Genomic DNA, 144,179 nt, shown 5'->3' on the forward strand with positions numbered 1-144,179 from the left:
TGCAGGGGCCAGTTCCACTCCCAGAGGCTGCCATCGACTGCCAGAATCCCAGAAGACTCCTGTGCTGCTGGAAACTTTCGCAAGCAGTCACACCGTATGTAACTGGTGCTCGCGCCACTGAGCGGGTTAGTGGGTAGCAGCATTCCTGCACACAGACATAACGGCCATCTTTGTTGCTGATGTCTGGCCACAGCAGTGCACTGAACACTAGAGCTACCAACAGTGAAAAACCTCTGTCAATTCCTGTACCATGCGAGCTGAGACACCTCTTTTTGAACAGTGCAAACGGCTTCATCTGACGTGTCAACGTCAAGTGAGGAGTAACTGGACAGACTACAGCACTGGAGTGAATGGGGGACACTTGCGATGTGCTGAACATTCCTTGGATCCCCTACATCTGATAACCCACATCGGTACCCATTCGAAACAGTCTCAAGCTGTGTGCCCAAGCCGGCACCACCTGCAGCGGAGAGTGAAGACACTCGGACTTAGCTTGCATCGAAGCATAAGCATTCTAAAGGCGGTGTAAATCCATACTGCACACACACAATGTATTAAAAAATAAACTTCGAAAGCACACAGAGCAAATAAGTGCCTTATTTCTACTTAGAAGGTCATTATATAACGAACGAACAATCTACATGGCTGGTGCTACTTGAAGGAGGTAGGGGCCTTACTCAAGTGAGTAACTGAAAAGAATCTTTTGATATTGTAGAAATTCTTATCATTTTAGCGACTCATAGACTTCACACTACTTCATTTTTTGAAAGTTAACTGAGATATTTTCAAACTGATACACGAGGGGCATTTGAAAAGTCCATTCAAAGTCCGACAGATGGTACCACCGGCGCGTATCGAGGTCATGTTTAGTTAGTAGCATCTTTGGAAAGAACGCACACCAAGGTTCAGCCTTATTGAAATTACAATTAAATCAATACTATGAAATGAATACCCTTAGTTGCATACAGGCGTTGATACACGTCAACGGGATAGTTGAAAATGTGTGCCCCAACCAGGACTCGAACCAGGAATCTCCTGCTTACATGGCAGACGCTCTATCCATCTGAGCCACCGAGGACACAGAGGATAGTGCGACTGCAGCGACTTATCTCTGGCACGCCCCTATTGAGCCCCACATCCCCAACTTATTGTCCCGCACTATATTCGTAGTGCCCCTGCCCATTACACTCATTACTCGCGGCTTTACCAATTCCTATATGAGTTCGAGCAATGTGTGTGCATCGGCACAGAAGACGGTCTAATGACCAGTGAGCCTTAAATATATATATATATAAAGAAAGTATATATATATATATATATATATATATATATATATATATGTGTGTGTGTGTGTGTGTGTGTGTGTGTGTGTGTGTGTGTGTGTGTGTGTGTGTGTGTGTGTGTGTGTGTGTGTGTGTGTGTGTATGTATATATATGTGTGTGTGTGTGTGTGTGTGTATGTATATATATGTGTGTGTGTGTGTGTGTGTGTGTGTGTGTGTGTGTGTGTGTATGTATATATATGTGTGTGTGTGTGTGTGTGTGTGTGTATATATATATATGTATATGTATATATATGTCCAAAAGAACAGATATCATCTTCATATAGCTATAGTTAAGGCTCACTGGCCATTTGACCATCTTCTGTGCGGATGCACACACATTGCCCAAACTCATACGGGAACCGGTAAAGCCGCGAGTAATGAGTGTAATGGGCAGGACACTACAAATATACTGTGGGACAATAAGTTGGGAATGGGGGCCTCAAAGGGGGCGTGCCAGAGATAAGTCCCCGCAGTCGCACTATCTTCTGTGTCCTCGGTGGCTCAGATGGAGAGAGCGTCTACCATGTAAGCAGGAGGTCACAGGTTCGAGGCCCAGTCAGGTCACATATTTTCAACTGTCCCCGTTGACGTATATCAATGCCTGTATGCAGCTAAGGGTATTCATTTCATAGTATTGATTTAGTTGTAATTTCATTCTAACAAGATGCACGGCCACCGATGGTATCTGTTCTTTTGGACATATCCGAAAGAACAGGTACTATCTTCATATGTCAGCCATATTGGTCTATTTCTGTGTGTTTGGTATTCGCGTGAATCAAGGAAGTCGAGTGATTGTCAAAAAATTAACGAAAAAGAATTTCGTGTGGTAATTAAATATTACTATATGAAAGAAAAACACCTCAGGAAACTAAAGAGAAGCTTGATAAACATTATGGTGACTCTGCATCTTCGATTAGAACACTTTATACGTAGTTTCAAATTTTCGGAGTGGCCATTTGGGCAAAAGTGATGCTGAGCGTTCTGGACGCCCTGTGGAGGTTACGACTCCAGAAATCATTGATAAAATCCGTGATATGGTGATGGATGACAGAAGAATTAACGTGTGTAAGATTGCTAGTGCTGTGGGCATCTCGAATGAACGGGTACATAATATTTTGCATAGACATTTGGACATGAGAAAGCTATCCGCAGTCTGCGTTCCGCGATTGCTCATGCTTTACCAAAAACGGAATCGTGCGAAGTGTTGCAAGGGTGGTTTTCAGTTGTTCAGAAAGAATCCGCAGGACTTTATGCGTCGTTTCGTCACTGTGCATGAAACATGGATACATTACTATTCTCCTGAGACCAAACAACAATCTAAACAATGGGTTACCACGGGAGAATCTGCACCAAAACCGGCGAAGACCATTCCTTCGGCCGGAGAGGTTATGGCGACTGTCTTTTAGGATTCGCAAGGGATAATCCTCATCCACTATCTGGAAGAGGGTAAAACTATTACAGGTGAATATTATTCGTCGTTCACTTGGATCGTTTGCAAACCGAGCTGCAAGAAAAACGCAAAGTAATCCTTTTCCATCACGATAATGTACCAGCACACACCACAGCAGTTCTGGTCGCAAAATTAATGGAAATAGGATTCTAACTCGTTTCACATCCCTCCTATTCTCCAAACTTGGCTCCCTCGGGCTGCTATTTGATTCCCAATTTGAAGAAATAGCTGGTGGGACAAAGATTTTGTTCAAACAAGGAGGTGGCTGCTGCAACTAATAGCTGTTTTGCAGACTTGGGCAATTCCTATTATTCGGACGGGGTCAACAAATTAGAACAGCGTTGGACGAAGTGTATATGCCTAAAAGGAGACTATGTCGAATAATAAAAAATGCTTGCTCCAAACACGCAAGTGTTTTTTATTTTTATTTTTGCACGGACTTTTCAAACGCTACACATATATACATTCGTTGGGTAAAAGGCGTCACAATCTCCCGTTTCCCTATTTGATCTGGCATTTGTGGGACCAAATGTACAGACAGCGAAGTTGTCCCAGTATTTAAGAAGTATGCCTAGTTGCATACGACCTTATTTGCTATGTATACTTATAACGAAGATATCTACTTGTCTGTGCATCCTACATACATGGAAGACAGCTAATATGATCTGCACTAACCATGTGCTGTGTGACATCTTTCTCTTTAAACAGAAAAAAATTCCCAAACCATCTTGTAGCTGCAGCGAGACATCCCAGACTCCCCAACACATCGTGCAGGTGTGTAATTTAACATCATATTCAGGCAATGCAAAGGACTTCCTGACAGTGACCTCTAATGTTGTTGACTCGATTGACGAACTGAATTTACTAATATTTCTCTATTAATATATTCTACCTTATGCACGAGACATTGCACTCACCTATTTTTTGATTTTTCATTAGTGCCATTGTTTCACATATGACCACAATAGCAAGTGTTCCACTATGTGCCAGATAAATAATATATGCGATTCTGTTCCCACAGTACAAATTCAGTTTAAGACAAATTGACAGCTAAATAGTCTGCCTCCAGCGATCTCTTTTATTACATTTTAATAAACCTGAAAAGTACCCTGTATATGGTTTGAATATCGTATGTATCTTATTTTATACGCCCCAAAGAAAGTACACATCACTAAGAGCTATCAGCAGCAATTAGAAACAATCTGTATTTGAGCAGCCTAGCGTGGTAAGTGTTAAAATTATTGATTTAAATGTATCTTCTAAAGCAGCGCAAAAATGTTGTTAACAATTTTTTGTTCACAGTTCTACCAAACAAATTGAAAGAAAAGTTAACACAAGTTCCTCAAAATAATGTTTTCTTTGATGTATTGCATTGGATACATTGGGTCCCTGTGACTGCATTTCATACATCTACAAGCGAGTGCTAACTGATAGCATTTCCGACATTCATTTGTAGTGACTACCAAGTGCTGTTTTGATCTGAAAGAGAAGAAATCATCACACAAAATCTAGAAACTGAGGAAGAGACAGGTGATGAATGAGAACAGAAGTGAGAAAGTAAGAGGATACTCATATCATTTCAACCTCAAATGCAACTTGTGAAATGAAATATATTCTTTTTGCCTATGACAGAAAATATTTACTGTAAAGAAAGTAGACCAGAGAGCAGAGGACTGGCTTATTCAAGACTGAGAACTGTGATGTTCTCTGAATGTAACAAGCTCTTTTAAGTTTAATAGAAATAAATTCTTTAAATAGTTTCTTCTCTCATGAAATTGTGATAATACACATAGAATGGAAGCTTTATTTTAAAGCTTACGTTTCTCCTATCTTTTTTATTCTTTCTTGGTGCCCATTCAGCCATTTTCTTGGCCTGTCTTAATTACAAAAACTGATACATTGGTTTTACTGTTATTATTATTATTATTATTATTATTATTAGTAGTAGTAGTAGTAGTAGTAGTAGTAGTAGTAGTAGTAGTAGTAGTAGTACTAGTAGTAGTAGTAGTACTAGTAGTAGTAGCAAATATAATGACAATCTCCTTGATCTGATAACAATAATAACAGCTCTACTGTAAATATAGCCTGTCTCAATGAGCAGGAAACATTAGATTCAATGACATATACATAATTTATCAGAAAAACTTTAATCATCTACACACATTCATCTATGATGATGCATTGAAAGATGCAATACACCTAAATCTGAATTACATACCAAAATAATGCCCATACAGTGCAGCAATTGGAATTTAATCTTTTTTATTTAAAAACAGATGTTTAAATTGTTACTTTAGGTTTGTTAAGCAAAGTCATGTGCGTTTTGAACTTTCATTCTTACAGTCACAAAACGAATGGTTATATTGCTGCATGAAGTTGTACATTACCAGTATGTTGTATGATAACTTGATATGAAAAAAAAGAACGTTCAAGATGATTGATAATGGTATGTCCTTATCTTGATTGTGAATTTCCACTATTTCTCTGAATTATTTCAGAGGAAGTGGTTCTGCCAACATCATTATCACATACTTTGTTCTCAGGACAATGATTCTGTCTATAAAGAGTAAGCCACTTATTATCTATGCTTCATGAATTGATACTTTTAAGTACATTGCAAAACCCTACTCACTATTTCTGTTTATTAGTATTTGTTTTGTTTTAAATTCTTTCTGAAGACAGAAAATACGCGTGTGAATTATTTCGAGCAACGTTAGTTCCCTTAATATGTGCATTAGTAATAAAAAGAGAATAGAAATTATTTCAATACTACCAGTAAGTTGGGTATAAATAAGTGGATTCAGTGGTGGATATTCTAAACAAAAAATTTAGGATAATGGACAAAAAGTGCTTTTATATGAATTATGACATATAGTTTCATGGAAAAAACACATTCATAATATTTCCATACATATGTAATAAAAGAAGTCTGAGCCAAAATTCTTTGTGAAGATATAAGAAATTATAAAAATTTGAGATGTTTCGCAAAAAGTTTCAAATATTAGTTGTACTGTGATGTTTATTAGGAAAATAAATTGTCCTTCAATAGAAATGGAATGAAAAATAATATATTAACAAATACAAAGATTAATAATTTTTGTTAAAAAGATGTTACCTATAATTATGGGGATATAAGATTACACATGCTTTGTTTCCAATTTTTAAAAGTGAAAATAGTAATAATACTATCTACACATAAATGTAAGACTAATTTACATTTCACAGAATACCAGAAATCCCCTGAACGTGATGGTAAATTGTTATAGCAATATATGTACTGATAACAAATTGAAAGACAAAGCTTTAAGAAATACAATGAAAATATATACTCATCACCATTAAAGATACTCTTAATAAAATATAAACAAATATTTAAAATATATAAGGGTATAACATTACATTTCTGTTTAACAATAAGGAAATAATTTTTACAGTGATTCAGCTGTCTGTCAATAAAACAGGAAGATTTTTATATTAGAATAACTGTATAAAACCGTGATTCTTTATGGAGAACAAGGTTAAGCTGGACAAAGACGAGAAAAAACCAGCAGTGACACTCAAAAGAAGTTTCTAGAATTTCACTTAAGCTGCTTAGAGACCTCTCAGAAAACTTAATTCTGTGTAGGGCGCTGAACCCTGTGCCTTTCGAATGTTAATCTAATGCCATAACCTCTGCATTATTTTATTTTATTACAACAAATGACATATTTGTAATTAATATGAGAAAGATATGATTTAAGTATGAAACTCACAGTTACCTTCTACTTGTGTCCCTGTCATTTAAAGAATCTGCTTTTCAAAGTTTCATATCTAATCAGAAGATATTTCAATTTAAAGTTTACTGACTTGATTGCTAATGCTCTAAAATATTGTAAAATTAAAGACTAAAACATAATCCCTTCACTGCTGACAAGCAAAGATTTGGTGTATTTCAGGTAGTAACAAAATCATGTTACAGGTAGTGGGGGGGATTACCAGTGGGAAACATCAAATCATAGAATGATGTACTGATTTTCATACATGAAACACCACCAAGAGATAAAGAGACATGATAATATCTATGTTATAACTTACATTAAGCATGTAGAGATTTGTTAGTCTGTTTTTGCTGGACATTCACAGAATATCAGAATACTGCTCTGGAATAAATGTAGGTGTTGTTAACTGATATATTCTCTCATACTAATTCTAGCACATTTCCCAGCAAGAGTATATAATAAGCCAAGAATATCAGCAAATATTTTATTACATACAGTAGATCCATGCTACATTTGTTAAATGAAACAAATATTGTGCATATTATTATCCATGAAGACTTGAGAAAGGAAAAATATGTTTCAAACAAAACCAAGATACCTAGACTGTATAACCAAATCTCATAATAAAGTGGTGGTCTTCCCCAGCCTTCAATTCGACGACAATTTGGTGATTTCTTATTTCTGTAATAAGAGCACTATCCATGAGGAATCTGATGGTCTCCTAATGTTCCATTTTATTATTAATATTATGGGCGCTCAGCAAGCAATCGAAAATATCTTTGACTCGCCCAATCTCGGGTGAAAAATGTGGAATTTCTTGTGGAACATCGTGGAACAATACCGCTTCAGCCTCTATATAACTTCATGAAGTTCTGATAGGTGGTAGCGCTATATGTAGCCTTCAAAATGGCGTCAGTATCGGAGGTCCATTCCAAGGCAGAAAGCTGTCGTTGTGTTTCTGTTGGCGGGAAACTAGAGCATCGCAGATATTCATAGGCGCCTGCAGAATGTCTATGGAGACCCAGCAGTGAACAAAAGCACCTGATTCGTTGAGCTAGGCGTCTGCGTCACCGCAACATGGTCACAAAAACATGTCCGATGTCACACGTGCTGGCCTACCATACACAGCTGTGGCTACTGCAATGTTGGAACGTGTGGACACTCTCATTCGAGGTGTTCGACAGATTACAATCGAAAATGCTGCTTAACTGGACGTCTCTTTTTGGTGGTGCTGACACACTCGCCTACCAGTTGGACTACTCAGTTACAGCGAGGACCCGCACCTTCCAAATTCCATCTATGTGGCCCAGCGGAGGATTCACTCCATGGTAGGCAGTACTTAGGCGATGGGGAGGTTGTTGATGCTGGCTCTGACGTCGTCCAGTTGAGTAGTACCATGTGGGCATGCAAGCCCTCCAAGTAGGGTCACGTAAAGTCGTCACATTGAACTGCGATTATATTGAAAAGTAAGTTTTGCAGCCAAAAGAGTGGGGAATAATATGGTGTATCTGAATCATGAACGAAACCAACCTGCTTTCAGAGAAAAAAGTTTAGCATTACTTACTGAACGCCCCTGGTAATGTTTACCTTTAATATCTCAGTGTATGTATTTGTATAAAGTGGGAATGCAACCGTTTTTAAATTGTAACTACAGGCAAGTTAATGGTATATTATTATGTCTTCTAAATGATTCAAGGTATGTTAATTAAACTGTGATGAGCAACGGGGCAATCTGTTCCACTGCAGGAACATTGAGTAGAGGAAGACTGCAACCGCTGGACAAGACTGGGCAGTCAAAGCTTCCGGGGCTGCAGTGGATGCGTTGTTGTCGGCGCGCGGCAGTGACAAGGAAAGCGTCACTGCCGGTGGCCTGGTGAGTGCAGTGGATTCATCTAGCGGAAGTAGACACGGCGCGTCAAGGTTGAGGTGAAGCAGGGCTGAAGCAGCCTGCCATGCAACAGATGCTCCCAGTCGGTGCGTAAGCGTACTTGCTGAGCCACGGTGCGGTTCACGTCTGTGAGCAACGACACCAGGTCTTTGCCTCTCCTATGGGCTACGAGTTCGTCGTGCAGAGTCTGCACAAACCGCGAGGCATTTTGTGTTTCACCGGCGGCTGTGACACCTGAAACATACGAGTAATTAAAAGAATCACAAAATTTCTGTGCTCTGATGCTACAATAAGACGTTGTAGGAACGCTGTAGGAACAGCCTGTCAATGGTCAACGCAACAGTACTGGTGCTTGTGGAAATAATTACTGTTAAATTTCCGTGAACGAAAGTCTTGAGCTGAGTCATAGTACCAGCTGGCCCAAGTGAATTTAGGTATGTATAAGACATTAAGATGGTGTAGACATAGAGGTCGGCATGGATAAGAGAAACGAGGTCCGATTCCTCAGGCCAGCATCCGTAAGACACTTTACCCACATCCACGTCTGGGGTAATCAGAAGTTTTCAGGCCACTTTAACCCATTCTGAAGTCTGCAACTCTGGCGCTATGACTGCCCTTCGCCTGAATTTTTTTCTCCTGGAGATGTAGTGCGCAGTTTGCATTTCGTAGACCAATCATGTAGTGACCGATCGTGATCACATTTCAACACAAAGTAGCGTATCATGTACTTGACACACTTCGCAAGTTACAAACTGTCGTCGTAATTACTGAAACTACTGAAATTTCCTACGAAAAATTTCCAAATCATTGGAGAATCAAAAGAAGTGGTGTTGCAAGTTTTGACACCTCGTATTCTACAGTGCTACTATAAATGACCCATTCGTTTTCAAAGCTCTTTTCCCGAAGTATTACGTGTACAAATATGACGGATGCATTCATGCAACCGCAAACTCGCCAAGTTTGCAGTTTTAAATCCATTAATATTCTATGAGTGGCCCTCTGTTCACACGAGACGTCATCCAAGCAATATCAAGTTCATTGCATACCTTGTGTAGGAACAGCCTGTCAATGGTCAACGCAACAGTACTGGTGCTTTCTCTGAGATGCTTCAGCGTTCTTGGCAGTGGGAATAAGTAAACACGGTCCTTAATGGAACCCCAAAATAAAATGTCACAAGGCATTAGGTCAGAAGACCAAGGGGGCCAAGGGAATGGAGACTCATCATCTTCACCATTACGCCCAATGCAGTCATGCGGAAGTTCGTTGTTTGTGTAGTGACGTACATGGGTACTCGAATGAGGTGACCCACCTTGTTTGAAGAAGAAATTCTCGGAATCAGCAGTTAGTTGTGGAAACAACAACAGTCGCATCATATCGAGGTAAGGGTGTGACGCTACAACGCAGTCCTTGCTATGAAGTTTTTCGTTTACTTAACACATGAAACTGTTTGTATACGATGTATTGTCTAGTGTAAATATGTATTGTAAATACTATGTTTAACTTATGTAATATTTAACAGTGGCAAGTCAGGGCATATTTAGTTAACGTTGAAGTCAGATTGTTTTGTCGCGCCGCTTGGCGCGGGAGCGCGCCAGCGGGCAGTAGTAGCAGTGACGCCGTGCTCGGAGTAAGACGTACAGTTGAGTGCTGCTAGTCCTAGCTGTGTTACATCTAACGGCTAGTGTGTCGATCTAAGTACGACGGGAAAGTAAAGGTCGGCATATCTGGAAGCATGGCCGGGCAAGTTATTATGGATTAACGGGCATAGTGCTGAAGAAACGAGGACTTAAATGTTAAGCGCACTGTGGGCCCAAGTCGTAACAGTACAAGCCCGATGCCGCATTGTGTCGCTGCCGTGGACTTCCGTCGATCCACCGACAACGAGGGAAGTAAGATCTACGTAATTTTCGTAGGATAAAATTGTAGAGGGCTTTCCAGTGACTGCTTTTCTCTGAAGTTGAACAATTAATAACAAGCACTTTATAATCGAAGTGTTGCAGTTACATTCCACCCGACTATAACACCAAGTAGGTTCCTTCCAATCCTTACCTTATTGAACCGAATGTGTCACGCCATTATCAAGAGAAAATATGTTAATTATCAAATTATTTGCATAGACGGTGAGGAGTAAATTTCAGAATGGTTATAGTAGTTAATTGTTGCACTTAATAAGCTTACGCCAACCGTAGTAACATAATAATAGACTGAAGTAATAAATTTGATTATTAAGATTTATTTCAATGCATATTCATCTGAAGTTACTTCAAGGATATTTCATAAAACTATAAAGCTTATTCCACATGACAATCCCCCAATTAATGAATTATTATCAGTCAAAACATAGTTAATCAATTATTGGCAATATATTTCATTATCAGTAGATTAAACTGAGCAAAGTACCTAATTTTAAAGACAGAATGACAGTCCATTATTCAAAATCTCGATGGATAATTATCTGTGTTGTCAGCATTGCACTTAGCTGACAAATTATGAACAAAATAAGTGTAGTTAGATTGTTATGACATTGTTTTATATGACTGCTGAGCCTGACACAGCACTTCCGTAAAAGTTCCCGTTCCACCTGCTGCGCTACAAACAGGTAAACTTTATTTTTGACACAATTATTAACGTACTTAACAATACTGTCGCTCATCAGTTGAGCTGGCGACCGATTTCTTAATTACTTTTACAACTTAATCACTTCTTTCGGCAAAATTTCCACTGGCAAAAACTTATTTCCAAATTATTTCCATTATTTCATTTACCGATCGTTGTTGTTGTTGTTGTTGTGGTATTCAGTCCAGAGACTGGTTTGATGCAGCTCTCCATGCTACTCTATCCTGTGCAAGGTTCTTCATCTCCCAGTACCTACTGCAACCTACATCCTTCTGAATCTGCTTAGTGTATTCATCTCTTGGCCTCCCTCTACGATTTTTACCCTCCACGCTGCCCTCCAATACTAAATTGGTGATCCCTTGATGCCTCAGAACATGTCCTACCAACCGATCCCTTCTTCTGGTCAAGTTGTGCCACAAACTTCTGTTCTACCCAATCCTATTTAATACTTCCTCATTAGTTATGTGATCTACCCATCTAATTTTCAGCATTCTTCTGTAGCACCACATTTCGAAAGCTTCTATTCTCTTCTTGTCCAAACTATTTATCGTCCATGTTTCACTTCCATACATGACTACACTCCATACAAATACTTTCAGAAAAGACTTCCTGACACTTAAATCTATACTCGATGTTAACAAATATCTCTTCTTCAGAAACGCTTTCCTTGCCATAGCCAGTCTACATTTTATATCCTCTCTACTTCGACCATCATCAGTTATTTTGCTCCCCAGATAGCAAAACTCCTTTACTACTTTAAGTGTCTCATTTCCTAATCTAATTCCCTCAGCATCACCCGACTTCATTCGACTACATTCCATTATCCTCGTTTTGCTTTTGTTGATGTTCATCTTATATACTCCTCTCAAGACACTGTCCATTCCATTCAACTGCACTTCCAAGTCCTTTGCTGTCTCTGACAGAATTACAATGTCATCGGCGAACCTCAAAGTTTTTATTTCTTCTCCAGGGATTTTAATACCTACTCCGAATTTTTCTTTTGTTTCCTTTACTGCTTGCTCAATATACAGATTGAATGACTTCGGGGAGAGGCTACAACCCTGTCTTACTCCCTTCCCAACCACTGCTTCCCTTTCATGCCCCTCGACTCTTATAACAGCCATCTGGTTTCTGTACAAATTGTAAATTGCCTTTCGCTCCCTGTATTTTACCCCTGCCACCTTTAGAATTTGAAAGAGAGTATTCCAGTCAACATTGTCAAAAGCTTTCTCTAAGTCTACAAATGCTAGAAACGTAGGTTTGCCTTTCCTTAATCTTTCTTCTAAGATAAGTCGTAAGATCAGTATTGCCTCACGTGTTCCAGTATTTCTACGAAATCCAAACTGATCTTCCCCGAGGTCGGCTTCTACTAGTTTTTCCATTCGTCTGTAAAGAATTCGTGTTAGTATTTTGCAGCTGTGGCTTATTAAACTGATAGTTCTGTAATTTTCACATCTGTCGACACCTGCTTTCTTTGGGATTGGAATTATTATATTCTTCTTGAAGTCTGAGGGTATTTCGCCTGTTTCATACATCTTGCTCACCAGATGGTAGAGTTTTGTCAGGGCTGCCTCTCCCAAGGCCGTCAGTAGTTCCAATGGAATGTTGTCTACTCCCAGGGCCTTGTTTCGACTCAGGTCTTTCAGTGCTCTGTCAAACTCTTCACGCAGTATCGTATCTCCCATTTCATCTTCATCTACATCCTCTTCCATTTCCATAATATTGTCCTCAAGTACATCGCCCTTGTACAGATCCTCTATATACTCCTTCCACCTTTCTGCTTTCCCTTCTTTGCTTAGAACTGGGTTTCCATCTGAGCTCTTGATGTTCATACAAGTGGTTCTCTTGTCTCCAAAGGTCTCTTTAATTTTCCTGTAGGCAGTATCTATCTGACCCCTAGTGAGATAAGCCTCTACATCCTTACATTTGTCCTCTATCCATCCCTGCTTAGCCATTTTGCACTTCCTGTCGATCTCATTTTTGAGACGTTTGTATTCCTTTTTGCCTTCTTCATTTATTGCATATTTATATTTTCTCCTTTCATCAATTATATTCAATATTTCTTCTGTTACCCAAGGATTTCTACTAGCCCTCATCTTTTTACCCACTTGATCCTCTGCCGCCCTCACTACTTCATCCCTCAAAGCTACTCATTCTTCTTCTACCGTATTTCTTTCCCCCATTCCTGTCAATTGTTCCCTTATGCTCTCCCTGAAACTCTGTACAACCTCTGGTTCTTTCAGTTTATCCAGGTCCCATCTCTTAAATTCCCACCTTTTTGCAGTTTCTTCAGTTTTAATCTACATTTAATAACCAATAGATTGTGGTCAGAGTCCACATCTGCCCCTGGAAATGTCTTACAATTTAAAACCTGGTTCCTAAATCTCTGTCTTACCACTATATAATCTATCTGATACCGATCGTTATTGAACGAAATTACTCATTCAATATCGATCAAGTTATAACGTCTCCTGTTTCCCCCGGAATAATCATTATTTACTTCGGATTCGGATGCCTTATCCCGACGCGGGTCAAAATTCATAATTCATGGTCATTGTCAACTTGTATTTTCGCAAATCGCGGGAAGCAGAGGGGTGTTATAAGGGATACCCATCACAGTCTTCTCACAGAAGAAAAATAGCCCACACAGGTTCGTCTGCGTCGTTTCACAGAAAACATTGATATTCGGCGAATCTCTCTCATGGGCCACAATGTCATGCTGATTTTCAGTGCCCCATATTCCCACATTGTGGCGATTAAACTTCCAGATAAATGGAAGGCTGCTTTGTCACTGAATGTCAGCTCGGAAGCAAAATGTTCATCCAAAACGGAGTCTTGCACAGTGCTGCAAAATTGAAGGCACCGGCAATTGTCGGCCCGTACGGTTTGAAATATAACCACTGTCTTAAACTCTTTCACACAGTGTGCTGTTGGATTCCAAGTTGGTGGCTTGCGCGGGACGTTGATTTTTTTTTGGACTGCGTACAAAACTTTCCCTCGCCTACTTCACAGTTCCATCTAGCACACTTGGTAGACCGCTACTTTTCTGTTTACAGGAAGAACCTGTGCCCCTAAATTGTCAATACCAAGACACAATTCTCTGTTTACATGGTGGTTCTTCCCCACAATTCCTCCTGAATGTACGATTCACTTTTGTAGCAGATAAACATCTCGCATATTCCAACAAACTACAGTTTTGGTTTTCCTTCGTAGCTATTTTGTCAAGACGCTAGAGTGGGCACCACAATACAAACCCAGTGAATTTAAGTTCTGTTCATGGATCAGTCATGCTGTACATATAATGCTTTGGAAAATATAGAAATCTGAAAACTAATGACTCTTTTATGGACCGCTCATGAGAATTAGGGTAACACGTGTATCAACGCCCGGGCTTATTGCATAGCTGAAAACCTTGGCTCTCAATGTATGCGACAACTTAAGTCATTCGCTATCTATCGGTAGTTTTATGCATTACAATATCAGGTGACTCCTCAGAAGAAAGTGAGTGACTGTGTCGCATTGTTCTGTAGTGCGATACACAGATAAGAGTTGTCATTTGCGGTCATTGTATTCAACCAAGCACATGCAAAGCAACATCTTAATGCAGTACAAGTTACAAGGGCAATTTATTTAATCCAAGAAAGAATAAGGCCTTTCCGTCGTGTTGCCGCACATGCCAATGTCTCGCAATCTGTTCTCCATAGGTTGTGGACACGCTACAGGTAGACAGGTCAGTAAACAAGGCTAGTTGGACAAGGTCGCCGATGCATTACTGTCCCACGTTAGGATCAACATTTGGCCATCTGTACGTTGCGGCGTTATACGGTAACCCCAAGAGCACTGCAGTACGATCTCAGGAGGGCCACTGGAGCCGCTGTGCCCGACACATTTATTTAATTATTCCATTCCATTTTTGCCTGTTACTTTAAAATGGCTAAGCAGGGATGACTAGAGGACAAATGAAAGGATGTAGAGGCTTATCTCACTAGGGGTAAGGAAAATTAAAAACACCTTTGGAGAAAAGAGAAGCACTTGTATGAACATCAAGAGCTCAGATGGAAACCCAGTTCTAAGCAAAGAAGGGAAAGCATAAAGGTGGAAGGAGTATATAGAGGGTCTATACAAGGGCGATGTACTTGAGGACAATATTATGGAAATGGAAGAGGATGTAGATGAAGATGAAATGGGAGATATGATACTGTGTGAAGAGTTTGACAGAGCACTGAAAGACCTGAGTTGAAACAAGGCCCTGGGAGTAGACAACATTCCCTTAGAACTACTGACGGCCTTGGGAGAGCCAGTCCTGACAAAACTCTACCATCTGGTGAACAAGATGTATGAAACAGGCGAAATACCCTCAGACTTCAAGAAGAATATAATAATTCCAATCCCAAAGAAAGCAGGTGCTGACAGATGTGAAAATTACCAAACTATCAGTTTAATAAGTCACAGCTGCAAAATACTGCGAATTCTTTACAGACGAATGGAAAAAACTGGTAGAAGCAGACCTCGGGGAAGACCAGCTTGGATTCAGTAGAAATACTGGAACACGTGAGGCAATACTGACCCTACGACTTACCTTAGAAGCTAGACTGAGGAAAGGCAAACCTACGTTTCTAGCATTTGTAGACTTATAGAAAGCTTTTGACAATGTTGACTGGAATACTCTCTTTCAAATTCTGAAGGTGGCATGGGTAAAATACAGGGAGCGAAAGGCTATTTACAATTTGTACAGAAACCAGATGACAGTTATAAGAGTCAAGGGACATGAAAGGGAAGCAGTGGTTGGGAAGGGAGTGAGACAAGGTTGTAGCCTATCCCCGATGTTATTCAATCTGTATATTGAGTAGGCAGTGAACGAAACAAAAGAAAAGTTCGGAGTAGGTATTAAAATCCATGGAGAAGAAATAAAAACTTTGAGGTTCGCCGATGACATTGTAATTCTGTCAGAGACAGCAAAGGACTTGGAAGAGCAGTTGAACGGAATGGACACTGCCTTGAAACGAGAATATAAGATGAACATCAACAAAAGCAAAACGAGGATAATGGAATGTAGTCGAATTAAGTCGGGTGATGCTGAGGGAATTAGATTAGGAAATCAGACATTTAGAGTAGTAAAGGAGTTTTGCTATTTGGGGAGCAAAATAACTGATGATGGTCGAAGTAGAGGGGATATAAAATGTAGACTGGCTATGGCAAGGAAATCGTTTCTGAAGAAGAGAAATTTGTTAACATCGAGTATAGATTGAAGTGTCAGGAAGTCGTTTCAGAAAGTATTTGTATGGAGTGTAGCCATGTATGGAAGTGAAACATGGACGATAAGTAGTTTGGACAAGAAGAGAATAGATGCTTTTAAAATGTGGTGCTACAGAAGAATGCTGAAGATTAGATGGGTAGATCATATAACTAATGAGAAGGTATTGAATAGGATTGGGGAGATGAGAAATTTGTGGCTCAACTTGACTAGAAGAAGGGATCGGTTGGTAGGACATGTTCTGAGGCATCAAGGGATCACCAATTTAGTACTGGAGGGCAGCGTGGAGGGTAAAAATCGTAGAGGGACACAAAGGGATGAATACACTAAACAGATTCAGAAGGACGTAGGCTGCAGTTAGTACTGGCAGATGAAGAAGCTTGCACAGGATAGACTAGCATGGAGAGCTGCATGAAACCAGTCTCTGGACTGAAGACAACAACAACCACCTTTAATTTAAACACAGGCTATATTGATTCTTACAGAAGTTATGCAGCGTACATTAATACTTACCCTGTATAATACTACCTCCCATCACCACAATTATTTCTGCTATGGAAATAATAATAAATTAATTTAACAAGACCTATTTTAACTATGAACTAAAACTATACGTACTACCAAATCTGTCTACTACTGTTACGTTAACTACGGTTTTTGTCTGACACATTCCACAAAGCATTCCATCGCTCCCCAGTCCGTAGGCATGCCCAACCGCTTCCTTGGTGCTTGGAGGGAGCTCCGGTCGTATCTGCCTCTGCGTCATTTCTTTACTCCCTGGTTGCAGAGAATGATTCCCCTGGTCCAAGAGGGCATCGCTATTTCGTTATTGCCGGTTACGAGCGCAGAAGCACACCGGCCAACGTCACCCCGGTTCTGGTTTCTTAGGTGACGAGATACGGCCCACGGATGTGTTTCTCTCTGGTGTTGTTACGATGGTGTCGCATACGACGTTGGCAGTCCTTCTGACGCAGCTGTTGACCCCAGATGCCTTCGCTGCGTTGCTTCTCGAACTTCAGTTGCAACCTCTAGTGGTGCACTAGACGGGGGCTGGTTGATGAGGTAACGCGCTATCCAAGCCTTTCTTGCAATAGCGTCAGGGATGTTGGCCAATATATACCATTCTGCTTCGCAACACAGTACCTCCTTGACATCGAGTCTTCTGTTCCGGTTTCTCCCGTTGGGATTGTTGCCGCCGATCAATATCAGCTACATCGGACATCCCCAGACAGTACAGTTCGGTGAATATTCTTCACCACAGGCACATTCCGATGTTTTTCTTGTACTAATTCGATGCCAGTATACAGCAAAGGGCCCATGAACAGTCTAAGTGCGTAAGGCCCCTTGAGAGATTCAGGTGCTTTACTCTCAGTAAGGGTGATGCTGAGGGAATTAGATTAGGAAATGAGACACTTAAAGTAGTAAAGGAGTTTTGTTATTTGGGGAGCAAAGTAACTGATGATGGTCGAAGTAGAGAGGATATAAAATGTAGACTGGCAATGGCAAGGAAAGCGTTTCTTAAGAAGAAAAATTTGTTAACATCGAGTACAGATTGAAGTGTCAGGAAGTCGTTTCTGAAAGTATTTGTATGGAGTGTAACCATGTATGGAAGTGAAACATGGACGATAAATAGTTTGGACAAGAAGAGAATAGAAGTTTTGGAAATGTGGTGCTACAGAAGAATGCTGAAGATCAGATGGGTAGATCACAATACTAATGAGGAGGTATTGAATAGAATTGGGGAGAAGAGGAGTTTGTGGCACAACTTGACAAGAAGAAGGGACCGGTTGGTAGTACATGTTCTGAGGCATCAAGGGATCACAAATTTAGCATTGGAGGGCAGCGTGGAGTGTAAAAATCGTAGAGGGAGACCAAGTGATGAATACACTAAGCAGATTCAGAAGGATGTAGGTTGCAGTAAGTACTGGGAGATGAAGAAGCTTGCACAGGATAGAGTAGCATGGAGAGCTGCATCAAAGCAGTCTCAGGACTGAAAACAACAACAACATACTCTCAGTCTCTGTTTTATAGTTGGTAAAAAACTATAGATGTTCCTCGCTCTTTGGGCATCATCCCATCGTTTCTGCCATAGGTGGAAGATCGGATTTTGAATTTTCTCCTAGCCTGTGGCCCGTATCTCTATTAAATTCAGCTCTTCGTGATATTCTTCTTTCTTCAATCAATAAATCGCGCTTTTTTTCGTGTCTGGAGATCGAGTGGACAGACTCTAAGTATTACTTGCAACGCCACAATTGACACAGTACCAAAAGCTGCTGTCAGCCGAAGAAATATTTTACATTGCACCCTGAAAACTGTCCGTGCTGGTGTTATGAGCACAAGTTCGTGGGCACAATCACCGGGCAGTATCCCACGATTTCATTTAAGACAGCTTATAATCGTAACTGGCACGCCTAATACTTTGATTTATCCTGTTCGTGCCATCGGCCTTGCCGCAGTGGTAACACCAGTTCCCCTCAGATCACCGAAGTTGAGGGCTCTCGGGCTTGGCTAGCACTTGGATGGGTGACCATACGGTTTGCCGAGCGCTGTTGGCAAGCGGGCTGCACTCAGCCCTTGTGAGGCAAACTGAGGAGCTACTTGACTGAGAAGTAGCGACTCCGGTCACGTAAACTGACATACGGCATGGAGAGCGGTGTGCTGACCACATGCCACTCCATAGCGGCCGCTAGGCGCCGTTGGGCCTTCCAAGGCCTGTTTGGATGGAGGTGGAGAGAGAGAGAGAGAGAGAGAGAGAGAGAGAGAGAGAGAGAGAGAGAGAGAGAGATCCTGTTCTTCGTGGTTCCATTGCTCATTTTTTATAATGTGTGGCATCACAATTTTGTCGTTCGTCTAAGAAGACGCCTTATTATCTGGTCACGGACTTTCTCTTTATAGACCTGTCGCTTCATTTCATGACCGGTTCTCTTTGAAGATTTCCTCCTAACAGCAGGTATTTGGTCTTTCCAGGCGCTACAGACAGTTTGGCTCCTTGGCACTGATGTTATTACTGAACAACTTTGTTACATTCAACTTCCAGGTTGCTTCCGTAGCTTCCCTTCATAGGGATCATCAGGTCGTCGGCGTATGCTGCTACTCCTACGACCTCTTCATTATCCTGTAGCTTTCCCAACACCAGGTCGACTGCTAAATCCCAGGAAACAGGACCGCTTGTGGATCCCTGTGGACAGCCTTTTGAAATTTCCTTTGTTAAAGTTTCTTCTGGGGACGACGGTGTTGGTTCTTGGTTTCCGCAGTAGTTCTTAAAGCAGATGTATAGCGATCGTTGGCAGTCCAAGATCCTCCAACGGTGAAAAAGTGATCGAACGCCCAGGAGATCTTCAGCGTTATGGCTACGACATTTTTATGTGGAGCGTTTCTTACAAGTCTTATCGCCTCATTTACAGCGTCTTCTGTTGACTTTCCGCTTCTGGAATGATATTGTTGCAGCATCATAAGAACTTTCCCTAAGCTATCGAGAAAGCAAATTGATCTGTAGACTTCGGAGATCCTTGACTCCACCCATTTTCGACGATATCACTTTTACTTTCTTCCATATATTTATATTCTTCCCCGCAGTAAACAATTGTTGTGTAGTGGGCATAAATATAAAGTAATTTTGCAAATGAAGGGCTAGTAGAACTTCAACAGGGATGTGGTCAGGGCCAGGTGATTTCTTTTCAGTTTCAATATTTCTTTTCTCACCTTCTCTTTCGAAAATGCTCAAACTCTCCAATCTCCACAGAATGTTTCCCTACTTCTGTTCCGCGGCGCACTGTGTACATCAGATTCGTTCTCTGCAGTATCGTCTGTAACTTTGTTCATCAGTAATTGTGCGGATTGCCGCCAGTTTTCCGTCATGCTAGTTTTAGAATTGATAACATTGCTGGAGATTTTATCTTTTGGCAGCAAATTTTATACAGATTACCCCATGGACCAAACCTAAGTTCTCTGCCATTAATCGGTTCCAGCTCACATTTCATGCAGTCTTTAAGTAGTTGCTTAAGGTCTCTGTATTTCCCCAGTCTCTGAGTTATTTCTTCCGCAGTGCGGCCCTTCTCCTAGAATCTTCTTGCCCTTCTGACTTCTAAATCTTTGGACACCCTCATTCCATGGTACTCGTGAACTCCAACCCGTTTGTTTATGGCAGTCTGTAACGAGCAGGTTACGAGACCCTACGACTCAGACGTCCTTTCGAGTACCCAGCTTGGCACGACACCATCTCACAGCACGGCTTCAGTCATGTCGTTCTCATGTCGACTGGCTGCTTTGTCACTGGTGAAACGTGTTGTTCACAGACGAGTCCAGATTTCCTCTGACGCAAGGTGGAGGCCGTTTTCGTGTGTGGAGACGCCACAGTGAGTGGTACCTGCCCAGTGCTGCCCAGGACATCGACAGATTCGATCAAGGCTCTGTAATCATATGATGAGACAACAGCGGAATGGATCTTGTCGTTGTCCATGATCGCCTTACCGGCAGGCAGTACATCGAAAAGAACCTTTTAGACCACTGGTGGCTGCTGCATACCGTAGTGCTCTTAAACTCTTTCTCGTGCATTATAATGCAAGCGTCCAGGTGGCGGTCGTCACCTGGGATTTCCTGCAGAGACTAGGCATTGAAGTCATGCCATGGCCTGCGGGGAGTCCCAACCTAAACTCCATTCAGCACGTGTGGGACATGCTTGACAGTCGTGATCGTACTGTTCCACCAGAGACTCTCCAAGAACTCTCAAAGGCTCTGATTGAAGAATGGGAACGTGTACTACAGAGCTACCTCCATAGCTTTATATGGGCATTTGGGGCATACAATGTAAGTTATAGTCGGTGATAAACCGCTCACGGAGGGCATACGAGTCATTAAAACTCCCACTGTCCAATGAAAAGGAGTTTTAGACATCTTTCAGACATTTCAGTTCTTATTATGTAAATGAGAGAGGATATAATGATGTTTTGCTGTGTATTTAATTTGCGAAGAATAAAGATATAACTTGGTAACATACCCAGTCCTCAATTACTGTTCACTACAGTGTGGCAGACACCCAAAGTCATGTTCCCCCAATTCTTTCGAGCAGTATAGTTGCCCTGTATTAAAAGCTACCTGTATACTTCATTTATGAAGTATTCGTAATTTCAACACAGTGTTAAATAATGTCGACGTGCTACATTTCTCAATGTGACGAGCACTGCACAAATACGTTTTATACATTTTAATGGAACGTTGACAGATTGGATGATTTATCACCAAAGATTATGTCATATGAGATACAGGAACAGTGATCATACCATGAAAAGCGATCATACCATGAAACAAAGATTCCAATGGATGTAAATTTGTGGAACAGCTTTCATGTTCTTTTGTGGCTCCTTTCGGTTGTTCCATGAGAATCATATGTTACTGCTAACGAAACAGGAATGTACCTGACATAATGCAGATATTGGCACGCAACGAGATTCACGTGTAAAAACGAGGGAGGAATGCATGTCGTCACCTTTAGCTCTTGTAAATGTCAACGACACATCTTACCTTTACAGGGCAATGTGAATCGAAACCAATTTAGTGGGAATCTGTCCCGAATGGGTAATAATAGTGACTTAAAACTATATTTTAAACTTACTGTCGATGAAAAGCAAAGGAAACAGACGAGAATCGTAATACCGACCCAGTTGCTTAACTGTCCGCCCCCGGTAGCTGAGTGGTCAGCGCGACATAATGTCAATCCTAAGGGTCCGTGTTCGATTCCCGGCTGGGTCGCAGATTTTCTCCACCCAGGGACTGGGTGTTGTGTTGTCCTGATCATCATCATTTCATCCCCAACGACGCGCGTTTCGCCGAAGTGGCGTCAAATCGAAAGACTTGCATCCGGCGAACGGTCTACCCGACGGGAGGCCCTAGTCACACGACATCTTATCTTAGTTGCTTAACTTTAACTAATTATTATTAGGCATATTCGTAAATATGCGTGCGTATCATCGTAAAGTAATTATTGCAAATACCCGCGAATATTCACAGGCCCAGTAGTACCCGTCTTGTTTGACCATAGCGGCCAGTGTTGCCTACTTCATAAAAGGAAGAACTTTCAAACCAAGTGAAAACTCTAAAAACACACCTGATCGATGTCAAGAGTGACAATGGCAGTATCAGTGGGCCAAAAAGGAGCATAATGAACAATCTGTGGGAAATCAATTCGTCATCCTGTGACATTTCAGGTGTACCGGGTAAGTCTTACCGGTAGCGAAGCATGTGTGAAATCAGTAGCTTTATATGCACTGATTTGATACTGGACCACTCGGTGTGACCAAGTACAGGTTTACCTAAACCTATATAAAGTTTACTAGCCGCACATATTTGTTCGCAGTGTTGATCAAAATCCAGAGCAGTAAAGCGAACGTCGACCATTCTGCATGGATGGTTAGATTCCATCAACTGCGGACTGGGATGGCTATAAGCGTTCTCGAAGCCAAAAATGTTTCTCACTGCAAATGGCATGTGAACACCACTGATGATGTTGCTTGGTTTTGTGGGGCGCTGAACTGCGCGGTTATCAGCGCCCATACAAATTCCCAACCTTTGCTCAGCTCAATCTCGCCACTTTCATGAATGATGATGAAATGATGAGGACAACACAAACACCCAGTCATCTCGAGGCAGGTGAAAATCCCTGACCCCGCTGGATATCAAACCCCGTGAACACCACTGTTGATATACTGAGTGGCAAGATACAGCGATAAGGCACGTTAGAACCTGTTTTACGGTGATAGCTGGCAGCTACCATGTTGACGGACTTTGGCCATATGCAGTGCTGAGGGGCGTATTAGACACCAGATGTGTGATTATTTGGAGAGTCACATAGCATACAAAATACACACATCAAAAAAAGTTTTGCATCACCCCGGTTGACTGTGGATATTTTACCACAGAAACAGTCCCTTTGACTGTTCAGAGATGTCACTAAGCCCACCCAAAGATGTAAACAACCATGCATGAGCAACACTTATTAGACGGAGGGGGTCCGACAGCCGATCAGTTCCAGTCATTCCACCAGGAAGGAGGTATAAGGCTCGTGTTGTCTGTAGTTCAACCATGCCTAGACGGTCAATAGCGCGGATCGATCGCGTCCACGTTGTTACTTGGTGCCATGAAGGGCTCTCAACAAGGGAAGTGTCCAGGCGTCTCGGAGTGAAACAAAGTGATGTTGTTCGGACATGGAGGAAATACAGAGAGACAGGAACAGTCGATGACATGCGTCGCTCAGGCCGCCCAAGGGCCACTACTGCAGTGGATGACCGCTGCCTACGGATTATGGCTCGAAGGAACCCTGACAGCAACGGCACCATGTTGAATAATGCTTTTCGTGCATCCTCTGTATGTCGCCTTACGACTCAAACTGTGCGCATTTGGCTGCATGATGCGCAACTTCACTCCTGACGTCCATGGCGAAGTCCATCTTTGCAACCACGACCCCATGCAGCACGGTAGGGATGGGCCCAAAAACATGCCGAATGGACCGCTCAGGATTGGCATCACGTTCGCTTCACCGATGAGTGCCGCTTATGCCGTCAACCAGACAATCGTTGGAAACGTGTCTGGAGGCAACCCGGTCAGGCTGAATGCGGTAGACGCACTGTCCAGCGAGTGCAGCGAGGTGGAGGTTCTCTGCTGTTTTGAGGTGCCATTATGTGAGGCTGACGTACGCCGCTGGTGGTCATGGAAGGCGCCGTAACGGCTGTACGATACGTGAATGCCATCCTCCGACCGTCAGTGCAAGCATATAGGCAGCATATTGACGAGACATTCGTCTTCACGGACGACGATTTGCGCCCCCATTGTGCACATCTTGTAAATGACTTCCTTCAGGATAACGACATCGCTCGACTAGAATGGCCAGCATGTTCTCCAGACATGAACCCTATCGAAAATGCCTGGGATAGATTGATGCCTGGGATTGATTGAAACGGGGCTTTTAATGGACGACGTGACCCACCAACCACTGAGGGATCTACGCCGAATCGCCGTTGACGAGTGGGACAATCTGAACCAACAGTGCCTTGATGAACTTTTGGATAGTATGCCACGACGAATACACGCACTCATCAATGCAAGAGAACGTGCTACTGGGTATTAGTGGTACTGGTGTGTACAGAAATCTGGACCACCACCTCTGAAGGTGTCGCTGTATGGTGGTACAGCATGCAGTGTGTGGTTTTGGTGAGCAATAAAAAGGGCGGAAATGATGTTTATATTGATCTCTATGCCAATTTTTTGCACAGGTTTCGAAACTCTTGGAGCTGAGGTGATGCAAAACTTTTTTTGATGTGTTTATGATGTTGACTCACACAGATTAACGGCAGTACAGACAGCAACCACTTTTATGAGGAGTTTCAGAGCCAGTGGTACTGAGCTTCCTATCTATTCCACTTGTTGTACTTTAGAACGGCAATACTCAGTCACATTTGGCAAGGAATATACAACATTCCTATGAAGAAAGATGGGTACCACTAGCTCCCTGAGCTTCATATTGGCTTATAATGGCAGTCAGAAAACAGGTTTGCGATATGATTGTTCTACAACTCGTTTGTCACGATATTTCAGCAATCACCATTTAAGTTTCATGGGCTCTAATAAAACCGCATGCCGGGAACAAATCCAGGGACAAATCCGTATCATCTTTAATTTAGTGTCACGACGTTCAGAGTCACCTGACGCCTTCACTCGATAGTGAATGCTCGTAGTCATATGTAGTGTGTACCATTGATTTCTTAAGAGCAATGCTGCTGAGCTAAACACAAAAACTACCACCAGGTAATATAGCAAAGCCTCCGCAACTCGTAATAACTGAACTATTAAATTTTAGGGATTGTTTTTGTTATACTCAGTTATTTAAAGCATAATGCACAATTCCGTAATTACCGTCACTTGAATATTGTCATGAATCTAATATGCGCTGTATAAAGGGTATTTCAGTGCATTTACCTTAGTTTTTGTAATGATTTCACAGATATTTTCCAATTAAAGTCACTTCCAAAGTATCAGAGAACATTACAATCGATGTGTGTGTGCCAGCCGGACTGGCCGTGCGGTTCTAGGCGCTACAGTCTGGAACCGAGCGACCGCTACAATCGCAGGTTCGAATCCTGCCTCGGGCATAGATGTGTGTGATGTCTAGGCGACTGATGACCTCAGAAGTTAAGTCGCATAGTGCTCAGAGCCATTTGAGCCAATTTGATCTGTGTGTGTTTCATTCCCAGTGAGGTACACAAATTTAATCTGTCATATGGCTAAGAATCAGTGTATGCTGTGTTAGTGAAGAACCGGTAAACTCCCAATTCTTTAAAAAATCGAACTCCAATGTATAAAATAGCTTCAAACGTCTGATTGCTTTACAAATCATTCAGCGTGTTAAATATTTGACTTCAATCATGTAAGCGAGAAAAATTTAGGAAAGGCTTGAAATTATGTGTGAAGTTTGTTGGAAGTCGATAGGTTATTTGTTCATGAGACCCAGAAAATATTAGATACAGGCTCCCAGGTAGACGCTATTTTTCTTGACTTCCGGAAGGCGTTCGATACAGTTCCGCACTGTCGCCTGTTAAACAAAATAAGAGCCTACGGGATATCAGACCAGCTGTGTGGCTGGATTGAAGAGTTTTTAGCAAACAGAACACAGCATGTTGTTATCAATGGAGAGACGTCTACAGACGTTAAAGTAACCTCTGGCGTGCCACAGGGGAGTGTTATGGGACCATTGCTTTTCACAATATATATAAATGACCTAGTAGATAGTGTCGGAAGTTCCATGCGGCTTTTCGCGGATGATGCTGTAGTATACAGAGAAGTTGCAGCATTAGAAAATTGTAGCGAAATGCAGGAAGATCTGCAGCGGATAGGCACTTGGTGCAGGGAGTGGCAACTGACCCTTAACATAGACAAATGTAATGTATTGCGAATACATAGAAAGAAGGATCCTTTATTGTATGATTATATGATAGCGGAACAAACACTGGTAGCAGTTACTTCTGTAAAATATCTGGGAGTATGCGTGCGGAACGATTTGAAGTGGAATGATCATATAAAATTAATTGTTGGTAAGGCGGGTACCAGGTTGAGATTCATTGGGAGAGTGCTTAGAAAATGTAGTCCATCAACAAAGGAGGTGGCTTACAAAACACTCATTCGACCTATACTTGAGTATTGCTCATCAGTGTGGGATCCGTACCAGATCGGTCTGACGGAGGAGATAAAGAAGATCCAAAGAAGAGCGGCGCGTTTCGTCACAGGGTTATTTGGTAACCGTGATAGCGTTACGGAGATGTTTAATAAACTCAAGTGGCAGACTCTGCAAGAGAGGCGCTCTGCATCGCGGTGTAGCTTGCTCGCCAGGTTTCGAGAGGGTGCGTTTCTGGATGAGGTATCGAATATATTGCTTCCCCCTACTTATACCTCCCGAGGAGATCACGAATGTAAAATTAGAGAGATTAGAGCGCGCACGGAGGCTTTCAGACAGTCGTTCTTCCCGCGAACCATACGCGACTGGAACAGGAAAGGGAGGTAATGACAGTGGCACGTAAAGTGCCCTCCGCCACACACCGTTGGGTGGCTTGCGGAGTATCAATGTAGATGTAGTTCTCTCATTATGAGACATTGGATGAATACAGTGTGGATAGTTTGCGCTCCTTTTTAAGCAAAACCTAGATTTTCGTCCGTTTCAATGTGGCGTAGAAAGGTATAATTTTGCAGGTACATTCAACTATATAAATATGGATATTGCCTGCAAAATATGTTGCGAATAGAATTAGTAGCAAAGAAGTAATAAATGAAAACGTTATGCCTGAGACTGAAATTTTACTGCGTGCCGTTTTATGGAAAAGTTAGTTTTTCAAGCATCTAAAAGTTTCTGACGTGGTATCTTCTGAACTAAGAGTCACAGAACAATATAATTTTGCAGGTACGCTGCAAACTGTGTTGCAGATACAGTGGGTGGTAAAGAATTAGCAATTTAAAATGTCATGGCTGATGCTCAAGTCTGACTGCACAAACAGCGAAAACATAGTAAGCGATAAACTTTTTCCCTTCCATCTTTTTGTGTGTGGGTGGGGGGGGAGGGCGAGAGGGGGGAGGGAATGTCAGAGGGAAAATGTTTCGTAAATGTTTGAAATTATGTGAAAATTTGTTGGAAGTCGCGATGAGCTCTCATTCTTAAATGGTTCAAATGGCTTTGAGCACTATGGGACTTAACTTCTGAGATCATCAGACCCATAGAGCTTAGAACTACTTAAACCTAACTAACCTAAGGACATCACACACATCCATGCCCGAGGCAGGTTCGAACCTGCGACCGTAGCGTCTCATTCTCAAATAACTCAAGATGTAATCGTGTTATTTGCGCAGCGGCAATTAGGCTCCCGCAAGACAAACACACGGTTTATAATCGTAATACTTGTCTTATTGTGTTAAATTTTTAACATACACTACTGGCCATTAAAATTGCTACACCACGAGAATGACGTGCTACAGACGCGAAATTTAACTGACAGGAAGAAGATGCTGTGATATGCAAATGATTAGCTTTTCAGAGCATTCACACAAGGTTGGCGCCGGCTGACATGAGGAAATTTTCAACACATTTCTCATACACAAACAGCACTTGACCGGCGTTATCTGGTGAAACTTTGTTGCAATGCCTCGTGTAAGGAGGAGAAATGCGTATTGTCATGTTTACGACGTTGATGGGGTGGGATTGTAGCCTATCGCGATTGTGGTTTATCGTATCGCGACATTGCCGCTCACGTCGGTCGACATCCAAGACTGTTAGCAGAATATGGAATCGGTGGGTTCAGGGGGGGGGAGGGGGGGGGGTGTAATACGGAACGCCGTGCTGGATCCGAACGACCTCGTATCACTAGCAGTCGAGATGACAGGCATCTTATCCGCATGGCTGTAACGGATTGTGCAGCCACATATCGATACCTGAGGACGTTTGCAAGACAACAACCATCTGCACGAACAGTTCGACGACGTTTGCAGCAACATCGACTATCAGCTCGGAGACCAAGGTTGCGGTTACCTTGACGCTGCATCACAGATAGGAGCGCCTGCGATGGTGTACTCAACGACGAACCTGGGTGCACGAATGACAAAACGTCATTTTTTCAGATGAAACCAGGTTCTGTTTCCTACATCATGATGGTCGCATCGGTGTTTGGCGACATCGCGGTGAACACGCATTGGAAGCGTGTATTCCTCATCGTCGTACTGGCGTATCACCCGGCGTGATGGTATGGGGTGCCATGGGTTACAAGTCTCGGTCACCTGTTGGTCGCATTAACGGCACTTCGAACAGTGGACGTTCCATTTCAGATATGTTACCACCCGTGGCTCTACCCTTCATTCGATCCCTGCGAAACCCCACACTTCAGCAGGATAATGCACGACCGCTTGTTCCGGGTACTGTACGGGCCTTTCTGGACACAGAAACTGTTAGACTGCTGCCCTGGTCAGCACATTCTCCAGATCTCATACCATTTGAAAATGTCTGGTCAATGGTGGCCGAGCAACTGGCTCGTCACAATACACCAGGCACTATTCTTGATGAACTGTGGTATCGTGTTGAAGCTGCATGGGCAGCTGTACCTGTACACGCCATCCAAGCTCTGCTTGACTCAACGCCTAGACGTATCAATGCCGTTATTACGGCCAGAGTTGGTTGTTCTGGGTACTGATCTCTCAGATTCTATGCACCCAAATTGCGTGAAAATGTAATCACATGTCAGTTCTAGTATAATATATTCGGCCAATGAATATCCGTTTATCATCTGCATATCTTCTTGGTGTAGCAATTTTAATGGCCAGTAGTGTAACATTATACCTTTTAGCGAATGGATTATGACAGCATTTTAAATTTTTAAATTCACGCAAAAATTGCTCGAAATATTAAAAATCTAAACTCTGTTGCTCCTGGGAACGACTGAATAGACAGCCTGCGCCTAGTATCGGGTTCCGAGACAGCGATTTATAAATGTAGATCTTCCATTGTTTCAAACGAAAATGGTCCAGTTCGTGACATACCTTCAAATGCAGAGTACGAGACTAGTACGTCGGCGTAAGAACCATGGCCCGCGTCCGGGGCGTCGGTAATGATGTTGCTTATGTTCACGCCGAGATCAAGGCCCCGTCCTCTACTTGCCTGCAACCAAAAACAGCTCAGCCAAAATTTATAGCGTAAGCAGGTGATCTGATGATTCTGCAGTATGTAACAGAGAGGATATTGACGCTCAGTCGTTTTTACAACATGTTATTCATTCTTTACATTGAACAAGCAATATAGCAAACCAGAGAGAAATTCGGGAAATGAATTAGAGTATAGAGAGAAGAAACAAAAAATTTAAGGTTGGCCGATGGTACTGCAGTTCTTTTAGAGATGGCAGAGGCGTAGCAAAATCATTTGAATGGAATGGATAGTATCTTGAAAAAGAAGTTATAAGATGAACATCAACAAAAGCAAATCGTAGTGTAACCTCCCCCTCACTTATCGGCCTTAATGACAGTAAAAATTAAACCCCGTGTACCTAATGGAAATTTGGGAAAAGCAATCGTCACCGAAGTTAACCTGTCGGTAAAGAGGGAGGAAAGGGTTACATCTAAATGAAAGGACAAATTCAAATGAAATTGGTGGAAATTAATTTTGAGAAGGGGTAAAGTTAATAAAGTAAGTAAATGTGCGGTCGTTACGTTAACGATTAACTGGCGTTAATTAGATATTTGACATTTGGGGAAAATTACGGTCGCCAGTCCTATGGACAACTACTATAATAACTGAAAATGAAAGATTAATGCACATATAATTAGCACTAAAAGCGTGGTAACTGAAGGTTGACACATGTTGTGTGAAAACTGAATGTTTGTCAGAAGTAATAAATTTCGCTACACTCTGACTTAATTTAGCAAAAGAACTAATAAAACCAGAAAATTAGAAGTTAATTTAGTGACTGAAATTAATAGTGAACTTTGTTTCTGAAGCACTACGAAATTCAGTAAAATATGGTTAGTCTTGCGCTACCTCAACAATCATTTCAAAAGCTACTTGAATCTACGTTATTTAGAAATAAGAGATTTAACTTTGAATTTGAATTAAATGATTCTGAACAATTAACAATAGTAAAATTTAGTACGTACCAAGCTGAGCTGCAGTCACAGGTAAGCTAAAATATGGTAACAAAACTCGCACTCTTAATTTCTACTTGTGTAATATAAATATTGTAGCCAGCTATGAATACTTTAACTGAACTTTGAAATTGTGCAACCGTTTGAAAAGCTGAGGTCTGCCATACAGTTCTAAAACTTGACGTGCTTTTAGTCTTGCTTGTTGGTTGATTGAAGGTTTGAAGTAGTCGATCGAGGAGGTGACGACAGTCACTCACTGTCGGCCGCCGCTGTTGCAGAAGCTGGATGTTGGCGCGCCTCCTTCTCGACACTGTCACCAGGCGAAACGGGCTCTTGATGTGCGCCAGCTAATGCTTCCCGTCCGCGACACCGTGTCAGAAACTATCATAGCAAGTCGAGCGCAATTACATGCTGTCAAACCCCGAGAGCGCGGCAAATCTACATCTACATCCATACTCCGCAAGCCACCTGACGGTGTGTGGCGGAGCGTCACACAATACACCTGCTCCACCGCCCTACTCCAGCCAGACTCTCTCTGCCCGCGCTCCATGTGGCAGAGTTAACACTACCAAAGATCCTAAACACTTTGGTTCTCCACATGACCTATCGATGTAATCGTTCGATAGCATAGTTTCCCCTAGGCCAGACCCAGCGTAAAAATAAATAATATTTACAAAACAAACCAATCATATATATAACAATTACAATACACAAAGACACAGAAATGTCATATCTTCAGGTAACAAAACAAGGAAAAAAATTTATAGTACAACAGATGGAAATAGGAGGATATGCATTTCCAGCGTTACAGTCGGTAATGGAATGTTGTTGAATTAAATGAGGTGATGATGAGAGAATTACATGCTGAAGGCTCTGTGTGTAGATCGAATAACTAATGAATTACATAGGGGAAAAATAGATGTATGACACAACTGGTCTAAAGCAAGGATTAATTCGACAGAACACTTTCTTTGTTATCAAGGAGTAGTTCATTTGGTAATGGAGGGAACTCTGTGGGGAAAAACTGTTACAGAGAAACCGTGGTTTGACTACAGGAAACACTTTGAAATGGATGTAGATTACAAAATGGTTCAAATAAATGGCTCTGACCACTATGGGACTTGACATCTGTGGTCACCAGTCCCCTAGATCTTAGAACTACTTAAACCTAACTAACCTAAGGACATCACACACATCCATGCCCAAGGCAGGATTCGAACCTGTGACCGCAGCGGTCACACGGTTCCAGACTGAAGCGCCTAGAACCGCACGGCCACACCGGCCGGCTGTAGATTGCAGTAACAGTACAGAGTTGAAGCGATTTTCTCAGGACGGACTAGCGTGACAGCTGCATCAAGATCACAACAACAACACCAATAACACAGAAAAATTAATTTTTTCCAACATCTCACTCCGAGAAATCTGTCGTTACAGATGAATGCGCCAATACCAAGTCGACCTTCATTTATTACTTCGTATGATCAAAGGCTAATAAGTTTTCTTGAATCTTTATTCTTGATCTAAATAAGGGCTAGTGCTGACATCCCCTATGTAAAGTTCTCTGCCTCGTGGTGACTGGGTGTTGTGTGATGTACTTAGGTTATTTAGGTTTAAGTAGTTCTAAGTTCTAGGGAACTGATGACCATAGATGTTAAGTCCCACAGCGCTCAGAGCCATTTGAACCATTTGCACCCTTTGTAAAGACAGAAGCCTAGGTGGATGGGCTGTCTGCCGTGAAGCGAGCCCCTAGCCCAGTGTTGCGCCTGGCCGTCCACCTGCCACTACTTTCTCCTGATGCTTACCATAACCAGGAGCATTTCAACATGCAGGCACAACAAAAAGTCCACTATGCCGAGTATAAATATTGGTCATTAGGCCAGGTTCGTCATCGGTCACTGCCGCCAGGGCGTCATCCTGACTTGACCACCTGCTAGGGGTGCAACCGCAGCCTGATGGAACAACCGGAATGAGGACCACCCAGCCACCAAACCAATGGGCGACTGCCAGCCACGGTCTGCCAGCTGCCGGTCTGGGGTTTGTTCTCTGGATGTCTGCACTCGTCAGTTGCCACGGCTGTGCGGGCGGCTGCATCAGCTCTGAAGTTGCTCACCCACAACTGGGACCACTGACTACACAAGGTCGTCTCAGAACTGAGCCTAACAGTAGATAGCATCATACGACAATGCTTCACGCTGCCGATCTTTAGGTAATGTCCACCTTCTAAGCACCGTCACGTGAGAGCTTGGGCTTGTAATACACTACTAGCCATTAAAATTGCTACACCACGAAGATGGCGTACTACAGACGCGAAATTTGACCGACAAGAAGAAAATGCTGGGATTTGTTTATGATTAGCTTTTCAGAGCATTCACACAAGGGTGGCGCCGGTGGCGACACATACAACGTGCTGACATGAGGAAAGTTTCCAACCGATTTCTCATACACAAACAGCACTTGACCGGCGTTGCCTGGTGAAACGTTGTTGTGATGCCTCGTAAGGAGGAGAAATGCACACCATCACGTTTCCGACTTTGATAAAGATCGGATTGTAGCCTATCGCGATTGCGGTTTATCGTATCGCGACATTGCTGCTCGCGTTGGTCGAGATCCAATGACTGTTAGCAGAATATGGAACCGGTGGGTTCATGGGGGTAATACGGAATGCCGTACTGGATCCCAACGGCCTCGTTTCGCTAGCAGTCGAGATGACAGGCATCTTATCCTCATTGCTGTAAGTGATCGTGCAGCCACGTCTCGACTCGATCCTTGAGTCAACACATGGGGACGTTTGCAAGACAACAACTATCTACACGAACAGTTCGACGACGTTTGCAGTAGCATGGACTATCACCCGGTGTGATGGTATGGGGTGCCATTGGTTACACGTCTCGGTCACCTCTTGTTCGCATTGACGGTACTTTGAACAGTGGACGTTAAATTTCCGATGTGTTACGACTCGTGTTTCTACCTTTCATTCGATCCCTGTGAAACTGTACATTTCAGCATGATAATGCACGCTCGCATGTTGCAGGTCCTGTACGGGCCTTTCTGGATACAGAAAATGTTCGACTGCTGTCCTGGCCAGCACATTCTCCAGATCTCACACCAATTGAAGATGTCTGGTCAGGGGTGGCCGAGCAACTGGCTCGTCACAATACGCCAGTCACTACTCTTGATGAACTGTGCTATCGTGTTGAAGCTGCATGGGCAGCTGTGCCTGTACACGCCATCCAAGCTCTGTTTGACTCAATGCCCAGGCGTATCAAGGCCGTTATTACGGCCAGAGGTGGTTGTTCTGGGTACTGATTTCTCAGGATCTATGCACCCAAACTGCGTGAAGATGTAATCACATGTCATTTCTAGTACAATATGTTTGTCCAATGAATACATATGTGCAGCTTCTCACTCATTCTGATCCGCCACTCTCCACCCTCAGTGATGTCAGAAATATTGATGGAGACGGAAATAGTGATTCGACATTTGCAGCATCGAGGAGCAACGATGGCAAGAGCAATGGAAGGTAACAAGTAAGTTACTAACTCTAGTTTTCTGTTTGTGCTTGCATGGTGGTTACCCTTCCCCTCCTTTGGGTATTGTTCATTTGTGCTTTTGGTAGTAACAGACAGTAATCAAAATGGCGCCAGAGTGAAAGGTTTCAACGATCAAGATCCGTACCCAAAGACTGGAAAGCTGCACAGGTCACACCAATATTCAAGGAAGGTAGTAGGAGTAATCCACTAAATTACAGGCCCGTATCGTTAACGTCGATATGCAGCAGGATTTTAGAACATATATTGTGTTCGAACATTATTAATTACCTCGAAGGAAACGGTCTATTGACACACAGTCAACATTGGTTTAGAAAACATCGTTCTTGTGAAACACAACTAGCTCTTTATTCTCATGAAGTGCTGAGTGCTATTGACAAGGGATTTCAGATCGATTCCGTATTCCTGGATTACGGGAAGGGTTTTGACACTGTACCACACAAGCGGATCGTAGTAAACGTGCTTATGGAATATCGTCTCAGTTATGTGACTGGATTTGCGATTTCCTGTCAGAGAGGTCACAGTTCGTAGTAATTGACGAAAAGTCATCGAGTAAAACAGAAGTGATTTCTGGCGTTCCCCAAGGTATCGTTGTAGGCCCTTTGCTGTTCCTTATCTATATAAACGATTTGGGAGACAATCTGAGTAGCCGTATCCGGTTGGTTACAGATGACGCTGTCGTTTATTGCCTAATACAGTCATCAGAAGATCAAAACAAACTGCAAAACGAGTTAGAAAAAATATCTGAATGGTGCGAAAAGTGGCAGTTGACCCTAAATAACGAAAACTATGAGGTCACCCACAGGAGTACTAAAAGGAACTCGTTAAACTTCGGTTACACGATAAATCAGTCTAATCTAAAAGCCTTAAATTCAACTAAATACCTAGATATTACAATTACGAACAACTTAAACTGGAAGGAACACATAGAAAATGTTGTGGGGAAGGCTAACCAAAGACTGCGCCGGCCCGGGTGGTCGAGCGGTTCTAGGCGCTACAATCTGGAACCGCGCGACTGCTACGGTCGCAGGTTCGAATCCTGCCTCGGGCATGGGTGTGTGTGATGTCATTAGGTTAGTTAGGTTTAAGTAGTTCTAAGTTCTAGGGGACTGACGACCTCAGAAGTTAAGTCCCATAGTGCTCAGAGCCATTTGAACCATTTAACCAAAGGCTGCGTTTTGTTGGCAGGACACTTAGAAAATGTAACAGACCTACTAAGGAGACTGCCTACACTACGCTTGTCCGTCCTCTTTTAGAATGCTGCTGCGCGGTGTGGGATCCTTACCAGGTAGGAGTGACGGAGTACATCGTAAAAGTTCAAAGAATGGCAGCACGTTTTGTATTATCACGAAATATGAGAGAGAGTGTCACAGAAAACGTGGTGTCACCGCCAGACACCACACTTGCTAGGTGGTAGCCTTTAAGTCGGCCGCGGTCCGTTGGTATACGTCGGACCCGCGAGTCGCCACTGTCAGTGACTGTAGACCGAGCGCCGCCACACGGCAGGTCTAGAGAGACTCACTAGCACTCGCCCCAGTTGTACAGCCGACTTTTCTACCGATGGTTCACCGTCTATATACTTTATCATTTGCAGAGACGACAGTTTAGCATAGCCTTCAGCTACGTCATTTGCTACGACCTAGCAAGGCGCCATATTCTTCAAGAATGTATTCTGAACAGATAATATTGTGAATCATGTACCGTCAAGAGCGACTCTCATCATTAATGGATTAAAGTTAAGTATGAAACTAATTACGTCCACTTTCTGAATTCTAATTCCTTGTCATGTTCCAGACCTCACGTCAGTATAGTCCTTCCCTCCTCACCCCAGCCTGCACGAGCTATAACACGTGCATTTCGGCCTCCACTAGTAACACGTACTGGCTCTTCTGCCAATACAACAGAAATGATACAGGGTTTGGGCTGGAAATCATTAAAAGATAGGCGTTTTTCGTTGCGACAAAACCTTCTCCCGAAATTCCAGTCACCAGATTTCTCCTCAGAATGCGAAAATATTTTGCTGACACCGACCTACATAGGGCGGATCGATCACCACGACAAAATAAGGAAATCAGAGCTCGTACGGAAAGATACAGGTGTTCTTTCTTTCCGCGCGCTATACGAGATTGGAATATAGAGAATTGTGAAGGTGGTTCGATGATGCCTCTGCCAGGCACTTAAATGTGATTTGCAGAGTATCCATGTAGATGTAGATATAGATCTGTATCAGGTTGCTCAAATGCAAGCTGATAATTAAGAGTTACATAAAGAACTTGGAAGTCTTGAGGAGAACAGAAGGGAACAGTCTGCATATGACATGCCCCCTCCCCCCCCCCCCCTCCCCCCCCCCCCCCCCCCCCCCCCCCTCCTGCGCTGTTCTGGAGACCAGTGCCGCTTATTAAGGAACGCCTTTTTCGCTTAGCTCAGAGGAAGATATTTTTACTTTCATAGACAACTTATCGACAGCTGAAGAATTGGTATAGGGGGCAGGTGGTTTGGAATGAAGAACAGCAGCTAAGTATGACTCGATTAAAGCTGTCAGGGGTTGCGAGGTCGCATGTAATGGACCGCTAAAAAGTTGCTATACAACTTCTAGGAGCAGTTGGTGGAACGGTGCAGAAGTTTTATAGCGAACTCTTTACTGGTACAGTGCAGAAAGACGGAGAGTCTGTAGACCTGTAGACTTTTCTTCGATGAAATCAGGAAACTGAAAGTCAACACGCAACATCACCAACAGGCTCATTCAAAAGGAAGCAGAACAGAGGAGGTTAGACAGTTTTTTGTGGAATTTTTAAGCCGAAATTTCACATAAGGCACGAGTGGAGCTCCTACAGATCTTGAATGAAGGAGTAACAACTGCAGAGTGTCAGCGGAGACTAATAAGTGACCAGGAAAATTAAAGGAACGTGGTCTTTATAGCGGAAAAGGTCTGCTTTCATTGTGGTGAAGTTGTTCACAGTTGGCGAAATCGCAGAAAACCTCAGTGCGGTAAATGTTAGAAAGCTGGTCAGTCAGCATGACCGAGAATGTTTGCTTAGGTTTCCACAAGCTCAAGGAAGATGGTCTCTGGACAGAGCCCATGTCCTCGCATTAAGCTGAAACGGGAACGGTGCGGCCACTGTGCAGTGTTCTCAGTAATTGGGAATACAGGGTATCTGAGTGCTGGATCAATGGCAGACTATTTCTTAATCAGGTTTGCAGGAACAAGGCCACGTAAATTTTTACTGGATACGGGATCAAATAGCAAGGCAAGGTGTACCTAATATGAGAAACGTGATCCGCCTCATTGGGGATTGAGTGGAAGAGGTACGGGTAGTATTCATTAGCTTACTTCGGCGCGGATGACTTCCGGGATTGAATGGAACTACTTCCTCGTATTGGCATACTTGGACTGGATTTCACAGGAAAGCATTAGGCCTAAGTCGTTTTGGAACAGCTTACATTATAGCTAGGTGGAACATCATTTCGTGTAGATTTTACTACCAGAAAAACGGTAATGACACCTGGTATGTCCCAAATGTTGGTAAAAGCCATGTTAACTAGACGCAAAGTCCCGTACACTCGACGCGAAGTATGTAACACCGAAAGGTACACGGAAGTTAGTGTGGGTGGATGTGGAGCGTATTTAACAGTAAATACGTTATGTGTAGACTTAGAGAAAGCTTTCGACAATGCTGACTGGAATACTCTCTTTCAAATTCTGAAGGTGGCAGGGGTAAAATACAGGGAGTGAAAGGCTACTTACAGTTTGTACAGAAACCAGATGGCAGTTATAAGAGTCGATGGGCAAGAAAGGGAAGCAGTGGTTGGGAAGGGAGTGAGACAGGGTTGTAGCCTGTCCCCGATGTTATTCAATATGTATATTGAGCAAGCAGTAAAGGAAACAAAAGAAAAATTCGGAGTAGGTATTAAAGTCCATGGGGAAGAAATAAAAACGTTGAGATACGCCGATGACATTGTAATTCTGTCAGAGACAGCAAAGGACTTGGAAGAGCGGTTGAACGGAATGGACAGTGTCTTGAAAGGAGGATACAAGATGAACATCAACAAAAGCAAAACGAGGATAATGGAATGTAGTCGAATTAAGTCGGGGGATGCTGAGGAATTAGATTACGAAATGAGACACTTAAAGTAGTAAAGGAGTTTTGCTATTTGGGGAGAAAAATAACTGATGATGGTCGAAGTAGAGAGGACATAAAAAGTAGACTGGCAATGGCAAGGAAAGCGTTTCTGTAGAAGAGAAATTTGTTAACATCGAGTATAGATTTAAGTGTCAGGAAGTCGTTTCTGAAATTATTTGTATGGAGTGTAGCCATGTATGGAAGTGAAACATGGACGATAAATAGTTTGGACAAGAACAGAATAGAAGCTTTCGAAATGTGGTGCTACAGAAGAATGTTGAAGATTAGATGGGTAGATCACATAACTAATGAGGAGGTATTGAATAGAATTGGGGAGAAGAGGAGTTTGTGGCACAACTTGACAAGAAGAAGGGACCGGTTGGTAGGACATGTTCTGAGGCATCAAGGGATCACAAATTTTGCATTGGAGGGCAGCGTGGAGGGTAAAAATCGTAGAGGGAGACCAAGAGATGAATACACAAGCAGATTCAGAAGGATGTAGGTTGCAGTAAGTACTCGGAGATGAAGAAGCTTGCACAGGATAGAGTAGCATGGAGAGCTGCATCAAACCAGTCTCAGGACTGAAGACAACAACAACAACAACGTTATGTGTAGTTGACGCTTTGTCAGAAAACGAAGAACTGGAAGAAGCACAGTGCTTTGTACGCTATAATTCGTTGTATGTACACGAGAGTGAGGGGACCTACCTAGCGCCAACATATTTTTGGCCTATGGAAGTACAGCCATACAAGATGAAATGATAGCCAGTCTCATGGTATTAAAGTAAGATGAATGAGACAGAAATTATAGTTTAAAGCGTTCTACGTAGGGTCAGGCTGCTAGTTAAAGCACAATGTTTGGGAAAGTATCATATTAGCAAGCAAAGGATGGGAAGGTAATTGAAGAACTATTGTTGGACTACGAAAAGTTATGCATCACTCATGGACCGTGTAAAAGACACAACATAGGATTTTGTAATTGAAAAAGTGTCATGATGATCTCTCCGTTGGCAAAAGATTTCAGACTAGTCCTTCAATCGGATCTCTGGGATGAGACTGCCAAAGGGGAGTTAATCATGAGAGTAAGATTTAATGAGCAACGAAAGGGTAACGTTCTACGAATTAATCAGAAATTTGAACGTGTTGTGGAAGTTAGATAATCTTAAAAGGGAAATGCTGAAGCTTAGTCTAGATAGGAAGGGATTCAGTCAAATGAAATAGAAAGAAGTCAAGGATCTCAAGTCAGACGAATGTATGAGAATTTCTACAGCAGCAGAAAATAGTATAACCGGAGTTGTATTTATTATGAATAGGAAGATAGGGCACAGAGTAAGTCACTGGGAACAGTTCAGTGACAGGGTTGTTCCCATGACAATCGACAGCAAACCAACATCGTCAACAATAGTTCAGGTGTATATACCGACGACGCGAGCTGAAGATGAAGAGACAAGAAGGTCTATGAGGATACTGAACGGTTAATTTATTACGTAATGGGAGATGAAAATCTAATAGTCATGAGGGACTCAAATGCGGTTGTATGTGAAGGAGGTGAAGAAACGGCTACGGGAGAGTATGGTCTTTGTACTAGGAGTGAATAAGGAGAAAGACTAACCGAGTTTTGCAATAAATTGCAGCTGGTAATAGCGAATACTCTGTTCAATAATGACAAGAAGAAGGCGTATACTTGGAAAAGGCCAGGAGGTACAGGAAGATACATCGTAGTCAGGCACAGATTCCGAAATCCGATATTGGATTGTAAGGGATACCGAGAAGCAGATACAGATTGAGATCACCATTTAGAAATGACGAAGAGTAGGCTGAAGTTTAATGGACTTGTCAGAAAGTATCAATGCACGAAAAGGTGGGATACGGAAGTACTAGTAATGAAGAGGTACGCTTGGCATTCTTTGAGGATTCTGATATTGTGATAATGATTAGCTCATCAAGTAGATGAGTTGAAGAGGAATGGAGATCTTTAAAAAGAGAAAACACAAAACTTGGAAATAAAAACGTATGTACAAAGAAATAAAATGAAAGAGTTAAGAGACTTTACCAGTCTCATACAAATATGATTTTATGTATATAGACTGAAGTGGCGAGTGAAAATTTGTACCTTGGCCGGAAATCGAACCTGGGTCTCCTGCTTGCTAGGCAGGTGCCTTGGACACTAAGTTAGCTTAGTGGCCAACGCACCTTCCTACTAAGCAGGAGACTTGGGTTCGATTCCCGACCTTGGTACAAATCTTCACTTGTCGCTTCAGTCTGTATACATAAAATCATATCTGTATGAGACTAGTGTAGTCTCTGAAATTGAGTAATTTCATTTGTTTACGTACGTGCACCTGGGTTTCAGGCTGGATCGCCCATTTGCCCTCGATGCTGCGGTGTTATTCCAGAACATGGAGAGTCTCGGCAATTATGTTCATGTCTAAGGGTGAATATAAAGTAAACTGGAGCAGCAGTGAAAATTTGGATGGAGGAGGGAGACTTGCCAGTGTAATCCATGAACTGCTGTGCCAAGGTGGCTTAGTGCCTAGCGCACCTGCCTAGTAAGCAGGACACTGGGTTCGATTCCCAAACTTGTACAACTTTTCACTCGCTGCTTCAGTCTATATTCATAAAACAGGTACAAGGAAGGTAACTGCGAAGAAACCATGGGTAACAGAAGAAAAAGTTCAGTTGATCGGCAAGAGAAGGAAGTAGAAAAATGTTCTGGGAAATTCAGGAATACAGAAATACAAGTCATCAAGAAACTGAAAAAGGAATCATAGTCGGAAGGACTGGCTCTCGATACAGAAAACTAAAAGTAACCTTTGGTGAAATTAAAAGCAGGGGCGGTGACATTAAGGGTGCAATGCAATTCCGCTGTTAAATGCGGAGGAGGCAGCGAATAGGTGGAAAGGTTACACTGAAGACCTCTACGAAGGGGAGTACCTGTCCTAGGACGTGGCGCAAGAAGATGGACGATCTAGTATTAGAATCACAATTTGAAAGAGCTTTGGATGACTTAAGATCAAATAAGGCGGAAGGGATAGCCAGCATTTCATCGGAAGTTCTAAAATCATTAGAGAAAGCGCCAACAAACCGACTATTTACGTTGGTGTGTAGAATACATGTGACTGGCAATATATCAACAGACTTCCACAAAAACATCATCAACATGATTCCCAAGATTCCAAGAGCAGACAACTTAAGAACTAATGCATCGAAGTTGCTGATAAGCATAATATACAGTAGAATGAAAAAAGCTGAGGATCTGTTAGATGACTATCAGTTTGGCTTTAGAAAAGGTAAAGGCACTAGAGAGGCAGTTCTTACTTTGTGGCTGACAATGCGAGCAAGACTGAAGGAAAAATCAAGACACGTTCATAGTATTTGTTGACCCACAAAAAAGTTTGACAATGTCAAAGATACAAGATGTTCGAACTTAATGAGAAAAATAGGGGTAACCTATAGGGTAAGACAGGTAAATACAATATGTACAAGAATCAAGAAGGTAGAATAAGACTAAAACTAAGAATGAAATGCTCAGCTTAAAAAGGAAATAAGGTAGGCATGTAGTCTTTTTCCCCCACTATTCAGCCTATACAACGAAGAAGCAACGACGGAAATAAAAGAAAGGCTCAAGAGTAGGATTAAAATTCAAGGTGAAAGAATTCCCTGATGACATTGCTGTCTTAAATGAAAGAGAAGGAGACTGATAAAAATCTGTCGAATGGAATGAACAGTCTAATGAGTAGAGAATATGGATAGAGAGTAAACCGAAGAAAGACGAAAGTAATGAGAAGTAGCAGAAACTTAATTTCAGGATTGGTGATTACGAAGTAGATGAAGTTAAGAAATTATGCTACATAGGCAGCAAAACAACGCATGATGAATGGAGCAAGGAGGACATAAGAATCAGTTTAACACAGACAAAAAAGGCATTGCTGGCCAAGAGAAGTCTATTAGTATCAAACATAGACCTTAATTTGAGGAAGAAATTTCTTAGAATGCATGTTTGAAGCACAGCATATGGGAAAACTGAAACAGAAGAGAATCGAAGCGTTTGAGATGTGGTGCTACAGGCGATTGTGGAAATCAGTTGGATTGATAAAGTACAGAATGAGGAGGTCCTCCACAGAGTCGGTGAGGGAAGGAATATATGAAAACATTGATAGGAAGAAGGGATAGAATGATAGGACATCTGTTAATAAGTTAGAAAATAACTTCCATGGTAAGAGATGTACTGCTACAATGTGAAGGTGCGCTATATGACAACCAGAGGAGTCCTGCTAGGAAGTGGCATCCCAGAGTATCACTCCTATTGTCGGGCCATGTGGCAGGTGACAGGTTGGTACCCCATCACTGTCTGGGGCGTCTATAAACACGTCTTTGCTGGCCATCAGGGCACAGTACAAAGCGGGAGTCGTCACAGAAGACAGTTCTACCCCAACTAATGAGATTCCAGCCAGAAGACGTGCCTGAAAACGCTCTGGACAGCAATGGGATGTCAACCTGGTTGTCACCTGCCAAACGGCCTGACAACCAGGGCCGGCCGGGTTGGCCCAGCGGTTCTAGGCGCTTCAGTCTGGAACCGCGCGACCGATACGGTCGCAGGTTCGAATCCTGCCTCGGGCATGGATGTGTGTGATGTCCTTGGGTTAGTTCGATTTAAGTAGTTCTAAGTTCTACGGGACTGATGACCTCAGATGTTAAGTCCCATAGTTCTCAGAGCCATTTGAACCATCTGACAACCAGGAGTGGGGTTTCATTTCTTTTCATACCAGGACCTCTTTGTTTGTCATCTGTAGTACCTTTAGCGCACAGCGGTACGTCGACGATATTCTGCACCCTGTTTTGTTGTTCTTCATGGCAAGCAATACTGCGCTCACATTTCAGCAACATAATGCTCGTCCACATGTGGCAAGAGTTTCTATTGCTTGCCTCCATGCTTGCCAAACATACCATGGCCACCAAGGTCGCCATATCTCTCCTCCACTGAGAACGTTTGGAACATTATGGGCAGGGCCATCTCGGTATTTTGCTGATCTAACGCGCCGACTGGACTGAATTTGGTACGATTGAGAAGGCTGTGTATGTAAGGCTAATTGATCATTTTATATCACAAATGCACAGTTCGGTTTTAGAAATCGTTTAACAACTGAAAATGCTATATTCTCTTTTGTCTGTGAGATACTGGATAGGTTAAACAAAAGGTTTCGGACGCTAGGCATATTTTTTGAGTTAACTAAAGCGTTTTATTCCCTTTATCACAAAATATTGCTCCAGAAGTTGGATCACTACAGAGAACAGGGAGTAGCTCACAATTGGTTCACCTCATGCTTTAAAAACAGACAACAAAAGGTCATTATTCACAGAGTTGAGAATGACTGTGATGTAGGGTCTGAGTGAGCTATGGTCAAATGTGGGGTGCCCCAGGGATCAGTGTTGGGGCCACTCCTGTTCCTTATTTATATAACTGCTATGCCCTCTAGTATTACAGGTAACTCTAAAATATTTCTGTTTGCTGATGACACTAGCTTGGCAGTTCAAATAGTGCAGGTCATGATACAAGTTCATAGACTGTAGAAAATAAAATAATGTCAAATCACAGTAAGACTCACTTTTTACAGTTTCTAACTCACAATTCAACAAAACCCGACGTTTTAATTTCACGGAATGGGCATATGAGTAGTGAAACTGAACAGTTCAAATTTATAGGTGTTCAGATAGATAGTAAACTATCGTGGAAAACCCACGTTCAGGATCTTGATCAACGGCTTAATGCTGCCATTTTTATTATCCGAACGGTATCTGAAGTAAGTGATCGTGCGACACGAAAATTAGTCTACTTTGCTTATTTACATTCGCTTATGTCGTACGGTATTATAGTTTGGGGTAACTCTTCCCATGTTAAAAGGATATTTTTGGCTCAGAAACGGGCGGTTCGGGCAGTAAGTGGTGTAAGTTCGCGAACCTCTTGTCGAGCCCTGTTCACTACTCTGAGTACAAGTATTTTGACTTTGACCTCTCAGTATATATATATTTTACTGTCGTTTTGCCGCGCAGAGTAGCCGAGCGGTTTAGGGAGCCTTGTCACGGTCCGCGCGGCTTACCCCGTCGTAGGTTCGAGTCCTCCCTCGGTCATGGGTGTGTGTGTGTGTTGCCCTTACCGTAAGTTAGTTTTAGTTAGATTAAGTAGTGTGTAAGCTTAGGGACCGATGACCTCAGCAGTCTGGTCCCACAAGATCTTACCACAAATTACTGTAGCTTCTTGTTAACATTATCAGCTTATTCCCAAGAATAAGCAGATTTCACTCAGTTAATACTCGGCAGAAATTCAGCCTGCATTTGGATCGGACTTTCTTAACTCTTGTGCAGAAAGGTGTGCAGTATACTGCTGCATCCATTTTCAGTAAGCTACCACAAGAATTCAAAGGCCCCTATCACACCGAGGTCTGCTGTATAGGTGAATGTAAACTGCGGCTTCAGTATTTTTTATCGTTTCATAGCTTCTGTTACTGTTAATAACTAGACACCAGTGCCTAAGAGCTTTAATTTGTACACTAAAGGTATGTTCTTACCAACAGTTTGTTTATACTCAGGTGTATTCGTGGTCTTTTCTCATTCACTGATCGTTATGTGAAATGCTTAACTTCCAGCACTGAAGATGATCATTATGTGATCGAAAATCGATTTTGCTGTTAATAATCCATCAAAATTACGACCAATGCTGACCTTCCTTCTAACTCTAATTTTATTCAAAAATCTTAGCTGTAATCCACGCGCTTTCAAATCTAAACTGAAGAGTTTCCTCATAGGTCACTCCTTCTATTCTGTTGAGGAGTTCCTAGAAGAATTAAGCTGATTCTTGTGTCATACAGTCGATTGCGTGTACTTAAACCTATGGCTTGACTTTTTTCGGGTTCATAAACTTTTTATTTTTACTTTTTATTACTTTTAAGTTGTAATTTCATATACTGGCACGTTCCATGACCTTGGAGATTTGCTCCTCAATTTGGTTCTACTGAACTTGACGTGTAAATAAATATATCTCTCTCATGACATCGAACTCTATCTGTCAATGCCAAGCCAAATAATCGCTTACGTGAGGGCCAGAGATGGGCCGACTCATTATTGACTAGTTCAATATGTGAAGCCCTTCTCTTAAATGATCCATTTCTTTTGAAATCGTAGTCATTTGTTTGTCTGTACATGTACATTGCATCTACCGATTTCCGTTCCATTTGGATAATTCCCTCGTGTTGTACTGTTTCTTTTTCTTTTTCTCTGTGCTTAGAGTGCACATATCTTTAAGATTTTTCGTATGAATCTCAATTTGGCATCCGCTACCCAACTATTTGTTTTTGTTTTTCTGTGATAGTTCCACTTAAGATCGCTGCAGACAGCTACTTCCAGGTATTTTACAGTATCTACCATTCCTAGATATTTGTCACTAATAGTGTAATTATACAGTAGTGGATTTCTTTTCCTAAGTATGCGTGATATGTTACATATATTTACATTCAGGGGCAACTGCCAGTTCTTTCACCATTCGTAAATACGCTGCAGGTCTTTGTGTAGTCTACTGCAGTCTTCCGGAGTTGCTTCCTTCTTAGAGACAACCACATCATCTGCTAATAGCCTCATGGAGCTTCCAAAGCTATGCACTAGATCATTTACAAATTTTGTAAACATTAATGGTCCTGTCATAATTTCTTGCGGTACTCCTGAAAGTACCTTTACATCTCCTGAAATAGTTGCATTAAGAGCGACTTACTGAGTCGTATCTGCAAGGATGTCTGCAGTCATGGATCTGGTTCGATACTTGGTACAGTGTGGCCGAGCGGTTCTAGGCGCTACAGTCTGGAACCGCGCGACCGCTACGGTCGCGGGTTCGAATCCCGCCTCGGGCATGGATGTGTGTGATGTCCTTAGGTTAGTTAGGTTTAAGTAGTTCTAAGTTCTAGGGGACTGATGACCTCAGAAGTTAAGTCCCATAGTGCTCAGAGCCATTTGAACCATTTTTGATACTTGGTAAGTCCGTATTTGTTTCACTAAATGACAGTGTGGGACTATACCAAATGCCTTCCAAAAGTCAAAGACCCGGCATTAACATGAGAGCCTATGTCTAAATTGCTATCATAATAATGACTGAGACGCTCTTGTAGTGTAGGTACTATAACTCGAAGGTGCACCAGAGTACTGGATAATCGCCGTATGATGTCATTTATGGTCAGAAGGTGCCCTCTCCTTTTGAATTATGTAAACCATCCCTTGCGGAAGATATATCAGCAGTGTGTAATTTTGTGTAGAGACTGAGGGACATATGGTTCCAGGTTAAAAGACCAAATACGAAAGCCATAGAGTGGTACGAAGGGGCGTTAAAAATGAAGGCTTAGCTGCCAAAGTACTCGATAGTCAAAATCCCATGCATTCCACAAGAAAAAAAAAAAGTTTGGGGATTACAACTTAGTATTCATCCCACTATGGTACATGGAGGACAGTTCCAACCGTTTAAGCCCACCCTAGGAAACATTTCCTCAGTTACTGGTGGCTTCCTTTACGGTGGGAGTGCAGTGAGGGTGAAGAAGAATAAGACCTGAAAAACAAGCGGCAGCCCCTACAATACTTCCAATTTATCCACACACAATAACATCATGCGGTAATGTTGCAAGATAACTGAATATTTCTTCTTCCTCTGAAGCACAATACATGTATGAATTTTGTCTGTGTTTTTTCTTATCAACTGTGGTTTATGTCTGTATGCATATATAAGTACTAATACTCAAATCATAGGAGGAGTCGCTTTTATTCATGTGACTTACGAATGAGTTTGTGGCGCAGCAAATGTTGGGGCTGGTAGGTGGTTGGGGGTTCTGGGGTTGTAAATATTTATAAACCTTATTGTAATTTATTAATGACAAAATAAATTATAGAAACCAGAATCAATAACACAGAAAATTACTTGCACTCCAGTTTTTCGTACACCACTTGACAAAATCATAAATAAAATATTACTCTACAAAAACAGACAGGGTATCTTACACAGAACACCCTCTTAGTTAGAATCTGATAAACACAACAGATGTTTCCTCACGATAAAACGAGCACACAGAATAAATTAACAAACGTATAACTAATTAAATGTAAACAACAATGATAAAGAAAAAGAGCTGTTATGGTAAAACTCAGGCGGCCGGCGTCTTCATTAATTAAAACTTCCGAGCTGAAATGCCGTGGTCCATATATAAAACTTCTTCTCCTTCCTGACGTTTCGTTGCCTACTGCAGGCAACATCTCCCGAGGTGAGTCGGCGACTGGCTGCTAGGCGCTGGTGGTCCCGCTTATACAGAGCGCTTAGATGGCGCCACCACTCGTCACGTGGTTTCGAGTGGTGGCGCCATCTAAGCACTCAATATAAGCGGGATCACCAGCGCCTAGCAGCCAGTCGCCGACTCACCTCAGAAGATGTTGCCCGCAGTAGGCAACGAAACGTCAGGAAGGAGAAGAAGTTTTATATATGGACCACGCCAATTCAGCCCGGAAGTTTTAATTAATGAATGTCAGGAATCTGTTTTCTAAAATAAACCAAGTACCCATACACAGAAGTCCCCCAAAATCTCAAATTAATTTGTTTGTCCAAATTTACCATTGCAACAGTAGTTTCATGTAATGCAGACAAGTCCCACACATTGCTAGGATATGGGGGCGACAAAAAGAGTTCACTAGGTGCAGAAATAGACATCCTAAACAGAAAACACCGAATTATACACTTGATCAGACAGCCACAGCCCAGATGCACAACGGATGTTCCCACTTTAAGACACCTGGATGTGTCTGATTCTCTCTCTCCCTCCCTCCCTAACCCCCCCCTCTCTCTCTCTTTGTCTCTCTCTGTCTCTCTCTGTCTCTCTCTGTCTCTCTCTGTCTCTCTCTGTCTCTCTCTGTCTCTCTCTGTCTCTCTCTGTCTCTCTCTGTCTCTCTCTGTCTCTCTCTGTCTCTCTCTGTCTCTCTCTGTCTCTCTCTGTCTCTCTCTGTCTCTCTCTGTCTCTCTCTGTCTCTCTCTGTCTCTCTCTGTCTCTCTCTGTCTCTCTCTGTCTCTCTCTGTCTCTCTCTGTCTCTCTCTGTCTCTCTCTGTCTCTCTCTGTCTCTCTCTGTCTCTCTCTGTCTCTCTCTGTCTCTCTCTGTCTCTCTCTGTCTCTCTCTGTCTCTCTCTGTCTCTCTCTGTCTCTCTCTGTCTCTCTCTGTCTCTCTCTGTCTCTCTCTGTCTCTCTCTCTCTCTCTCTGTCTCTCTCTCTCTCTCTCTCTCTCTCTCTCTGTCTCTCTCTCTCCTCTCTCTCTGTCTCTCTCTCTCTTCTCTCTCTGTCTCTCTCTCTCTTCTCTCTCTGTCTCTCTCTCTCTCTCCCTCTCTCTGTCCCTCCCAGTGTGTCAGTACAGGAACCCACGACATGCAGAGAATTCAATTGTATACAGCCAGTCCAGTCTCTCTGAGAACCAGAATGCCAGGAATTGTGCGTGCAGCACCAGCGGAGAGGCGCTGTCGAGAGACCGCCACACTTGACGAACTCCCTGCGTGACCAGGCGGCAAGCAAACGCTGGAGACGCACGTCCTAGTGGGCGGATGTTCAACCCGCCGAAATTCATGGCACAAGCATAGAGGAGACATTTTTCTGACATTAATGAGCCGTAGTTGTGTCCGGCTCTTCGAAAAGTGCACCAGGCGGAGTGCTTTTGCTTCGCGTCTAGTGTTTGCGGTGGCACTTTCGGTTTGGCGCGCTGTTTGGATCGCTACCGCCCTCTGGTGGCAGGTGGAGCAAGAAGTGTACGGTAGCGTGACGATCGAGGGGTACGTACTGGGCGGTGACCGAGAGAGGTGGTCGCGCGAGCGGTGCCCTGCTGTTGGGGGTCGTCAACTGCTCGCCACGTGCTTTGGCCGACCTCTTGGCTGTCAGGGGCTAAGTCCGATTTACCCGCGTGTACGTGGCTTACGAAGGTAAGAAGCCGTGGTGCAGGAGATCAGCGCGTGGGACCGTATGTCTTCTTATCGGCCGTTGAAACCACTGGCGGCGGTTGATTCTGACGAGCATTTGGAAGTGCGACGTGTTCTTCCCGGCACTGGGGTGGAGTGTGAGAAGTTGAGTACTGTTTATATATATATATATATATATATATATATATATATATATATATATATATATATATATATATATATATATAGTGTGTGTGTGTGTGTGTGTGTGTGTGTGTATGAGTTTCTTCACCAGTGGTTTGTTGGGGTCGTCCCACCAGTTTTCGTTTGCCTGTCCGCGGGAAGGTGGTAATTGCTTCTTGGTCGGGCCGTATTCATTCACACCTCGACTGGGTGATTTAGGGTCGGTGTCGAGAGTCTCTGTGGTTCGGAGTCTGTGCAGGCACCGCCCTTGCTACATCTTCTGGTTTTGAGTAACTCGGGGGAGGTGGCGGCTTGTAATGGAAGTTTTGGGGCTGATCTGCTAGGCCCCTGTAGACCACCAATATCTATTCCGTCTATTGTGATTTGGACCCCTTTACCACATGTCACCCCCTCACCGAGCTAAGGATTTTTTATTTTTTATTATTTTTTTGGGGGGGAACTGCCTTTAATGTGAAGGTTTGTGTGCTGGCTTATTCACATTTATCACAGGGAATTTTGTAGACGCCTGCTTTCTTCAGTTATAAATCGTCTTTAACGGATCCAACCAGGGTAGACGGAAGATAACCTTGATTTTATTTTTCTTCAGTAATCTGCCTATTTTCGACAACACATTCCCGGTGTATGGAAGGAACGCAGTTGTGGCTCTGTGAATGTGGCTCTGCATATATTGGCCAGACGACAATAACTGTCCATGAACGATGTACAGAACATGAAAGAGACACCCGTCTGCGGCAATCGTCAAAATCGGCAGTAGCAGAGCACTGTATTTCTTTGGGACATTCAGCGAAATACAATGGAACAAAACTTTTAGCCCCGGTTTCCAGATTATGGGATTCTGTAATCAAAGAATCAGTGGAAATACGTCTTGCCGATAATCCTATAAATCGTGACAACGGCTTTCAGCTGGATAAAAATTGGAATCCTGTTATTAAAATCATACAACCACAGCGGAATCGACGGCGTCATTCGACACTCACTGACTAAATGATATTTTACTTTCACCACCGAGGGCAGCACGTACAACTCGGCTATGCCGCGCGTGTCAACACCTGACGCATGCGCTTTAGGATGCCAGTACATTTCGCATGCGTGAGATTCGGCATAAATACCGCGACTGCATCTGGGCTCTTTAATAGTTGTGTACTCATCTGATGATGGCCGGACGTCTGTGGGTCGAAATATCGTGGCAGAATGTCGACGGGATCCAGCTGCATACCCGGAAATTATTAGAAAAAAATGTGTACTGTTGCTCGTTTTGTTACTTTCCCTATTCAATTGAGGAAAGGCTACTCTCTGCGACCCACCAATTTTGAAGAGCTTAGGCAAATTAGAACGATGTGCAGGTGAGAAACTGGATAGTGAAGCAGGGCACACCAGTAAGGGGCAGTGTACCATGCAGTCCACCAGCCAACAGCGTCATTCAGCAGTGTCCGACTGCAGCATGCCCTTTGGGGTGTGTGTATAATATTTATCATTCATTTTCACGTTAGTGTAGGCCATTGTGTATGAGTGACATAAAGTAAATGCCACATGTGTTATGTCAACAGACGACAGCAACCAAGTTTTTTTTATAGAGACTCGGAAGCACAAACAGTGGTCTGCTGTGTCGCTCACCAGGGTACCAAGAATCATATGCAGAAAGCATATTGCACACTTGCACACACACCTTCTTTTACACCACCATAGCTGCGGACCACTTAAAAGTAGCCGGGAAAGTGTTTGAGTTATCTTGCTACAGTTTAAAAAAATTATTTATACTCATCAGTCCCACACTATAAGACTTCATTAAATCAAAGAAATAATGATTTCAGTTGCCTGCAGATGTACTTGCAGAGGAACGACCCTCTGCTAACTGGGTGTATGACCAAGTGGTATAAGGCTTGCTTTCTCATCACAGTCTGCTTCTGTTTACATATCATGAGTTGTAGTTCTTACAAATGTCTCTACAAGTAGATCCATATCATTTTACATAACCATTTCTCAGCCCCAACATCATTCCATGGTATTATCATGTGGGTGGCACGTGACTAAAATAACCGCTAAGAGAAGAAATGATATGTATATTTCCATATGAAGACAAGGCTACTAGCTCTTTTGTATTTTTGATTTATCGAAATTCTATCGACCACGCATACATAATGAGTGGCTCTATAGAAGATACACAGAATATAATACGTAATACGTGTTATAGGCAATAATCTCTAGGAGTTAGTATTTGTGTTTAATTTTATGAATTTCTATTAGAGTGTTTACTACTTAGATGTATATGATTTTCAGACCATCGGAGAAGTTATGTTAAGACCTTCTGTTGATTTTATGTGATTTTATCACATTCTCAAATCAGTATAAATGAGGCTAATTGTGCTTTGTTAAATCAGTGACATATTTGGTTTTCAAAGGTGTGAAAGGTTCCGGTTCTTGTGCATTGTTTTGATGACTGCTTTCTTTTGTTTAGTTAATATGTGCGATACCTTTTTTATTTCTCCTATTGCTAATAAATAAACAAAATATAGTTAATATAAAAGTAAAAAGTATAAACAGTACAAAATCCGTTATGTTTGGTTTAAAAAGTAGCTTCATCTTTCGACGAGAATAGTCATAAAAGTTTCGACCAAATATTTTTTTAACAGGTCGAGTTGTTCCATTAGAATACCACTCAAATATTTTATGTGATTAAGAATTTATGGTTCACCAAGAGTGTTGAGATATTTGCATTTATCAGTTATGGATAGAATTTACATGCAATTTGCTATTTTTTCGTCATTTTACTCTCTTAAGTGTTTACTTTTTGTTTTTCATGTAGTCTCAGATTTTCGGTTTAAGATTTGACTCCTATTCGAGCCATGTCTTTACATTTCAATTTGTAAACTTCAGATCTTTGACAAAGGAAATGTATTACTAGTATTCTGAATCATGATTAGCTTGAATTACACTAAAATAAGAATGTGCTAGAAATCACACTTACACTACTGGCCATTAAAATTGCTGCACCAAGATGATGACGTGCTACATACGCGAAATTTAACCGACAGGAAGAAGATGCTGTGATATGCAAACGATTAGCTTTTCAGAGCATTCACACAAGGCTGGCGCCGGTGGCGACACCTACAACGTGCTGACATCAGGAAAGTTTCTAACCGATTTCTCATACACAAATAGCAGTTAACCAGCGTTGACTGGTGAAACGTTGTTGTGATGCCTCGTGTAAGGAGGAGAAATGCGTACCATCACGTTTCCGACTTCGATAAAGGTCGGATTGTAGCCTATCGCGATTGCGGTTTATCCTATCGCACCAGTGCTGCTCGCGTTGGTCGAGATCCAACGACTGTTAGCAGAATATGGAATCGGTGGGTTCAGAAGGGAAATACGGAACGCCGTGCTGGATCCCAAAGGCCTCGTATCACTAGCAGTCGAGATGACAGGCATCTTATCCGCATGGCTGTAACGGATCGCGCAGCCACGTCTCGATCCCTGAGTCAATAGATAGGGACGTTTGCAAGACAACAACCATTTGCACGAACAGTGCGACGACGTTTGCAGCAACATGGACTATCAGCTCGGAGACCATGGCTGCGGTTACCCTTGACGCTGCTACAGTCCGGAATCGCGCGACTGCTACGGTCGCAGGTTCGAATCCTGCCTCGGGCATGGATGTGTGTGATGTCCTTCGGTTGATTAGGTTTAAGTAGTTCTAAGTTCTAGGGGACTGATGACCTCAGAAGTTAAGTCCCATAGTGCTCAGAGCCATTTTGAACCCTTGACGCTGCATCACGGACAGGAGCGCGTGCGATGGTGTACTCAACGACGAACCTGGGTACACGAATGGCAAAACGTCATTTTTTCTGATGAATCCAGGTTCTCTTTACAGCATCATGATGGTCGCATCCGTGTTTGGCGACATCGCGGTGAACGCACATTGGAAGCGTGTATTCGTCATCGCCATATTGGCGTATCACCCGGCGTGATGGTATGTGGTGCCACTTGTTCGCATCGACGGCACTTTGAACAGTGGGCGTTAAATTTCAGATGTGTTACGACCCGTGGCTCTACCCTTCATTCGATCCCTGCGAAACCCTACATTTCAGTAGCATAATGTACGACCGCATGTTGCAGGTCCTGTACGGGCCTTTCTGGCTACAGAAAATGTTCGACTGCTGCCCTGACCACCACATTCTCCAGATCTCTCACCAACTGAAAACGTCTGTTCAATGGTGACCGAGCAACTGGCTCGTCACAACACGCCAGTCACTACTGTTGATGAAGTGTGGTATCGTGTTGAAGCTGCATGGTCAGCTGTACCTGTACACACCATTGACTCAATGCCCAGACGTATCAAGGCCGTTGTTACAGCCAGAGGTGGTTGTTCTGGATACTGATTTCTCAGGATCTACGAACCCAAATTGCGTGAAAATGTAATCACATGTCAGTTCTAGTATGATATATTTGTCTAGTGAATATCCGTTTATCATCTGCATTTCTTCTTGGTGTAGCAATTTTAATGGCCAGTGGTGTATTATAGGCTTAAAAATAAATTTCAAGTAAATGTTAACGAGTCTAAATCAAAATACACGAAATTATGAACACATACCAGCAATCATCAGCAACGGTGGCCACAGACTTCTGGTATGAGAAGTCACCCTCTTTCTTCCAACAGCCGTGTCACAGAGGGCGGAGGAGCGGATAGAGGTGCAGGCCTCTCTCTTTGCTTGGCGTGGGAATCTGCCTCTAAAAGGCGGAAGAATCAGCAACGATCAAGGGCATGAGGATGCATAAGGCGATGAAAACAGCTGCGTTAAAGACACATAACGTGTATCCACATGACATGTCGCCTGTAACTGAAAAAAAATGTGTCATGGTGTTCTCTCCATTGTGAAAAGATTCCGGATTAGTCCCACATTCGGATCCCTAGGAGGGGACTGCCAAGGGGGAGTTGACCATAAAAAAAAGACTGAATAACCAAGGAAAGGATAATGTTCCACTAGCCGGCGCGTGGAATGTCCGAAGTTTGAACGTGGTAGGGAAGCTAGAATATCTGAAAAGGGAAATGCTAACGCTCTTTTCAGTTCTAGTGGTAGTCAGTGAAGTGAAATGGAAAAAAGACAAGGATTTCTAGTCCGATGAGTATACAGCAATATCAATACTGTGTAACGGGGACAGGATTGTGTCATGAATAGGAAGGTAGGTTAGAGTGAGAGTTACTGTGCACAGTTCATGATAGAATTATTCTTATCCGAATCGACAGCAAACCATTACCGAAAACGATAGTCAGATATGCATGCCGACGTAGCAAACTGAAGATGAAGGAATGGAAAAAATCTTTGAGCGTACTGAACGGGTAATTCAGTACATAAAGGGAGATGAAACTCTAATAGTTATGGGTGACTGAAATGCGGTTGTAGGAGACGGAGCACCCGGGGAGAATACCGGTCTGGAAGTGTGAATGAGAAGCAGAAAGAAAAATTTATTTCTGCAATAAATTTTAGATTCTAATGGCGAATAATCTGTTCAAAAATCACAAGAGAAGGAGGTATACTTGGAAAAGACCGGGAGGTACAGGAAGAATTCAGTCAGAATACGTCATGGTCAGGCAGAGATTTCGAAATCAGATATTGGATTGTAAGGCTTACCCAGGAGCAGATACAGACTCAGATCACAAATTAGTTATGATGAAGAGTAGGATGAAATTTAATGGACTTGTCAGGAACAATCAGTGCGCAAAGAAGTGGGATATGTATGTATTATGGAATGAACCAATACGTTCTTTGAGGCTGTGGATACTGCGATTAGAAATTATTCAGTAGGCAGTTTAGTTGAAGAGGAATGGACATCTCTAGAAAGGGTAATCACAGAAGGTGGAGAGAAAAACTTAGGTAAGAGGAGGGTAATTATGAAGAAACAATGGGTAATAGAAGAAATACTTCAGTTGATCAACGAAAGAAGTAAGTACAAAATGTTCAGGGAAATTTAGGAACACAGAAATACAAGTAACTTAGCAATGAATTAAATAGGAAGTGCAGGGAAGCTAGGTCGAAATGGTTGCATGAAAAATGTGATAAATCGAAAAAGGAAATGATTGTTGGAAAGACTGATGCAGCATATAGAAAAGTCAAAACAACCTATGCTGAAACTAAAAGCAAGGATGGTAACATCAAGAGTGCAATGCAGAGCAGAGAGCGATTAGGTGAAAAGAGTACAGTGAGGGCCTGTAGGCGAGGGGTGACTTATCTGATGACGTCATACAAGATGAAACAGGAGTCGATAGAGAAGAGATAGGGGATCCAGTATTAGAATCAGAACTTAGATGAACATTGGAAGACTTTAAATAGAAAGGGAAAAGAGGTAGATAACATTCCATAGGAATTTTTAAAACATTGGGGAAGTGGCAACAAAGCAATTAATTCATCCTGATGTGCAGAATGTATGAGATGATATACCATCAGCCTTTCGGGAAAACATCGTCCACACAATTCCGAGATTGCAAGACCCAGGAATTATCGTACAATCAGCTTAACAGCACATGCATCCAAGGTGCTGACAAGAAAAATATACATGAGAACGGAAAATTGAGAATCTGATAGATTACGATCATTTTGGCTGTAGGAAAGATAAAGGCACCATGGAGGCAGTTCTGACGTTGCGGTTGATATGTAAACAAGACTGAAGAAAAATCAAGACGCATCATACGATTTGTTGACCTGGAGGAAAGCGCTCGAGAATGTAACACGGTGCAAGATGTTCGATATCCTGAAAAAAATAGGGGTAACCGATAGAGAAAGACACGTAATATACATTATGTACAAGAACCAAGAGAGAACAACAAGAGTGGATGACCAAAAACGAAGTGTTCAGATTAATTAGAGTGTGAAACAGGGATGCAGTCATTCGCCCCTAGTATTCAAGCTAGACATCGAAGATGCAATGACGGAAATAAACGAAAGGTTTGAAGGTGGGATTAAAATTCAATGTGGAAGTGAATAAATGTTAATATTTGCGGATGACACTGCTGCTCTCAGTGAAAGTGAAGGAGAATTACAGGACCTCTTGAATGGAATGAACAGTCTTACGAGAAGAGAATGTGGATTCAGAGTAAATCGAAGAAGGGCGAAAATGAGAAGCAGCAGAAATGAAAACAGCGAGAAACTTAACATCATATTGGTGATTACGAAGTAGATGAAGTTAAGAATTTCTGCTTCCTAGGCAACAAAATAACCCATGACGGATGGCAAAAAAGCAGACTGTAACTCGCAAAAAGGGCATTCCTGGCCGAGAGAAGTTCGCTAGTATCAAATATTGACCATATTTCGAGAAAGAAATTTCTGAATATGTAGTCTGAAGCACAGCATTGTATGGTAGTGAAAAACGAGAAAAGAAGAGAATCGAAGCATTTGGGTTTGGTGCTACCGAAGAATGTTGAAAATTAGGTTGATTAACAAGGTAAGGTATCAGTGCGTTCTCTAGAGCACCAGCGAGGAAAGGAATGTGTGTAAGACACTGACGAGAAGAAGGGATGGAATGATATGACATCCGTTAAGACGCGAGGGAGTGTCTTCCATGGTACTAGAGGGAGCTGTAGATGGTAAAAACTGTAGAGGAAGACAGAGATTGGGATATATCCAGTAAATAACTGAGGGCGTAGTTCGCAAGTGCTACTCCGAGACTAAGAGGTTTGCACAAAAGAGGAATTCGTGGCAGGGCCGCATCACGCATCAACGAATCAAAAGACTGGTGACTAAAAAAAAAAAAAAAAAAAAAAAAAAAAACACAATTTCCCATAGCGTATAACCTATAACCTGCGTTGTAAATTATACCTTCAATTATACCTTCACAGAATGTCTGACGACGATCATATGCTCCATACGGATCTGCTAAATTAAAAATACAAATACAAAGCAGCCTGTCTTCTTATAAAGATAAAAATTATTAAGTATATGAACGCTGAAAGACACTATGAAACGTCCCCTTAGAAAAATTGTACACGACTGTGCTTAAACTGGCACACAATATTTTTAGCGCAACGCAATCTGACTTTCAATAATCCCTACAAGAGAATGGCCCTAACTAACTATAACCTATACCTTTCATGAATCACTTACCTCACAAAAATCTTCGTTACTCGAACTACTGCAATACAGCACGCGCCAATACTGCTAGCTAAATAAAGGATTCTAACTACTGAAGGCACTAACTACTGATAGGCATACTTAGCAAATGAAAGATTTTGATAGAGAACAAACAACGTATTTACCTTAATACTGTTCAAAAGTCATAATATATATAGCAGTTAATGACATCCATTCTTACAAATGTACTGTTTCTGATGGACACACGTCCAGATCATCCGCTCTCAAAAATCCGCCATCTCAGTTCCCCACATGCACCACTGCTGGTGGCTCACCTCCAACTGCGCAACGCTACGCGCTGTTAACACCCAACTGCCCAACACTACAATAGCCAGCAACAATGCAAACCAGCCACAGACTGCACACAGCACAGCCAGTGATTTTCATACAGAGCGCTACGTGGCGTTACCAATATAAAAACCTAAACAGCCTACTTACAACACCTTCAAAACTATTTCCGAGATTACCACCCCCGCCGCCTCTGGTTTCGTTCATTTCGTGTCAAAATGATCTATGAGAAATTTGGGCATAATAGGACCCACTAATCTGTAAAATTAAATCCATCAACTTGGCAAAATATTACATCTACAAGTCAAATTCATTCAATTCCCAGTGTAGGTAGTTCGTTGACTCGAAGTTCCTAAATCAAATTCGTCTGATGTCACAGATCGTACTGTTTGAATAACGAGACAGCACAATAAGCCCAGGACACGTAGAGAGGGGCAGTGCGAGCCATGCCGCTCTCCCTACCGACCCACCTCGGTCCTCCACAGTGATTTTTGAAAGCGCTTGTGTTCCGTAACACAAACTAGAACAGAATGAGATTTGTGATGTTTAAAGGTTTGTGTTTCGTAAATAACTAGAACTAGCACCAACTAGTAGAAAATGGAACTTGTGAAATTTGGATTCTCCATGTTAGCGTATGTTGAAACGTATTTCTCTGTATGATGCACCACTAATGCGGCGTACGGTATATACACTCCTGGAAATTGAAATAAGAACACCGTGAATTCATTGTCCCAGGAAGGGGAAACTTTATTGGCACATTCCTGGGGTCAGATACATCACATGATCACACTGACAGAACCACAGGCACATAGACACAGGCAACAGAGCATGCACAATGTCGGCACTAGTACAGTGTATATCCACCTTTCGCAGCAATGCAGGCTGCTATTCTCCCATGGAGATGATCGTAGAGATGCTGGATGTAGTCCTGTGGAACGGCTTGCCATGCCATTTCCACCTGGCGCCTCAGTTGGACCAGCGTTCGTGCTGGACGTGCAGACCGCGTGAGACGACGCTTCATCCAGTCCCAAACATGCTCAATGGGGGACAGATCCGGAGATCTTGCTGGCCAGGGTAGTTGACTTACACCTTCTAGAGCACGTTGGGTGGCACGGGATACATGCGGACGTGCATTGTCCTGTTGGAACAGCAAGTTCCCTTGCCGGTCTAGGAATGGTAGAACGATGGGTTCGATGACGGTTTGGATGTACCGTGCACTATTCAGTGTCCCCTCGACGATCACCAGTGGTGTACGGCCAGTGTAGGAGATCGCTCCCCACACCATGATGCCGGGTGTTGGCCCTGTGTGCCTCGGTCGTATGCAGTCCTGATTGTGGCGCTCACCTGCACGGCGCCAAACACGCATACGACCATCATTGGCACCAAGGCAGAAGCGACTCTCATCGCTGAAGACGACACGTCTCCATTCGTCCCTCCATTCACGCCTGTCGCGACACCACTGGAGGCGGGCTGCACGATGTTGGGGCGTGAGCGGAAGACGGCCTAACGGTGTGCGGGACCGTAGCCCAGCTTCATGGAGACGGTTGCGAATGGTCCTCGCCGATACCCCAGGAGCAACAGTGTTCCTAATTTGCTGGAAAGTGGCGGTGCGGTCCCCTACGGCACTGCGTAGGATCCTACGGTCTTGGCGTGCATCCGTGCGTCGCTGCGGTCCGGTCCCAGGTCGACGGGCACGTGCACCTTCCGCCGACCACTGGCGACAACATCGATGTACTGTGGAGACCTCACGCCCCACGTGTTAGGCAATTCGGCGGTACGTCCACCCGGCCTCCCGCATGCCCACTATACGCCCTCGCTCAAAGTCCGTCAACTGCACATACTGTTCACGTCCACGCTGTCGCGGCATGCTACCAGTGTTAAAGACTGCGATGGAGCTCCGTATGCCACGGCAAACTGGCTGACACTGACGGCGGCGGTGCACAAATGCTGCGCAGCTAGCGCCATTCGACGGCCAACACCGCGGTTCCTGGTGTGTTCGCTGTGCCGTGCGTGTGATCATTGCTTGTACAGCCCTCTCGCAGTGTCCGGAGCAAGTATGGTGGGTCTGACACACCGGTGTCAATGTGTTCTTTTTTCCATTTCCAGGAGTGTAGTTTTCACGAATGGCACCAGTCTCCTGGAACTGTTGTCTTTACATTTGTCGATCCTAATTTTGTATCCTGATTAGAAAATAAAAATTGTCAATGAACTGAATCATGAGATGGAAACATCAGACGAAAATATTAAAAAGGTTCAAGTAGGAATCGACCAAATCCTAGAAATCATTAATTATGGACTTGAACATTATTTTTCTTATAAAACAAGATTAATCGTTACCAGATTCGTCTTGAGCGACGAGTTTCTTATGACAGGTCTTTCGCAGTGGCATGAAAATGAAGTTCCACCAATGCTCTACACATAATGAATAATAATGAAATCGTAAATGACTTGGCAGCCAGATGCGTAAAGCTCATTGAGGAGTATAAGAAATTATTTACCAAAACTGATAAACAAAAGCAGTAAGTGCTTCAAGTTGTATCCAAGCATCCCGTAAGTTCCCAGGGCATAGGGCATAACAAAGAGACTTCATTAAAGATTAAAGATATATAAAAGGAAACTCGAATCTTTTGTAAATACTCCGGACTTAGAGTATTATGTTTAACTGGGGACCTAGAAACGACGGAGAGGCTTCGTCCCGCCGTAGCCCTCAGTGGTACGTAACCCCACAACAGGCTACAGCAGTCCACTCACCCCACCGCCGCCCCACACCGAACACAGGGTTATTGTGCGGTTCGGCCCCCAGTGGACGCCTCCGGGAACCTCTCACACCAGACGAATGTAACACCAAATGTTTGCGTGGTAGAGTAATTATGGTGTACGCTTACGTGGAGACAGTGTTTGCGCAGGAATCGCCGACATAGTGTAACTGAGGCGGAATAAGGGGAACCAGCCCTCATTCGCCGAAGCAGATGGAAAACGACCTTAAAAACCATCCACAGACTGGCCGGTACACCGGACCTTGACACTAATCCGCTGGGCGGATTCGTGCCGGGGACCGGCAAGCCTTCCCGTCCAGAAAGCAGTGCGTTAGAGCGCACCGCTAAGCGGGCGGGCTAACTTAAGTATTGCTTTGGATGGAATTTGCTATGAAAACGAATGAAAAGTGGCCAGCCGAAATGGCTTGACGTTTTTCAAATTCACCGACAGGTAAAACAGCGGTATTGCGGAAGACATGTGGAATTCTGTTGCTCAGTCCTGACCCCACATCAGGACATTAGGTTATTTCTTCATTAAATCCTCTTCACCGATGAAACTACCTTTATAAATCATGGAAAGCTGAATGTAACAAATATGCACTATTGGTCTGCTAGACATACGCACTGGGTGAGGCAAGTTGAACATCAAAGGCACTGGAGTTTGGTGTGGAATTAATTAAGTCTACGTGATTGATCCTTACTTCATTGATGAGAGCACATTTCTAGATATTGTAATATCCTCGAAACTACTAATCGCATTTTGTAGAATGAAACGCTGGTGAATTCGTCACTTCTATAACTATGATAATATTAGCAGAAAATTTGAAAAAGCGAATTGATGGCGATAGCTCTGTAATTAATATAGCTATGGAAAGAGACTGTACGTCATTTACTCAGAACTTTTTTTTACATTTCTTAGGTGGAAGCAGCATTGTGATCTCTCAAACGGTCCAGGAAAACTCTTGAGATGAATACATCAGCTGAATCACTTTGGATACAAAAATGTGGTCACCGTTATACGTACCTACTTTGTGCGACTGTGTAGTAAATTAATTATTAACCTATTCAGGCGTGTGGTGCCCTTCATGCCAGTTTGACATTTGGTACATGCCGCCTTCATTGTTTTCCATTTTTAATGACCAACAGTGTACAACAAGAAAACCTACACCAGTAATATCCACGGATATCAGTCGGAATCTACATATACATTTATACTCCGCAAGCCACCCAACGGTGTGTGGCGGAGGGCACTTCACATGCCACTGTAATTACCTCCCTTTCCTGTTCCAGTCGCGTATGGTACGCGGGAACAACGACTGCCGGAAAGCCTCCGTGCGCGTTCGAATCTCTCTAATTTCATATTCGTGATCTCCTCGGGAGGTATAAGTAGGTGGAAGCAATATATTCGATACCTCATCCAGAAATGCACCCTCTCGAAACCTGGACAGCAAGCTACAAAGCGATGCAGAGCGCCTCTCTTGCAGAGTCTGCCACTTGAGTTTGTTAAACATCTCCGTAACGCTATCACGCTTACCAAACTACCCTGTGACGAAACACGTCGCTCTTCTTTGGATCTTCTCTATCTCCTCTGTCAACCCGACCTGGTACGGATCCCACACTGATGAGCAATACTCAAGTATAGGTCAAACGACTGTTTTGTAAGCCACCTCCTTTGTTGATGGACTACATTTTCTAAGGACTCTCCCAATGAATCTCAACCTAGCACCCGCCTTACCAACAATTAATTTGATATGATCATTCCGCTTCAAATCGTTCCATACGCATACTCCCAGATATTTTACAGAAGTAACTGCTACCAGTGTTTGTTCTGCTATCATATAATCATACAATAAAGGATCCTTCTTTCTATATATCCGCTGCAGATCTTTCTGCATTTCGCTGCAATTTTCTAATGCTGCAACTTCTCTGTATACTATAGCATCGTCCGCGAAAAGCCGCATGGAACTTTCGACACTATCTACTAGGTCATTTATATATATTGTGAAGAGGTGGCACGACAGAGGTTACTTTAACGTCTGTAGACGTCTCTCCATTGAGAACAGCATGCTGTGTTCTGTTTATCAGAAAACTCTTCAATCCCGGCACACAGCTGGTATGATATTCCGTAGGCTCTTACTTTACCAGGCGACAGTGCGGAACTGTATCGAACGCCTTCCGCAAGTCAAGAAAAATAGCATCTACCTGGGTGTCTGTATCTAATATTTTCTGGGTCTCATGAACAAATGAAGCGAGTTGGGTCTCACACGACCGCTGTTTCCGGAATCCATGCTGATTCCTACAGAGTAGATTCTGGGTTTCCAGAAATGACATGATACGCGAGCAAAAACATGTTGTAAAATTCTACAACAGATCGATGTCGGAGATATAGACCTATAGTTTTGCGCATCTGCTCGACGACCCTTGTTGAAAACTGGAACTACGTGCGCTCTTTTCCAATCATTTGGAACCTTCCGTTGCTCTAGAGACTTGCGGTACACGGCTGTTAGAAGGGGGGCAAGTTCTTTCGCGTACTCCCTCCTGCAGTGCTAACCAACCGTCCAGTGAGACACTAAACACAACACATCTTAAAGCGTGAAACAGGCTGTAATGGGGCTGAGTGATTTCAAAGTCCTAAAGCAAAAGGTCTCCCAGAACAGAAATAGACAGAATGCCCTAGACTTGTTCGGGCGACGTACCTGTATGAAGAAGAGCTTGGGTTTCCCGTCGAGGCTCGGGCAGCGCCTGGGAATGAACGGCTGCCACAGCTCGCTGACGTGGTACTCGCGGTCTCTGGCGCTCAGCTGCCCGTCCCTCCCGCAGTGGGAGAGAACCGCCACTGCAACGCAGTCGCGACTGTCGTGGTCCTGCTCCGCCACTGCAACCACAAAACATTTTCGCTTGGATTGCTCGCAACAACTCACTGTGCGTATATCTTTACTTGGTAATCTTTTTGGTTGGCTCAGAGATTTTGCAACACACAGAAATATTTTAGAAAAGGAACCATGTGACAAAAGTAAATTTAAATTTACTTCGCAAACGAAACAGAAGAATTTCTGAACATTTCGTACACAGGGTGGTCCATTGATAGTAACCGGGCCAAACATCTCACGAAATAAGCATCAAACGAAAAAACTACAAAGAAAGAAATTTGTCTACCTTGCAGGGGAAAAATGGTTGGCCCGCTAGATACGTCAAACGGATATCAACTGCGTTTTTTAAAAATAGGAACCCCCATTTTTATTACATATTCATGTAGTACGTTAAGAAATATGAATGTTTTACAGAATGAGAGCCGGCCGCGGTGGTCTAGCGGTTCTGGCGCTGCAGTCCGGAACCGCGGGACTGCTACGGTCGCAGGTTCGAATCCTGCCTCGGGCATGGGTGTGTGTGATGTCCTTAGGTTAGTTAGGTTTAAGTAGTTCTAAGTTCTAGGGGACTTATGACCTAAGATGTTGAGTCCCATAGTGCTCAGAGCCATTTGAACCATTTTTTTGAACAGAATGAGATTTTCACTCTGCAGCGGAGTGTGCGCTGATATGAAACCTCCTGCACACCAAAGAACTGTGTGCCCGACCGAGACTCGAACTAGGGACCTTTGCCTTTCGCGGGCAAGTGCTCTACCATCTGAGCTACCGAAGCACGACTCACGCCCGGTACTCACAGCTTTACTTCTGCCAGTATCTAGCCTCCTACCTTCCAAACTTTACAGAAGCTCTCCTGCGAACCTTGCAGAACTACTGGCAGAACTGAAGCTGTGAGGACGGGGCGTGAGTCGTGCTTCGGTAGCTCAGATGGTAGAGCACTTGCCCGCGAAAGGCAAAGGTCCCGAGTTCTAGTCTCGGTCGGGCACACAGTTTCGGTCTGCCAGGAGGTTTCATATCAGCGCACACTCCGCTGCAGAGTGAAAATCTCATTCTGGAAACATCCCCCAGGCTGTGGCTAAGCCATGTCTCCGCAATATCCTTTCTTTCAGGAGTACTAGTTCTGCAAGGTTCGCAGGAGAGCTTCTGTAAAGTTTGGAAAGTAGGAGACGAGGCACTGGCAGAAGTAAAGCTGTGAGTATCGGGCGTCAGTCGTGCTTCGAGAGCTCAGATGGTAGAGCTCTTGCCCGCGAAAGGCAAAGGTCCCGAGTTCGAGTCTCGGTCGGGCACACAGTTTTGGTGTGCCAGGAGGTTTTATGAATGTTTTAGTTGGACCACTTTTTTCGCTTTGTGATAGATGGCGCTGTAATAGTCACAAAGATATGGCTCACAATTTTAGACGAACAGTTGGTAACAGGTAGCTTTTTGAAATTAAAATACAGAACGTAGGTACTTTTGAACATTCTATTTCGGTTGTTCCAATGTGATACATGTACCTTTGTGAACTTATCATTTCTGAGAACGCACGCTGTTAGAGCGTAATTACCCGTAAATACCACATTAATGCAATTAATGCTCAAAATGATGTCCGTCAGCCTCAATGCATTTGGCAATATGTGTAACGACATTCCTCTCAACAGCGAGTAGTTCGCCTTCCGCAATGTTCGCACATGCATTGATAATGCGCTGACGCATGTTGTAAGGCGTTGTCGGTGGATCACAATAGCAAATATCCTTTCAACTTGAGACCTGAGTTTCTCCTGGCGTATACAACTTTCAAATAACTTCCGGGAATTCAGCCAGGTAACACTTTCAGCGACCGCCGATATTTCGGCGGGAGAACATCCCGCCATTTTCAAGGCAAACTGCAACGGACAGGCGGCGTACATGCAATCGGCGCTCCGACATATCGTGTATCCAAGCATCTTGCTTCTCTGTTGAGTCCACAAGTAGGACGGTGTGAACATCATATCAGGAACTCAGCTGATTTTTTACGTCGTTTGGAGGGACTGAGGCTGAATGACTCTGATATTTTAGTGAGTTTCGATGTGGTCTCTCTCTTCACTCGTGTTCCTCTGTCCGATTCGTTGCGGTTAATTGAAGCCAGGTTTGGTGCTGATTTAACTAATCTCTTTAGGCATGTGTTGACATCCACTTACTTTTTATTTAATGACCAGTATTACGAGCAGACAGATGGAGTTGCGATGGGTAGTCCGTTGTCTCCTGTGATCGCAAATTTGTTTATGGAAGACTTCGAGGAACGTGCATTGGAATCGGCGCCTTTAAAACCCGCCTGTCTTTTTAGATACGTTGACGATACCTTCGTTGTTTGGCCTCACGGTAGGGAGAATTTGAATGTCTTTCTAGAACATCTGAACTCGATCCACCCGAACATTCGTTTTACGATGGAGGTGGAAGAGGATGGTTGCCTTCCCTTTCTCGACGTGTTGGTTAGGAGGAAGGATGATGGATCATTGGGACATGCAGTCTACAGGAAACATACTCACACCGACTTGTACTTACAAGCTAACAGTTGTCACCATTCGGCTCAGCGTGAAGGGGTACTTCGTACCTTGGTACACAGGGCACATGTCGTTTCTGACGCTGAGACTTTGCCAGCTGAGCTGTCCCATCTTGAAGTTACATTTCGTCAAAAAGGTTGTAGTGATAGACAGATTGAACGTGCGTTGCGCTATCGACCAACTGTACATCGGGTGATTGATGATAATTCTGAGTCAACACCTAAGTCTACTGCCTTTTTGCCTTACGTAGGAAACACGTCCAATAAGATCGGTCGTATTTTACGGAAATACGATGTGAAATGTGTTTTCCGACCTCCATATAAAATTAGAGCACTTTTGAGTTCCGTTAAGGATGATCTTGGACTGCGTAAGGCGGGTGTATATCGTATTCCTTGTAGCTGCGGCATGGCATATATTGGTCAAACTATCAGGACCGTGGAGGACAGATGTACTAAGCATAAACGGCACACACGATTACAGCAGCCAAATAGATCTGCTATTGCCGAACATTGCTTGGATACTGGTCACCCCATGTTATATAATAACGCCGAGATATTGGCATGCACGTCCAGCTATTGGGACGGTGTCATTAGGGAGGCAGTTGAGATTAAATTAGCGAGCAACCTCGTTAGCAGGGATGGAGGTTTCTGTTTAAACTCTGTTTGGAATCCGGCTCTCTCCCTTGTCAAAAAACAAAGGAACAGAGTCAATGCTGCCTCACCTGCGAATTCATAGTCTCACTATCGATAGCTCTGACTTTGGTCATCTTTGGTGGCACTGGTGTTCAGTGTGTGTGTGTGTGTGTGTGTGTGTGTGTGTGTGTGTGTTATCTTTCCTGCTTCTGTCCGAGAACCGAGGTATTAAATTTGCATGTACGCCGCCTGTCCGTTGCAGTTTGCCTTTAAAATGGCGGGGTGTTCTCCAGCCCAAATATCAGCGGTCGCTGAAAGTCTTACCTGGCTGAATTCCCGGAAGTTATTTGAAAATCCTTTCAACTTTTCCCACAGAAATGAATCCGGGGACGTCAGATCCGGTGAGCATGCGGGCCATGGTATGGTGCTTCGATAAGTTCACAAAGGTACAAGTATCACATTGGAACAACCGAAATAAAATGTTCGAAAGTACCTACGTAAAAAACCTACCTGTTACCAACTGTTCGTCTAAAATTGTGAGCCATACCTTTGTGACTATTACAGCGCTATCTATCACAAAGCGAAAAAAGTGGTCCAACTAAAACATCCATATTTCTTTACGTACTACGCGAATATGTAATAAAAAATGGGGGTTCCTATTTTAAAAAACGCAATTGATATCCGTTTCACCTATGGCAGCGCCATCTAGCGGACCAACCATAGCGCCATCTGGTTTCCCCCTTCAAGCTAATCAAGTTTCGTTCTGTGTAGTTTTATCATTTGGCGCTTATTTCGTGAGATATTTGGCACGTTCACGATCAGTGGACCACCCTGCATATTGTGAAGAGTAACGGTCCTATAACTTTCCCTTTTGGTAAGCCCAAAGCTAATATTACGCCTAAGACATCTCTCTCTTAAGAACATCATATTGTGTTCTGTTTGATAGCTACTCTTCAGTCCATCAAAAACCGGGCCTGATATTCCACGCTCTCTTATTTTGTTCTTTTAAGCGACTGTGTGGATCTGTAACGCAGTCTTTTGTAAATAAAAATACACGGCATCAACCTGGACCAGTGCATCCGCTACTTTCTGGATCCCTGAACGAACAGTGCGAGTGGAATGACGTCTTCTCGGGTTATCAGCCGCGTCAAGGCGTCGTTCTGCGGCAACGTCTCAGGGAGTTTCCTACACGTCATCTTCGCCTTGGTCGTGGAAGATAGTGGAGTAGGCAGTCCATTGCTGGGAGACGTTGCAGTGAGGGCTTCATGTAGAGACACAGTACAGGAAAGTTGCTCATCTTAGTTCTGGACGGTAGACAGCTGCTTAGTTGAGACTCAAAAATTTTTCGATAGAGGTCACAGTGGGGCTTAGATGTTTTCATGTTGTGAACTCTATTGTTTTCGTCAGATATCGTAACAAAATGAGTAGTACGTGTGGGAAAAATCTTTACTCTTCATTTCGCGGAACTTAGAGAGGTATTGTGTCCATTGGCTACGAGCTTATGTTGCTCTCTCAACAGTGTCAGCTGCAAAAGTTCAGCTAGTTTAAACAGTCACATTGACTCCACCAAATGAAATTCATTTTATGCTCTAGTTATAAGGCACTAAAAAACAAACATTATGAAATTTAATTTTAAAAAAGGAAGTGTTTTGAATCGGTTTGAGATTGGCTCGTAAGTAGTTATTTCTGAGCCAAAGATTTGATTACAAAGCCACTAGTGAACTCAAGATCCGAAACCAGGGTGTCATGTCACGAATGAATTTGGTATATGTGGTGTCTGTTCTTTCGGACATTTCTGAAAGAAGAGACATATTTTGATCCCACAGCCATTATTAATCAAAACACAAAGGCATTAATGACATTAGGTGCTAGTGGGCATTGAATGAAATCAATAGGGAAAGTTGAAAATTTGTGTCAGAGTGAGATTCGAACCCAAGTCTCCCGCGTACAAGTCAGACGCGCTGACCACTGCGCCATCCAGAAACAGCAGTCAGCGCACCTGCTTGGAATACTCTAGTGCGCCCCCCGTCAGACCCAAATTCTCGACTTAACAACACATTTCTGATGTTGTTGGCCTTGCCTATTGTCATCATTATTTGCGGCATTTCGCCGATTCCTAGAAGAGTTCGAGTGTGGTGTACATCCACAATGAAGCGATTGAATGGTCATCCTCACATGAATTACATGTATGTGGTGTCTGTTCTTTCAAACATGTGCCGGCCGCTGTGGCCGAGCAGTTCTCGGTGCTACCGCTGCTACGGTCGCAGGCTCGATCCTCCCTCGGGCATGGATGTGTGTGATGTCCTTAGGTTAGTTACGTTTACGTAGTTCTAAGTCTAGGGGACTGATGACCTCAGAAGTTAAGTCCCATAGTGCTCAGAGCCATTTGAAGCATTTCTTTCAAACATGTAGTTGACAAGGATGTGAGATAGGGTTGTAACCTATACCCACTGTCATAGAATCTGTACATCAAGCAAGCTGCAAAGGAAATCAAAGAAAAATTTGGAGTAGGAATTAAAGTTTAGGAATAAGAAATAAAAACTTTGAGGTTTGCCGATGACGTTATAATTCAACACAGACAGCAACAGGCTTGGAAGAGCAGCTGAACGGCATGCACAGCGTCTTGAAAGGAGTCTATTAGATGAACATCGACAAAAGGGAAACTTGGTAATGGAATATAGTAAAATTAAATCAGGTGATGACGACGGAATTAGAATGTGTAATGAGACATTTAAAGTAGTAGCTGACTTGTTTTTACTTGGGCTGCAAAATAATTAATGATGACAGAAGTAGAAAGGATATAAAACGTAGACATGTAATAGCAAGGAAAGCGTTGCTGAAGAAGGAAAATTTGTGAACATCGAGTATTGATTTAAGTGTCAGGAAGTCGTTTCTGAAAGCATTTGTATGGAGTGCAGCCATGTACGGAAGTGAAACGTGGACGATAAATGGTTTAGACAAGAAGAGAATAGAAGCCTTCGAAATGTGGTGCTACAGAAGAATGCTGAAGATTAGATGGGAAGATCGCATAACTAATGAGGAGTTACTGAATAGACCTGGGGAGACAAGAATTTTATGGTGCAACTTGACTAAAATATGGACTCAGTTTCGTGTTGGAAGGAAGAGTGTGTGTGTGTGGGGGGGGGGGGGGGGGGGCGAGGAGGGCAAAAGTCGGAGACAAGAAATGAATACAGCAAAAAGATTCAGAAGGATATAGGTTGCAGTAGTTATTTACAGATGAAGAGGCTTGCATAGCATAGAGTAACAAGGAGAGCTGCATCAAATCGGTCTTCGGACTAACGATCACAGCAACAACTTCATGACATCTTTCGCTTGTATTAGCAGCTATTCTCGCCATTAAGACCCCACTCCTAATATCCCACCTCTCCAGCGATATGGAGACAATTGCAGAGAGTGGCATGGTATTATTTGTTCGGCAACAGCGACGTCCGGGGTCGTAATAAACACGTCACATGTGGATGGCCAGTAGCCTGGCAAAATATTTTTTCTTTCTTTTTTTTTGGACATCCGTCTTCTGAGTGGTTTGATGCGGCCCGCCATGAATTCCTCTCATGTGCCAGCCTCTTCATCTCAGAGTAGCACTTGCAACCTACGTCCTCAATTATTTGTTGGATTCGTTCCAATGTCCGTCTTCCTCTACAGTTTTTACCCTCTAAAACTCCATTTGAAACCATGGAAGTTATTCCGTGTTATCTTAACACATGTCTGACCATCCTATACCTTCTACTTTCAACTGTTCACCACTTGTTCATTTCTTCGCCGATTATGCAGAGAACCACTTCATTCCTTATTTTATCTTTATCTTCCATAGCGCTACAACTCAAACGCTTCGATTCTCATTCCTATCTGGATGTTCCACAGTCAATAATTCACTACCAAACAAAACTGTGCTCCAAACGAAAATTCTCAGAAATTTCTTCCTCAGATTAAGGACTTTGCTTTATACCATCATACTTCCCTTGAACTGTGATGTGTTAATTTGCTTCGAAGGTAACACCATTCCTTCACTTCACCTATCTCGTGGATCTCACTTTTGGTGTTACGTTTATTAATAAGATCATTTCTGTTACACCTCATTACTTTTGTCTTTCTTTCACTTACTGTCAGCCCATATTGTGTATTCATTAGACTCTTCTTACCACTCAACACATTCTGTAATTCTGCTTCAGTTTCACACAGGCCAGCAATGTCGTCATCGAATTTTATCACTGACATCCTTTCACCTTGAATTTAAATCCGACTCTTGAAGCTTTTTTTTTTTACTTCCGTCATTGCTTCTTCTATGTGCAGATTGAATAGCAGGGGCGAAAGAGGTTATTTCTGACTCACGCCCATTTTAATCCGAAAGTTTCTTTCTTGGTCCTCTATTCTTACTGTTCCGTCTTCGTTCTTGTACAAACAGTACCTTACCTCTATAGCTTACTCCTATTTTTCTCATAATTTTCAACATCTTGAACCATTTTAGGAACACTTTTTCTAGGTGGACAAATCCTATGAACGTGTCTTGATTTTTCCTCTGTCTTTCTTCCATTATCAGGTGCAAGTCATAACTGCCACTCTGATACCTTTACCTTTCCTAAGGCCAAACTGATCGGCGTTTCACAAATCTTCAGCGTTCTTTCCCAGTCTTTTGTATATTACTGTTGTCAGCCGCTTAGATGCATGAGGCGTTAAGGCGATTGTGCGATAATTCTCGCATTTGACGGCCCTTGCTGTTTTCGGAATTGTGTGGATGATGTTTCTTCTGAAAGCATCAGGCTCATAGGTCCTGCGCACTAACTTGAACAGTCGCTTGCTTACCAATCCCCCGCACCCAATGGCTATGGAAATCCCGAAGAATTGTTATCCATCCCACCTGCCTTACTTAATCATATACAGGGTGATTCAAAAAGAATACCACAACTTTAGGAATTTAAAACTCTGCAACGACAAAAGGCAGAGCTAAGCACTATCTGTCGGCGAATTAAGGGAGCTATAAAGTTTCATTTAGTTGTACATTTGTTTGCTTGAGGCGCTGTTGACTAGGCGTCAGCGTCAGTTGATGCTAAGATGGCGACCGCTCAACAGAAAGCTTTTTGTGTTATTGAGTACGGCAGAAGTGAATCGACGACAGTTGTTCATCGTGCATTTCGAACGAAGTATGGTGTTAAACCTCCTGATAGGTGGTGTATTAAACGTTGGTATAAACAGTTTACAGAGAATGGGTGTTTGTGCAAAGGGAAAAGTTCTGGGCGGCCGAGAACGAGTGATGAAAATGTAGCACGCATCCAGCAAGCATTTGTTCGCAGCCCAGGAAAATCGACTTGCAGAGCTAGCAGAGAGCTGCAAATTCCACAATCAACTGTATGGAGCGTCCTACGAAAAAGGTTAGTTATGAAACCTTATCGTCTGAAATTGGTTCAAGCACTGTCTGCAGCCGATAGGATTAAAAGAATCGATTTCTGTGATTTTATCCTTGCTCAAATGGAAACAGATGAATCTTTCGTTTCAAAGGTTGTGTTTAGTGATGAAGCAACTTTCCACACTAACGGGAAAGTCAACTGTCACAATGTCTGTATATGGGGCACTGAGAATCCGCGGGAAACAACTCGGTATGAACATGACTCGCCTAAGGTGAACGTTTTCTGTGCCAGTTCAGCCAATAAAGTTTTTGGTCCCTTTTTCTTCGAAGGTGCTACTGTAACTGGACTACAGTATCTGGAGATGTTAGAGAATTGGTTGTTCCCTCAGCTCGAACAAGAAGCATAACAATTCATATTTCAGCAGGATGGAGCGCCACCACATTGGCACTTATCTGTCCGTAACTACCTGACCGTCAACTACCCGAGGCGATGGATCGGCCGCCAGGCAGCCCGTGACAGAGCACTTCATCACTGGCCTCCAAGAAGTCCTGATCTTACCCCCTGCGATTTTTTCTTATGGGGGTATGTTAAGGATATGGTGTTTTGGCCACCTCTCCCAGCCACCATTGATGACTTGAAACGAGAAATAACAGCAGCTATCCAAACTGTTACGCCTGATATGCTACAGAGAGTGTGGAACGAGTTGGGGTATCGGGTTGATATTGCTCGAGTGTCTGGAGGGGGCCATATTGAACATCTCTGAACTTTTTTTTGAGTGAAAAAAAACCTTTTTAAATAATCTTTGTAATGATGTATAACAGAAGGTTGTATTATGTTTCTTTCATTAAATACACATTTTTAAAGTTGTGGTATTCTTTTTGAATCACCCTGTATATTCCAAAGCTATATTACATTCAGATTCTAATACCGGATCTCCTATGTCTTCGATACCGGCTCCTGTTCCTTCCTCAATCACGTCATCAAAAAGTCTTTCCCCTCGCAGAGGCCTGCAGTGTACTCTTTCCGCCCATCCTCTCTCCTCCGGCTGCACTCTTCATGTTACCATTCTTGTTTTTAATTTCACTGAGGACTGTTTTGACTTTTCTGTACGCTGAATCAGTCCTTTCGACGAATATTTCTTTTCGATCTCTTCACATTTTTCCTTAGATTCCATGCACTTCCTAAATAATTCATACCTAAGTGACATATTTCTTTATACCTGCATTTCCCTGAACACAACTGTACTCCCCTCTTCGTCGATTAACTGAAATACTACTTCTGTTACCTAAGGATTCTTCGGAGTTACCTTCCTTGTACCTGTGTTTTCCTTTCTTCTGTGATAGCCTTTTCCCTTCTGAGGTGTTCAATATTCCAGTATTCCAGTATTCTTCAGACGACTTCAAGCACATCCCATTATTCCTTAGCACTTCTGTATCCCACTTCTTTCCACAGCGATTCCTCCTGATTTTTTTGAACTTCAGCCTACTCTTCATCAATACTGAATTGTAATCCGAATGGATTTCTGCTTCTGGGTCCGCCTTACAGTCAAATATCTGATGTCGGAATCTGTCTGACCATGATGTAATCCAACTAGAAATTTCCCGAATTTCCAGGCCTTTTCCAAATAAATCTTCTCCTCTTCTGGTTTTTGAACTTTTTATTTACTGTTTATAACTGAGATTTACTGCAGAAAAAAATGGTCAAATGGCTCTAAGCACTATGGGACTTAATATCTGAGATCATCAGTCCCCTAGACTAAGAACTACTTAAACCCAACTAACCTAAGGACATCACACACATCCCTGCCCGAGGCAGGATTCGAACCTGCGACCGTAGCAGCAGCGCGGTTCCGGACTGAAGCGCCTAGAACCACTCGGCCACAGCGGCCGGCTTTACTGCAGAACTCAGTCTTTGCCCTGCATCATTTCTACTAGCAAACCCACATTCTCCCGTAATTCAATCTGCTGTTCCTTCCACTACTACCGCGTTACAATCCCCATAATTATTAGCTTATTACCGCCCTTTACACACTAAGTTAGCCGGCCGGAGTGGCCATGCGGTTGTAGGCGCTACAGTCTGGAACCGAGCGACCGCTAAAGTCGCAGGTCCGAATCCTGCCTCGGGCATGGTTGTGTGTGATGTCCTTAGGTTAGTTAGGTTTAATTAGTTCTAAGTTCTAGGCGACTGATGAGCTCAGAAGTTAAGTCCCATAGCGCTCAGAGCCATTTGAACCACACACTAAGTTACCCATTCCGTATCGTCATATAGTTTTACTAACATTTCGTCTTCTGCTTGTGAAGTCGGGGTATACACCTGAACCACTGGCGTTGGTTTGCTATCGATTTTGATGAGAACAACCATATCTCTAAACTGTTAGCAATGATTCACCCACCGCCCATCTCTCCTATTCATAACGAACTCTACTCCAACCACCGTTATATCTTTCCTGCTGATGGTTGATATTACATTGTATTCGTCTGGCCAGAAATTCTTATCTCCTTTCCATGTCACTCCACTGACCCTCACTATATGACTGAGCATTTGGATTTCCGTTTTCAGGTTTTCTAGCTTCCCTGCGAAGTTCAAACTTCTGACATTCCACACTCCGACTCGTAGAATATTATCCTTTTGTTGTTTTTCATACCTTTTCCTGCCCCTTGGCAGTCCACTCCTAGGGATCCATAAGTGGGACTGATCCGGAATCATTCACCGATGGTGAGATCATCATGACACATGTTCAATTACAGGACACATGTCCTGTGGATACACTACGTGTATACTTAATGCGGTGGTTTCCAGTGCCTTCTGGATCCCCATGTCGTTGATCACTGCTGATTGTTTCGCCTTTAGGGTAGTTTCTCACCATATATTCTATATCAAGTAATCACCGAGCCTGTCCGGCGGATTGGCTGTTCGCATCACGTTGTTGATGCCTACTTTACGCTGATTCTCGAATACAGTTACTGTTACCTCGCCTTTCTAGACCAGTGTATTAATTTGGAACTTTGTTGTTATTGGAGACTGTTCTGACCACGTCCATCACTACTGGTATAATCTCGCTTCACTTTCAGTTGCAACGTCACTCCCTACTCCGTTTTCGGCCATCGACTTAGGGTTAATATTGGTTTCCATGCACTGGTTCGCAGCAGTGACTTGCTTAGGTTTGAGTCAGGCTACGACTCGAAACTACTAGCCCTATATTGAGAAATTACGATGCGTTATTCTCCTCTGAGACAGTGTAAGGGACAAAAGTTTTGCACATGGTTTGTGTTTACCTCTAGTGAGAGAACGGATTTTCCAAGACAAATCAATAGACATATTACTTCCGCCCAAACGCATCTTACACAATGACAATCACGGAAAAATTACATTTCTTTCTTCTTTTATGGGGGCATATCAACAGTTGTTCCTCTTGCACGCCATCCAAAAATGAAATAGAAACGAAGAAAAACTGAAAAGAAAAAATGATCCTGTTTCACTATATACACCACGTGATGGCTTGCCGAGCGCAGCTACAAATGTACAGGGTGGTGCATACGTGTAGAATAACTCTTCTAAGAAATAGAAAAAAATAGAAACAGATTGATAAATAGAAATTAAAGTTACTTTGTATGAGATAGTGAGAGGAGGAAATCTAGTGAGGGTACTTTACCAACACCATTTGGCGACCACTTTTGAAACCGCCATCTTCGATTCAACCCATAACATTCAATATATTTTCGGCACAGAATGCTGCAAAACCTTAATGTATTTGAAGCACGCAATCACAAAACCACCAAACACTGGTGTAAAGTGCATTAAGGTTGCCTGATAAAAACACTGATGCACTCAGTAGACATCGACATATGTCAGTCTAACACGCACACACAATCGACGGGTATGCACACACATCAAAGAAATTTTTCATAACCCCGGTTCCCAGAACTCCTGAGGATAGACGCTGACAACGGATATTGTGTCACAGACACAGTCCCTTTGACTGTTCAGATATGTCACTAAACCCGCCCAAAGATGTAAATAACCATGCATGAGCAGCGCCTATTAGACGGAAGGGGTCCGACAGCCGATCAGTTCCAGTCATTCCACCAGGAAGGAGGTACACGGCTCGTGTTGTCTGTAGGTCAACCATGCCTAGGCAGTCAATAAGCGGTTCGGTCACGTCCGCTTTCTTACAACAAGGGAAGCGTCCAGGCGCCTCGGTGCGAACCAAAGCGATGTTGGTCAGACATGGAGGAGATACAGGGAAACAGGAACTGTCGATGACATGCCCAAGGGCTACTACTGCAACGGATGACCGTGATTATGAATAAGAGGAACCCAGACAGCAACGCCACAGCGTTGAATAATGCTTTTCGTGCAGCCACAGGACGTCGTGTTACGACTCAAACTGTGCGCAATAGGCTGCATGATACGCAACTTCACTCCCGACGTCCATGGCGAGGTCCATCTTTGCAACCACGACACCATGCAGCACGATACAAATGGGCCCAACAACATGTCGAACGGACCGTTCAGGATTAACATCACGTTCTCTTCACTGATGAGTGTCGCATATGCCTTCAACCAGACAATCATTGGAGACGTGTTTGGAGGCAACTTAGCCAGGCTGAACCCCTTAGACACAGTATCCAGCAGCAAGGTGGAGATTCCCTGCTGTTTTTGGGTGGCATTACGTGGGGCCGACGTACGCCGCTGGTGGTCATGGAAGGCGCAGGACCGGCTGTATGATACGTGAATGCCATCAGCCGACCGATAGTGCAACCATATCGGCAGCATATTGGCGAGGCATTCGTCTTCATGGATTACAATTCGCGCCCCCCATCGTCACATCTTGTGAATGACTTCCTTCGGAATAACGCTCGACTAGAGTGGCCAGCATGTTCTCTAAACATGAACCCTATCGAACATGCCTGGGATGGATTGAAAAGGAGTGTTTATGGACGATGTGACCCACCAACGGCTCTGAGGGATCTACGCCGAATCGCCATTGAGAAGTGGGACAATCCGGACCAACAGTGCCTTAATGAACTTGTACGCCATGACGAATACAGGCATGCATTAGCGCAAGAGGACGTGCTACTGGGTATTAGAGGTACTGGTGTGTACAGCAATCTGGACCTCCATCTCTGAAGGTCTCGCTGTATGGTCGTACAACATGCAATGTGATGTTTTGATGAGCAATAAGAAGGGCGGAAATGATGTTTATATTGATCTCTATTCCAGTTTTCTGTACAGGTTCTGGAACTCTCGGAACCGAGGTGATGCAAAGCTTTTTCTTTATGTGTGTTAAGACTATAGTTGCAAGATCATTGCGAAGCACATGAAGATGCCATGTATAGTTGAATTCTTTTATCTTGGCGGCTCGCGCATGCCCGCCCCGACGCGGGAGACTGCTGCGTTGCCAGTTGCAAACGACGCACGCGCCAAGAGAAGCAGCGTCATAGTATAGTGTAGCTCGCAAACTTACTTTTAGGGGGGAGCGCGCAGTTTATGAAGTAAAGCCACCACGGCCGCATTAACCCTTTCGCTGCTACAGAGACATGCTCCCCGCATTCCACGCTGTACGCGATTTTGTCATCACTGCACTGCTCGCCTGTGCTGACACATGGTGTTCCGACTGCTTTGACACACTTATCATTCGATTTCACAAAAACTATTTGGCCCAAAAATTTTATTTTTACACATCTTCTTGACTAATACCTTCCCCCCGTAAATGAATTAATTTTGTTTCGATGTTCAACACAGTTATTGTGCAGCATTAAATGTAGTAAACCATTGCACGAAATTTTGAAGAGTTTGCAGAGGTAAAAGTCCATAGTGTATACTTTCCGTATGGTCGATTTTAATTGCCACAATGTTGAGAATGAAATGTGGACAATATACCTAAATTTCATATAAAATTTACTGTATATCTCATTTAAGTACCAGATAGGTGTCGTATGTAATACTGAGAAATATTCCGTCTTTTGCGACCGTAATAAAAGTTTTATTTATACCAGAGACATTTCGCTTTTGTCTAAAAAGTTCTGATTAAAACAAAATTGGAGAAGTACACAAAACTGAATTGTGGATGTAATAAAACATAGATAGTAAAATATATTGTCAGTGAGGCGCAGTGTGCAAAAAATTTGTTTGTCACAACAGATAGCAAATACTTGCCAAAACATAGATCAGTTGACGAAAACATTGAATATGATGATGTTGCCAAAGCAGCGAAGCAAAGAATTGCGTCAGACAGTCAAGTAGCTCGGTAACGTATGAGCTGAAATTCGGCTCTAAACAATACTTTTAATACTGTCACAAAGAATATATTTCAATATGAATAGTAAAACAGCGACTGCGGAAGAGAAGATATACAAACAAAACAGATAACATGAATATTGTATGTGTGCCTTTTCATTGTTTTTAATTGCTGTGAAAAGAAATGTTGGAGGACAAAATTAGAAAAACCGAAAACTTATTGTGATTATAATGAAGAGACAAAGAACTAGAAATTTCAAAAAATTGCATTCAAACGAATAAAATTCATGAAGTAAGACACTTCGATATTGTTTTTAAATAAACAGAATAGTAAGCACAGAACAAGGTTTGAACTCAGAACCCTTCGCTTAGGAGTCAAACACATTAACCATTACACTAACACAACTCGTCATTCAAATAAACTCCGGGAGGACTCTAAAACATCACGCACAATTTCGACAAACACTGTTGGTATGACTATGAATTATTCACGTTTCGTCGAAGTACAATAGGAAATAAACAATTACTGCTGTTCTTTATTGCGAAAAAGCGGTTCGTGAGAATGATACAAACACCTATCCTTGCTATCGCCTGAATTAGGAGGCTTGTTACTTGTTTGGTTTAATTAATTAATAGAATATGAAGCAAATGATATAAAGAATGCTTTTTCCAAACTTTCTATAAAAGAAAGTCTGCTATCAAGACATTGCTTTTGTTCAATTACTTTATTTATCACTGAACGTTTCTAAAACTGAAGACACTCGTCTGTGCTCTGCACTGTAGTCGAGCTCTGGCAATGTCGTTCTCTGTTCATTGTCTGACTGTGTTTTTTGTGACGTCAGATGCGCAGAACGAACCTAAACTCGGCCGCCATTGTAAATGACGCGCACTTTAGTCGTATGAGGTAGCATTATCAGCACCTGACAGCATTTGAAAGGTGCCTGCTTGTGGGGCCTTCATTTGGCCGGCTGGTCCAATCGTGCAACATCCAGAACTGAGGGGCATTTGGATGTGGCAGTGAGCGATGTTGAAATATATGGATACCTGAGGGTAGGAATATTTGTCGCCAAGGTTGCAGTCGACCACATCTGACCACCAGAAGGGAGGATCGCTGTATTTTTCACCAAGCGTATCACAACCCCTTCACATCTTCATTTCGTTTCGTCTTCCCCCTTTTGGTGCTTCTCCTTTTTGTCATTTATTGTGTTTATAGACAGTTTCATCCATGTGACAATTTTCATGACCCCTATATACATTCTCAAATGAAAAGGGAGTTACGTGACATATTAAACAAATGGAGAATTACGCGAGAAAAACAATAGTGTCTTTGATTTAAGCATTGCTTTATTTATCTCGAGGTGCAACTAATGTTTCTTCCTTACAGGTAACGAGAAAGCCAAACACAATGAGATCATCCTTATATCAGGAGAAAGGAGTACTCATGTTACCCAGAGGATTTTGCAAAAGCCACGCAGCCAGACCATCCCATTACCCAAAGTGCGGTGGTGAAACTTCTCGCGAAATTCTATGATGCTGGCTGTGTCACAGACAAACTGGAAACTGAGCTTTCTAAAATGCCTACAAATGAGGAAACTCAACCACTGTTCTGAAATCATTCCACTTGAGTCAAGAGCACAGTACTCGCTCCTTCTCGTAGGGAACTGCCGTCAGCTGTACTCCGATAATGGGAACTTCGATCAAACGTAGATGGCAACCTCACCAAACGCAAATGTTAGAACTTCTCACTGAGGACGATAGAGATCGTCCTGTTCAACTTGCAGAAAGTGTGACATGCAAGCTAGACAGAAACCGTCGTTTCACTATGATGATTAGTTTGTAGGTAAACAAACAGGTAAATAAGTAGAATCACAGATACTGATCACATGTCAATCTTTACTGAATGGATCCATCGAAGACCGATTCAGACATTTCTAATAAAGTGATCATGTTAATTCCTACTCTGAATCCAACAACTGTGCTGCTGTCAAACACAACAAAATTACATAATCGACTCTGAGTCAAATTACAATACCAGACCCTAATAAATAGCAGACTGGTGAACATAACGCACTGTTACAGTGAGCGATAATGTACAGGGATGCATGGACTCTACTGATACTGATCTGTCCGCGAGTACTGAGTCCTTAAAGGCCATTCGGACTTCCTCAAGTTCTCAAATTCAACTAACCTTATTTCCAGTGCAGTTACTAGTACACTGCGCTCCAACATGTGCCTAGTTAAGTTTTCAGTACAACCTCTGAGGAATTTTAATACACCTACAAACAAAAGGAAGTTAATTCTGGTAAAAGTTATCTGTACTGTAGTGGCTTAGTGTCCTAAAAATAATTAGTTGTACATTCGTAATAAATTAAAAGAAAATAAAAGAAGGCGTTGGTCAGAATTCACAAAGCTTGTCCAATGCAAGTGTGCTGTTACAACTGACCCAAAAGCCACACACTAAAACTTTACTCACCAAGGATTTATGTTTTATGAACGCCATCACAGTTAAGCTATGTTCGGAAGATGCAATTAATGCTCTTTGCCACATGGGGCGTTACCACAACTCTTAGAATAGTTTGGAAAGCCAGAAACAATTAATAACATGCCAGAATACCTAACAAAATTCTATTGAATTACTAGTCACGACCAAAAGATAGCCAACGACGACAATATCACAACACTTGAGTATTTAATAGCTTGAGTGCACGCCACTGCCAACCTGCCTTCGTTCTTCGCGCAGTAACTATACTGGAGCGCAAAAGAAACTGGTATAAGCATCCATATTTGAATACAGAGACATGTAAACGGGCGGAATATAGGGCTTCGGTCGGCAATGTCTATATGAGACAACAAGTGCCTGGCGCAGTTGGTATCAATTGGCAGGTTATCAATATTTAAGTGAATTTGAAAGTGGTGTAATAGTTGGCGCACGAGCGCTGGGACACAGCATCTCCGAGGAAGCGATGAAGTGGGATTTTCCCGTACGACCATTTCACGAGTGTACCGTGAATATCAGGAATCCGATAAAACAACAAATCTCCAACATCACTGGGGCCGGAAAAAGATCCTGCAAGAACGGGACCTACGACGACTGAAGAGAATAGTACAACGTGACAGAGAAGTCCAACCCTTCTGCAAATTGCTGCAGATTTCAATGCTGGGCCATCAACAATTATCAGCGTTCGAACCATTCAACAAAACGCAACCGAAGGTCCACTCGTGTACCCTTGATGACTGCACGACACAAAGCTTTATACCTCGCCTGGTCTTGTCAACAGCCACAATGGACTGTTGATGACTGGAAACATGTTGCCTGGCCGGACGAGTCTCGTTTCAAATTGTATCGAGCGGATGGACGTGTACGGATATGGAGACAACGTCATGAATCCATGGACCCTGCATGTCATCAGGGGACTGTTCAAGCTGGTGGAGGCTCTGTAATGGTTTGGGGCGTGTGCAGTTGGAGAGATATTAGACTCCTGATACGTCTAGATACGAATCTAGATACGAATGTTGGATGCTTTGCAACGTGCTGTTAAGAATAGCTCTCCACTCCCTCGTACTCTTACGGATTTATGGACAACCATGCAGGATTCATGGTGTCACTTACCTCCAGCACTACTTCAGACATTAGTCGATTCCATGCCACGTCGGAGTGCGGCACTTCTGTGTGCTCGTGGGGGCACTAGACGACATCAGACAGGTGTACCAGTTTCTTTTGGTTCTTCAGTGTACTTGGAACTAAAAAATGGTTCAAATGGCTCTGAGCACTATGGGACTTAACATCTATGGTCATCAGTCCCCTAGAACTTAGAACTACTGAAACCTAACTAACCTAAGGACATCACACAACACCCAGTCATCACGAGGCAGAGAAGATCCCTGACCCCGCCGGGAATCGAACCCGGGAACCCAGGCACGGGAAGCGAGAACGCTACCACACGACCACGAGCTGCAGACTACTTGGATCTAAGCCTCAGCAGTTTGTCATCAGCACAAATATACTTCAAACACGTTCATAAATTTCACAGCCTGCATGACTTTACAGAGACAGCTTCACCGACACAATATGAGCATTAGCAAAGCTTGTTGTGCAATACAGGCAGAGTGACTCTCGGAACACTTCTGTCCGGTTCAATTTCCGCGTCATGTATCTTCTAAAAACATGATGTCACTCCACTAGACCTGATTTTTGGTAGTTGTGACAACGTGAGACTCTACAGTTTCCCAAATATTATGTGCTTGAATGTATACAGGGTGTTACAAAAAGGTACAGCCAAACTTTCACGAAACATTCCTCACACACAAATAAAGAAAAGATGTTAGGTCATGTGTCCGGAAACGCTTAATTTCCATGTTAGAGCTCATTTTCGTTTCGTCAGTATCTACTGTACTTCCTCGATTCACCGCCAGTTGGCCCAATTGAAGGAAGGTAATGTTGACTTCGGTGCTTGTGTTTACATTCGACTCATTGCTCTACAGTACTGGCATCAAGCACATCAGTACGTAGCATCAACAGGTTAGTGTTCATCACGAACGTGGTTTTACAATCAGTGCAATGTTTAAAAATGCGGAGTTTGCAGATGCCCATTTGATGTATGGATTAGCACGGGGCAATAGCCATGGCGCGGTACGTTTGTATCGAGACAGATTTCCAGAACGAAGGTGACCCGACAGGAAGACGTTCGGAGCAATTGATCGGCGTCTTAGGGAGCACGGAACATTCCAGCCTATGACTCGCGACTGGGGAAGACCTAGAACGACGAGGACACCTGCAGTGGACGAGGCAATTCTTCGTGCAGTTGACGATAACCCTAATGTCAGCGTCAGAGAAGTTGCTACTGTACAAGGTAACGTTGACCACGTCACTGTATGGAGAGTGCTACGGGAGAACCAGTTGTTTCCGTACCATGTACAGCGTGTGCAGGCACTATCAGCAGCTGATTGACCTCCACAGGTGCACTTTTGCGAAAGATTCATCCAACAATGTGACAATCCTCATTTCAGTGCAAATGTTCTCTCTACGGATGGGGCTTCATTTCAATGTGATCAAATTGTAAATTTTCACAATCAACATGTGTGGGCTGACGAGAATCCGCACGCAATTGTGCAATCACGTCATCAACACAGATTTTCTGTGAACGTTTGGGCAGGCATTGTTGGTGATGTCTTGATTGGGCCCCATGTTCTTCCAGCTATACTCAATGGAGCACGTTATCATGATTTCATACGGGATACTCTACCTGTGCTGTTAGAACATGTGCCTTTACAAGTACGACATAACATGTGGTTCATGCACGATGGAGCTCCTGCACATTTCAGTCGAAGTGTTCGTACGCTTCTCAACAACAGATTCGGTGACCGATGGATTGGCAATTCCATAGCCTCCACGCTCTCCTCCTAACCTAACCTAACCTAACCTAACCTCACCCCTCTTGACTTTCATTTATGGGGGCATTTGAAAGCTCTTGTCTACGCAACCCCGGTACCAAATGTAGAGACTCTTCGTGCTCGTATTGTGGACGGCTGTGATACAATTCGCCATTCTCCAGGGCTGCATCAGCGCATCAGGGATTCCATGCGACGGAGGATGGATGCATGTATCCTCGCTAACGGAGGACATTTTGAACATTTCCTGTAACAAAGTGTTTGAAGTCACGCTGGTACGTCCTGTTGCTGTGTTTCCATTCCATGTTTAGTGTGATTTGAAGAGAAGTAATAAAATGAGCTCTAACATGGAAAGTAAGCGTTTCCGGACGCATGTCCAAATAACATATTTTCTTTCTTTGTGTGTGAGAAATGTTTCCTGAAAGTTTGGCCGTACCTTTTTGTAACACCATGTATTATTCCCTGCGATTTACTGACATGGAAAAACTCTAAATGCTATTTTAAGAAGTACTGCTAAATCTCTAACGGCCGCCACAATAGAGTTCAATGTGGGCTATTTTCCGTTTGGACTGAGGTCATTGATGGACCCGTCCACAGGAACTAAAGTGAAGAGGTGTCCGATCCTGGAAACTACATCTTAACTTTTACTTCGGTTTCTGTTTAGTATACCTGCGCCAGCAGCTCCTCCGTCTTCCAGACCTCGCTGGCTTAGCCCGCTATGCTGTCGGAAGGTAGTGGGGGCTGGCAGTTGTGGCCTACTACCCAACGTACTGTCTGACTTCCGTCCACTCCGCCTCTACCAAGTAGATTGTGACAGGGTCTCTGAATTAAAACCGAAGTCCCCCCACTAAATGTTCTCTGATCGCTAAGCTGCTTCAGCATCCTTAGTGTAATAAACTACTGCATCAATTAACATGTATGCCAGCTAATTGTTTTCTTGATTATTATGCTTAATTACTTAATTCCTTTAATTATCAACTTCCGCATGTCAATGTCATGACAGCACACCTCCATGTCTCAAGACAGCGTATCAAAAGTGATGATTTGGAGTGGAATGTAGCAACCTCATACTATTGGACCGTTTCTCATTCTCGGTACACCAGCACCGGAGTATCCAGTTTCCCTGGATGTGGATAGGTTTTAAAGGCCCGTTGCAGCCACATGTGCCAGGATTAAGTCTATAAGATTTCTGTCTGTAAGTACATGAGAAGGCAAGTGTATGCAGTAAAAATCAGAAACCTTGCACACCTCCGTACAGATTTTTGGTGCCTGTGTTCACTTTCCAGTACATGAGTTGGTTAACACCTGAGAGGAATGGGTGAAGCAAGTGCCAACGCTTTATAGCATGCCGGACAAAACGTGAAGCACATCCTGTAGCTTCTATGTATTGTATCAGCCTTTGCTTTTTTTCTTTGCAGATGCGACGAGAATGACTAAAGCTTTGCTCAAGCGAAAGACCGCATTGTTTTCGCCACTTGTAAGTCTCTGTGTGTTTGATATTTCATATGACCGCATTTCATATTGAAAATTTAGAGCAGGGCCGGCCAAACGCTGCACAGTGTGCAGACGTGGGGAAGTGCTGCACATGTGCGCACGTGTGCGACAGGGAGTGACAGCGAATCTGTTATTAGACATGTGTGCTAAATGAACGGCGGCGGCTCCACTTCCCTGTTTATGTGGTACAAGCAAGAGGAAAATTGATCATTAAACCGATTGTTTCAATGTATACTTACATTTAGGTTTTTTTTTTTTAATGTGTGAAGGGCTACGCTCAGCTGAAGTCGATAAAACATAACATTCATCCAACTGACGGTTATTATGCAGATTTCAGACGGAGCTGATGAAAGATATAGCAATAATGGTATTGAAATAACAGGTGATCATCGAGAGGTCTGCGGTTATCATTCTGTTTAGAGGTCAGTGAGAGAGAAATTATGTGGGTGTAACTGAGGGCACCGAGAATTAGTTACAGGCAACCTTGCACTAGTTTAATGTTATTTGAAATCATGAATAAGATTCGTTGGAAGTCGATAAGTGCTCTCTTTCTTAAATACTAGCTCAAAACCATTACGCGTGTTTACCTGCCGTCAGTCAAGCTTCCTTAATAAAAACCCATGGTTGTTAACTGTATTACATGTCTTACTGTGTTAAACTGTTAACATAAAAGTAGATGTCTCAATGAGTAGACTATGACAGTATTTTAAATGTTTAATACGCGAAACACCTTCCCATGGTTGGCTTGCAAGCTGTGGAAAGAGCACTAGAGTGCGCCGGTAGAGAGTGTCCCAGCAAGTGGATAAAGCGACATCTGTGCGTAGAAACATGCACTACATGAACGCTGACGGCTGCGGCGTGCACGCTTTGACCCGGAAGTTGCACGTGTGCAGGAGCACCGCACGTGAGCAGAATTTCTGGCCGGCCCTGATTTATAGTGTAATCCGAGATCGAGCCTTGCAAGATGGCCAGCATGTCGGTAACACAGCCTCACAGATTTTTCGCCTCTTGCATAAAACCCGACTGCTCTAGGGGCTTGATTTTAAATTTCTGTTCATGCACTTCTTTTTGTTTTAGAAAGGTGGTTCCACATATACGGTCCACCCTGTGAACTACCTTACACCACATGATGGCTTGCTGAGCACAGACAGTGCTGTATAAAAATTTGTGGTAAGATCTCATGGGACCAAATTGCTGAGGTCATCGGCCCGTAAGTCTACAGGCTACTTAATCTAACTTAAATTAGCTTACGCTATGGACAGCGCACACACACCAATGCCCGAGGGAGGACTCGAACCTCCGACGTGGGGAGCCGCACGGACCGTGACAAGACGCCTCAGACCAAGCGGCTACCCCACGCAGCTGACAGTGCTGTAGATTTCTTGTTTTGTGATGGGAGAGAGACTTTTACTTACCATGTCTGAGTTCACTGGTTATTTCCTCATGACTCCTATCGTTGAAGCAGAGTACTTCGAAGCCGAGCATTACAAATGTGAGGCGAAGTGCGTCTCTGTCGGCGTCTGTGCCCTCTCTCGCAGTTGGCTGGTAATCCCCATCCGGATGTTGACGAACGTCGAAGTTCTTGTGGCTGAAGATGAGTGCTACACCACGCTGTTGGTGGTCCATGAAGTACTCCTCACTGCTGACCCCAGCGTCCAGCACCTCACACGGACCAGCGGTTGGTATAATGCTGGGACTAAACGAGTATCACATGATGTATATCTCAATATAAGTTGGCTTTCAAATTGATACAGAAATCTTGAACTCGATTCACAAGCTACAAAAGAAGGGGAAGTTTGTATTCTGGTATATAAGTAGTAAGAAAGCAGGTGTTGACAGATGTGAAAATTACCGAACTATCAGTTTAATAACCCACAGCTGCAAAATACTAACGCGAATGGAAAAACTGGTAGAAGCCGACCTCGGGGAAGATCAGTTTGGATTCCGTAGAAATGTTGGAACACGTGAGGCAATACTAACCTTACGACTTATCTTAGAAGAAAGATTAAGGAAAGGCAAACCTACGTTTCTAGCATTTGTAGACTTAGAGAAAGCTTTTGACAATGTTGACTGGAATACTCTCTTTCAAATTCTGAAGGTGGCAGGGGTAAAATACAGGGAGCGAAAGGCTATTTACAATTTGTACAGAAACCAGATGGCAGTTATAAGAGTCGAGGGGCATGAAAGGGAAGCAGTGGTTGGGAAAGAAGTAAGACAGGGTTGTAGCCTCTCCCCGATGTTATTCAATCTGTATATTGAGCAAGCAGTAAAAGAAACAAAAGAAAAATCTGGAGTAGGTATTAAAGTTCAGAGAGAAGAAATAAAAACTTTGAGGTTTGCCGATGACATTGCAATTCTGTCAGAGACACCGAAGGACTTGGAAGAGCAGTTGAGCGGAATGGACAGTGTCTTGAAGGGAGGATATAAGATGAACATCAACAAAAGTAAAAAGAGGATAATGGAATGTAGTCGAATTAAGTCGGGTGATGCTGAGGGAATTAGATTAGGAAATGAGTCACTTAAAGTAGTAAATGAGTTTTGCTATTTGGGGAACAAAATAACTGATGATGGTCGAAGTGGAGAGGATATAAAATGTAGACTGGCAATGGCAAGGAAAGCGTTTCTGAAGAAGAGAAATTTGTTAACATCGAGTATAGATTTAAGTGTCAGGAAGTCGTTTCTGAAAGTATTTGTATGGAGTGTAGCCATGTATGGAAGTGAAACATGGACAATAAATAGTTTGGACAAGAAGAGAATAGAAGCTTTCGAAATGTGGTGTTACAGAAGAATGTTGAAGATTAGGTGGGTAGATCACATAACCAATGAGGAGGTATTGAATAGGATTGGGGAGAAGAGAAGTTTGTTGCACAACTTGACTAGAAGAAGGGATCGGTTGGTAGGACAGGTTCACCAGAATAAATGAGTTTCTACAGCTACATCTACTCTACATATCCCTCTGGAGCGCGGGAAGATTGCTTAAATGCCCCTGTGCGCTCTGAAATTAGTCTTCTCTTGTCGTCGTGCTGTCCGCAGCTCGTGGTCGTGCGGTAGCGTTCTCACTTCCCGCGCCCGGGTTCCCGGGTTAGATTCCTGGCGGGGTCAGGGATTTTCTCTGCCTCGTGATGACTGGGTGTTGTGTGATGTCCTTAGGTTAGTTAGGTTTAACTAGTTCTAAGTTCTAGGGGACTGATGACCATAGATGTTAAGTCCCATAGTGCTCAGAGCCATTTGAACCATTTTTGTCTTCGTGCTCTCCACGGATGTAACACGTAGGAGGGTGTAGTGTATTACAAGATTCCTCTCTTAACACATCTTGAAACTTCTCAGGTAGGCTTTTGCAGGATAGTTGGTGTCTACCTTCTAAAGTCTGCTGTGCAGGATTTTCAGTATTTCCGTTACCGTCTCCCATGGATCAAACTCGTAACCATATGCCCTGCCCGTCTTTCTATCTGTTCAGTATCCCCCATTAGCCCTCTTTGGTATTGGTCACACATATATGAATAACATTCAAGGATACGTCGCACGAGTGTTTTGTAAGCATTGACCTTTGCACATCTCTTCTCCGTTATAGACGAAGAATACTACGAGTGTAAGATTATCGGTTTCGAGCCGCCTAGCGAGTCTTCTTTAAGTGGTACACAATTTTAGTGATTGTACATTTTCGTGGTCGCGTAGCTGCGGCAAGACAGAAAGAGTGAAACAAGTAAGACCTGAATGTGGAGAGGTATCGAGAATTATTTACATCATAAGATCGACTTGAAGCCATTGCACGCAGTTATTAGCGTTCATTGCATTAATCCTGGTGCACAAATTGCTCTGGAAAACATATTTTTTCCAGTTACGACATAGCACTGCACAAAATTCGACACAAGCTGCAACTCCAATGTGCTTTACAGGATGTAAACAATCAACAGAACGAGACTGAAGTTGAACAAAAAACTCGCATTGGAACAGATATTTCCTTTGCTCCACGCTCGCATTTCCGAAAGCTGCATATCGACCACACTAAATGTACAGGGTGATTCAAAAAGAATACCACAACTTTAAAAATGTGTATTTAATGAAAGAAACATAATATAACCTTCTGTTATACATCTTTACAAAGAGTATTTAAAAAGGTTTTTTTTCACTCGAAAACAAGTTCAGAGATGTTCAATATGGCCCCCTCCAGACACTCGAGCAATATCAACCCGATACTCCAACTCGTTCCACACTCTCTGTAGCATATCAGGCGTAACAGTTTGGATAGCTGCTGTTATTTCTCGTTTCAAATCATCAATGGTGGCTGGGAGAGGTGGCCGAAACACCATATCCTTAACATACCCCCATAAGAAAAAATCGCAGGGGGTAAGATCAGGGCTTCTTGGAGGCCAGTGATGAAGTGCTCTGTCACGGGCTGCCTGGCGGCCGATCCATCGCCTCGGGTAGTTTGACGTTCAGGTAGTTACGGACAGATAAGTGCCAATGTGGTGGCGCTCCATCCTGCTGAAATATGAATTGTTGTGCTTCTTGTTCGAGCTGAGGGAACAGCCAATTCTCTAACATCTCCAGATACTGTAGTCCAGTTACAGTAGCACCTTCGAAGAAAAAGGGACCAAAAACTTTATTGGCTGAAATGGCGAACAAATGTACAACTAAATGAAACTTTATAGCTCCCTTAATTCGCCGACAGATAGTGCTTAGCTTCGCCTTTTGTCGTTGCAGAGTTTTAAATTCCTAAAGTTGTGGTATTCTTTTTGAATCACCCTGTATATTGCGGGCTTTCAAATAAAAATGTGGCGCGACCCTCAACTACATACCCTCAGACTCATAGTTGAAATATCAAAAGTTTTGACTGGTTTCGTTGTCTAGGGGTTGGGATACGTAGTTGTCGCATTACAAGCCAAATACTGCTGAGTCTACAGTATACAATATGAATATACACGTGAATCGAATGGTCGAAGGTCATCACTCGGCAGTTGAGAATTTTGAATGTAACATAGAAATTTATATATGAAAGATTTCAATTAAATTAAATCTGCAGATACTATTTTTAACGACTTTAAATGATGAATACAATAGCAGAGTACCTTTAAGAATGCCGTTTGTTACTGCAAAACACTTATTGGTGTCGATGGCCCAGCAATGGTGTCGATGGTCCAGCAATTAAATAAAATATAAGCTGAATAACAGAGAAACAACTACAAATATTTTCCACCACCCCATTTACATATGCCGAGAACAGCAGTGGTGCTATCACTCTGCTTTGAGGTACACCTGATCATACTTTCCCTTGGTGATGTCTCTGCAGCAAGGACGGCATACTGAGTTCTGTCTACTAACAACTTCAATCCAATTGTGTAGGTTAGTCATAACTCACATGCTCCAAAATAATGAAAATTGAGATGCCGACATATTCTCATATAGATTTATACATAGAACATAATTCACGAAACAGTTATTCACATTTGGCACAAGATCATTGAGAAAACCGGTGTTAAACTTCATGGTTAGTTTCAAAAGACTCATGATCCGCGGGATCTTGTGAGTTTTGTCCCGTACCTCATCTTGACCAATCAGCGATTAGCTCACTCGGCGCCATTTTCTTGTGTAGTAGTAAATATTGATGCCAGTGGAGTGTGTTTTCTGTTCTGTTCAGTTACTTTGGGGAATATAATTCAATATAGTGGTTGGAATAAAACTGATTTGAGACACAAGTCATGGAAGAAAAAGTGTTGCATATCGAGTCGCAAAACGATAGTTCCCGCGAAACTAACATCGTCCAAACAGCTCGGTACCAAAACTCACAAGATCCAAAATGGGGATTGTCAAAACTTATATGTTCCATAGCTCATTAATAAAACTCACATGATCCATAATATAACCTTAAATTATTGTAATTTCTCAATAAGCAAACATAATCTAAAATACACATAATGATTTATAGCCATTATTCTTGCACATACTGATGTCAATATATGGGACTGCGCACGACGCATGTAAAACACGTTTTTAGTCATTTGTGAAAATTTATGTTTTTGGAGCATGTGAGTTATGCTTCTAACCTACTCAATTGAATACATCCATAGTGTAGATGTTAGAGTGTACAGTCATTACTGATCCTCCACGGAAACAATACTGGTTGTATAAGTCCTTCATTCTATAATAATTACAGCAGTGCAGGCAGTCAATGACATCCATATAGTAGACAGCCATGACCGGCGAAATGTGCAGGTGTCAGCAATGCCCCTTCAGAAGGACTGGAAATAGTGGTTGGCGGTGTTACACGATAGTTTCTCACAAACAACAATAACTTATGTAAATTGAAAATAAAATGACGCATCAAACCACGAAAAATTGATCTCTGCTGATAAATGAAGTATGAATAACTACGAGTGATTGCCAGTACTTAAATACATAGTTTACAATTCCCTATGTTGAACTGCATTTCCATTTAAATAAGAAGCCTCCGGAAAGCGCTTGGACGCCTGCAAGGGACAACAACAGGCTGTTGGAATGGGCTCTGCTTTGAGGCAAGACGTCCTGGGCATCTAACACTCTAACGTTACAATATAGATTGTACACTACTGGCCGTTAAAATTGCTACACCACGAAAATGACGTGCTACAGATGCGAAATTTAACCGACAGGAATAAAATATTTTGATATGCAAATGATTGCTTTTCAGAGTATTCACACAAGGTTGGCGACACCTACGACGTACTGACATGAGGAAAGTTTCCAACCGATTTCTCATACACGAACAGCAGTTCACCGGCATTGCCTGGTGAAACGTTGTTGTGATGCCTCGTGTAAGGAGGAGAAATGCGTACCATCACGTTTCCGACTTTGATAAAGGTGGGACTGTAGACTATCTCGAATGCGGATTTTCGTATCGCGACATTGCTGCTCGCGTTGGTCGAGATCCAATGACTGTTAGCAGAATATGGAATCGGTGGGCTCAGGAGGGTAATACGGAACGCCGTGCTGGATCCCCAACGGCCTTCGTTTCACTAGCAGTCGAGATGACAGGCATCTTACCCGCATGGTTGTAACGGATCGTGCAGCCACGTCTCGATTCCTGTGTCAACAGAGAGGGACATTTGCAAGGCAACAACCATCTGCACCAACAGTTCGACGACGCTTGCAGCAGCATGGACTATCAGCTCGGAAACCATGGCTGCGGTTACCCTTGACGCTGCATCAGAGACAGGAGCGCCTGCGATGGTGTACTCAACGACGAACCTGGGTGCACGAATGCCAAAACGTTATTTTTTCGGATGAATCCAGGTTCTGTTTCCAGCATCATGATGGTCGCATCCATGTTTGGCGACATCGCAGTGAACGCACATTGGAAGCGTGTATTCGTCACCCGGCGTGATGGTATGGGTTGCCATTGGTTACACGTCTCGGTCACGTCTTGTTCACATTGACGGCACTTTGAACAGTGGACGTTACATTCCAGATGTGTTACGACCCGTGGCTCTACCCTTCGTTCGATCCCTGCAGAACCCCACATCTCAGCAGGATAACGCACGACCGCATGTTGCAGGTCCTGCACGGACCTTTCTCGATACAGAAATGTTCTACTGCTGCCCTGGCCAGCACATTCTCCAGATCTCTCACCAACTGAAAACGTCTGGTCAATGGTGGCCGAGCAACTGGCTCGCCGCAATACGCCAGTCACTACTGTTGAACTGTGGTATCGTTTTGAAGCTGCATGGGCAGCTGTACCTGTACACGCTATCTAAGCTCTGTTTGACTCAATGCCCAGGCGTAACAAGCCGTTATTACGGTCAGAGGTGATTGTTATGGGTACTGATTTCTCAGGATCTATGCACCCAAATTGCGTGAAAATGTAATCACATGTCAGTTCTAGTATAATATATTTGTCCAATGTATACCCGTTTATCATCTGCATTTCTCCATGGTGTACCCATTTTAATGGCCAGTAGATTATTTCCAGGTTGTGCCCAGAGAGCATAGCGGGACTAACGAATACAACAATGATTACAGGGGTCCACCTTACTGACCAGCACGCACATATCCATATGACGATGATGGTTGGTTTGTGGGGCGCTCAACTGCGTGGTTACCAGCGCCCGTACAAATTCCCAATTTTTTCACATTCGAGTCTTTCCGCTTTCCCTAATGATGCTGAAATGATGAGGACAACACAAACACCTTATCCCCGGGCGGACAAAGTTTTCGACCGGACCGGGAATCGAACCCAGGACCCAGTGTTCCAGAGGCAGCAACGCTAGCCGCTAGACCACGAGCTGCAGACAAACTGAGACACAGAGAGGGATAGAGTAGAACGTAGTTTTTCTGTGCTAAATACAACACTTTTCGTAACTGGTTAACCACGTGAAATGAAAGTAAGAGAGAGAGACCAGCGCCTTTTTAGACATCTAGCACTCAGAACCTTTATCTTTCATCCAGTCAAAATTAAGAGATGCCTGAAAAACGCAGAGAACCCAGTCTTCCTTGTGGGAAGCAGTCGAGTCACTTTTAATGATGATCAGCAATTTCAAGCTCCACTTTGGAGATGTGCTTGTAGTTGGACGTTCAATATGCTTTCAACTCCAGCTATAGATGCAACCCTTTCCCATGTGTTGCTCTTTCTATCCTTGTGCACTAATCTTTGGCAATGACGGTACTACTTACACGAATACATTTATTTTATCCAGATATGCATTCATTTGACTCACACCCCAGAGCACACGTCCAGGTTTGCCATGGCTTTAGGTTATTACTATCAATGATTGTCTAACAGTTGCTTTTGAAATTTTATGTAATTAATTTAATGAAATGAGACCTATGTTTAATATTTTTCGCTGTTTTGGTGGGCAGTGGTTAAATTTTGTCAGATAAACAGGTCTCCAATTAAAGATTCAAATTTTTAAACCACCGCCACCAACAAACCACAACCGACATCTTACACTGTGCAGGTGGCGTGCTGTGGCTCGACAGATTGCACTACGCACATCTCACTGGCAGCATGCCAGCATTATCTTCGCTAGTATCGCCCACGAATTGAGAAAGATTGGGAGGTCCTTCAGTTCTCACAAAGTCCACCTTCAATTCTCTCTGAAAATCGATTTTCCCACCTATCTGCTTGTATGTGACACAGCTAAACCAGTGGTAACGGCAGTAACATATTACGCGGTGAAACTAATCGATTAACTTAAGATAAATGTCACGAAAAATCACCAATGTATTAACGTGGAAGGACATAGGATCCTTACACATTCCCGACCTCAAAAAATAAATTTTTCTAGGAAATTTATGGTGAAATGAAGTGTGAAACTAATCAACAGAGAAGGACCATAGTAGACAGGAAAGAAACAACAGTTAAATAATACGTAATAGTAAATTAACAAGCACATGAATTATATACATCACATGAAAACATATGAAAGACTAAGTGCAGGCAACATTAACAAAAAATCTCTAACATACGATGTTCAGGAAAATGTCTCCGTTATTCAGATCTGTAACAGTTAATGTGAATATCACTATTAATTAACAGGCAGTTTTTATGCAAAATCTCTAAGAGTTTCTTCACAAAAACAAATGCCTAATCTGAATTTTTAAAAATGTGAGTAGTAAAATGATTAAACGGTTTATATTAAACAAATCAGCTCTTTACTAACTGCTCTTTACCAACTACAATTAAGTATATTTTCACAGCAGCCATAAATAACCTTTAAGTCAGCATATCCTAGTCTGTCTTGTTAGTGCCAGTCTTTGACTAAGCAAGGTTCATTATATTAAAAAGAATCTGGATTGACGTGAACAAATTCTGGAACTTGAATGGGAGACAAACTTAGGATATTACATAGTCACGCAACAAGACTAATCCTCCAGAATTAATTTTCATCCAGCAGAGGATTTTATGCTGATACGATAATTCCTGAGTGATTAAAACTGTGTGCTGAACAGGCACTCATACATCAGACCTTCGCTTTTCACGGCTCTACCGACTGAACTCTTCAAGCATTACTCGTGCGCTGCCCTCACGGCTTTATTCTGACAGTATCTCACATCTCCACACTAACCTTAACTCCAGGAGTGCTAATCGCAGAAGCAGGAGAATTCTTGAATTTTGGAAGGTAGGAGATGAGGTACTGCTGGAGGCCGATTCGCGAGACATGCTTAGGTAGCTCAGGCGGCAGAGCACTTTTCCACGAAAGGCGAAGTTCCATCGTCTGGCACACGGTTTTGACCTGCCAGTATGTATCAGTAGTAATCATATCATTAACAAAGTTAAAAACCGTTCCACAATGTAAAACGGTGCAAGATGTCCGAAATTCTGAGAAAAATAGGAGTAAGCTATAGAGAGAGACGGATAAGATACAATATGTGGAAGAGCCAAGAGGAAATAATAAGAGTGGACGACCAAGAACGAAGTGCTTGGATTGAAAAGGGTGTAAGACAGGGATGTAATCTTTCGCCAATACCGTTCACTCTGTACATTGAAGAAGCAGCGATGGGAATAAAAGAAAGGTTCACGAGTGGAATTAAAATTTAAGATGAAAGGATACCAATGATACGATTCACTGATGACATTGCTGTCCTGAGTGACAGTGAAGAAGAATTACGCGATCTGCTGAAGGGAATGTACAGTCTGATGTGTACAGAATATGGATTGAGAGTAAATCTAAGAAAGGCAAAAGTAATTAGAAGTAGCACAAATGAGAATAGCGAGAGACTTAACATCAGGATTGATGGTCAGGAAGTAGATGAAGTTAAGGCATTCTGCAAACTAGGCAGTAAAACAACTAATGACGGGCGGAGCAAGGAGGACATCAAAATCTGACTAGCACCGGCAAAAAGGGCATTCCAGACCAACAGAAGTTCACTAGTATCAAATATAGGTCTTCATTTGAGGAAGAAATTTCTGAGAATGTACGTCTGGAGTACAGCATTGCATGGTAGTGAAACATTGACTGCGGGAAAACCGGAAAAGAAGGGAATCGAAGCACTTGAGATGTGGTGCTACAGAAGAATGTTGAAAATTTGGTGGACTGATAAGGTAAGGAGTGCTATAGACGAAATAGTCGACTGATAAAGTAAGGAGTGAGGAGGTTTTACGAAGAAGCGGAGAGGAAAGGAATATGTGGAAATCACCGACAAGGAGAAGGGACAGGATAACAGGACATCTGTTAAGATATGGGGGAATGACTTCCATGGTACAAGAAGGAGCTGTAGAGGGGAAAAACTGCAGAGGAAGACAGATATTTGAATACATCTAGCAAATAATTGAGGACACAGGTTGCAAGTGCTACTCTGAGATGAAGAGGTGGCACAAGAGAGAGATGACAATCAGGTTAAATACAGATGAACATTAATAACTAAAATTTAAATACAAAGTAATCGTTAACAGTTTGTGTGAAACCCCTTGCTGTCTGAGAAAAATATACCATTCATACAAATAAGTGACAAGTTGACTCATGACTCATGGAACATGGAAATAACTAGCAAGCGCTATGACGCAAAGGATGCCAGAAGGCCACCAGACAATCGAGCTCCAGCCTCTTCGTAAGAAAGATTAATTACCTGATCAAATCGGCGTAATCCCACGGTAATGCTTTACTCTTCTCACGACATAGATACGCTCGACCTTTAATTTCAGACAAAGAATTTTATCGGCTGTTGATCTTCGGTAATCTGGTACTTGTTGTATATTCTTCAAGATGTTTAGCGACTGGTGTGAGGAGTATTGGAATTTCGGGAGTTCACAGATTGAGAAGTCGCCATACCGTCCAGAATCGCGGCTTCTGATGCAACGCAATTGATTTTCATGGCTTTGATACTTACGTAAAGCCTCTAGCTTGGAGTTGTATTCCATAGTGCGCATATTTAATGTTGTCTCTTCTGTACTGTTGGGGATTCGTCATTGGGGCTGTAATGTCCGCTTCCTTTCAGACGTCGCTGCGTCCGGCATGACGGTATTCCATCTTTGTTTCTTCTCTGCTGAATGGTTTGCTCTGCAACAAGTGAAAAACATAAGGATGATTCCTACAAATCTATCCCTATATCACCATCAGTGCTCCACAAAACTCCAACTGCAAGAGTTTTATTTCGAGACAAAGTGCATACCAAGTGAGTACATGGTTGTGCTCTCTCGCCTACCACTGAAACTTGAACAACAGAGGGTACAACTACCAGTATCACAAACCAGTATGCGTCCAATGTGAAGGGTAACACAGGAGGTAGCTACCAGGAAGGTACTAAGAAACTTGCTGTGACAGAGGAACGTCGTCCAGTGTACGTCATTAGTAAAGATGGAGAATGAATGTGCCAGAAAGCAGAAATTAAGGACCTATACGTGCCACAGAGTGGAGTACTGTATACCGGGTTTTACAAAAAGGTACGGCCGAACTTTCAGAAAACAATCCTCACATACAAATAAAGAAAAGATGTTATGTGGACATGTGTCCGGAAACGCTTAATTTCCATGTTAGAGCTCATTTTAGTTTCGTCAGTATGTACTATACTTCCTCGATTCACCGCCAGCTGCCCGCATCTCGTGGTCGTGCGGTAGCGTTCTCGCTTCCCACGCCCGGGTTCCCGGGTTCGATTCCCGGCGGGGTCAGGGATTTTGTCTGCCTCGTGATGGCTGGGTGTTGTGTGCTGTCCTTAGGTTAGTTAGGTTTAAGTAGTTCTAAGTTCTAGGGGACTGATGACCATAGCTGTTAAGTCCCATAGCGCTCAGAGCCATCTGAACCACCGCCAGCTGGCCCAGTTGAAGGAAGGTAATGTTGACTTCGGTGCTTGTGTTGACATGCGACTCATTGCTCTACAGTACTAGCATCAAGCACATCAGTACGTAGCATCAACAGGTTAGTGTCCATCACGAATGTGATTTTGCAGTCAGTGCAATGTTTACAAATGCGGAGTTGGCAGATGCCCATTTGATGTATGAATTAGCACGGGGCAATAGTCGTGGCGCGGTACGTTTGTATCGAGACAGATTTCCAGAATGAAGGTGTCCCGACAGGAAGACGTTCGAAGCAATTGATTGGCATCTTAGGGAGCACGGAACATTCCAGCCTATGACTCGCGACTGGGGAAGACCTAGAACGACGAGGACACTTGCAATGGACGAGGCAATTCTTCGTGCAGTTGACGATAACCCTAATGTCAGCGTCAGAGAAGTTGCTGCTGTACAAGGTAACGTTGACCACGTCACTGTATGGAGAGTGCTACGGGAGAACCAGTTGCTTCCGTATCATGTACAGCGTGTGCAGGCACTACCAGCAGCTGATTTGCCTCCACGGGTACACTTCTGCTAAAGGTTCATCCAACAATGTGTCAATCCTCATTGTCGTGCAAATGTCCTCTTTACGGATGAGGCTTCATTCCAACGTGATCAAATTGTACATTTTCACAATCAACATGTGTGCGCTGACGAGAATCCGCACGCAATTGTGCAATCACGTCATCAACACAGATTTTCTGTGAACGTTTGGGCAGGCATTGTTGGTGATGTCTTGATTGGGCCCCATGATCTTCCACCCACGCTCAATGGAGCACGTTATCATAATTTCATACGGGATACTCTACCTGTGCTGCAAGAACATGTTCCTTTACAAATACGGCACAACATGTGATTCATGCACGATGGAGCTCCTGCACATTTCAGTCGAAGTGTTCGTACTCTTCTCAACAACAGATTCGGTGACCGATGGATTGGTAGAGGCGGACCAATTCCATGGCCTCCACGCTCTCCTGACCTCAACCCTCTTGACTTTCACTTATGGGGGCATTTGAAAGCTCTTGTCTACGCAACCCCGGTACCAAATGTAGAGATTCTTCGCGCTCGTATTGTGGACGGCTGTGATACAATACGCCATTCTCCAGGGCTGCATCAGCGCATCAGGGATTCCATGCGACGGAGGGGGGATGCATGTATTCTCGCTAACGGAGGACATTTTGAACATTTCCTGTAACAAAGTGTTTGAATTCACGCTGGTACGTTCTGTTGCTGTGTGTTTCCATTCCATGATTAATGTGATTTGAAGAGAAGCAATAAAATGAACTCTAACATGGAAAGTAAGCGTTTCCGAACACATGTCCACATAACATATTTTGTTTCTTTGTGTGTGAGGAATGTTTCCTGAAAGTTTGGCCGTAACTTTTTGTAACACCCTGTAGATGAACTAATAAACACAAAACGGATTAAAATTGTGTACAACCAAACACACATTGGTTAGAGTAGCTGAAGTGGAATACCATATCTTACGTTTGACAGCATGGCCGAGTGGGTGTGGCACTTGTAACACGGAATATGTAGATAAAATACCTTCTGCACCATCCAAAATTTTCGTCGTTTAATATCCATTGATAACCTGTACTGTGCTTCTGATTCTGAATCTGTAAGCTTTATTACAGAAATTATATTTAATACGTAATCGATGTAATAGTGTGTTTGTTTCTGACTGTGTATAATTGATTGTAATTATTATGAACATATTGTAAACTGCTGGGTAATAGCCAAGGCAACTTTATTTAAATGTATCGATAGCAACGGCGAAATGGCTGTAGCCGTGCCTTTGTTTATCTTTGCGCGTGGAATGTGTCTGTCGCGTTGCGAGCACAGAGAAAGCAGAACAGCTCGGGTTATGAAAGAGTGCGGAAGCGTGAGTTGAGCGCTCACGCACATGCGGCGTGCAGCTATGCTCGCCCCAGTGTAGAGACGCCCGATTCGTTAACCCGCGAGTATTGAGAGCAGTATTGAGAGTAGGAGTGGACAACTGGAGGAAGCTGCAGTTCTAACCACTGGCTGCTCCATAATTATCCGTAGCTCTGGAGACGACTCGCGGTTGTCAAACAGCAGCAGCAGCGGTAGCTCAGCATTGTCGTCAGCTACAGTGTTCGTCGTCCGCACAGCTACAAAATCGTAAGACTGTCAAGTGAAGAATATAGTAATGTAGAGGCTTTACCCAGTTGCACTTCTTTCACTAAGTGTGACTAACCTGAATAATGACTTGCAGTAGTTAAAACCTGTAGGGCACCTGTGTTGTCATTGTCCTCAGACATTATTGCCAGGCAGGGACCCTTTCCCTTCCATGCAGTCACCGAGTGTTGTAAGAATACGAAAATTGATTAATTATTTACAGCCAGTTTTGTGTGTATTTCAGTCCAAATTTTCTGCCTCAGTTCATTCTTGTATTTCATAAGAGAGGCTTAACTAATTTTCAGTTTTGAGTATTAACTTCATTCACTTCAATTAACGTATAATTTCACTGCCAAAACTAATAACGATAGGTACAAATTAAGAGCGCGCAATTTCATTTGTTCTGTATTAGCCTTGCGAATCTACATCTACATCTACATGATTACTCTGCAATTCACATTTAAGTGCTTGGCAGAGGGTTCATCGAACCACAATCATACTATCTCTCTACCATTCCACTCCCGAACAGCGCGCGGGAAAAACGAACACCTAAACCTTTCTGTTCGAGCTCTGATTTCTCTAATTTTATTTTGATAATCATTCCTACCTATGTAGGTTGGGCTCAACAAAATATTTTCGCATTCGGAAGAAAAAGTTGGTGACTGAAATTTCGTAAATAGATCTCGCCGCGAAGAAAAACGTCTTTGCTTTAATGACTTCCATCCCAACTCGCGTATCATATCTGCCACTCTCTCCCCTATTACGTGATAATACAAAACGAGCTGCCATTTTTTGCACCCTTTCGATGACCTCCGTCAATCCCACCTGGTAAGGATCCCACACCGCGCAGCAATATTCTAACAGAGGACGAACGAGTGTAGTGTAAGCTGTCTCTTTAGTGGACTTGTTGCATCTTCTAAGTGTCCTGCCAATGAAATGCAACCTTTGGCTCGCCTTCCCCACAATATTATCTATGTGGTCTTTCCAACTGAAGTTGTTCGTAATTTTAACAACCAGGCACTTAATTGAATTGACAGCCTTGAGAATTGTACTATTTATCGAGTAATCGAATTCCAACGGATTTCTTTTGGAACTCATGTGGATCACCTCACACTTTTCGTTATTTAGCGTCAACTGCCACCTGCCACACCATACAGCAATCTTTTCTAAATCGCTTTGCAACTGCTCCTGGTCTTCGGATGACCTTACTAGACGGTAAATTAGAGCATCATCTGCGAACAACCTAAGAGAACTGCTCAGATTGTGACCCTGGACATTTATACAGATGAGGAACAGCAGAGGTCCCAGGACGCTTCCCTGGGGAACACCTGATATCACTTCAGCGATTTTGTATATTCCACCCGTTTCAAAATTATCATCAGCATTTAGATTGGGTTTAGAATAGATGCGTCCTTCAGAAGGGTCTACTGTACACTTTCCTCTAACTAATCGATGTTATATTCCTTCGGTAACGATAGCGTTACTCACAGCAAAATTTCATTAGGCATACGCGAACATGGTCAGTTATATGACAATCCAGTAGGCCTATTAGGAAGGGGGAGGCTACACGCTTACTGAAAACATGTGATGTGTGAGAAAACTAAGTCAGTCACTGTGAAGACCCATGAAACAAAAAATAGCCGTATTTTTTTTTTCAACGAAGGTCATTACTTAGGTCTATGAGAGAAGGGACATAAGTTCTAGTACTGATCGAATTTTTCTCGAAATACGTAAAAACCTTTCCACTAAAAGAACTACAGGTAATAAACTGAGGGAACAAAGCATTTTCGTGTAAAATATGGGCGAAAACTCTGAAAAAGCTTCACACAATCGACTGCTTCGAAGCCTGCGAAAAGTAATATTTATGTCCTATTACACTACTGGCCATTAAAATTGCTACACCAAAAAGAAATGCAGATGATAAATGGGTATTCATTGGACAAATATATTATACTAGAACTGACATGTGATTACATTTTCACGTAATTTGGGCGCATAGATCCTGAGAAATCAGCACCAGAACAACCAGCTCTGCCCGTAATAACGGCCTTGATACGCCTGGGCATTGAGTCAAACAGAGCTTAGATGGCATGTACAGGTACAGCTGCGCATACAACATCAACACGATACCACAGTTCATCAAGAGTACTGACTGGCGTATTGTGACGAGCCAGTTGCTCGACCACCATTGACCAGACGTTTTCAATTGGTGAGAGATCTGGAGAATGTGCTGGCCAGGGCAGCAGTCGAACATTTTCTGTATCCAGAAAGGGTCGTACAGGACCGGCAACATGCGGTCGTGCATTATCCTCCTGAAATGTAGGGTTTCAAAGGGATCGAATGAAGGGTAGAGCAACGGGCCGTAACACATCTGAAATGTAACGTCCACTGCTCAAAGTACCGTCAATGCGAACAAGACGTGGCCGAGACGTGTAACCAATGACACCTCATACCATCACGCCGGGTGACACGCCACTATGGCGGTGACGAATACACGCTTCCAATGTGCGTTCACCGCGATGCCGCCAAAAACGGATGCAACAATCATGATGCTGTATACAGAATCTCGATTCATCCGAAAAAATGACGTTTCGCCATTCGTGCACCCAGGTTCGTCGTCGAGTACACCATCGCAGGCGCTCCTGTCTGTGATGCAGCGTCAAGGGTTAACGCAGCCATGGTCTCCGAGATGATAGTCCGTGCTGCTGCAAACGTCGAAGAACTGTTCGCGCAGATGGTTGTTGTCTTGCAAACGTCCCCATCTGTTCACTCAGAGATCGAGACGTGGCTGCACGTTCCGTTGCAGCCATGCGGATAAGATGCCTGTCATCTCAACTGCTAGTGATACGAGGCCGTTGGGATCCTGCACGGCGTTCCGTATTACCCTCCTGAACCCACCGATTCCATATTCTGCTAACAGTCACTGGATCTCGACCGACGCGAGCACCAATGTCACGGTACGATAAACCGGAATCGCAATAGGTTACAATCCGACCTTTATCAAAGTCGGAAACGTGATGGTAAGCATTTCTGCTCCTTACACGAGGCATCACAACAACGTTTCACCAGGTAGGGCCGGTGAACCGCTGTTTGTGTATGAAAAACCCGTTGGAAACTTTCCTCGTATCAGCACGTTGTAGGTGTCGCCACGGGTGCCAACCTTGTGTGAACGCTATGAAAAGCTAATGATTTGCACATCACAGCATCTTCTTCCTGTCGGTTAAAATTCGCGTCTGTAGCACGTCATCTTCGTTGTGTAGCAATTTTAATGGCTAGTGGTGTATCTTTACAATACAGATGATTTTATTACTGGTGGAATCAAAGCTAAAATATACATGACAGCTTGACACTTCATACAATGAACTGTTTTATAAAATACAGGTGTTAAAACCATTCAAATGAAACTGAATGAAATGTCCTATCTAGCGCTGTTGCTGTATTTGTACAGGTCGCTTACATACCCACACAATCGGTTTCGCAGCTTTTGAGTTGCATCTTCTGATGCAAATACACTCATGTTCAGAAAAGAAAAACAGAACACCTCGAAGTACTAGAGATAGGACATCCGTATTCACTTTACATGTACGTAAGTACGTTTCCAGAAATAATTAGCATTTGATTCCGTCGGCCAGTAGGGAAAAGATATCCTGACTGGTACGATAACTTTGCCGATTATATAACACCAGGAAATCTTGATAAACACCAACATTGAGCATTACAGAGTGTGTTTTGGTAGAAAGGAAGAAGAAAGGAAGGTCATCTTTAGTTATACGCCAAATATCTAAGTAATAATTGCAAATTAATACCATGAAAGTTAAGTCCAAAGAAATGTCGGTCAGAGATAACTTTCATGTGGAAGAGAGTTGTAAACGCAACGAAGAAATTCAATGCGTCTACAATACTCATTCACGTAGAAAGTAATGCGCTCGCTAGCTAACGTGCTATCAAGTTATACGAGAGCAGCTCTTGTCATAGTTGAGCGAACGGAGCGCGACGAGATTGTTTTACTTTCAAGAGTCGTTGTTTCGTAACGTAGACGCATGGATTTTGTGAACTGATATTCAGACTTAGAGACTTGAACCGAGATAGTATGCTGACTGTATACACCGAGTTGTTGGACTTTATTAACGGAAGCAGGCAATATTTGACTCGACATGCATATACGTGAACTTATAGAAAGGAATGGACAAAGTTTCAAAAGACTACAATAATCGTTTAGTCTCTAGTAGGAGGCATTGACACGAATACATGAAGAAGATACAATTATGCCGAGGGTTAAAGCTGTCTTAATTGTCACGATACTTGAAACTAACAGAACTGCCGGTGCTAATTAACCGTGTGTGCGTGTGGCGTGATGTTTATAAAGGATTTAGCGAAATGGAACAATAAAATTGTTCATCAAAAGTGGAAATTCAACGTGTCGCCTCCATCATTCTATGAATATTTGGTAACTGCTCATCAAAAGTTAATGAACAGTGACTATTTAACTTGGAAGTAAATTCGTGGACTGTTAGTTGTGACAAGGAAGGTTTAGACATACATAATATTACGACGCAAGATAGTTAAGACATTGTTGAAGAGTATCTGTGGATCTCGCGTCATATAGAGCGAACAAGTTTACTTAGCAACGAACAAACAACGACGAATACGATCTGCAATTGAACTTTTTCCTCGCTTTTAGTGATGTGGACGATGCGCATGAGGGAAGATCCATCAATTACTGCACTAAAGTACTAACCGGGCACATAATAATTCAGCTTCAAACCATAAGAGACAGCTAGAGTGCGCAGTTCGCATGAATAAGGAAACTGTGCAGACTCGCAATCAAACTTGAATAACTACGCGAGGAACGATTTCTTGAGAGCTTTTTCAGATTATGTCTCTCGTTAACCGACGGAGACATCCATCATCGCGCATCGCGTCCCGACTCCACCGACCGAGTTGTAGCAGTAACAGCTCCACGGCGTCAACAACACCAGCATGCGGCGGAGAGGGGACGTCACAAGGTGCAACATCACTTACCGCTAAAATGTGCTTGTGGCTCTCGTTGTCGTTATAAACTGATGGTAACTGATCAGTGTGACTTGAGCAAACGTGCAGGATGCTTCGCAGACGTATGCGTGATTCAAATGGTTCAAATGGCTCTGAGCACTGTGGGACTTAACTTCTGAGGTCATCAGTCCCCTAGAACTTAGAACTACTTAAACCTAACTAACCTAAGGACATTACACACATCCATGCCCGAGGCAGGGTTCGAACCTCCGACCGTAGCGATCGCGCTGTCCCAAACTGAAGCGCCTAGAACCGCTCGGCCACATCGGCCGGCCTACCTTCTAATCAGTGAGTTTGGAAGAGGCCGCATTGTTGGCATGAAAGAATGTCATGCATCCATCCAGGAAATTGCTGCTGGTATGGGACGAAGCATTTCGGGAGTGCAACGAGTGTACGCAAAATGGTTCACGGATGGCCGTAGAACACGACGAGTTGGGTCAGGTCGGATCACCCAGACCACTTCCCGACACCTCATCAGAATGGCATTGCTGGATGGACCTGCGTCCTCCTCGGCTCTGACGCTACAGTGCATGGGTTACGTTCGCGTCGTCCACTTTTCCACCTACCTTTGACGTATGCACAGAAACATGATAGAAGGCAATAGCGTACGGAACGACCTCACTGGAGACAGGAGTGGCATCATCTAGTGTTTTCGGACGAATCCAGGTTCTGTCTGTTTGAAATTGATGGCCTCATTTTGGTTCGCCGCAGGCAGGAGGAGAGTCATCACAGTGACTGCATTCGCGCAAGACTTACAGCGCCAGCTCAAGGCCTTATGGCGTGGCGTGTTATTGGGTACAATCAAAAATCACAGAAGGTGCGTGTCTAGGGCACTGTGATCAGTGTGACCTAAATGAACGACATCCTGCGACCCGTAGCCATGCCCCTTCTGCGCAACGCCCCAGACGCCATTTTTCAGCAAGACAATGCACGACCACATGTTGCTGCCTTCTTGCTGTCACAGGATGTCAGCGTTTCGCCCTGGCCGGCCAGATCACCAGACTTGTCGCCCATTGGAAATGTGTGGGATATGGTGAAACGACGGGTGCAGCACTATGACCCAATGCCAGTCACCACAGAGAACTCTGGAACCAAGTGAATGCAGCATGGATGTCTATACCACAGGACGCCATTCGCGTCTTATATTCGTCAATACCATCACGCCTAGAACAAGTTATCAGAGGTCATGGCGGACCCTGGGCCTACGAGGCAACAGGACACACGATGAACCGAGGTGACTGAAATTCAGATCATTTCTGCAGAACATACTAATGTACATGTCCTGTGAATATGAACGTCCTGTCTCTCGTCGTTCAAGGTGTTCTGCTTTTTTCTGAACATGAATGTATAAATGCTGTGTTATAGGTTACAGAATGCCGCAGAGTAACAATTGGAATGGCTAGTTAAAGTTCTAAGCCCTCCTCAACTGATAAAAAACCCATCGTCAATTGATGAAAGATCATCGTCAATGATGAAATTCATATCTGTGTTAAGTCACGGACTGTACACTTTCCGATTAAAATATGCTCTTGTCGCCAACAAAGTGCCCCTTAAAGACCTTTTTCAGGGAAGTACTGGGCCCTGTAGACTAAAGCCGGCGCGCTAATGTGTATTTGCCACCACCATAGCAGCTGACAATAGAAGCTACGAGCGTCCCGTGTGCTGTCGAAGTGTGTGCTGTGGCTGCCGTCCGAGTCCCCGTGTGTATAATTGGTCTTAAAACATCAGAGATCATTGTAAAACATATATTTTTTCTTTCAAATGCGACCTCTTTTAATAAGGACTTCAAGAATAATAGAAATTACTAGTTAAACATGTTCCTGGAGATTTATATTTTCTCTTACTATCAATAAATTTAAAATAGAAACGTAGCAACTTATGATCAAACAATTTTGAACCTTCAACTAATATAGTATTCTTGCTGTTTTGTTATTCATTGGAGGAAACTGACTAAGCAGACAGATGCTCCTACACTAGGCTAGTGTTAGTAAATTTATTTTTGTTGAGGAATTGAGTAATAATAAGTAGGCTATAGTGGGGCACCTACATCTACATCATACTCCGTAAGCCACCTAATGATGTGTGGCGGAGGGTACATTCGGTACTACTATCTGATCCCCCCAACCCTGTTCCACTCGCGAATAGTGCGTGGGAAGAATGACTATCGGTAAGCCTCTGTACTGACTCGAATTTCTCGAATTTTCTCCTCATAGTCATTGCGCGAGTTGTATGTCGCGGGAAGTAATAAGTTGTTTGACTCCTCCTGAAGAGTGCTGTCCCGAAATTTCAATAGTAAATCTCTCGGTTATGCACAACGTCCCTCTTGTAACGTCTGCCAGTGGAGTTTGTTTAGCACCTTCGTAACGCTCTCTCGCCAGCCAAACGAGCCAGTGACGAAACGCGCCGCTCTTCGTTGGATCTTCTCTAACTCCTCTATCAGTCCTATCCGATAGCGATCCCAGATAGATGGACAATACTCAAGAATCGGGCGAACAAGGGCCTTATAAGCCACTTCTTTCGTGGATGAGTTACATTTCCTTAACATTCTTCGATGAATCTGAGTCTTGTTTCTGCTTCTCCCACTATCTGTTTTATATGGTCATTCCACTTAAGGTTGCTCTGGATAGTTACGCTGGATATTTTACGGCAGACGCTGTCTCCAGCTGTTTGTCATCAATAGTGTAGCTGTACAGTAGTGGATTTATTTTCCTGTGTGCGCAATTCTTACATTTATTTACGTTCAGGGTCAACTGTCAGAGTCTGCACCATTCATCAATTCTCTGCAGGTCGTTCTGCAAATTCTTACTACCTTCTGGCGTTGCTACTTTGGTATAAACAATTGCATCATTTGCGAATAGCCTTAAAGAGCATCTGACGCTTTCTACTAGATCATTTATGTATATTGTGAACAGCAACGTGTAACACTCCGGTTTGATCTTACTGACTTATCCCGCTCGATCGGGATCTGATAGCAGCCCAAAATAGATACTAATTAATGTTACCGTGTACCTAATGGGGCTGGCAATCGGATTGGACTGCTACGGAGTTGTTACATTCCATTTTTGGCCTTCTCAAATGCTGTAATAATGAATGTCTGGTGCCAAGAAGAACAGCAACACAGCTTCATTAATCAACAACCTATATTTATCACCAAAAACACAAAGTAAGGAGACAGCCACTGCCTTCGTCGTACAAAATTAATAACGGCTAATCTCAGCACAGGCCCTTTAGTTATTCATTATCGTCACACGCAAATTTTAATCACTGTATCCAACACTGCAATACAACACTGCAATCCAACACTGCAATCCAAATAATGCCGGCGCGGTAGACGCAAAAATACAAATATCGGCACTGAAATATCACTGAATCACTCTATTAATTATACTTTTCACTTTCCCGAATATTCCTGACACAAAGGGGTTAAACCACGGCGATGGCCACTCCCTTTGTCGGTACGGTCTTGCATTCCAGCAACAGACCTCCACCCGGCTCGGCCCACAGCGCGTACCACACTCTACTCTCTCAACACTCGCTCTCGCAACCCGACACACACTATCGATTGTTTGTCCTGTCGACCTGTGCTGTCGCAAAACTTATAGTAAGGGCCTACGGACCCCTTACAAACGGTCCTATCACACTTCCTTGTGGTAATCCGGATATTACCTGTACCTCTGTCTATTTAGTTTAAAGCGACGAGTTCAGTTCTACCTGCAAAAAAGTCTTGAATCAAATGGCAGGTCTGCTCCGATACTCCGTAACCTCGTTTTTTTTGTTTTTTTTTCATTAAACGGCAATGCGGGACGGCGTCAAATGCCTTACTAAAGTCAAGGAACACGACATCAACCTGAGCACCGTTGTCCACTGCGCTGTGGATCTCATGGAGGAACAGAGGGAGCTGAGTTTCGCAGGATCTCTGTTTGCGGAAACCATGTTGATTTTTATAGAGGAGCTGTTCATTTTCCAAAAACATCATATTTCTTGAGCATAAAACATGGTCCATAATTCTACAACAGATTGATGTCAACGATATAGGGCTACAATTGTGTGGATCTGTCTTACGGCCTTTCTTAAATACGTGAATGACCTGTGATTTTTATCTAGTCGATTGGTACCTTTCTTTGCTCAAGCGATCTACGATAAATTACTGCTAGAAGGGGAGCAAGTTCTTTCTCATAATCGTTATAGAATCTTATAGGTATATCATCTGGTCCTGAAGCCTTTCCACTACTAAGCTTTTCAGTTCCGCGATCGGTTATCTCAATACCTGCCATTTCGACGTTGGCACGACGACTGAAAGCAGGGACAGTGTTACGATCTTCCCCGGTGAAACAACTTCGGAAGAACGAATTCAGTATTTCGGCCCTCTCTCTGTTATCTTCCGTATCGGTGCCGGTGTGGTCGCTGAGAGAATTAATAAATGATTTTGACCCACTTACTGATTTTACGTACGACCAAAATCACTAAGGGTTTTACTCAGGTCGATTGACAACGTCTTACTTTCGAAATCATTTAACGCTTCTCTCATTGCTCTCCTTACGCTCATTTTCGCTTCGTTCAGCTTTTGTTTGTCAGCTAGGTTTTTACTTCTCTTGAATCTGAGATGAAGTGCTCTTTGTTTACGTAGCGCTTTTCTAACAAGGTTATTAAATCATGGTCGATCTTTCACCGTGATGACTGGGTGTTGTGTGCTGTCCTTAGGTTGGTTAGGTTCAAGTAGTTCTAAGTTCTAGGGGACTGATGACCATAGATGTTAAGTCCCATAGTGCTCAGAACCATTTGAACCATTTTTAGCCATCTTTCCCATCCCTTAAAACCTTACTCGGAACATACTTGTCTAGGGCATATTGAACGATGCCTTTGAATTTTTTTCCATTTGTTCTCCACATCTTCGTCCTCATCACCGGGTATTTGATGCTGACTGTTGAGATATTCTGGAAATTGTATCATGTCATCCTTGCTGAGCAGATATATCTTTTTACATTTCTTAACATTCCCTCTAGAACTCGTCGTCATAGATGTTGTTACAGCTTTGTGATCACTGATACCTTCCACTGCGTTGACTGATTCGATAAGTTCAGCTCTGTTTGTTACCAGGAGGTCTAAGACGTTACCTTCACGAGTTGGTTCTCTATCTGCTCAAGGTAATTTTCGGAAAAGACATCCACAACAATGCCACACGATTCCTTGTCTCTTGCACCAGTTTTGATGGCATAACACTCCCAATCTATACCTGGCAAGTTGAAGTCACCCCCTATTACAACGGCATGATCAGGAAAATAACTAATGATATTCTGCAGGCTCTGTCTGAAGCACTCTACAACTACAGATCCTGAACCAGGTGGTCTATAAAAGCATCTAATCACTATTTTTGACCGTTCTGTGATACTCAGATTCACCCAGGAGAATTCACATTCAGAATACGTGACAACCTCGCAATAAACACGCCGCCACCATTGGCAACTAACCTATCCTTACGGTAAACATTCCAGTCTGAACTTAGGATTTCGTTATCATTGACGTCTGGCTTCAACCTGCTTTCTGTTCCCAATACTATCTGTGCATTATAACCTTCAATAAGCGATACTAATTCCTTGGATGCTCCTGCAATTTACTAAAATCATACTAATCTCTGATCTGCGAGGACCAAGATTCTCTCAGGCTCCTGTCGCTGATTTACAAGGCAAATCGTGTTTACTCCTAAGGGAGGGATCTTCTACCCTAAAAAAGCCCTATGTGCACGCCACACGTACTCCACTGCCCTAGTTGGTGACTATTTATGCATCTGCCAATTTAGGTTCTTCAGTATTTTCGTGACTCTCTCTCATGAATCAAATAAATCTGTAGCCACTCATCCCTCTCATCTTTGGTTAATTTCAATATCTTCCATAAGCCCTATTCTGTGTGGGCCTCATATTCAAACAAAATACTAAGGTTGTAGACAGAAGCGATTTGTAAAGAGGTTCCTTTGTAGAAAGATTGCGTTTTCCCAGTATCCTCCCAGTGAACTGAAATCTGGCCTTACCTTGAACCGTCATCATATGGTTTGAGGTAGTTAATGCAGCAGTCAGTGTTACGTGGCAGTTTATGCCCAAACTGTCACTCAAGCTATTTTATAGTCTATTGTGCACATCCCAGTACTCAGTTTAGTCGATTCTTTAATACTACATGAAAAAATAACAGTTCCCCCAACTGTTTTTATCTACAGCATTGGGAGCTTTCTTTAGCTGGCTTGCGAGAGGAAAGATAAATTAGAAAAACCAGAGTATCATAAACTTGTTCATTGCAGAAAACAGCATCTGAACAGGTAAGTCACAATGTTACATCTCTACACATCAGGCGTACGAGGACTGCCTACATTCCTTAGAACATTCTTCTGCCAGATACTAGACGGAATCCTTTTTTTCCGAGATAAAGAGACCGCCAGCTGAAGTACTCATACTTTCAGACCGGGGGACAAGCCATAGTCGGCAGCTGCGTTATACAGGAATATTGTTTTAAACCTGAGTAAAAGAGACTGTGATTGACTGACAATAATTACACTACTGGCCATTAAAATTGCTACACCACAAAGATGACGTGCTACAGACGCGAAATTTAACCGACAGGAAGAAGATGCTGTGATATGCAAATGATTAGCTTTTCAGAGCATTCACACAAGGTTGGCGCCGGTGGCGACACCTACAACGTGCTGACATGACGAAATTTTCCAACCGATTTCTCATACACGAACAGCAGTTCACCGGCGTTGCCTGGTGAAACGTTGTTGTGATGCCTCGTGTAAGGAGGAGAAATGCGTACCATCACGTTTCCGACATTGATAAAGGTCGGATTGTAGCCTATCGCGATTGCGGTTTATCGTATCGCGACATTGCTGCTCGCGTTGGTCGAGATCCAATGACTGTTAGCAGAATATCGAATCGGTGGGTTCAGGAGGGTAATACGAAACGCTGTGCTGGATCCCAACGGCCTCGTATCACTAGCAGTCGAGATGACAGGCATCTTATCCACATGGCTGTAACAGATCGTGCAGCCACGTCTCGATCCCTGAGTCAACAGATGGGGACGTTTGCAAGACTACAACCATCTGCACGAACAGTTCGACGACGTTTGCAGCAGCACGGACTATCAGCGCGGAGACCATGGCTGCTGTTACCCTTGACGCTGCATCACAGACAGGAGCGCTTGCGATGGTGTACCCAACGACGAACCTGGCAAAACGTCATTTTTTCGGATGAATCCATGTTCTGTTTACAGCATCATTATGGTCGCATCCGTGTTTGGTGACATCGCGGTGAACGCACATTGGAAGCGTGTATTCGTTATCGCCGTACTGGTGTATCACCCGGCGTGATGGTATGGGGTGCCATTGGTTACACTCTCGGTCACCTCTTGTTCGCATTGACGGCACTTTGAACAGTGGACGTTACATCTCAGATGTGTTACTACCCGTGGCTCTACCCTTCATTCGATCCCTGCGAAACCCTACATTTCAGCAGGATAATGCACAACCGCATGTTGCAGGTCCTTTCCGGGCCTTTCTGGATACAGAAAATGTTCGACTGCTGCCCTGGCCAGCACATTCTCCAGATCTCTCACCAATTGAATACGTCTGGTCAATGGTGGCCGAGCAACTGGCTCGTCACTATACGCCAGTCACTACTCTTGATGAACTGTGGTATCGTGTTGAAGCTGCATGGGCAGCTGTACCTGTACACGCCATCTAAGCTCCGTTTGACTCAATACCCAGGCGTATCAAGGCCATTATTACAGCGAGAGTTGGTTGTTCTGACTAGTGATTTCTCAGGATCTATGCACCCAAATTGCATGAAAATGTAATCACATGTCAGTTCAAGTATAATATATTTGTCCAATGAATACCCGTTTATCATCTTCATTTCTTCTTGGTGTAGCAATTTTAATGGCCAGTAGTGTATTTCAGTAGTAGATTCATTTTCCCATCTGTGTCAACGTGCAAGGCTTTCACTTGGTAAGGGTTGGAAACCTGTTCTGCAAAGGCAGAAATTTCGTGCCTTCCTTTCCGTGTCACACCAGTACTGGTTAACAGTGATAGAATCTGTGAGAGTAGGAATGTTTTAAACTTGTTTATAAAATTATTACTGGTCTGAAATCGCAACGTCTGCTGCAATTGGTCGGCGAAAACGGTATTCTGGCAGAACCAGCTATGCGCTGGGGAGTGATGTCTGTAAACACTTTCTGCTGAGAGATCAAGGAGTACACTTGCTTCATGATCGCCATCCAGAATGCACTTCACTTTAGGGAGCCTGCAAAGACAGATGTCTACGACTTAGAGCAGAGTGCAGATGTCGAGTTTACGGCAAGTTGAAAAAGAGAGGCAGGAGGAGAGAGAGAATGATAGACTAAGTGATCAAAAATATACGGACACCCCGCAGAAACACACGGTTTTCATATTAGGTGCATTGTGCTGCCACCTCTTGCCAGGTACTCCATATCAGTGACCTCAGCAGTCATTAGACATCGTGAGAGAGAATAGAATGGGGTGAGTCGCAGAACTCACGGACTTCGAAAATGATCGGATGATTGGGTGTCACTTCTGTCATGTGTCTGTACGAGAGATTTCCGCACTCCTAAACATCCCTTGGTCTACTGTTTCCGATGTGATAGTGAAGTGTAAACGAGAAGGGACACACGTACAGCACAAAAGCTTACAGGCTGACCTCGTCTGTTGACTGACAGAGACTGCCGACAGTTGAAGAGGATCGTAATGTGTAATAGGCAGACATTTATGCAGACCATCACACAGGAATTCCAAACTGCATGAGGATCCACTGCAAGTACTGTGACAGTTAAGCAGGAGGTGAGAAAACTTGGATTTCATGGTCGAGCGGCTGCTCATAAGCCACACATCACGCCGGTAAATGCCAAACGACGCCTCGCTTGATGTAAGGGGCGTAAATATTGGACGATTGAACAGTGGAAAAACATTGTGTGGAGTGATGAATCACGGTACACAATGTGGCGATCCGGTGGCAGGGTGTGGGGATGGCGAATGCCCGATGAACGTCATCTGCCAGCGTGTGTAGCGTCAACAGCAAAATTCGGAGGCGGTGGTGTTATGGTGTGGTCTTGTGTTTCATGGAGGGGGCTTGCACCCCTTTTTGGTTTGCGTGGCACTATCACAGCATAGGCCTACATTGATGTACTAAGCACCTTCTTGCCTCCCATTGTTGAAGAGCAATTCGGGGATGGTGATTGCGTCTTTCAACACAATTGAGCATGTGTTCATAATGTACGGCCTGTGACGGAGTGGTTATACGACAATAACATCCCTGTAATCGACTGGCCTGCACAGAGTCCTGAGACCTGAATCCTGTAGAACGCCTCTGGGATGTTTTGGAACGTCGACTTCATACCAGGCCTCACCACCGACATCGATACCTGTCCTCCGTGAAGAATAGGCTGCCATTCCCTAAGAACCCTTCCAGCACCTGACAGAATGTAAGCCTGCGAGAGTGAGAGCTGTTGTCCGCAGATCGTGGTCGTGCGGTAGCGTTCTCGCTTCCCACGCCCGGGTTCCCGGGTTCGATTGCCGGCGGGGTCAGGGATTTTCTCTGCCTCGTGATGACTCGGTGTTGTGTGATGTCCTTAGGTTAGTTAGGTGTAAGTAGTTCTAAGTTCTAGGGGACTGATGACCATAGATGTTAAGTCCCATAGTGCTCAGAGTCATTTGAACCATTTTTTGAGAGCTGTTATCAAGGCTACGGGTGAGCCAACACCATATTGAATTCCATATTGAATACCGATAGAGGGCACCACGAACTTGTAAGTCATTTTCAGCAGGGTGTCCGGATACTTTTGATCACATAGTGGAGGTAGGGGTGTAAATGTGGAAGCGTGTGGGTAATGTGGAAACGTCTAGTATCTGGCCTGTAGAGTGCTGCACTCTGGCTGGGCAGCCAGAAATTGTTGCAATAGTTTCTATTTGTCATGGTAGAGGGTTAGCCGTCAGCTAAGCAACAGACACCTTGAAAGTGATGCAATTTGCGTCCGAGCATTTTCTAAACCTTTTTCGAGGTAAGTTGTGGTATTATATTTATCTACATACTTTGTAGTTGTCTTCCTTTACGTCTGATAGCTTATAAAGGGAGGTGCATAGAAGGTCTTAGCAGTACTTTGTCAACCTTAAGTGGATAGTTGCTTAATGTAATCTACCGAAATTTAAAATGACCGCTGTGTGGGTTATGTGGAAGCATACATGGCGTAGTGGAAACGTTTCCACAATACCAATATCAAATACATTACTTTTAATACGTTTTGCGTCTGTTTCTAGATCCCACGAAAGTTAAATGATCGGAAACCAAGAGCTATTGTGAAGAAGTGGGATGCTGAAAACATGATTAAGGCTATACTAGCCTTAAGGGAAAAGCAGATAGGGTTAAGAAGAGCAGTAAAAGCTTTCAGTGTACCTCAGACGACATTTCAAAAGTTTGTACATAGTGATATGTCACCTGAAGAATGTGTTTCTTTGAGACTTGGACGTAAGCCTGTTCTACCTCATGCTATTGAGAAACAGTTGGTACAGTATCTCATTGAAATGGATAATCGCTTCTATTGCCTTACCAGATTAGATGTCAAGAGAATGGCATATCAGCTAGTGGAAAGAAATATTAATCATCCTTTTACTCCAAATGCTGCAGGTAGAGCTTGGTTTGACCTTTTTCTTAGACGACATAGAAATAAACTCACAATCCACAAACCCATGGAGACCTCATTCTCGAGAGCAAATGGGTTCAACAAAGAAGCTATAGACAAGTTTTTGACATTGTGGAAGCTGAGTACAGTAAACATTCCTATAGTGCTGATCGTGTGTACAATGTGGACGAGACTGTGCTCTCTGTCGTCCAGAGCAGAATACCACATGGAATTGGACTGAAAGGTAAACGTCAAGTAGGTGCCCTCACATTAGTAGAGCGAGGATCCCTGGTGACTCTCATATGCTGTATGAGTGTTGGCGATACTTTCATACCACCAATGATGATCTTCCGCGGGAAGAACTGGACTGATACTCTACTGAAAGGAGCACCACCTGGAACAACTGGTAAATGCCATACTTCAAGCTGGATTCAAACTGAGCTCTTCTCCGAGTGATTTGACCACTTCATTTCTAAGGCACATCCCTCAAAAGAATCTCCTGTGTTGTTAATTCTTGATGGGCATAAGTCATGCCAGAAGCCTTCAAGCTATAGAGCGTGCATGGGAGAACCACGTTACAATCGTGAGCATCCCGCCTCACTCCTCTCATAAAACTCAGCTACTTGATAAGACCTTTATGGGCACTCTAAAAACCTATTACGCTGAGTATGTTCGCCAATGGTTGCGGCACAGCAGCCGCCCTTAGGACCATATGACATAACTGAGTTGCTTGGGAAAGCCTGCCTAGATGCCAGACTGGCTCTATTGCTGCAAAAGGATTTTTGGAGACTGTAATTTTCCGATGTGACAGGACTGTTTTTGCAGAAACCGACTTTATAGCTGCCACGTCGGCCTTAGATCAGGCCAGAAGTCTGAGAGGAACTTATGGGAATCCAGCATCTCCAGGTGGAAGTAATGACCTTAGACAAGAAGACACTCAGAATGCATTCAGACCTGTGACAACTGACAGCCCAAGTGAAGATGGCCAAAGAGAAAGCAGAAGGTCAACATCGTTGTCAAATGCCTCATCAAACACGTGTGTGTCTCCACAAGATATCATGCCAGTCCCTCCTCTAAAGAGGACGGCTTCCAACAGAGGTCGTAAGCCAGGTTCATCAGCTGTTTTGATCTCTTCACCTTATAAAACACGCCTTGAAGACTCCTTACTGAAGGGTAAACAGAAACTTCCTAAGGCACCTGGCAAAAGCAAGAAAAAACGTGAAGCTACTCCTAGAAAACCATGCAAAAAACGGCTTAAGTTATCTGAGGGTTCAGATGAAGACCCCAATGCACCAACTGTCTCTTCAGCGAGTCATATTTGGATCTCCCTGTTGGGGAAGAAAAAACTACTGAAGATGCCATTTGTATTTTTGTGGAGGCGCATTTTCCAAAGACGTCCGGGGAGAATTGTGGATTAAGTGTGCAGTGTGTGAGGAGTGGAGTCACCCTGTGTGCCGGAAATGAAGGAGATAGTTACATATGTGATTTTTGAAAGTGAACTTGCTTATGAAACATTTTTCTATTACAGTTGCGTTTAAAATATTTTTGTGTAATTCAAATTTAGTATAAAATAAAATATTTCTAACATTTTTAATAGTTTTCGTTTGAAGTAGTCAGTTTCCACACTATTTTAAGGCGTTTCCACATTACCCGCACTTCTTGAAAAGTTAAAGAGTTGTTGTGCAAGCAGAAAATTTTTTATTTTTTTTATTTTTAACATATTTAGTTTTTGTGTTTTATAATATTACATTCATTGCTAAAACGTTATGAATTAGCTGTGGCTAATTTTTGAAGCTGAAAGAGAAGTAAACATTTCTTTTATACAGCAAAAACAAACTGGGTTTCCACATTCACACCCCTACCTCTGTACTTAGGTGCGTGTGGTAAAACCCTTCCCTTGAAAATTTCTCTCCTTCATACCTCCTCTGTGTTACCACAGATAACGTTTCACTGATCTCACTTTTACTAAAACTGCAGTACATGCGAGGTGCCTATTTACTTCCACCACCCTTAGTGGAAAGCGTGAGTTATAATTAATGTTCACCAACCTGCAGTCTTCTGTAGTTGTTGTCCCCTGCTCGGAAAACAGCTTGTAGGTCGTGATCCGTTGTCTTGAGGCTGTAAGAAACGAGGAATTGATATTATGTGAATAATTAAATTTCTTATTGGTTTGTTTATATGGGATGCCATTCGCTTTTTATTAGCAGAACACAAGAAACTGCACAACTACAGTTCAGTTTAGAGTCGCAAATAATTTCGATTCTTCAATAAAATAATGAACTGCGTATTTCCGTAATTGCTATCACACTGTTCTCAACTGCATGCCCATATAACCAAACATTGCTAATCAAGTCTTAACCTGAAGCCGACCGTGGCAGACAACATGTGTGTCCTCTTAGACTGCCGAACCGGGTAACACATTTACAACCCTTGCATCGCTAATAGAGTCTTAGCTGATGCCTACCATGGCAGGTAACATGTCTCGCCTCCAACACTGCCGACCCAGGTCTGATCTCACAGCCGAACCACTTCACCCGACATCCAAGCTAGGCGCGATCCAAATATCACTGAAGTGCTTCGTCTGTCTTTTCGTTTAGCAGTTTTTTAGTATTATGCTGGTTATTAATGATGGAATGATAGATGTGCTTTAGTATGAAATCCAAATGAATAGGCTGTTTAATTTATTAATATTAATAAGAGATTATTTGGTCTGCAACTTCCGAACGTGCAGCCAATAGCGGAGAAGAACCTCAATTTAGGCGGTCTTTCTCACGATATCCGTACCGAACATACCATCTGTCATCGGTGCCTCACACCACATTACGTCATCTTGCCACTGCAGCCTTCTTAACTGCTATAAAAAGAGCTTCTTGTACCTGAACGTGATGGCTGCAAAGCCAAAAATATTACAAGTTGAACTCAGAACTGCCAGCCGCCACTGCAGCCATCCTGAACCCTCCTTCCATCTAAGAGTGGTAAGTATGAGTTGGCAAAGCAATTACTGACCTGAGGGAGACACGAAGCTATTTAACTAAAATCATGGGTTAAAGGCGTAGTTTCGAGATTTGCAGCCAGATAATTGCAACCATCATGCACTTTTGTGAATCTACTGGTGTTCATATTTCGTTTTCGGAGCTCTTTCTTCAAATCACGAACCATTTTTGCAGTCGTTTGCGTATCCAAGACACAAAATTCAAATGGCTCTGAGCACTATGGGACTTAACTTCTGAGGTCATCAGTCCCCTAGAACTTAGAACTACTTAAACCTAACCAACCTAAGGACATCACACACATCCATGCCCGAGGCAGGATTCGAACCTGCGACCGAAGCGACCGCTCGGCCACTCTGGCCGGCTATCCATGATACAGTTTCACATTTTGTTTCAAATATCAACCAACTTCTACCAAGGTTATGGTTCATGATTACAACCTCTTGTACATTTATTAAATATTTGCATTCTTGATTCAGAGAGTAAGTCATTTTATTTGATGTCTTATGAGATTAAACCAAATTGTTATAGAGACCGTTAGTTTGCTTTAGTGCTGTGAGGTGTGGCACCCATACTTTTATTCTTAATTAGGCCGCCCCTAGTACTCGTAGTTTTCATTCAGTAAGATGTTACCTGTCGCGCGACATTGTTTTTCTTAAATTTGCGTGATTTTATGGGGAACTCCCGGTCTCAGTAAAGTCACCAGAGATCGAATTTAATGCAGCTTAGTGGTGCGGTATACAGCTCAACCGACAATTGACAAAGGAGGATTTGTCGGCCCTTAACCAACCTGGAACCACCTGATTTACGTAGTCCAAATTTTCAGACAAATAAATCTTACTATTTGAAATATTTGCTTATTGATGGCATTTTAACCACAAAAACATAGACGAACATCACAATAATAAAAGAACTTCAAGAATTTAAAGTGATTATAAGTTGTGCTAATTTGTGCGTCTATTACAGCAAAGGCCGGTGAGTAGAATCTGTTGTCCTGAGTTTCTGAGTTGCACTTTTGAGGGTATATGTAACTGTGTTTCTGTCTTCGGTAGGATTGCGTTGTGTTTCGTGGCGTGTCTAGGCGATGAATTTAGTTATTACACTACTGGCCATTAAAATTGCTACGCCACGATGATGACGTGATACAGACGCGAAATTTACCCAACAGGAAGAACATGCTGTGATATGCAAATGATTAGCTTTTCAGAGCATTCACACAAGGTTGGCGCCGGTGGAGACACCTACAACGTGCTGACATGAGGAAAGTTTCCAACGGATTTCTCATACACAAACAGCAGTTGACCGGCGTTGCCTGGTGAAACGTTGTGATGCCTCGTGTAAGGGGGAGAAATGCGTACCATTACGTTTCCGACTTTGATAATAACGTACAGATTAATAGAGAAAAATTCGAAGGTGAACAGTTATGTGAAGAGAATCTGACAAAAGCACGGGCAACGGTGGACTCTGCGGCCGCTGGACGTGAAAACGTGACTGACTGTGTTGCTAATGGTGCTCCTACTCCTCGGACATCGACACCTTTTAATCTCCAGTGCTTCTTAATTGAAATGTCATGAAAAAAAGGCGTCAATGTGAGATAAACGACGAAAGTTACAAGAAGATAGAGGAGTTCCGCAGAATTCCGGAATAGTGTTGTAAACAATCCACAGTGCACCAGAAAAGAGCAGAAGACAGAAGAAAATTTTGTGGCATTTGCTTAATCAGTAAACATCAACGTGAAAAGAATGATGTGAGTTTCAGCAAGATAGATGAGTGCTTTAGGGAACATAGTGAGCATTTCAAGAAATTAGAGCAGCAGTTAATGGGCCATGTGAAAGTGTGTGGCGAAAGAAAAGTTGAGGAAGGCAAAAAGATGGGGGAAAGAAATTAAGAAATCCGAAGACAAGGTGTAACAGATCACAGACAAACAAATCAGTACCTGCGATAATAAATTAGGCACGTTAGCTAAGGAAGTCAAGGAAGGGCCCGTGTATTACACGAGGACATTGATGTCATCAAGGAGTGGAAAGATAAATTGATGGACGACAAAACACAAATTAGGAAACAAGCAAAGTAGACGTCGTTACGTATTCGGGTAGGACCGTTCTCTGTAAACGTGAAAGATGAGAAAGATATAAAAGTGTTGTTCGAATTTAAGGAAATACAAGCAGACATAAATCTTCTCAATCGTGAAGTGCTGGTAGAATTGTTTAAGAAGAGACAACGTCATGGTTGTTCAGGGAACAGTACGCGGATAATAAGGAACCTTGATGAGTGAAGAAGAGGGACGGAAGGAAGAGGAGGAATTATGTCGTTTAACAGCCAGACTCTGCTGTGTACTCGGCAATCCTGTACCGCCATCTGTGAATGCAATATCGGGCACACTGTTAGGGATAGATTATCAGGAGGTCGAAGAGGGCGAAATTAAGAAACATTTTGTTAGAAAATATTTTGTTTCAATACTGAAATATGTGCTTTTCAGAAACATATCGAACGTATTGTATCGAAAAATTGCCATCCAAAAGTTCCAGGGCGAACTTCTGATGTCGTTGTCCGCCGTTTACAAAACCAATTTCGTTCGCGCACGTCTTCAGGAAGAGGCAGTCGCAATGATGCGAGTGACTGAGTTCAGAACTTACAGGGAATTTACACGGGAAACTAAGAATATTCATAATGGAGCCTTGTGCAGAACTGAAATTTCGTAATCCATCTTAGTATTTCAAAGGAACTAGTTCTTTAATGCACCGATCCAGCAGAAAGACCTAATACAGATCAGCCATACATAGTCACCTAACAGGATTCAGAAACGTATTACATTGGGCGGTCATGATGTGAATGATGTAGGCGCATTTTGACAGTTATTTCACGAGCTTGGAAATCATCGTGAAACTCACGTTAGAGAACCAGTGAACTTTGTGCAAACTCATAAGGGGCTGGCAGATAATAATAATAATGGCGTGTGACGAGGGCCTCCCGTCGGGTAGACCGCTCGCCTGGTGCAAGTTTTTCGGTTTGACGCCACTTCGGCGACTTGCGCGTCGATGGGGATGAAATGATGATGATTAGGACAACACAACACCCAGTCCCTGAGCGGAGAAAACCTCCGACCCAGCCGGGAATCGAACCCGGGCCCTTAGGATCGACAGTCTGTCGCGCTGACCACTCAGCTACCGGGGGCAGATCATAGACCACCTATCGCGAACTGGCGAGCGTGGCATATATCCAGACGAAATGGGAACAACTGGCATTGGAACAATCTTTGTGGTTTCATGGGTGGCGCCGTGCTGGGAAGCTGAGAGACGAAATTACGGAGGACAAGATGACCAGAGACGAGAGAGTGCTGAGATTGTAGAAGTACGTGGTCCAGATCCACGAAGGACTCCGCAAGGAAATGACGAAGAGCTCATGAGTCGAGACTGACTAGCGGTCTAGGCTCTGACTTCGCTGCTAGACGGGATTCAACTTCCAGGAGTTCTACTTGTCAGTTATGAAGACCTGAATGAGAAACTACCGGAAGGAATTCCTCAGCTCGACAACAGAACAGCAATTGAGAGATTCATACCTCATAAATTGGTAAGAGATAGAACTGATCCCCCATGGTACACAAAACAGGTCCGAACGTTGTTGCACAGGCAACGGAAAAAGCATGCGAAGTTCAGAAGAACGCGAAATCCCGAGGATTGGCTGAAATTTACAGGCGCGCGAAATTTGGCACGGACTTCAATGCGAGATGCCTTTAATAGGTTCCACAACGAAACATTGTCTCGAAATTTGGTAGAAAATCCGAAGAAATTCTGGTCGTATGTAAAGTACACAAGCGGCAAGACGCAGTCAATACCTTCGCTGCGCAGTGCCGATGGTACTGTTACCGACGACTGTGCCGCTAAAGCGGCGTTATTGAACACAGGTTTTCGAAATTCCTTCACCAGGGAAGACGAATGGAATATTCCAGAATTTGAAACACCAACAGCAGCTAGCATGAGAGTCTTAGAAGTAGAAATCTTAGGGGTTGCGAAGCAACTCAAATCGTTTGATACGGGCAAGTCTTCAGGATTGTATACCGATTAGATTCCTTTCAGGTTATGCTGATACTGTGGTGTCACCGCCAGACACCACACTTGCTAGGTGGTAGTTTAAATCGGCCGCGGTCCATGTAGTACATGTCGGACCCGCGTGTCGCCACTGTGATCGCAGACCTAGCGCCACCACCAAGGCAGGTCTCGTGATACGAGAGTGGACTCGACCCCAGTTGTACGAGAACCAAGCTACCGCCCAGTTGTACGCGAACCTAGCTATCGCCCAGTTGTACGAAGCCTTTCTCTCTCATTAGCCGAGAGACATAATAGCCATCAGCTAAGTTAATGGCTACGAACTAGCAAGGAGCCATTTGTATCAGTGCCTATAGCTTCGAGTATTCAAGAGAGATGTATTCCAAGGAATCAATAAAAGATAAGTAAAAAGTATCTACATACTTTTCTTCTTCTTCATTCATAAGTTCTCATGTTCCAGACTTCACGCCCGTCTGCGTTATGCCGAGCGTGCACTATCGGCCACAGCGTTAGTTTATAGTTCATTTTCAGAAATCAACTCCACAGTGTCGGTCCAGCTACCGACACTACAATTATTGGCGACGAGGGAAAAGGACCTTTTTCTGATTGCTTACATTTATTTCTGATTGCTTACATTTATTTGTGTCATGGCTTCGCCACAATCTCCAGATGTACTGTCCGAATTTTATCGCTTGCAGAATCAGCAGACGCAGGCGTTACTGGATGCCCTTGGACAGCTCGTCCAGGGTCAACGTGCGCTGCACAACGATGCGGCCGCCGCCGCTTCTTCGCTACCGCTGCCACTAAACGCTGTTGCACCTCCCTTTCGACCATACGTGGCAGCCGATGAGACGTGGCAAGAGTGGTCTCGCCAGTTCAACTTCCACCTTGCTGCATACAGAATTCAAGGTAATGAGCGGCAGCCGTTTTTGCTTTCTTGTGTCGGTGTGTCCACATACCGTGTGATAGTGAAATTGTTTCCCCGCCGCGACGTAGCAACTTTGTCATACGAGGAAATTTTGTCTGCATTAGATGCCTATTTCAAAGAAACAGTTAATGTGGTTGCAAAACGGTATACGTTTTTTCGTACAAAACGTACGGCCGGTCAAACTAATAGGGAGTGGGTAGCAACATTGCAAGGACTTACTAGGGACTGTGCCTTTGAATGTGACTGTGGTCTTTCTTATTCAGATACAATGGTGCGTGATGCAATTGCACAGAACGTTTCTGATGTTCGCATACGGGAGCAAATTTTGAAACTAGTTAATCCCTCCCTTCAACAAGTGATAGAAATATTGGATAGACAGGACACACTGGACTGTGCTCAGGAATCTTTTGAAACTTCGCCAGCCGTGTGTAACATTAACCGGCCCGCTGGACGCGCTGCGCGACCCGATAACCGGGCCTCGCGTACGGGCGCACAGCGACCGCCGCGTGCTCAGCCACGTGTGCCGCGCCAGCCCACAAATGCAGTGAAATCATGCCCGCGGTGTGCTACTAGACATTCGCGTGAACATTGCCCGTCACGCCAAGCTATTTGCTTTTTCTGCAATAAGAAAGGACATGTTCAAAGTGTTTGCCAGAAAAAGCTCAGATCAGACAATCTCAATCATTCCAGGCCCTTTGCTTCGCGCCGGAATCGAACCAAGGACTCTCAGGCTCGTGGACCTTCGCCTATGGACATTCATGTCGTTAATTCCACTTCGTCCAGTGACCCTTTCTCTAACGGTAACTGTGTTCGTCCCACAAAACCTGTGCGTCGACGTCGCCGGAAATCACGTCAATTAGCAAGTGATTCTGTACCAGTGTCTGTTCCAATTGCACAAAACAGTCGCTCTTGTCGTCAGCAGGACAAACTTTTTGTGGACTTAGACTTTGAAGGCAAAGTGATACCATTCCAGCTCGATACCGGAGCTGCAGTTTCATTGCTCAATCACGACACATACAAACAACTGGGCGCACCTCCGTTGCGTGCCGCCAATGTTAAGCTAACTACATATTCCGGACAGAAAATTCCTGTGTTAGGACAGTGCAGCCTTCTTGCAACATTCAAGGGACAAACAAAACTTGTGTCATTTTACGTTCTTCGTTCTTCTTCTGCAGTGAACTTATTTGGTCTAGATTTATTTAAGTTGTTTAACATGTCTATTGTAAATCAGGTCCTATCAGTGAATCAGACTGTGCCTACAGACAGTGTTTCTCGGCTGTGTGACGAATTTGCAGACATTTTTGCACCGGGCTTAGGTTGCGCTAAAAACTATGAAGCACATTTAGAACTGAAGGTAAACGCGCAACCGAAATTTTTCAGAGCGCGCAATGTTCCCCACGCATTGCGTGATGAGGTCGCAAGAACGTTACACGATCTCGAATCACAGGGTGTAATTGAACGTGTGCAAGCTTCTCTCTGGGCCTCACCCTTAGTAATTTTGCCAAAACCTTCCGGAAAATTGAGACTTTGCGTGGACTTCAAGGCCACAGTGAATCCACAGCTAGTGACTGCTACTTTTCCTTTGCCCCGCCCGGAAGATCTTTTTGCTAAACTGTGCCCGGGAAAATAATTTTCAAAGTTGGACCTAGCCGATGCGTACTTGCAAATACCGGTGGACGACGAATCCCAGCGCGTATTGGTGGTTAACACGCATCTTGGATTGTACCGCTTCAAAAGACTGCCATTCGGGTGTGCATCCGCCCCTGCCTTGTTTCAGCAATATTTACAAACTGTTTGTGCGTCGGTCCCTACTGCAGCAAACTATCTGGACGATATAGTGATCTCCGGACAGACAGAAGAAGATCATCTTGCGAACTTACGAACATTATTTCAGGTCTTGCGGCACAATGGTCTTCGCTTGAGGAAGGACAAATGTGTGTTTTTTGCTCGTGACTTACCATACCTGGGACATGTCATTAATGCCCAAGGCATACATCCGAGTCCAGAGCACCTCCGTGCCATACAAGACTTGCCGTCCCCTCAAAATCTGAAACAGCTACAGAGTGTGTTGGGTAAACTTAACTATTATCATAAATATGTGCGCAATGCCTCTTCCATTTCAGCTCCGCTTCATCGCTTACGCCGTAAAGGTGTTCCGTTCGTCTGGACGCCGGAATGTGAACGCGCCTTTCGCCAGTTGAAATCGGCGTTGCTTTCTAATACTTGCCTTACGCCATTCGATCCCCAGAAACCCCTTTTGTTGATGGTAGATGCATCGGATTTCGGGATCGGTGCTGTGCTTGCGCACAAAGTTGGCTCCCATGATCGCCCTATTGCCTTTGCGTCCAAATTGCTCTCGTCTGCGCAAAGAAATTATTCACAGATAGAGAAAGAAGCTTTGGCTCTCGTGTTTGGTGTTACTAAGTTCCATGATTTCTTGTATGGTCGTCACTTTACCATCATCACAGACCACAAACCTTTGACATCGCTTTTTCATCCGACCAAGCCTGTACCTCCACGTACAGCGCAGAAATTCATTCGCTGGTCTATTTTCCTCTCGCAGTACCGCTACGATATCTTGTATCGGTCCACTGCTAAGCACGGAAACGCCGATGCGTTGTCCCGTTTGCCTGTTGCTGAGGATAAAGCATTCGATTCTTCCGAACTTGCTTGCATGTTCATTGATTCGGAAACCGATGATGTGATCGAATCGTTTCCGATTGATTTTCGTCGTGTCGCTACAGCCACAGCTGCTGACCCCGTCCTTGCTACTGTTTTACGTTTTGTTGCTACGCAATGGCCTTTGTGAAAGTCTCGGATCGAGGATCCGTTGGTTCGCCGATTTTTTGCTCACAAGGAGAGACTTTTTGTTCGACGTGGTGTTTTGTTGTTGCGTTCTGATAATGATCAGTCCAGAGTCGTGGTCCCACGTTCGTTACAGTCCTCTGTTTTACGGCTTCTTCACCACGGACATTGGGGTATAGTGCGAACGAAACAACTTGCTCGTCAGCACTGTACTTGGTTCGGAATCGATGCTGCGATTACGAATATGTGTTCTTCGTGCCCGGCGTGTGCCGAACAACAGTCCGCACCGCCGCGGAAAGTCTTTGCGTGGCCAAAAGCCACTTCCCCATGGCAACGCTTGCACATTGATTTTGCTGGTCCATTCTGGAATGCTCGATGGTTGGTTCTGGTCGACGCCTTCAGTAATTTTCCTTTTGTTGTCCGGATGTCTTCCACGACGTCCTCCGCAACCATCCAAGCGTTGTCTGCTATCTTTTGCATTGAAGGTCTTCCGCAGACTATTGTTTCCGACAATGGCCCACAATTCATGTCCGCAGAATTCCAGTCTTTCTGCCAGGCCAATGGTATTCAACATCTGACATCCGCGCCGTTTTCGCCTCAGTCCAACGGTGCCGCTGAACGTTTGGTCCGGACTTTCAAGTCACAGATGTTGAAATTGAAAGAGTCGCATTCTCGGGAGGACGCATTGTTGCTCTTTTTGTCTTCGTATCGCTCTCAGCCCCGAGATGGTCGCTCGCCGGCTGAGTTGCTCCACGGTCGTCCTCATCGCACCTTGATGTCTTTGCTGCATCCGCCGCATCAGGTTCCTGCGCAGCGGCAGACTCCTGCTTTTGCTCCAGGCGACGTTGTATTTTATCGCAACTATCGAGGTTCACGGCGTTGGCTCGCAGGGCGCATTCTTCGCTGCCTCGGCCGCGCGATGTATTTGGTTTTGGGGGCCTCTGGTGAGGTGCGTCGGCATCTCAATCAGCTGCGCCTCTGTCGTCGCTCGGGTTCTGCCGCTCCCCGTCTGCTTTCAGCGACGGTGCCGTCCGGTCAGAGCCCTGGGGACCCATCTACTGGCTCGCCTCATCCCCAGGTGTTACCGACGATGCCTTCCATTTTGCCCCATGGCGACGCGCCGCCGCCGCCGCAGCGGCAGCAGCAGCAGCAGCCGCCGCCGCCGCCGACCGCATTCGACGCTTCGTTGCCGCCGCCAGGCGCCTCCCAGGGTCACGCGCCGCCGATCGCTTCCCGTGACCAGCTGTCCGCCGCCATGGAACTCCCGCCCGCTCCGGACCACGTGACGTCATCGCGCGTCGGCTCCCCCGACGCAATGGAGGTCGACACTTCGGCCCCTCATGTTTCTTTAAGGGCGCATACACCGCATGTTGACGTGCACCCTGGACTAGTTTTGCAGGCGTTTCCTAGCTCCCCTCGGACCGGATGGCCGGGTGCGGGTGGCACAGCCTCGCCTGTTGTTAGGCTCCCCACCTCATCGCATACGTCAACATGTGGTCCTCCCCACGGCGGGCGGAAGCCTTATTACACGACCGTTCGCCGATTTGCGGGGGAGGAATGTGGTGTCACCGCCAGACACCACACTTGCTAGGTGGTAGTTTAAATCGGCCGCGGTCCATGTAGTACATGTCGGACCCGCGTGTCGCCACTGTGATCGCAGACCTAGCGCCACCACCAAGGCAGGTCTCGTGATACGAGAGTGGACTCGACCCCAGTTGTACGAGAACCAAGCTACCGCCCAGTTGTACGCGAACCTAGCTATCGCCCAGTTGTACGAAGCCTTTCTCTCTCATTAGCCGAGAGACATAATAGCCATCAGCTAAGTTAATGGCTACGAACTAGCAAGGAGCCATTTGTATCAGTGCCTATAGCTTCGAGTATTCAAGAGAGATGTATTCCAAGGAATCAATAAAAGATAAGTAAAAAGTATCTACATACTTTTCTTCTTATTCATTCATAAGTTCTCATGTTCCAGACTTCACGCCCGTCTGCGTTATGCCGAGCGTGCACTATCGGCCACAGCGTTAGTTTATAGTTCATTTTCAGAAATCAACTCCACAGTGTCGGTCCAGCTACCGACACTACAGATACAATAGCTCTCTACTTAGCAATCATATAGAACCGCTCGCTCACCGATAGATCTGTACCTACAGATTGGAAAATTGCGCAGGTCGCACCAGTGTTTAAGAAGGGTAGTAGGAGTAATCCATCGAACTACAGACTTATATCATTGATGTCGGTTTGCAGTAGGGTTTTGGAGCATATACTGTATTTAAACATTATGAATCACCTCGAAGGGAAGGATCTGTTGATACGTAATCAGCATGGTTTCAGAAAACATCGTTCTTGTGCAACGCAGCTAGCTCTTTATTCGCACGAAGTAATGGCCGCTATCGACAGGGGATCTCAGGTTGATTCCGTGTTTCTGGATTTCCGGAAGGCTTTTGACACCGTTCCTCACAAGCGACTTCTAATCAAGCTGCGGGCCTATGGGGTATCGTCTCAGTTGTGCGACTGGATTCGTGATTTCCTGTCACGAAGGTCGCAGTTCGTAGTAATAGACGGCAAATCATCGAGTAAAACTGAAGTGATATCAGGTGTTCCCCAGGGAAGCGTCCTGGGACCTCTGCTGTTCCTGATCTATATAAATGACCTGGGTGACAATCTGAGCAGTTCTCTTAGGTTGTTCGCAGATGATGCTGTAATTCACCGTCTAGTAAGGTCATCCGAAGACCATTATTAGTTGCAAAGCGATTGAGAAAAGATTGCTGTATGGTGTGGCAGGTGGCAGTTGACGCTAAATAACGAAAAGTGTGAGGTGATCCACATGAGTTCCAAAAGAAATCCGTTGGAATTCGGTTACTCGATAAATAGTAAAATTCTCAAGTCTGTCAATTCAACTAAGTACCTGGATGTTAAAATTACGAACAACTTCAGTTGGAAAGACCAGATAGATAATATTGTGGGGAAGGTGAGCCAAAGGTTGCGTTTCATTCACAGGACACTTAGAAGATGCAACAAGTCCACTAAAGAGACAGCTTACACTACACTCGTTCGTCCTCTGTTAGAATATTGCTCCGCGGTGTGGGATCCTTACCAGGTGGGATTGACGGAGGACATCGAAAGGGTGCAAAAAAAGGGCAGCTCGTTTTGTATTATCACGTAATAGGGGAGAGAGTGTAGCAGATATGATACGCGAGTTGGAATGGAAGCCATTAAAGCAAAGACGTTTTTCGTCGCGGCGAGATCTATTTACGAAATTTCAGTCACCAACTTTCTCTGCCGAATGCGAAAATATTTTGTTGAGCCCAACCTACATAGGTAGGAATGATTATCAAAATAAAATTAGAGAAATCAGAGCTCGAACAGAAAGGTTTAGGTGTTCGTTTTTCCCGCGCGCTGTTCGGGAGTGGAATGGTAGGGAGATAGTATGATTGTGGTTCGATGAACCCTCTGCCAAGCAGTTAAATGTGAATTGCAGAGTAATCATGTAGATGTAGATGTAGATGTAGAACAGGAGACACTGCTTGCGCAGTGATTGATGTGACGTGAGATACACCGGATGGTTATAATTAAAGTGCAGCAACTCACGGAGGTCCAGTGTGGGCTGTAACTATCGTACGGCAGCGAAACTTGGTGGATACGCTAATGTGGTAACGCGAAGCCGATTTACGCTAGAAAAAAATTAGTTCCAGTTTTGGTCACCAGGTGCAAATCTGGCGCAGTACACCGTTTGAATGACGGGATAACATCCACGGCTGTCATTTGGCAAGCCATGAAATGAGTGATACACTGCCGCGCGGGATTAGCCGAGCGGTCTCAGGGCGCTGCAGTCATGGACTGTGAGGCTGGTCCCAGCGGAGTTTCGAGTCCTCCCTCAGGTGTGTGTGTTTGTCCTTAGGATAATTTAGGTTAAATAGTGTGTAAGCGTAGGGACTGATGACCTTATCAGTTGAGTCCCATAGGATTTCACACACATTTGAACATTTGAGTGATACACTATGTGATCAGAAGTATCCGGACACCCTCAAAAACATAAGTTTTTCATATTAGGTGCATTTTGCTGTCACCTACTGCCAGGTACTCCATATCAGCGACCTCATTAGTCATTATACATCTTGAGAGAGCAGAATGGGGCGCCCAGCAGAACTCAGGGACTTCGAACGTGGTTGGTTTGGTTTGGTTGTTTGGGGAAGGAAGTCGGCCGTGCCCTTTTAGAGGAACCATCCCGGCATTTGCCTGGAATGACTTAGGGAAATCACGGAAAACCTAAATCAGGATGGCCGGACGCGGGATTGAACCGTCGTCCTCCTGAATGCGAGTCCAGTGTCTAACCACTGCGCCACCTCGCTCGGTTTCGAACGTGGTCAGGTGATTGGGTGTCACTTGTGTCATGCATCTGTACGCAAGAGTTCCACACTTCTAAACATCCCTAGGTCCACTGTTTCCCATGTGACAGTGAAGTGGAAACGTGAAGGGACACATACAGCTCAATAGACTATAGGCCGACTACTGTTCACTGACAGAGACCCCCGACAGTTGAAGAGGGTCGTAATATGTAATAGGCAGACATCTACCAAGACCATCACACAGGAATTCCAAACTGCATCAGGACCCACTGCAAGTGCTATGACAGTTAGGCGGGAGGTGAGAAAACTTGGATTTCATGGTCGAGCGGCTGCTCATAAGCCACACATCACGTCGGTAAATACCAAACGACGTCTTGCTTAGGGTAAGGAGCGTAAACATTGGACGATTGAACAATGGAAAAATGTTGTGTGGAGTGACGAATCACGGTACACAATGTGGCGATCCGATGGCAGGTTGTGGGTATGGTGAATGCCCGGCGAACGTCATCTGCCAGCATGTGTAGTGCCAACAGTAAAATTCGGAGGCGGTGGTGTTATGGTGTGGTCGTGTGTATCGTGGAGGGGCTTGCACGCCTTGTTGTTTTGCGTGACACTATCATAGCACAGGCCTACTTTGAAGTTTTAAGTACCTTTTTGCTTCCCACTGTTGAAGAGCAATTCAGGGTTGGTGATTGCGTCTTTCAACACGATCCAGCATGTGTTCATAATGTACGGCCTGTGGCGAAGTGGCTACACGACAATAACATCCCTGTAATGGACTGGCCTGCACAGAGTCCTGATCTGTATCCTGTACAACACCTTTGGGATGTTTTGGAATGCAGTATTCGTACCAGGCCTCACCGACCAACATCGATACCTCTCCTACGTGCAGCACTCTGTGAAGAATGGGCTGCCATTCCCGAAGAAAACTTCCAACACCTGATGAACGTATGCCTGCGAAGGTGGAATCTGTCATAAAGGCTAAGAGGATGGGCCGACACCGTGCTGAATTCCAGCACTACTGATGGAGGGCGCCACGAACGTGTAAGTCATTTTCAGCCAGGTGTCCGGATACTTTTGTTCAGAAAGTGTAAGTACGGCTATCGAGAAGAGAGACCGTGTGCTGTTAGTGAAACTGTTTTATGTGAACGGCAGCAATTATAGTGCTGCACTGAGAGAGTATGGCCGACTGAAATGTCTGAGGATACGCCCGATGTCATGGTATGAAGATAATGACATGAATTCGTAAACACGGGTGAGCTTGGTATGGCACCTGGGAAAGGAAGGCGTCCTATCTCGTTCGAAGTAATTGACTAGATTGCTGTAGCTGAACGTGCACTCGTGGCCTGGTGAAGTGCTAGAGCTCATGCAGTGTCACGAGAATAATCTACACCGGGACGTTTTGTGGTCGATATTATATTGGTACTCGTACAAGTTCCAGATGGTGCAGCAACTGAAACCTCGTGAGCGCAGCAACGTTCTGAATTTGTTCTTCAGTTTCTGGCATCGATCGATGTTGATGACATGCGTCCAGGCAATATTCAGTGGATTTACGAGACACATTCTGCACTACAGGGTGCAGTGAATACACAGATAGAATACTGTGAGAAGAATCTGACAGGTCACTGAAGGAAATGCACCTCGACTAGATGACATTTATCCAAAATTATTTATATCTTTGAGACACACAACCTTAGAGGCTACTACGGACGTTGTGCTAGGATGATACACAAAGAAATGGTACCCTCATATAAAAAGATTGAAATCCTAGTGATTAACTGACGAAGCATTTCGCAAAAAAATACCATAGTTTTGGTAGCAGTCCTAAGAAGAAGTTGAGATCGTATAGTACTAGGACAGAAAACTGCAACCCGAAATTGACAGCAGGTTTCCGATCATATGCAAAAGCTGTCAGCTATGATATAATTTAATTACCAATATCGAAGCAAAGTCGATGCCATTTTTTTATACGTAAGACATAGTTATGACAACAGAACAATATATTTAAATACTTTCTGGTTTGGTCAATGCCATGCACTCCTGAAATTCCATTTTAGGATTAATGTAAGATATCTGTATTTTGAATGTTAAAAACCATCCTAGTTCATGATTGCAAAATATGTGGCGATGAACTAACGCACCATAGAGGTTAAAGGCTGTAATAGAATAATATGTTTCTTGAAGGACCTACTCATTTTCCCAACTCTAAAACTGTATCACATATAATCAAAAGAAGCTGCTGCGTAGCATTCAAATTCAGCTAAAAGACTGTTTTGAAAAGTAACATTTATTGAGCGAATGCTGGAGGAAAAAAAGATCGTGTTTTGTAGATACAACTACAGTCCAAACACATTAGATGAATTAATAATATAAAAATATAAATCAGAATATTAAATCTTTAACATCAGAGACTCGCAAAAGAGCAGTGTTGGAATCAGCACAATTTTCTTTTAAAACATTATATGCATAATATTTCTGTCATTTAAAGTTTCATAAATATTTCACTTATTTTGTTTTGTTTGAACGGCAGATAGATGTGTGGAAGTAATAATGGATTTAAGTACGTTGTCTACTACATTAGCATTCAGTCAAACAAATGTAATACGCAACCGGCAAACTCTTTAAAATTAGTACTAATAGAAACAGAAATGGAGCTAGCATTCAAGCAGTTCAACTCTGTTACTATATACGTTTTTATACTTCGTTTTGTGACATGCTGTCTCTGAAATGGTGGGTAGAGAGATGTCAATTGACACATGCTGTGTATCCACCAAATGTGGCAGGCCACATGGAACTGTAAGCTTGTTACTTTATGTGAATACCAGCCAAAAGCCTGTTGGCAACATTGTATTAAGATGTCCAATATCAGTTATTGGCGAATTGTGTGAGTTGTTTAAAAATGAGTGATGGACTTTGAAGATGTGTTTACTTTGCAATAATAGTATTTCACAAAGCTACGCAACCTGACAGCACAAGTGAACTTCGGGACAAGCCAGCAGCTATCAAATACATCACATAACATTAATGAAATTCATAAGCTGGATTTGTGGCATGCTATGTTGAATGGAGGTTCAGACTTTTTTCTATAGACGCCATACATATGCTGTCTAGATATTCATGGCAGAAAATACGGGAAATAGTCGAGGTTAGCGAAGCAAATGCACAAACGTGGAATTTGATTTTCAAATGTGCCTTTTCTAAGGAAAACTCAGGAGTATTTCTATAGTTTAATTCTCTTTCACTGCAAAGATGAGTGATATAAATATTAGCGTCGGTGCCGATGGAAAACAGCTGAAATCGCCGAAAGTAAACAAGTCTCCAGGGCCCAGTGGAATTACTGTCAGAAACTATTCTGGATATGTAACTGATTTAGATCCCATTTTAATAATAACACATCTAAGATCTCTTGAATAAAAATCTGTGCCCAGTGCTTAGAAGAAAGCTCGAATCACATGCTTCTACAAGAACGGTGATCCACGAAACTACCGTTCAATGTCGCTGACATCCATCTGTGCATAATCCTAGGACACTCTACGAGCTGAAGCATAATGAGGTATCTCGAAGAGAATGACGTCCGCCATCACAGCTAGCGTGCTTCCCGTAACCGTTGATCAAGTGAAACCCAACTTTCACACATTATGTTCAGAAAGCCATGGATCAAAGAAACTAGGTGGATGCGTTATTTCTGAACTTCCGAAAAGCATTTGACTAGTTCCACCCAAACGATTATTAACAAAAATACAATTATAAGGACCATCAAGCGAAATTTGTTTGGAATTGAGGATTTATTGGCAATGTGCAAACAACGTGTCATCTTGGATGGAAAGTCAGGGGCACCTATAGCAGTAATTTCATGCGTGTCCCAGGGATGTGTGTTGGTATCCTTGTTGCCCATGTTGTATATTAATGACTTTGCAGACCATAATAGTAACCTGTCACGTTTCACGGGTGATGCAGTCATCTACAATGAAGTACATTCTGAAAAAGCTGCACACCTGTTCATTCGAAACTTGATAACTTTCTAAAGCGGCACGAAAATTGTTATCACTTTTCGAATGTTCGTAAATGTAAAATTGTGCACTTTACAAAGCTCAAAAAGTAATATCTCTTGACTACAGCATCATTGAGTCATTACTCGAATCAGTCGACTCGTACAAACATTGGGTTGTTACAGCGTTAGAGAATGGAATGATGGCATAGGCACAACCGTAGGTACGGCAGGAGACGGACTTCGATTCATTCGCAGTATACTTGGGAAATGCAGCTAGTCTACAAAGCTGACTGCTTACATATCACACGTACGTCTCATACTAGCATACTATTCAAGTGTGTGGGACCCATACCAGATTGGACTAAAAGTTCATACTGGACATATACATAGAAGGGCAGGCAGGACAAATTACCACTGATGTGTTTCACCCATGGGAGAGCATCAGCTGTCTCTCCCATAAAGAACGTTTAAACGAGACTAGACTAATTACAGCACACAGTCATTTACACACATAATCAACTTCTCGCCCTCAGTAAAAAGTCTATGAATAATTCCAGATGAAAAGCTAAAGTGCGCTAACCACATAGCTACAATGTGCAAGGAGGCATCACCATCCCTCCATACCCTACAAAAATATAACAAGCTCTTCCCTTTAGATCTGCAAAGGAACTTTCACATATGCTTATACTTCCCATCGTCTATCACAGCGATGTTATCCTGCAAGGTCTTTATCAGAAAAGCTTACGACGCCTGCAACTGATTACAAACTCCTGTGTTCTATACATCTGTGACGATTGATGGTATCTCACCATGTTACGCACAGCAGTCCTATCTAGGTGCTGATCAGTCCCTCATATCTCGACTCGGACTTTATCTCTTGTCTGAGCAACACAGGAGAACACCGGTCCCATCAAAACAAAACCGTTTGTGTCCCACTCACTCAGCTGTTTACATGCACTTTTCAGTAACAGGAACCCGATTCTAGAATGATCTTATTCATTATATTAGAGAACTGAATAAAATCTCCAGCTTCAAAAGACAGTTAATTATGCATCTACTGAAGCAACAATAGTGTCTTCATTTGTCTCTTTAGGCACTCGTTACCCCATCATATTCTTCTTTCCAACCAGTACTTCCTCACTTCCCAATCGTCTTAGCTGACTCAGTCTACCTACACTTTTCTCTCGTTCAGAACTCGCTCCATAAGAAATTGTCACTTTTGAATCGCTCACTGTCACTATTATCATTATTATTGTTACAAGCGCCAGCAGCAGCAGTGACAGTAGTACTGTTAGCATTTCCGTTATTAGTTCTTAGTCAATACTACACACACCAAAAAAGTTTTGCATCACCTCGGTTCCGAGAGTTCCGGAACCTCTGCAGAAAATAGGAACAGAGATCAAAATAAACATCATGTACGCCCTTTTTATTGCTTATCAAAAGCACACATTTCAATCTCTCCCAGGCATGTTCTGTAGGGTTTATGTCTGGAGAACATGCTGGCCACTCCAATCGAGCGATGTCGTTATCCTGAACGAAATCATTCACAAGACGTGCACGATGTGGGCGCGAATTGTCGTCCATGAAGACGAATGCCTGCCCAATATGTTGTCGATATGGTTGCACTGTCGGTCGGAGGATGGCATTCACATATCGTGCAGCCGTTCGGCGCCTTCCATGACCATCAGCGCCGTACGTCGGGCCCCACAAATGCCACCCCAAAACTGCAGCGAACCTCCACGTTGCTGCACTCGCTGGACAGTGTATCTAAGGCGTTCAGCCTGATCGGGTTGCCTCCAAACACGTCTCCAACAATTGTCTGGTTGAAGGAATATGCGACACTCATCGGTGAAGGTAACGTGATGCCAATCCTGAGCGGTCCATTCGGCATGTTGTTGGGCCCATCTGTGCCGCGCTGCATGGTGTCGTGGTTGTAAAGATGTACCTCGCCATGGACGTCTGGAGTGAAGTTGCGCATCATGCAGCCTATTGCACATACACTCCTGGAAATTGAAATAAGAACACCGTGAATTCATTGTCCCAGGAAGGGGAAACTTTATTGACACATTCCTGGGGTCAGATACATCACATGATCACACTGACAGAACCACAGGCACATAGACACAGGCAACAGAGCATGCACAATGTCGGCACTAGTACAGTGTATATCCACCTTTCGCAGCAATGCAGGCTGCTATTCTCCCATGGAGACGATCGTAGAGATGCTGGATGTAGTCCTGTGGAACGGCTTGCCATGCCATTTCCACCTGGCGCCTCAGTTGGACCAGCGTTCGTGCTGGACGTGCAGACCGCGTGAGACGACGCTTCATCCAGTCCCAAACATGCTCAATGGGGGACAGATCCGGAGATCTTGCTGGCCAGGGTAGTTGACTTACACCTTCTAGAGCACGTTGGGTGGCACGGGATACATGCGGACGTGCATTGTCCTGTTGGAACAGCAAGTTCCCTTGCCGGTCTAGGAATGGTAGAACGATGGGTTCGATGACGGTTTGGATGTACCGTGCACTATTCAGTGTCCCCTCGACGATCACCAGTGGTGTACGGCCAGTGTAGGAGATCGCTCCCCACACTATGATGCCGGGTGTTGGCCCTGTGTGCCTCGGTCGTATGCAGTCCTGATTGTGGCGCTCACCTGCACGGCGCCAAACACGCATACGACCATCATTGGCACCAAGCCAGAAGCGACTCTCATCGCTGAAGACGACACGTCTCCATTCGTCCCTCCATTCACGCCTGTCGCGACACCACTGGAGGCGGGCTGCACGATGTTGGGGCGTGAGCGGAAGACGGCCTAACGGTGTGCGGGACCGTAGCCCAGCTTCATGGAGACGGTTGCGAATGGTCCTCGCCGATACCCCAGGAGCAACAGTGCCCCTAATTTGCTGGGAAGTGGCGGTGCGGTCCCCTACGGCACTGCGTAGGATCCTACGGTCTTGGCGTGCATCCGTGCGTCGCTGCGGTCCGGTCCCAGGTCGACAGGCACGTGCACCTTCCGCCGACCACTGGCGACAACATCGATGTACTGTGGAGACCTCACGCCCCACGTGTTGAGCAATTCGGCGATACGTCCACCCGGCCTCCCGCATGCCCACTATACGCCCTCGCTCAAAGTCCGTCAACTGCACATACGGTTCACGTCCACGCTGTCGCGGCATGCTACCAGTGTTAAAGACTGCGATGGAGCTCCGTATGCCACGGCAAACTGGCTGACACTGACGGCGGCGGTGCACAAATGCTGCGCAGCTAGCGCCATTCGACGGCCAACACCGCGGTTCCTGATGTGTCCGCTGTGCCGTGCGTGTGATCATTGCTTGTACAGCCCTCTCGCAGTGTCCGGAGCAAGTATGGTGGGTCTGACACACCGGTGTCAATGTGTTCTTTTTTCCATTTCCAGGAGTGTACTTTGAGTCGTAACACGACGTTCTGTGGCCGCACGAAAAGCATTATTCAACATGGGGGCGTTGCTGTCAGGATTCCTCCGATTCGTCCGTAGGTAGTGGTCATCCATTGCAGTAGTAGCTATTTGGCGGCCTGAACGAGGCATGTAATCGACAGTTTCTGTCTCTCTGTATCTCCTCCTTGTCCGAACATGTTTCGTTCACTCCGAGATGCCTGGACACTTCCCTTGTTGAGAGCCCTTCCTGGCACAAAGTAACATTGCGGACGCTGTCGAACCGCGATATTGACCGTCTAGGCATGCTTGAACTACAGACAACACGACCCGTGTACCTCCTTCCTGGTGGAATAACTGGGACCGATCGGCTGTCGGACCCCCGCGTGTAATAGGCGCTGCTCATGCATGGTTGTTTACATCTCTGGGCGGGTTTAGTGATATCTGTGAGCAGCCAAAGGTACTGTGTCTGTGATACAATATCCACATTCAACGTCTATCTTCAGAAGTTCTGGGGCCCGGGGTGATGCCAAACTTTTTTTGATGTGTGTATTTATTCACAGTGTTTCTACATGTGTTCCAATTATTTTAATTATATTACTGTTATTTTATTGCTACTCCGCTGGCCATCCAAACTGCAACACCCTGAAGAAAGCATCCAAATCAGTGAAAATTGCAGCATGCGTTTGCAGATGCATATGATTAGCATTTCAATGCAGGCGCACATCAAAGGCGCCAGTAGCCAGTGTGCTATATAAAGGGAGACAGACAGCGGTATTGACGTACTGGAATTGTTCTTTCCTGCGGTTGTTTTGCGTAAGCAGCTTCGGTATGCCTCGCAGAAGACAGCGAGCGTATTTTGAGAACGTTTCGGGGTTCCACCTGGGAAGAATAGTTGCCTATAGGGACTGCGGAATATCCTTAAGATGAGTCGGTGACCGTGTCGAAGGAAACTAGCAACTGCGACGCAGATCTGTAATCTCTGGATACAGAAGAGAACGACGGACCGACGGTGCCGATTGCACCCACCTCGTTGCACCGATGCAAATGGCAGTAATGAATCGCTCTCTCACATCACGAACCATATCACAACAGATTCTGTCTGTTGCGCAACAGTGTCCGCGCGTATCATTCTATGTAGTTTGCAGCAGAGTAGACTGTCCGAAATGCGTCCATTGCTGCGTTTATCATTGAGTCAACGCCACAGCCGTTTGAACCGACAATGGTACGATGGACGACGGACATGGACAACCGAATGGAACGACTTTGCTCTTATCCTCGATTCTGCTTGCCACGATGGTCGGATGTCTGGAGACACCTGGTGAGAAACTGTTGAACTGTTGCCTCATGCATCGCCATACTGGATCTGCAGCCGGTATCACGGCTTGAGGTTGTATTGGATTGCATTCCCGTACCCCCGAAGTCCGCATTTCCGGCATTACATTTGTAAAGTTGTTCTCTCACACATTCAGAGCTTGCCCACGGGCACGTTGCTACAGGGTAATGCGAGACGAGATGTGGCACGCAATGTTCCAGACTTCTTCATCACCCATCGGATACATTGCTGCCTGTCTCCCGATCTCTTGCCTATCGAAAACGTCTGATCGATGAACGAAAGACGACTGGCCTGGGATACACAAGCTGCTGCTACACCAGATTATCTTTGGCAATATGGGGAAGTAGCATAGACGCATGTCCCTCAACAACACATCCACAGCCTCTTTGATTCAATGCCGACGCGTGTAGCAGCGGTTATAGCCAGCAATGATGGCGACACTCAATACTGATTTTATCATCTCCCTTGCTTCACATGGGGCTGTATTTTCAGTCACGACAGTCACTGGTGTGAAAGCTGTTGCCGTTTGACAGCTGGTGCACACTAGCGAGTCGGCCGGCCGCAGTGGCCGTGCGGTTCAGGCGCTACAGACTGGAACCGAGCGACCGCTACGGTCGCAGGTTCGAATCCTGCCTTGGGCATGGATGTGTGTGGTGTCCTTAGGTTAGTTAGGTTTAATTAGTTCTAACAAGGGAACCTCCCCATCGCACCCCCTCACATTTAGTTATAAGTTGGCACAGTGGATAGGCCTTGATAAACTGAACACAGATCAATTGAGAAAACAGGAAGAAGTTGTGTGGAACTGTGAAAAAATAAGCAAAATATACAAACTGAGTAGTCCATGGGTCACATAAGGAATATCATGGACAATCTGAGCTCAGGAGCGCCGTGGTCCGGTGGTAGCGTGAGCAGCTGTAGAACGAGAGGTCCTCGGTTCAAGTCTTCCCACGAGTGAAAATTTTACTTTCTTTATTTTTGCATACTTATTATCTGTCCGTTCTTTCATTGACGTCTCTGTTCACTGTAATAAGTTTAGTTTCTGTGTTTTGCGACCGCATCGCAAAACCGTGCGATTAGTAGACGAAAGGACGTGCCTCTCCAATGGGAACCGAAAACATTTGATCGCAAGGTCATAGATCAACCGATTCCTCCACAGGAAAACACATCTGATATATTCTATACGACACTGGTGACGGCATGTGCGTCACATGACAGGATTATGTTGTCGACCCACCAAACTTGTACACTTGGCGAATGGGTAAAAAGATTCTTCTACTTTGCCCGATTTAGGTTTTCTTGTGGATGTGATAATCACTCCCAAAAAAGTGATGAAAACATAAGAGTTTGTCACATAAACTGAAAATAAAAAGTTAAACTTTTCACTCGATGGAGGATTTGAACCAAGGACCTTTTTCCTTCCGCAGCTGCTCACGTTACCACGAGACCACGGCGCTCCTGCCTTCCCAGTCTCCTTGATGTTGCCTATCTTCCCATGAACTACTCAGTTTGTATATTTTGTTTATTTTTTCACAGTTCCACACAACTTCTTCCTGTTTTCTCAATTGATCTGTGTTCAGTTTTTCAAGGCCTATCCACTGTGCCAACTTATAACTAAATCTGAGAGGGGTGCGATGGGGAGGTTCCCTTGTAAGTTCTAGGCGACTGATGACCTCAGAAGTTAAGTCGCATAGTGCTCAGAGCCATTTGAACCATTTTGAACCACTAGCGCTTCAAGTAGTGAGAAAGTAGACAATGTGTCGTAAAGATATGTTTCATTTGTTTTTCGTCTTAATTAACGATATACGAGGGCTATCCACAAAGTACATTACGTTTTGGGATTAAAAATAAATAAAGTATTGGAAATTTTTTTATTATATATAGATGAAAGCCACACTTAAATACTACTTTTCTACATAGTTGCCATTTAAATTAAGGCACTTATCGTAGCGATGGACGAGCTTGGAAATCCCTTCGTCGTAAAATTCGGCCGCCTGCGCCTTCGTCCACGTGGTTACCTCTTCTTGAAGCTGTGCGACTCATTACTCGATCGCATCGTTACTGGTGACGAAACATGGGTTAAACATGTGAACTGCGAGACAAAATTGCAGTCAATGCAGTGGGGGCACACAAATTCCCCCCAAAAACCCAAAAAATGCATGCAGACAATGTCGGCAGGGAAGGTGATGGCGACTGTCTTTTGGGACAGAAAAGGTGTGATTTTTGTGGATTTCCTGGAAAGAGGCACTACAATAAACTTTCAAAGGTATTGCCAAACTCTGCACAACATCAGAAAAGCAATACAAAACAAGCGCAGGGGAAAGTTGGGCTCAAAGATCTTGCTGATTCATGACAACGCCCGGCCCCACACGGCAAATGCCACTCGTGAAGTTCTCGAATCTTTTAAGTGGGAGTTGTTTCCTCATCCGCCGTACAGTCCCGACCTGGCACCGAGCGACTTCCACTTATTCCCAGCAATGAAGAAGTGGTTGGCTATGCAGCGTTTTGATGACGACGCACAGCTGGTAGCAGTTACTTCTGTAAAATATCTGGGAGTATGCGTACGGAACGATTTGAAGTGGAATGATCATATAAAATTAATTGTTGGTAAGGCGGGTACCAGGTTGAGATTCATTGGGAGAGTGCTTAGAAAATGTAGTCCATCAACAAAGGAGGTGGCCTACAAAACACTCGTTCGACCTATACTTGAGTATTGCTCATCAGTGTGGGATCCGTACCAGGTCGGGTTGACGGAGGAGATAGAGAAGATCCAAAGAAGAGCGGCGCGTTTCGTCACCGGGTTATTTGGTAACCGTGATAGCGTTACGGAGATGTTTAATAAACTCAAGTGGCAGACTCTGCAAGAGAGGCGCTCTGCATCGCGGTGTAGCTTGCTCGCCAGGTTTCGAGAGGGTGCGTTTCTGGATGAGGTATCGAATATATTGCTTCCCCCTACTTATACCTCCCGAGGAGATCACGAATGTAAAATTAGAGAGATTAGAGCGCGCACGGAGGCTTTCAGACAGTCGTTCTTCCCGCGAACCATACGCGACTGGAACAGGAAAGGGAGGTAATGACAGTGGCAAGTAAAGTGCCCTCCGCCACACACCGTTGGGTGGCTTGCGGAGTATCAATGTAGATGTAGATGTAGATGTAGATGTAGCTTCGAGAAGAGGTAACCACGTGGTTGAAGGCGCAGGCGGCCGAATTTTACGACGGAGGAATTTCCAAGCTCGTCCATCGCTACGATAAGTGCCTTAATTTGAATGGCAACTATGTAGAAAAGTAGCATGTAAGTGTGGCTTTCATCTGTGTATAATAAAAAAATTTTCCAATACTTTATTTATTTTTAATTCAGAACGTAATGTACTTTGTGGATAGCCCTCGTAATTGTTATATTTTTGTGTACCGTGCGTCAATAAGTTACTAAGGAACATGAATTATCGTAAAATAAATGTAAAAACAGCCGAATTTCACAGATTCTGTGACTTAAGCTACAACATGTTCATGAAGAAATAAGTTGTAATATGTGTACGACCGCAGTTTACTCTGATGACAGCAACAGAGTATAAACGCATATTAGTTATTTCTGTTCTTTAGCGACTTTTCTTGGCGCATATTTTTTTTAAATATGGAGGCTAATGATTCGTCCATCCTTACAATTCTCTCGCCTTTCTAATAGACGAGAATTCTTGTAAATGAAATTACTTTTCCTTCAAAAGCGAATATGTTGGAGGACCTTGCTGTCTGTGATTCTGGTGTAGCAACAATTGTTGAATTGGTTTTTCTCTGTTGGGAAACAGTTTTATTGCGTGTTGACGTTTTATTATGACGTGTACGCTTTTCCCTGCAGCTACAGGTGTAGTGGATTATTTGCTACGTATTCGATTTAACTGGGAGTGAAGCGAATAAAACTTAGCGTAGCTGGGTGTATATACAACTTCGTGCTGTAAATGGACAGGTCTTCTGCAGTTTGCTAGCCATTTTCTGCTCTTAAAAGTAATCTACAGTAAGTATCTGTACGTTACAAACTGTCCTGCTATCTCCCGTTTTCTCCATCCCAGAGTCCTTAGGAAATTAAAGAATGAAAAAGGTGGTGTCATTTTTTAGTTATTGTCAATTTTTATTGCTCTACTACGCTCCATATTGTAAAAATTATGTTACAAATCAATATAAACGATAGTATTGACACTGATTCGATATCGTATTCAGAAGTGTCAGTTGCTGGCCGCTTGGTGCGCTGCCGTCGCAGTGATAAACGAAAACGATGTGGTTTGTCGCCACTGTTATCACAGTCTCACACAACAGTCGCGACTCTCCATCTCGCTTTTGTTACGCACAGCAATAGCAGCGCCCCAAGCGGCCAGTAAGCGCCACTTCTGGATACGATATCGGTTGAGTGCGAATACTGTTTATAATGGTCAGTAACACAGTTTTTACAATATGGAGTGTACGTACCGACATAAAAATCGACAGTAACTAAAAAATTTCACCACATGTGGAGCGTACGTACCGACATAAAAATCGACAATAACTAAAAATGTCACCACATGTCATTCTTTAGTTTCCTAAGGACCGCGGGAGTTACGAAACGGTGTGTTACACGACTGTTTATTTACGAGTCTCTTATAACGTACTGACATTTAGTGAATAATGTCGTTTTCCTTTAATAACAAAAAGCTGCGAATTAACATCAAAGGCCTTGACCTCTTGCAGAAACACGTTGTAAATCCATCCAACAAAGCAGAGTTTCGTTCGTTACGCATTCAGCCAAATCATT

General features: G+C 43.6%; 1 protein-coding gene across 1 annotated transcript; it reads right to left on the reverse strand.

Moving 5' to 3' along the window:
• Positions 1-8,425: 8,425 nt before the first annotated feature.
• Positions 8,426-86,561, reverse strand: LOC124778021 (caspase-1-like). Its single transcript, XM_047253603.1, has 4 exons — positions 86,351-86,561; positions 63,132-63,310; positions 29,351-29,468; positions 8,426-8,655 (listed from the first exon to the last, which is right to left on the reverse strand). Exons 1-4 carry the CDS (start codon positions 86,559-86,561, stop codon positions 8,426-8,428), a joined length of 738 nt encoding a protein of 245 aa, XP_047109559.1.
• Between the last annotated feature and the right edge of the window lie 57,618 nt (positions 86,562-144,179).

This window comes from Schistocerca piceifrons, chromosome 1, assembly GCF_021461385.2.
Source record: "Schistocerca piceifrons isolate TAMUIC-IGC-003096 chromosome 1, iqSchPice1.1, whole genome shotgun sequence".
Taxonomy (NCBI): domain Eukaryota; kingdom Metazoa; phylum Arthropoda; class Insecta; order Orthoptera; family Acrididae; genus Schistocerca; species Schistocerca piceifrons.

Excerpts from the sequence above, each read along its gene's own strand:
- LOC124778021 (XM_047253603.1), bottom strand. The coding sequence starts at position 86,561 with ATGGACCACCAACAGCGTGGTGTAGCACTCATCTTCAGCCACAAGAAC. Across the intron at positions 63,311-86,350 it reads AACCAGTGAACTCAGACATG|TGGCGGAGCAGGACCACGAC; the intron begins GTAAGTAAAAGT and ends TTGTGGTTGCAG. Across the intron at positions 29,469-63,131 it reads CCAAGCTCTTCTTCATACAG|GCAAGTAGAGGACGGGGCCT; the intron begins GTACGTCGCCCG and ends TTTTGGTTGCAG.